The following is a 136,874-nucleotide window of genomic DNA, read 5'->3' as shown; positions in this document are numbered from 1 at the left end:
TGCCTCTTTAACTCTAGGGTTAGTTGTTTTATATTTTGTTTTCAGGGTCCACCCCTTCTTCATCCCTGGAGAAGCAGAATACTTGGTTGAATTGCAAACATACCCGGTCATCACTACTTTTTAACAAATTAAGGATTATCGGTTCATTATTAAAAAAAGCCTTTTTTTCATGTTTTAAATTTCTACTTTCTCAATATACTTTCCCTCCCATGGTACACATTTTCAAATTCGCTTTATTGTAACATAAAGGGTTAACCGCATAATATGCTAAAAAGGTGGATTGTCTTTTCCCCCCCTATCTAGACCGTTTTGTTACATTGACTGCAGATTGGAATTGGGGGAATCATTTCCACTTCTCTCTTATACCTGAAATGGGAATTTTCAGTCTTTCTTTTCATAGGAGTTTTAGACTGCCCGTTCTTAAGCCTTGCCCCTGAGTGGTAACACTGGACCTTCCCCTTTAATTCACAAAGATTATACTGAGTGCTGTTAGACAAACAACGTTCCGGAGGACAGTAGTTAACTATTCGTCTGGTATCTGTGGCAGTCTGACACTGCTCACACTTCCCCAGGAGACGCTCCCCCGGAGGTACTTCGGGAATCATTCTCTCGGCTAAGCACACGGCTAGACTCAGGACAGTCAGGATTCCCCACCGGTGTATCCCACTGCCTTGCCCTTCGCCCGTATAGAAATATACGGCGGGGATTACCATCTTCTCGGCAGCAAGGATATTCTTCAGGGGCCCTTGTAGTCCTAATGGCGTACCTTCTCTTGAAAGCAGCCCACCGAGACGACTTAATTGTGTCTGTCCTGCTCGGTACTTTGACTGTCTTTTGGCACTCAATTTTTAAAGTTTTTGCTTTGGAGTCTAGTTTACCTCTAATCCCCTTTTGAAAAAGCAGGTACCACTCAGGAGAGTCAAGTTCTAAAAACCCCGCCCGGGTGACAAGTATTAAGAAACGGCTAGTCAGCTCCTGTTCTTTAGTCAGACAATTGGTACACAGTCTCTTAGGTTTGTACTCTCCCCAACAGTGGGTTACTCAAATTTGTTTACAACAAGCACATTTAAAATGTATAAATGGAAAACAATCACAGTTTGCGTTGATGTAACTTATCTGGTCTGCAGCTCTACGATCTCAGAACAATCATGTACTAATTTTTCTGAATAGAAACTGAGCAGGATTTTTGTGCAGTGGTTTTCAATTCTAAACCGGGTGAGCTGATTAAGATGGCTTCATATTTTAGAAGCCTGGAATCAGTCAGCCACTTCTCTGCTTTTTGCTGCAATATGTTTTTCACATCGTGGGGAGTGTAAACTACTAGGGGAGGAAAAGTTATTTTCCTTGCTTCTCTTATTAACAGAGCCACTGTTACAATTGCTGGTAAACACGTAGGCTAACCCCGACTGATTGGATCTAAGATCTTTGAAGCTTATAGGCTTCTTTTTGTCTGCCCATTCCTGAGTCAGGACTCCCTGTGCTGTTTGTTTACTCACATTCACGAACAACTGGAATTCTTTATTCGTATCTGGTAGAGTTAGTACTGGGGCAGTCATAAGAACAGTTTTTAATTTCTGGAAATTAGACTCATTCTGTTCAGTCTACTTCAGCTTGTCAGTGTTTAATCTTTCATACAAAAACTTCACTTTTTCACTGAAACCCTCAATTCACTGCCTGCAATATCTTAAGAGCCCTAGAATTTGTCTAATTTGCCTTTTTGTTTTTGGTGCAGGCAATGCAAGGATGCCTGCTACCCTCTTCGGGTCTAATTTTTTCTTTGAGATATCTAATGTTTGAGGTATTTTATTTTTTTATTTCAGGCTCTGTGAATTGCAGCTTGGATTTTGATACTTTCAAACTTTTCTTTCTTAGAAAGTTTAACAAGGCAATCGTGCTTTTCTTCACGCTCTCTTCAGTCGGTCCAGCTATTAGCAAGTCATCTACATACTGTGAAAGCTTTTTCCTGTCTTCAAGAGCAAATTGGGTTAACATTTGTTCTAAAGCTTGTCCGAAAAGGTTCGGAGACTCTACAAACCCCTGGGGGAGGACCGTCCACCTTAGCTGTTGCTTACGGTTTTTATCTGGGTCCTCCCACTGAAATGCAAAATAATCTCTACTCCTTTCATCTAGAGGGCAAGTCTAAAAAGCATCTTTCAAATTAATCACACTATACCACACATCTTCTGGTGTGAGTCTATTTAGTAAAGTATAGGGGTTGGCCACCACCGGGAATCTAGTCCGGGTCCTAGCGTTTACCGCTCGTAGGTCCTGGACTAATCGGACGCTATCATCCGTCTTTTTACAGCCAGGATGGGGGTGTTGTGTTGAGACATGCAAGGCTCTAAAGTATCCCCGTTTAGGAGGTCATCAATTATTTGTTTCAACTCCCTTCTCTCTTTGAATGCTATACTTCAGGGTTTATTTTCTCTTCATTTTTAGGAGTCAACTTAAATATTTTCACCACTAATTCAGGATTTTTAATCAAGATATTAATTCTTAAAGCAACAATCATGTCCCTTCCCAGTAAATTGTAATCTGCTTCTTCTACTAATAGCAAATTCCCTAAGCAAATTTTATTTTCAGATTTTATTTCCACATCTTTTATTATAGGTACTTCAAAGGGGTCTCCCTTTGCACTGATTACAAAAACTTTTTCTCTGCTAGCCACACATCCGTATGGCAATTTCTGCAGGGTACTTTTCTCTGCCCCAGTATCTACAAGAAAACTTACTTCTTGTCGTTAGGGGCCCACTTTTAATTTTATCAAGGGCTTCTTGGATGTTCTGGTCTCTAAATTAAAGAGCCCCTGACACTCTTAATCTTCTTGAAAAATTTTCTCATCTTTTATTCTTTGTTTACAATTCCGCTGAACGTGTCCTACCTTTTTACAGTAGTAGCATTCCGGGGGCTCTCTCCGTGGGGCCGGGGCTGCCCGGTGAGAACTTCGACTTTTTCCGGGTAGTGTTTTAAACTTACCCTGCATCTGTTCTTGTTTCTGGATTTCTTTTACTGCAGTTACTAAAACCTTAGCCTGCAATTTCTGCTTCTCATCTTCTCTCCTCATGTATACTTTTTTTGAGCTTCCCTTAGGAGCTCCTGGAGGCTTTTATCTTGCCACTCCTCGATCTTTTTTAATTTTCTCCTAATGTCCTCCCAAGATTTAGCAACGAATTGTGTTTTTTAACAGAACCTCCCCCACAGGAGAGTTCGGGTCAGTCTCAGAGTAAATCTGTAAACTTCGCCGTAATCTCTCGATCTATTCAGTGGGTGGTTCCTTTTTTTTCTTTGACACTCTCTAAAAACTTTGCTAATATTCTGGCCCCTAGGGACCGCTTCTCTTATACCTTGTACAATCATGCTCCTTAAATCCATCATGTTCTATCTGCTTTCCTCTGTTTGTGCATTCCAGCTCGGGCTTGCGCTAGGCCATTTCTGGTTACCTGGCATCCCCTGTGGATTGCGTCTGTCTCAGTCTCTGATCCCGGCTTGTTTAATCATTTCCCTTTCCTCCGGATTAAACAGTGATCTCAGGATTGCCATAAGATCGTCAAAGGTATAAATGCTACTCCCTAAAAATTCATTTAACCTCTCAGCCACTCCGAGAGGGTCATCTAACAACCGCCCCATCTCTTTTTTAAATGTTCTTACATTTCCAGAGTTAAGGGGGACATTCACAAAACTGATCACTCCAGGGGCCGTCGGTACTTCCCTAAGAGGGAACAACCGGTGCCCCTCTTCACTCTCTCCCCATTCATTATTTATCATTCTCGCTCTTAAACGGGTTCTACTTGCGGGAGGGGAATTGGTGATTGTGTGTTGCCTCCCTGTTATTAATGGTGGGAATTCTGCCGTCACCCGGTTGAAGGGAGGAGTCCCCTCCGTTGTATGGGAGGGTCCCGGTTGTGGCGGCTGGACCGGCAGGGACGGATAGGGTGTTCCCCAGCCTTGCGCAGAAAAAACCTCCGAGGAGGTTGCTGTGGTTACGGTGTTTACAGGCGGGGAAAGGGGAAGGGCTGCCGGCATCGCTGCTGGCCCCGAGTCTCCCGTCTGAGACACATGTATCTCAGTGGGTTGGTCTCGGGGGCCCAAGGGTGCTGTGGGCATTACTTGATCTGCAGAGGAAGGTCCCGCTGGTCCTCGATACGGGGGTGGTAAGTGATCGAGGGGTTCCCAGGACTCAGTTTTTGACTCACGTTTTTCTTTTTGCTTTATTGGGAATAGCTCTACTCTGACATTTACCCAGAGCTTAGCGTATTCCCTCTCCTCAGGATCTGAGGGGACTTTGTTCTCCACATAGGAGAACAACTTGTTACACGTCCATTTTTCAAATGTGCCTAACACTGGCCAAGTGAGGTGACTTCTCAACTCCTGTCCTCCCCAAACCTCCATACAATAATGTATTAATTTCTCCTTTGATTTCCCCTTCTTCTGGGGACAATCTTCCTAGTGTTTTAGCATCTACCCCAAGGGACTTTCCAGTGGGATGTCTGGTGATTCCTCCCCCTGATCGGAGGAATCTTTTCCTGTGCTTCTTCCTTGAAGCTTACTCTTTTTCTGCCCTATACTTCGCAAATATATTCTTACTTTTCTTCGACTTCTCCGTGAGTCGATATCAGTTTCTGCGTTGTGTACTTAGGAATCAAAATTTGCCGATACTCACCTTTCAGCGAGCTGAGCTGAGGTCTCTTGTAATCGGAACTTTTGATTCTTCCCTGGACCTCTCCCTGGGTCCGTTACTAAGAGGGTTTACCAGCCTCGAGCTCGACAAGACGTCCCTTCCCCTCTTAGTACCTTGCGATCAGTTCCCGAGACACCCTTTGGTCTCAGGTTTTACGAGTGTGTGTCGAGGGAAAAAAAAAACTTTCACTCTGTATCGCTTCCTTCGCGGCCGGCCAATTCCCTCGCGGGAGGATGGAAACGCGACCTTGAAGTCCGCACTCGCTTCGTGATCAGATCACGTCTCACACACTCGCCCGATCGCCCGCTCAACCAGCAGTACTTACAGCTATTTTCCTGCGTGGGTGTCCCTTGTGCGCACTAGACGTTTTACGAGCAAAGTAAGCCGCGGCTTCCGAAGGCTCCGTGCCTTCCGAGCTCTCCGATCCGGATTTATCCTTTTTATTGTGGTTTTTACCTCCGCCTAAATTTGGTTCGGATATCGGAATGAACTACGGGGGTTCTCAACTCACCAGGCCGCCAAAATCAGCGGGGGTACCCGTCCTGGGCAGCGAGATTCCCCGCAGTTTCTCCGATCCGAGTCACAGCACCAATCTGTTATAAATGCAAAGGCAGATTTGGGTTAAATAAAAACAATTTATTATAAAACAATTTCTATAAAAAAATAAACAATGAGGGAAAACCACAATAAAACAAACAGCGCAGCGCTGGGTGGACAGGGGTCTATACCCAAAGGTATAGGTGTTCCCAAATCCACCCAGGAAGGTAAACTGTCCGGGGTTTTTATAGGGATTTTTAGCCTTGAGGCCAAATTCCAGGCAGGCACCATTCATCAACAGTCCTTGATTGTCGTATGAATTGATTTCCTGGCATTGGAGAATAGAGTCGAATGGACGTCCGGACCGAGTCTCCTCATATGTAAAGAAATTCTGAGTGGCTCTTGTGGTTCAGGCCATCCGGATGGGATGGCTGGATCCGGGTTGGAGCCGATGGATATTTCGGCTGGATTTTTCCTTTTGTTTACTTGATGGCTTCCCCTAACGGTAGCCCGCAAGGCGAGGTGTTCGGGTCCGGTGATGAATATCTCGTCGGTGCCTCTCCGTTTTGGCTTGATGTTTCGTGTCCTGCCTATTCTTCCCCGTTGATGGTCACCGAGCTTGTCCTTGTCAGTTTGAGGAGTTTTTTTTTTTTTTCCTGTCAGCTTGATGGGCCGCGTCCTGTCTATTCTTTTGTTGATGGGCGCCGGCTAGGATCGTTATCCTTTGAGTGGGAATTCGTGGCTAGATCTGGGAAGGGCTTGTGTGTCATACTGTACTTTATATTTTATATCATTATTGTTATATACATTTATTTAGATTTTTACGAATTTTTACAAGTTCATTTCTCACAGAGGGACTCTGGATAATACAGGGAATATCGAGGAAGACTGGAGGGGATGAGAGATCCTGGGGTCTCTCACCATGAGGAGAGATGCTGGAGTAAAGGGGGACGTGCACTGAGGGACGTGTCTGGGGGAAGTGGAGAGAACACTGGGGAGAAATGGTGACATGGGGGATGCTGGGGTGTACTGGGAGGGACTGGGGACTGGTGAGCACTTGGGAGGGAACTGGAAAGGACTGGTGGAGAACTGGGATGTACTGGGAGGGCCTGGGAACACTGTGGGGAGCACACTAAAGGGGCCCAGGATCAACATGGGGAGCCTAGAAGGAGCTAGGGCTGGAACTGGTCTGTACTGGGAGGCACTGGGGCCACAGCCAGTGCACCTGGAAGTAGCGCCCCTGGTGGAGGCAGCCGGAAGTCCCCAGGAGGGCGCAGTGGGCCCCATCGAACAGCAGCCCCTCGGCGCACTGCTGATACCCCTCAAAGCAGCGCTCACTGCAGGGGGGCGGGGCCCACACACCTGCACAGGTGTGCTCACAGGTTCAGGCACACAGCTGGTAGTGGCTCTTGGGGGGGGCAGGTGAGAGCTGGGAAAGGGAGGGAAGAAACAAAAGGGGTCAATGGGGGGCAGTGGGGCTACTGGGGGGTCATCTGGGGCCAATAGGTGCTTCCTAGAATCAATGCCATCCCAACTTTGGTGTGGGTGGTGCCATGGGGTGCCATCTAGGGACATTGGGGGGCCCCACTGACTGCACAGGGTTCCACTGGGGGACCCAGGCTTCCCATTTTGAGGGGTGTCCCCTTTGGGGGTGTGATTTGGGCATTCGCCAGATGGGGCTTTAGCAATGTGGACGTGTATCCCCTTTTCCATGCAGGAATGCGGTTGCAGTTTGGGGGGGGAGGGGGGCTGCCCAGAGCCTCCCTGTCAGGGTCATCATTGTTGGGGTCCCTGTTGCTGGAGAGGCCACGGGGGCATCAGGATTGGGTTGGGGCAGCATCAGCACCACATACGTGTTGCAATCATAGAGGATCTGAGGGCCCCCTGGACTTGGAGCAGCCGGTGGGACCCCACCTGCACCTCCCCCACCGAGCCCTCACGCAGTCACAGTGGCAGCAAGTGGCGCTCACCATCCACCTGAGTATAATAAATGGAATTGATTCGTGCTAACTAAATTGTAACTGTTGTAGATACATATTATATTGTTGGCTTTTCACAAATATTGGAATGAATGTTGTATGTATAAGATTAGAAAATTTTGTTGTATTAACATAGTTTCCTTTCTGTTATTGATGAAACTTGGAAATAGTGGTATAATACATATATGTTAGGCTATGGCATAGTATTAAAATAAAAACTGCTTTTGTTTTTATAACCCAAAGACTGAGAAAAAAAAATAGCTAGAGAACACCTGCATTTATAAACTGTCTTATCCAGATGAAGACAGAAGTGACCAGAACTCTGGGGGGAGGAATTTATTGCATTTCTGGTATCAGAGAATGTAAATCTCAATGGCGCCAAGAAGATTGATCTATTGGGAAGGGGGCAAGAGAAAACTAAACAGAAGAACACCAAAGATCCTAAGAAGAATGTCTGAATATGTATGAGAATTTATGGATATGTAGTAGGGTTCTGTTTTTAAGGGACAATCCTTTGTTAGTAAGCTGTGCTCTCTTGGCTGAATGCAGAGACACCCGGCCGTATCTGTATACTTTATTTTTTTCTCCTAATTGTTTTTTATTAAACTTTTAAATTCTATAAAAATTATGTGAACCTTGTTTTTCACATAACTATTTGGAAAGTTATTATTAGAAACAATCAAGAAAATTACTGTTACAAGGCAGATGTACCCCTTTACAGATGTTACATGTCAAAATTGAGGTACAGTGTGTAGTTTGGAAGATAAGTGGTGTCTCAAGACTAAAATAGCCTTGAGAAGGACAAAATTAGAACAACTTTAGGCATTGGGCCTAAAAACCAGTAAATATAACACTAATTAGTAGACTTACATAATACAACGCTTAGTACGCATTCTCCCTTAAAAACACCTATCTCTTGCATATTCATAAATTCTTATGCAGTCTCACACTCCCCAGTAACAGAGGTTCAATAAATTCCCCCCTTGGAGCTCAGGTCACTGCTGTCTTCATCTGGGTAAGATAACTTGGGAATGCAGGGGGAGTTTTCTGACTATCTTTTCATTCTCTGGGTTATATGAGCAAAAGCAGTCTTTATTTTAATACTATGCTACAGCCTAAGAAATATATATGTATTACACCACTATTTCTAAGTTTCATCAATAGCAGAAATAAAAGATATTATATTAATACAGCAAAGTTTTCCAACATTATTCATATAGCATTCATTTTAATATTTGCGAAAAGAATATAATGTAATGTAATGCAATGTAATGTAATATAATTAACTAGGACAATAATATAATATTATATATATATATAAAGACAATGAAGAAGAGGAGAAGCCTTTGCCAAAAGATCACCAAAAGAAGACTGAAGACCCCCGAACAACAAGTGAGGCATGTGCCGTGAAGAAAAGTGATGTAAAGTCAGAAAAATTGAAAATAGGAGGAAACTTATGGGAAACATTAATTATGTTTAAGCACACAGTATGTAAGTTTAGCTTGAAGTGCTTTGTTTTGTACGTGAAGTAGGGTAACAAGCCCTCCCTGTACCCTGGTCAATTTTGCTTATGCCTTAACCATACTTAATTACTGGCCAACTATATATTCATATACACAGAGAGATATCTGAATATATTACTAAATTGTACTCTTTTGCTATATTGTATTTTTTATATCAAATGGTTATTCACTAAATTGTACTCTTTTACTAAATTGTATTCCTTTCTATATCACATTGCTGTTTACTATTTTTGTATACAATTTATTAAAGTGTACTATTAATTAACTAGACCTAGTTGTCTGAAATTTGAAAGTCATATATAACATCCTCATTCTCTTTCCATCTGAGGCTTGACTCTTTCTTTTACTGACTTTGATGTTTCGTGTTGTTTCTTTACATGTCGATTGCTCTGTCTTTTCTCTCTCTGAGAGGATTAAAGTCTGCATGTCTCAACTGTGTAGTGAAAGGGTTAAATCTGACCCAAGGCGCGGCAGGCAGTCATAGTGTCGGATTTCAGGCCGGCAGCCGCTGGGAGGGAGGGGACGGTCTTCGGCCTGGAGCCGTCAGTTCCGGCCAGGGAGGGAGGGGGAGAGGTGTCGGCGAGGGCTTGGCCCGGCCCAGCCTGGGGCCGGGAGCCTCCTGGAAGTGAGCTTCGGCCACCCCGCCAGAACGAGACCCGAAGGGCTTCCCGGGAGAAGCCAGCACCGCAGCACAGCCTGGCCCAGCCTGGGCGGGGTTGGCCTGAAGACTCCATCCGCCCCCCAGGAGCTTCTGGGGACCAGCCTGGCCCTGCCCAGCCCAGGCCGCACAGGCTGCGGGGGAGTGTGCCAGCCGCCCCAGAGTTTTGCTACCTTTCAAGGCCGGACGGAAAGAGAAAGAAGTTCCCGGGCTAGGGTTTTTAAGATACGGAATTCACAAAGGTGAACTTACTTTTCAGTAGTGTAAAATGCTGTCAGTTCTCAGAACTGGCTAGCTATTGGCTTGATCTCAGGCACAGAAAAAACTCTCAGCAGTCTTTCTCAGAGAAATCACTTCCGTGTTTCCCACTTCTTTCTCTAAATGCCAAACTACCACACGGGATTAACCCCTTTGGTTGTCTGACTTCCGTTTCGCGATCCTCACCCCTTTCTCCCCCATGTTATAAATGAAAATAGAATTTTGACAACTAGGTCCCTTGGGTTAATGGCAGTTTAATTAAAAATGAATACAATTTACTAAATTGCATAGTAATTTGGTATAAAATAATACAGTTTAGTCAAAGAAAATAATTTAGCAGAAAAATTACAATTTATATATATAATCTGCCAGTAATTAAGTATAGTTAAAGCATAAGCAAAACTGACCGGGGTACAGGGAGGGCTTATCACCCCACCTCACATACAAAACCCACCAGGTATGGAGGTTTCCCACCCAGCCTCATGTACAAAACAAAGCACTTCAAGCTAAACTTACATACTGTATGCTTATACATATTCATTAACGTTTCCCGTAAGTTTCCTCCTATTTCTGATTTTTCTGACTTTACGTCACTTTTCTTCACGGCACATGCCTCACTTGTTGTTCGGGGGTCTTCAGTCTTCTTTTGGTGATCTTTTGGCGAAGGCTTCTCCTCTTCCTCGTTGTCCTTTGGATAACCTTACAGGTTTGTGCATGCGTACTAAGCGTTGTGTTATGTAAGTCTACTAATTAGTGTTATATTTACTGGTTTTTAGGCCCAATGCCTAAAGTTGTTCTATATTTGTCCATCTCAAGGCTGTTTTAGTCTTGAGACACCACTTATCTTCCAAACTACACACTGTACCTCAATTTTGACATGTAACATCTGTAAAGGGGTACATCTGCCTTGTAACAGTAATTTTCTTGATCGTTTCTAATAATAACTTTCCAAATAGTTACAATTTAGTTAGCACAAATCAATTCAATTTATTACAATCCCCCATTTCTCTTTTTGATCACATTGATTCGTGCTTCTGAATTTTAGTATTCCTTTATATTCTTAATCCTGTTTCTTGTGTTCTCCTTATTTCCATTTCAAATTTTTCTAATATTTTTCATGCTGCATCGAGCTTTTTACACTCTCTTTCAAATTTGGTTAACATCTCTTGAGCTATTATAGTTTCTTTTTGTTCAGTTAACATATTTTTATTTTTCTTTAGAGTGCCTGTAGATTTTGCCTTTAATATCATCAAAGAGTTTGGCTTCACTTTTTCTGCTGATTCTGGATCAGTGGTTATGGCAGTAACTTGCATTTCTTGGACTACTGAATGGATTAGTCTAATAAAGGCATGGAATCATACAAGGTAGAAACAATAATCCTAATGCAGAACACAATATCATAAATCCTAGTTATTTCCACCAAGTACCTCCAAAAAGGTTATCCCACCAGTCAGTCTTCGGAATAGAATTCCATTTCTGAACTGGTACATGTGCTACTCTTTTAATTTCTTCAGCAATTTTCATGATGGCTTCTCCATGATCATCTATTTCCACACAACATTCAGACTTGTTAAAACCTTCCACAAACTCCCTCTTCTTCAGCTAACAGGTAGTCTGGGGCAATTCTGTTTTGGTATACAAATACTCACATTTGCGAATGCTGCTTGGCCAGCAACTTTAGGGCAGTAGACGTATGGTTTGAAACGATTTCAACTACTGCATGTAGCCTTATTAACTGATTCAATAGATAGATTTGGATTCTATATCCCCAAGATCCATCCTCGGCCCAAGTGGCTGGGTCATAATATGCTATGATTCTCTCTGCAGGCCTTTTGTCCTCACCCCATTTCCGTTTTCCTCCTGCTCTTGGGAAGTCAAAGTTCAAGTCCCTTTTATTCCTTTCTAATGTTTTGTAAAGTGGTGTTCCTAACATATTGCTCCTGGACCTCGTTATAACAAAGGAGGGTCGTATAACTCCTAAGGTACAGGTTCCTTTCTACTTTGGGGGTAATTCACTGTATGTTCTTTGCCCACAAATCCAATATATTCCATCAGGGGCTTTCCATTTATTACTTGTTGTACCTGGTTGTTCCCAATAGAATTTTAGGTGTCTTACGGATTGGTACGGGTTAATGCCAGGACTTTTATACCAACACAAATCAACATGGTTATCTCACTTGCAATTAGTTTCTTTTATTATTCCCCAATATCCAGCAGGAGTTTTTGGTGGCCATGTTTTTGTATTCTTATCTGAATTTTCTACTAGGGTAGATGTACAAGGGGTATATCCTACCACCTCATTGTATTTCTTTATTTCTCGAGTTATACAAACTGTCCCAATTACTTGATGACTCAAAATCCATCCCCCAGGTCGTTTTAATGTCTTGGAAATTTGAGTATGATTCTGTTTTAAAAATTGTTCTGGAGCTAGATTCACACCTCTCCACGGTTGTCTTTCAGCCATTCTATGTCTCCTACAAATCCAGCATTTGGATAGTCCTAGTTCTGTGGCAATTTCTTGCATCAGATCTACAAAAAGGCTTTTAGTTGCAGTTGGCAAGTCCCAGTCCCTATATTGCTGTTTTAACTGTTCATACAATTTATTCAGTTCTTCTGATTCTTTCCCTGGAATCTTTTTCAAACTTTTCTTTATTTCTCTTTGTTTTTCTTCTTTTTTCTCTTTTGATGCTGTATTTATATTTGGCTCATTTCCATTTTTGTCTTTCTCAAAACAAAAGAATTTTTCATATTGAGGACAGATTTGATCATTATGAAGATGAGGAACTTGTCCATTAAATCCCAGGTTTTTCCCTACCCAATGCATTTTTCTGTTCTTAACACAAATATCAAGAAAATTCTTGTGATTGTAACAGGCCACGTTAACATATGGATGTGCTACAAACACAGACTCCATCTTACCTTTGATCCACATAGATTGATTGCATTTGTCACATGGATCAGAGTTACTGATACTTCGTTTTTGCATAGTTTGCTCTCTCATGGTTGGTCTGTGTGTTGTTTCATGGTTTCTGTCCCACTCAGTCTTACAGCTTTGGCCCATCACCAAACGTGGAAGTAATCTTCAGGAGTTTTAACTTTCTACCTTCCTCAAGGCCCCTTGGGTTGCGGCTAAGGGCCGAGGTGCCAGTCTTCTTGGTAGCAAAGATTAGATACTGGGATCTAGTCATTGGCATGTTCCATTTCACTGGTACCTTTGGTCTCATTATATTTGCATGAGCCATTTTAACCAAATCAAACATTTAAGTTTGATTCAAGAATGGAATTCAAGATTTTGCAGCATAGACTTATCTCTCCTTTTGGGCTAGCCTGCTACTTTTTATGCTTTAATTTGCTTTTAAAACTAAAACTTACCTGTATAAATCAAATTTATTAAACTATTAATGTACCAGAGATGTGCCAACCACAACTTCAATTTACAACCCGATTGGTGGGGTATCTTCTTTTCTGGATGTTGGGGTGATTGTTATGCCTTCATCGCCACCAGTAGGTACATTCACGATGCCAATTTTTATCAGAAATGTGACTATGGCATGGTACATAAATCTCCACAGCAGTTGTTAATTATGATACTCTGGTTTATAATATTATGAATTGTTCTCTCTCTTACCCATTCAAAAGCTAATACAGCAAGGATTCATTGGTCCAAATTCTCTATTAATCGAAGGGCTGCTTATAAAGATCCATCTTCATATCTCAAATGTGTTCCTAAAAAATCGCTAAAAAAGCTTCCTAAAGTTAACTGTTCATGCACATGATATAAACAAGTTTAACATATCAATTGTCTTTCTCTTTCATTTGCTCTGGTTACTCTCCACCATGAATTAAGGCAAATATTACAAATAACATGAATCCATGGGCGATGCTCTAAACCATGCTTAGTACAACCCCAGAGTGTTACTTGTTCCTGTACTTTTTTAGTAATAGGCATTACTAGTTTCTTTCTTTGGAGTTGTAATTTGCCAACAAAATCTATTAATGTTATTCCGTGAGGGTATCTTAGAAGATTTTCAATTTGTCTAGGTTGTTCCCACAGACCCAAAAAGTGTCAAATTCCTTTCCACCAGTCTTGTTCTGCTTCTGGATTTAATGGAGTTGCTGTCAGCAGCCAATCCGGAACGCCTAGTTTCTCTAACAGATTAAAATTAATTTCATCATAAAACACAAACTCTTACTGATTAATTATTAAAAGAGATCTTATTGTATCCACATCTCACTTGTATTACTCGTTGTTGCTCTTGTAGTGTCCTTAAAGCTACTATTCATTCTGTGTGATATGCTAAATAAACAAATGCTCTTTGTCCTTGACCTTCTATTATAAATTGCTGCAAGCGAGTATTGATGCTGACTTGTGCTGAAGCCCAATTTCCCAGTCTAAAGTCTTGCTCCACCATGCTAAAACATTGTATACAATTGATTACAAAAGCTACATCTCTTCGGTCCCAGGGTACAGCTGTCCTATACCAATGTCGTTGTCTTATCCTTTTAATTCTTAATGCTTCACACCGCTCACATTTTACTACACAATAAGGAGCACACTGATGACCATGTTTGCTGCAACCCTGTTGAAATAAATGTTGGGGGTTAGGTGTCCTCCTTTTAGTTCTAGCTCACCTGTGGAATTTTTACCCATTAGTTGCAGGAAAATCTGACTGTGAGTACTTGGTGAGTGCTTGAGAAAACACAAAAAGTTCATCTGGGCCCGAGGGGAAGGGGACAGGAAAAAAGGAGGTTGGGGACAGTTTGGTGGCTTCTTCAGCTTCAGAGAAGGACACTTTGAGTGCGCAGAGCTGTTGCGGTAGAGAGAAGGAAATTTCGCCATCACCCAGATGGAGCTGCTACTTCTTCTCCTTTTCCCCTCTTCATTGGTGGCCTCGCACCCCCTGTCCTGCCGGGACGTGTGGCAGTGCCAGGCACCGCCACGGAGCTGCTGATCCACCTCAGCCACCGGCCCAGGATCTCAGCTCATCCCTGCTGATCCACCTCAGCCACCAGCCCAGGATCTCAGCTCATCCCTGCTGATCCAGCCGACTGTTCCTCAGAGCCCTGCAGGAGCACCAGGACTGCCTGCCCGAGGGGTTTGTGAAACAAAGCCTCTCCTCCATCCCTTCCCGTCTCAGCCGAGAAAGCTGTCACAGGGCCCCTGGTTCTGTTTTGTTGTTAATGCTGTAACTGTTGTTGTTTGCTTACCTGGTTATACATATTAGAAAAGAACTGTTATTCCTATCCCCAGAACTCTGCCTGAGAGCCCTTGATTTCAGAATTATAATAATTCGGAAGGAGGGGGGTCTGCATTTTCATTCCAAGAGAAGCTCCTGCCCTCTCTAGCAGACACCTGTCTTCTAAAACTGAGACAAAGAAACCACTCTCTGTGGGATGACAGTTTCTGATCTTTCTGTACTAAGGATGTCTTGGATATCCTGGAATCATGTTATTCTTCCTACATGTGGATGGCACACTGAACTTATTGCAGGATTACATGAAATCCATAGCTGAAAACGATTTTCCATATAACCTATGGCCTTTGGGCACCAAGCACTCTCCTCAGCCATGTGCTGATCAATTACAAATTCATTTTAGACTGTTTACTTTTCAGACTTTAGTAAAGTGATTCAATCTACTTTAACTATTTTTCAATTTTACTTTTAGGTCTTCTGATGTCAAAATAATTTTCTAATCTTTATTTGGTATAGGTCCTTTTACCCGTGTAGCATGAGTCCAGCCTTTTTCTGCTGTTTGAACTGTGGTTTCTGTAGTTAAAGAACAAGAAATGATCCTTCCCACCGAGGTTCTAGACTTTCACCTTTCCAGCATTTTATCAACACATATTGTCCTGGTTGAATAGAATGTATCAGAAAGTCAAGGGGAGTTGTCTGAGCTAAAATGCCTTTTTCCCTTAACTCTCTCAAATCTCTAGTGATGGTTGTAACATATCCCTGGATGGTAAAACCCATGTTACCCCTTTTCTATCATAGTGCACATAGCTCCTTGTACCTTGTAATGCTGATAAGAAAAGAATAAACAACTGAGACCGAACAAGAGAAAACTGCCTCCCTCTTGTCAATCTTCAGTTCAAAGGGAAAAAGAACCTAATCCAAAAGTCCCTAACGAGACAAGTGGCTCCCAAACTTGGGGCACTTTGAACTGAAGGCTCCTTTTGAGAAAAAAAAAAAAAAGAGAGAAGACAGGGGAAAGCTGGAAAATTCCCTGGAAAGGGGAAACAGAAGACCTCGGTAATCCCGGTGCTGGTGAGAGCAGACAAGCCAAGCCAGACGTCTGTGAGCTGTGGAACGGATCACGGATAGAGGAGCTGAGAGAAAGCTGACCCTGAGGTCAGGTAAGCCATCAAAAGGGAGCAAAAATATGGGAAACATGTCCAGACCTGAGGGGGAGGTTTTAGCTATCTTGGAAGCTATGGTAAAGGAGCACCCGATCTCTGTGTCCATGGATGAGCTTAAAAGCCTTCTATCCTGGGTACGGGTAGAATTCCCTAACGTGGATTCACAGAAAATTTTTACCCCAAGCCTGTGGGAGAAGATAAACGTGAGAATATATGAAAAAACCACTCTTAAAGACCAGGCAGCAACTAAACTTCTAACGGCTTCTGCAGTGACTTATGAAGTCATGGCCAGTAAATGGGACTCTGAAACTCAGGCAAGGGACACGATGGGTCCAGAAAAAGAAGGGTTTGTCTCAGTCAGATGCGGAATCCTTGTTCCCGCACGCTGTGTCAGCCTTCCTGAATTCTACCATAGCAAAGGGAATGTCTAAGCCTGTTGAAAGCCCAGAGAAACAACTATACAGAGGCGAGGAGGCGATTCTAAAATGTGGGCAGAATCTGCAAAAAGGGGGCTTAGAGCTTTTGCAAGAGTGTCTGAGTTCTCTTGGAGCTGTTCCAGCGCTCGGTACGCTGTTGCAGGCAGAAGAAGGAGCGGAAACTTCCTTGGCCGCCTGCGTGCCGGCAGCCGAGTCCCTTTCCGGCCCCAGGGGGGTGGAGGGGACAGCCCTGTCCCCCCTGGGAGGGTACGGGACGGTTCGGCCCGACCCGGAGCGGTCCGGGACCTCCATGGGCACGGCGGCCCCTGCGCCCCGCCTGCCAGGGGTGGGCTTGGAGCCACAGCTGTCAGTCAAAGTGACGTCAGCAGTGACGCAACCACAGCCGCAGCTCCAGACCCCGCCTGTGGCACCGCCCCCAGGCGCTGCAGCGGCGCTTTTAAAATTGAATTCGCTCTGCAATACAGCTGCAGCACAGCAACAACAGCTGGAAAAAACAACAGCTGCACCACAGCACATAGATTCACTGGATCACTGGTCTTTTGAGCACAGCCGTGCTAATGCACAGTTCTTTCAGTCTACAAATCCTCCCACAGACATGGACTCGGGGTTATGGGACATGTCAATACAAAGTCCAGTATCTCTGGAATGGTATTCTTATAAATGCAATGGCAAAATAGGGTTAATATAAAAAGCGATTTATTATAAAACGATTTCAATCACAAACAACGAGAGAAAAAACCACAATAAAATAAATCAGCGCAGCGCTGGGTGGACAGGGGTCTATACCCAGAGGTACAGATTTACCCAAATCCACGAAGGAGGGTAGACTGTCCGGGGTTTTTATAGGGATTTTGTGTCCTGAGGCCAAAACTCCGAGCAGTTACTGTTCAACAAAGGGTTTAGATGGCTGGTTGAATGAATTTCCTGGAACCGTGGAACTGAATCAATAGACGACTGGGCAGAGTCCTTTCGCATGTGAAAGGTTCTGAGTGCTTCTTGATTGTATCTTCGGTTGGACTCTCAGGGTGAAGTATCCAAGTCCGGTGTGGAGTCGATGGATATCTCAGCTGGGCTCCTCTCATTGTTTGGCCTGATTGCATCTTCAGTCGGGGTTTGCAGGGTGGAGTGTCCAGGTGCAGTGTGGAGCCGATGGGCATCTCAGGCTGGCTCCTCTCATTGTTTAGCCTGATTGTCCGTGTCCTGCTCTTTCTTTCAGGCTGATGAACGTCGCCTAGGGTCGTTACCGCCTGAATGGGTAGTTACTGCTGGGTCTGGGGAGAAATCCTTAGGCCACACTATATTTTATATACTTTTTACATTGTTACAAATCTAGTTATATACTTATTTATTCTTTCACGAATTTTTATCCAAGGTTACATTTATCACAGTTTCAAAAAAATAGCCAAAAGGCAAAAATCAAAAGCATCGTAAAATGCATTACTGGCTAATTTGCAAATTATTGCAGTCAGTTAAGCTTCAGAAAGAAGCCCCTATTGAAGTGCCTTCAAAAATGGATCAAAAAGTTTAAAAATGTTGCATAATAGAATATATATGGATGTTGTATTTCTAATGATATCTGTTAGTTTTGTTTTTACAAAATAACATAGAGAATGATGATACTTATGCATCCCAAGAAATTTAAAAGGTTTTTCTTATGTTTCAGTATTCCCAATACATGAAAGTTTTGAAAATGTTATCTTCTCTATACATCTACTGATAATGTAATATTGTATGATATGGAGAGATCAACAAGTATTATTAATGTAGTTACAGTTAATTTCTGCAAGATGCATTTTTTTAAAATTGAGTTGAAAGATCATATGATTAACCCTACAGAAAAAGGATTTAATGACAGGTTCCTTTCATTTTTAACCTTTCCTTTCATTTGAATAAGTGTATTGTGGATTTAGTTCAATACAGTTTTCAGTAATCTCAAAGTTATGTTAACCATATATTACTCATTTGCTTGGTTTTTTTTTTACAATTTTAATAAGGTAATTTCAATGTGAGTCCTTTTGTTATATAAAACACATATAACTGCATATATACCAATTTGGTTTTTAGATTTTAGTTTAAAAATTGGACTTGATGCTTCTGAAAAGTGCAATAAAAGCTGAATGGCAACTTGCCAAACCCTGTGTTGTTGCGGTTTTTCTCTAGAAAAACTGCACTTTAAAATCCTAACCAATTTAAGCATATACTAAGCAAATCCCTGTTATAAATAAGTATTTTTAGTAACATTTGCAGTTATTGTGGGTTATTCTCAAAGCTAGATGACATAGAATTGTGATGTATTTGTTACATTTTTATAATCTTTATAGTGAATCCATGTTATTGTTATATTGTGTTTAAAAGGTATATATCAAACTTTTAGCTGCTTTTTGTAGTAACAGAATAAGATTAAGTTATGTTTTTATTTAGTATAGAGTAAGTGTTAATAGAATCAAGAAAAGTCAGGTTTTATTATGTTTAGCCTTGAATGTTTTTAAATTAAGTTTTATAACTTAGATATTCTTTTTAGGTTAAGTTTTGTTATTTCCTTTTGTCATAAATAATTATTTTTAGGTTTAAATATTGTTTAATTTAAATTGTTTTATGTTTTATTGGAGACACTTGTCTAAACTGCAAAGTATAGTTATTTTTCTAGAGAAATGAAGATAGCCACAACTGAAACAGCTGTGATAGAACGCTGATGAACACCTGCTTGTGGATAGAAGTGAATGCAGTCTGACACCCTTGACTTCATCGGGAGTTCTACTGTTTGTTGCAATCTCTGCAGTTTTTGTTTGTTATAGCTTTCTTATTTCTCAGTGTTTCCACAATTTTAAGAAGATGTACCATTGCTGAGGATCAGCTGCCATGGGGAAGGCTTCAGATTAAACCAACTGCTGCATGGTTTAATTGGTCTGGTACCTAAGGCTTCTGATCATTTGATTTGTACAAATGCATTTTAACAGTTTGCTGTGTTGTAAGCATCTCATATCTGCTGCTATTGAGAACCTTGTTTTAGAAATGAGTTAAGAGGCATCTTTCCAGTTTAAAGCCAGGCCCTGGCCAAGCCTTGACTTTACCTGGACGGAATGTTTGCCAGCGGATCCAGATGTTTTCTGTACCAAATCAGTATTTGAGTCACTTTTTGACTCAGCAATTTGACCCTATTAATATGACAGCTGGATCAATTTTGAAGTGGGCTTGGAGAATCATTTCCGGAGGTGGTTATCCAATCCTTCACTGATGATTTTTTGTTTCTGTTTGTTTGCAAACTATGGGATGCTGGTGCGGTGTTTTAGTAATTAGTAGTAGTTTTATATTACATATGTTATTAATAATGTTTATGATTTAATTGATTTTTAACTGGTATAGGTTATTATTAATTGTGTATATGGTTTTGTGTGGATGTTGATGTTTATAACAGAAGTAGATCTCATTATTTTTTAAGAAAACGGGGGAGATTGATGCCCTAAAAGCATTTAATTAGTGTAATTCATTAACTTCAAGGGGAGAAGTGTCTGTGTTTTGTTGGCAGGTTCAAAAAGGTCACCTGTCCATCTGGCCAGACTGTGTGCCTCTGAACACATGAGATCCAGTGAACAGAGATGTCATCACACAGCCTTGGTACACCAGACATGGATCAGAAGTGGAGCTGCCAGGACACAGTTGTGTCTGAACACTATACAGACAGTTGCCAACAGAACTTTTATGTTGTTATGATGATGTTGTGTCTCTACCAATTTTTCAGTTATCCTTTGTTTTAAGATTTAGAAGGATCTGAAGAGCAACTTGAACATCAAAGCCCTCAGTCACTGATCAGCTGCCAGCTGACATCACAGGAGCAGTGAACGTTCCAGGACTGAATCGTGTTAGAGAAATTCTGTAGAGGATCTAAGATAAGTGTAGAGACTCCATCTAACTGTATATAAAGCAAATTGTAATTGTGTGTTTACCCTTTCAGCAAATTGCTTTCACGCTTAGACTACATATATACCAGAGCACATGTGTTAAAAGACAATAGTTTAAGATAAAGAGTTTAGCCTGTGTAGTAATTGTTATGTTAGTATAAAGTATAAGTATTCCCCCTTCAAGAGGTAGTGTAAGCATCTTTGAAAGTTCATTTAACGTTACAGTTTTAGCTGTGAGTTTGCAAATATGATGTCATTTACATGGAACCAACTGCTTATGGTAATTGTGTTGTGTATAGTCCTGACCAACTGTCTGCTAACTAACAACCAAAACCGACAGAACATATGGGTCACTCTGGCACATTGAACTGGCCAAAGGTCAATGTGTCTAAGCCTAGCCACCCCTGGAGATCCTTTCGCACCTGTCTCATCCCTGAATGGGATCCTCCAGCATTTAAAGGTTTAATTAGTAATGAGACTCGACTGAATCGATTGGCAATGTTGCAAGAGTGCAATCGCACTGTTGGCTTCACATTAAGACAACTTGAAGCCTGTTGGCAAGCAAAAATTACCAAAGTTCTCAATGTTACCATAGAACCCTCAGAAGAATTAGATTTGTTAAGTTCCACCAATACCTCAGGTGGATGGATAATGTTTGAACCCCCGACAAAAAGTCATTCTAACAAAGTAATGCGGCACTGAGCTGCAGTCAACCCTATAGCTGATCTCGTTACTACCATTGAAAGTAAAGCCTTTATTCGTGGTGCAATCTCACAGAACAATTACCAAAGCGAATACTTAGTTCCATATTCCTAATCTGTGGAGATAGAGCATGGAATTAGATTCCTGCTAATCCACAGAAGACCCTGTTATCTTGGGAAACTTACTTTGTTCCACCCAAGCTTACATCAATTGCTGAATGTAGCTAGCAAAATGAAGAACATCAAACAGTCAAAGCGAAGCCTGAATGAATTAAGGCTTAGCAACTCTAGAAAGGCTTGCTTGTTAGACTAAGAAAGAATTGAACTTAATATCCACAATGTTAAGTGAGCTTTCAGCCGATGTGAGTAGTGTACATCATGCAGTATTATGAAATCGAGCTGCAATTGACTTTTTGCTCTTAGCACAAGGACATGGTTGTGAGGAGTTTGAAGGCATGTGCTGTCTGAATCTTACTGATCATTCAGCTTCCATCCATGAGCAACTACAACAGCTACAGGATGGGTTACATGCCCTGAAAGAAGATAGTGACCCCATTGGAAGTTGGTTCACCAGCTGGGGTATCACTGGATGGTTGAGGTCTCTTGTGCTAGAAGGGGGGCAGACTTTACTTATAATGTTAATGGGGATGACAGTCTAAGTTGTGTGTTATCTTGTCTTCATAAGAGTATGGAAAGAGTCACATCCAAAGCCTGGTTTGTGCAAAAAGAGAAAGGGGGAATTGTTGGTATATTTTATATATTAGTAAAGGTCTGTATGCACAAACCAGCCTTTGAAATAAGTTGTGATATTAAAGGCTAAAGTCCTTGAAACCTTCTTGCAGAAGAGAGAGTAAAGCAAAACAATATCCCTGTGTGTAGGAGAAAAAATGTAAATCTGTGTGTGTTAGCCAATAGTAGCTGGCTCTGCCCACGGACCCTGTAGAACCCTATAAAAGGTGTGCTAAAGATAGAAATAAACGGTGTTCACGATTACTTCTGTGAAGACTGGTGAATAGCTGGCAGTCTCTCAAGACCCATTATTTCCTCCTTCTTGTCCTGTTCCGTTTCCACCCAAACTTTTCTTCACACAATTCCACTGTCTCTTCCCAATACTCTTCTCACACACAATTGCAATTAGTGGGCACCCAATGTGACTTTCCACACACAAACTTCAGACTTTTCACTTTGCACGTGAAGCATATGCCCTGATTGTTTTTAAAGCAAGAATACCAGCGTCTACCCACGGTTAAAACAAATATTAATCATTTCACACTCAAGCACAACACTCCTCATTTACACTAGGGCTTGCTCCACACTGACTCCTGTCACTTCGCTTTTCTCCGGCCGCCTCAGTCGTCTGAGGAACCGCGGATAGAGCTCCACACTCGCTCCGCACCTCTGGTGCATCTCACTCGCTCATTCACACAGCAAACACACTCAGTGACTCAACGTGTCCGGACTTCACATTCACACAAAACAAGGATTCTCTCAACTCACCCCCAGAGTCGCTAGCGGGCTGATCTATCAGCTCAGCGAGAACCCCTCCTTGTCGGCTGCACTATCGGCCAGGATCGATCCCTTTCCCTCTGTCTCTGGCCCCTCCTGGCCGGGTGCTTGCAAGCCCACTGGGACTGTGCCGTACGACAGACATCTCTGCTCGCTTTACCGGCAGCCCTTCCCTTGATATTTAATTCATACCTTTATCCGCAGGCCGGCAGGTTGTTGTCTGTCCCCGCGGTGAGCGAACCTAGGCTCGGGGTCCCTCCCGGGAAAGTCCCGGGAATCTGTTCCTCGGCTGCTCCCGCAGCCAAAGAGAGACCCTCCTGCCTGGCTCACCAAAATGATATGCAGATAGAAGGACTCTATAACTCTCAGAGTAGTTATAAGAGTAGGTATGAATTTATTCAGCACTGAGGCATGGGGGAATATCTCCTCCAAAGGCATGCACACCTTGGAGACTTGTTTCTCCCTTTTTATTCTCTACAAAGTAGGATTACACAGTACGCCTAATACATATTCATTTGCTAACCCTGCCTGTCCTCGCTTAGTACTAAAATTAGTTCCACGCCTATTTGCAGCTGCGCACTGCTCCTTGTTGATAACTCTGGTGGTCTTCTGTGGGTCTTTGGGGCTGAAGTCAGCATTTTTCTTCGGTTGAACTTTTCACCTTGTCTCCTTGTGGATGCTCCCTTCAGTTCTTTTGAGCCCACTCTTTCCATCTCCTCTGGCTTAGGGGTCCAAAAGAATTCAAGGAAGCCCCTCATCCTATGGCGCATTTAGGCGTATCCTGTTTACGTATTCCAGCTCTTTACCTCATCCTATAGTCTTTGTTCTCTTCCTGCTATTATGGGAACAGTCAGCATTTCACACAGGTTTTGTAGCCCTTTCTTTTATGCAAAGCAATTTTATAAATGATTCCTAATTCTTAATTTCTCTGTTTCACCTAACTCTCCTTCACCCTTCCCCTCTATTTACAGATACCGCCTCACTTGCTGCTGCTGCTCCTTTTCAGGGATGAACCTCGCTCCCGCCCCTCGCCCTTCCCACGCTCGGCAGCTGCAGAGCCCCCCGCTGCTGCTCCCTCCAGGCCACTCACCGGCGAGGAGGGGGGCGCTGGCTCAGGGGACAGCGGCAGCGCCGCTCTGTGGCCACAAGGCAGCAGCGCTGCCGCCGAGCTCAGCCCGGGGCTGCGGTGCGCTTCAGGGATCAGGCAGAGAAAGGAGGCAAAAAACAACGTGTGCAATCCCCTTCCAAAAAAGCCTCTAAAAGAAATGCCCAAAAAAACCCCGACCAAAACTAAAAAGCCTCCTTATTTTAAACTATATTTATTTATTTTATATATATATAATATCTATATTTATTATGTAATATTTATTATATCTATTTTAATAATATTTATATTAGTAATTTATATTTATAGTCTATATTTATATATATAACATATATAATAACTAGTATACAGTATAATAATGTGTATACATATATTATTCATAACATATATATCTCTTTTAATATATTTCTATTACTTATATTTTCTGTACAGATGCATATATCTTTATATATTTATTATATATAAAGATATTTAAATTTTTTATAAAAAAACCCTGCCTCTAACCAAATACAAGCAATAACTTTATTTTAACCTATATTTCAATAACTTTTTCTATTTATATTTTTCATATTCATATTTATAATCATATTTATATGTTATATTTTATATTTTTACATATATTATACTAATATGTAATATATGTATTAATAATACATAGTATATAATTTATAGATTATTTATATATTTATAGTTATATTTAATATTTACATGATTATAATTACTTTATACACTTATAATTTTCTATTTATTTTTTATTTATATTTACTTATTTATATTTTAAACCATATCAATTCATTAACCCTACACATCAGAGCCACAGAAATCTAAAGCCTAAAGGGGACACTAGTATGCAGTACACACTAATCCCCCCACACCACATAAAATCAAAAGCTATTTCTATTGCTAATGGAACAAAAAAATCACAACATTTAACCATACTAAAAACAAAAAATAAACCTAAGTATAAATAAATGAAAAAATCCAAGTATAACTAGCCCCAAAATCCCATATGTTTTAAACATAAACTTCTCCAAAATAAATATTTCAAAAACCAAAAAAACCCAAATATACATTTAAAATTAAATAGCTACTAACAAAACACCATAAAAAAATAAATGAAACCAACTCACTAAACTCAAAACTATACAACTGACCTTAAAGATTACTAAAAAAAAACCCCAAAGATCTACCTTTATACTAATTCACAACTCATAACCAATACTCATTAAAATAATTTTTAAAATAACAAAAGATATTAAAAACATTAAAAAATCAATCTAAAGTTCTAAAAAATTAATATCACTAACTGAATGAAGAAAAAAAATTGCCTACAAACACCCACCATATAAATGCTCATGCCCCCAAAAGTAAAACTAATAAAAACCACCAAAATGGAAAAAAGTCTAAACTTATCAACACCTAAACCTAAAAGTGCAACACTGAAGAAGTAGACCATATCCTTTATCATACAGCAACTGCAAACTAAATAAAATTATACAATCCATTATTAAAAACCACCTTCAAACCTGTTATAAATGCAAAGGCAAATTTGGGTTAAATAAAAGAACAATTTATTATAAAACAATTTTTATAAAAAAATAAACAATGAGGAAAAACCACAATAAAATAAACAGCGCAGCGCTGGGTGGACAGGGGTCTATACCCAAAGGTATAGGTGTTCCCAAATCCACGAAGGAGGGTAGACTGTCCGGGGTTTTTATAGGGATTTTGTGTCCTGAGGCCAAATTCCAGGCAGGCACCATTCACCAAGGGTCCTTGATTGTTGGATGAATTGATTTCCTGGCGTTGGAGAATAGAGTCAAATAGACGTCCGGGCAGAGTCTCCTCATATGTAAAGAAGTTCTGAGTGTTCCTTGATTTCATTTTCGGTTTGGGCTCTCAGAGTGAAGTATCCAAGTCCGGTGTGGAGTCGACAGATATCTCGGCTGGGCTTCCACTTATTGTCCGGCCTGATTGCATCTTCAGTCGGGGTTTGCAGGAAGGGGTGCCCAGGTGTGGTGTGGAGTCGATAGCCATCTCGGCCTGGCTCCTTTCTTTGTTTAGCTTAACCGTTCGTGTCCTGCTTTTTCTTTCAGGCTGATGAACGTCGCCTAGGGTCGTTAGCGCCTGAATGGGTAGTTACTGCTGGGTTTGGGGAAATTCTTCGGCCACACTATATTTTATATACTTTTTCCATTGTTACAAATCTAGTTATATACTTATTTATTCTTTCACGAATTTTTATCCAAGGTTACATTTATCACAGTTTTGTTACATTGGCTGCAGTTTGGAATTGGAGGAAGCATTCCCACTTCTCTCTTATACCTGAAGTGGGTAGCTTTAGTTTTTTTTTTTTTCTCATAGGAGTTTTAGACTGCCCGTCCTTAAAACTTGCCCCTGAGTGGTAACACTAGACCTCCCCCTTTAATTCACAAAGATTATACTGAGTGCTGTTAGACAAACAACGTTCCGGAGGACAGTTAATTATTCGTCTGGTATCTGTGGCAGTCCGACACTGCTCACACTTCCCCAGGAGACGCTCCCCCGGAGGTACCTCGGGAATCATTCCCTCGGCCAAGCACACGGCTAGACTCAGGACAGTCAGGATTCCCCACCGGTGTATCCCTCTGCCTTGCCCTTCGCCCGTATAGAAATATACGGCGGGGATTACCATCTTCTCGGCAGCAAGGATATTCTTCAGGGGCCCTTGTAGTCCTAATGGCGTACCTTCTCTTGAAAGCAGCCCACCGAGACGACTTAATCTTGTCTGTCCTGCACGGTACCTTGACTGTCTTTTGGCACTCAATTTCTAAAGTTTCTGCCTTGGAGTCTAGTTTACCTCTAATCCCCTTTTGAAAAAGCAGGTACCACTCAGGAGAGTCAAGTTCTAAAAACCCCGCCCGGGTGACAAGTATTAAGAAACGGCTAGTCAGCTCCTGTTCTTTAGTCAGACAATCGGTACACAATCCCTTAGACTTGTACTCTCCTCAACAGTGGGTTACTCAAATTTGTTTACAATAAGCACATTTAAAATGTATAAATGGAAAACAATCACAGTTTGCATTGATGTAACTTATCTGGTCTGCAGCTCTACGATCTCAGAACAATCATGTACTAATTTTTCTGAATAGAAACTGAGCAGGATTTTTGTGCAGTGGTTTTCAATTCTAAACCGGGTGAGCTGATTAAGATGGCTTCATATTTTAGAAGCCTGGAATCAGTCAGCCACTTCTCTGCTTTTTGCTGCAATATGTTTCTCACGTCGTGGGGAGTGTAAACTACCAGGGGAGGAAAAGTTATTTTCTTCGCTTCTCCCACTAACAGAGCCGCTGCTACAATTGCTTGTAAACACGTAGGCCAACCCCGACTGATTGGATCTAAGATCTTTGAAGCCTATAGGCTTCTTTTTGTCTGTCCATTCCTGAGTCAGGACTCCCTGTGCTGTTTGTCCACTCACATCCACAAACAACTGGAATTCTTTATTCGTATCTGGTAGAGTTAGTACCGGGGCAGTCATAAGAACAGTTTTTAATTTCTGGAAATTAGACTCATCCTGTTCAGTCCACTTCAGCCTGTCAGTGTTTAATCTTTCATACAAAAACTTCACTTTTTCACTGAAACCCTCAATCCACTGCCTGCAATATCCCAAGAGCCCTAGAATTTGTCTAATTTGCCTTTTTGTTTTTGGGGCAGGCAATGCAAGGATGCCTGCTACCCTTTCTGGGTCTAATTCTTTTTTTCCCTTGAGATGTCCAATGTCTGAGGTATTTTATTTCAGGCTCTGTGAATTGCAGCTTGGATTTTGATACTTTCAAACCTTTCTTTCCTAGAAAGTTTAACAAGGCAATCGTGCTTTTCCTCACGCTCTCTTCAGTCGGTCCAGCTATTAGCAAGTCATCTACATACTGCAAAAGCTTTGTCCTGTCCTCAAGAGCAAATTGGGTTAACATTTGTTTTAAAGCTTGTCCGAAAAGGTTCGGAGACTCCACGAACCCCTGGGGGAGGACCGTCCACCTTAGCTGTTGCTTACGGTTTGTATCTGGGTCCTCCCACTGAAATGCAAAATAATCTCTACTCCTTTCATTCAGAGGGCAGGTCTAAAAAGCATCTTTCAAATCAATTACACTATACCACACATCTTCTGGTGAGAGTCTATTTAGTAAAGTATAGGGGTTGGCCACCACCGGGAATCTAGTCCGGGTCCTAGCGTTTACCGCTCGTAGGTCCTGGACCAATCGGAAGCTGCCATCCGTCTTTTTTACAGCCAGGATGGGGGTGTTGTGTTGAGACATGCAAGGTTCTAAAGTACCCCCGTTTAGGAGGTCATCAATTATTTGTTTCAACCCCCTTCTCCCCTCCATCGGGATGGGATATTGTTTAACCCTTATAGGGCCCTCAGAGTTCTCGATTTCTATTTTGATAGGTTTGATATCTAGCTTTCCTACCTCTCCCTTTGAATGTCATACTTCAGGGTTTATTTTCTCCTCATCTTTAGGAGTCAAATATTTTCACCACCAATTCAGAATTTTTAATCATGATATTAATTCTTAAAGCGACAATCATGTCCCTTCCCAACAAATTGTAATCTGCTTCTTCCACTAATAGTAAATTCCTTAAGCAAATTTTATTTTCAGATTCTATTTCCACATCTTTTATTACAGGCACTTCAAAGGGGTCTCCCTTTGCACTGATTACAAAAACTTTTTCTCTGCTAGCCACACATCCGTATGGCAATTTCTGCAGGGTACTTCTCTCTGCCCCAGTATCCACAAGAAAACTTACCTCCTGTCGTTGGGGTCCCACTTTTAATTTTATCAAGGGCTCCTTGGATGTTCCGGTCTCCAAATTAAAGAGCCCCTGACACCCCTAATCTTCCTGAAAAATTTTCTCATCTTTTATTTTTTGTTTACAATTCCGCTGAACGTGTCCTACCTGTTTACAGTAGTAGCACTCAGGGGGCTCTCTCCGTGGGGCCGGGGCTGCCCGGTGAGAACCTCGACTTTTTCCGGGTAGTGTTTTAAACTTACCCTGCATCTGCTCTTGTTTCTGGACCTCTTTCACCGCAGTTACTAAAACCTTAGCTTGCAATTTCTGCTTCTCATCTTCTCTCCTCATGTATACTTTTTGAGCTTCCCTTAGGAGCTCCTGGAGGCTTTTATCTTGCCACCCCTCGATCTTTTCTAATTTTCTCCTAATGTCTTCCCAAGATTTAGCAACGAATTGTGTTTTTAACAGAACCTCCCCCACAGGAGAGTTCGGGTCAGTCCCAGAGTAAATCTGTAAACTTCGCCGTAATCTCTCGATCCATTCAGTGGGTGGTTCCTCTTTCCTTTGACACTCTCTAAAAACTTTGCTAATATTCTGGCCTCTAGGGACCGCTTCTCTTATACCTTGTACAATTATGCTCCTTAAATCCATCATGTTCCGTCTGCCTTCCTCCGTCTGTGCATTCCAGCTCGGGCTTACGCTAGGCCATTTCTGGTTACCTGGCGTCCCCTGTGGATTGCGTCTGTCCCAGTCTCTGATACCGGCTTGTTTAATCATCTCTCTTTCCTCCTGATTAAACAATGATCTCAGGATTGCCATAAGATCGTCAAAGGTATAGATACTACTCTCTAAAAATTCATCTAACCTCTCAGCCACACCAAAAGGGTCATCCAACAACCGCCCCATCTCTTTTTTAAATGCCCTTACATCTCCAGAGTTAAGGGGTACATTCACAAAACCGATCACTCCCGGGGCCGTTGGTACTTCCCTAAGAGGGAACAACCGGTGCCCCTCTTCACTCTCTCCCCATTCATTATCCATCATTCTCGCTCTCAAACGGGTTCTACTTGCGGGAGGGGAGTTGGTGATTGTGGGTTGCCTCCCCGTTATCAATTGTGGGAATTCTGCCGCCACCCGGCTGAAGGGAGGGATCCCCTCCGTTGTATGGGAGGGTCCCGGTTGTGGCGGCTGGACCGGCAGGGACGGATACGGTGATCCCCAGCCTTGTGCAGGAGAAACCTCCGAGGAGGCTGCTGTGGCTACGGTGTTTACAGGCGGGGAAAGGGGAAGGGCTGCCGGCATCGCTGCTGGCCCCGAGTCTCCCGCTTGAGACACACGTATCTCAGTGGGTTGGTCTCGGGGGCCCAAGGGTGCTAAAGGCACCACTTGATCTGCAGAGGAAGGTCCCGCTGGTCCTCGATACGGGGGTGGTAAGTGATCGAGGGGTTCCCAGGACTCAGCTCTAGACTCACGTTTTTCTTTTTGTTTTATTGGGAATAGCCCTACTCTGACGTTTACCCAGAGCTTAGCATATTCCCTCTCCTCAGGATCTGAGGGGACTTTGTTCTCCACATAGGAGAATAACTTATTACACGTCTATTTTTCAAATGTGCCTAACACTGGCCAAGTGAGATGACTTCTCAACTCCTGTCCTCTCCAAACCTCCATACAATAATGTATCAATTTTTCCTTTGATTTCCCCTTCCTCTGGGGACAATCTTCCCAGTGTTTTAGCATCCACCCCAAGGGACTTTCTAGCGGGATGTCTGGTGATTCCTCCCCCTAATTGGAGGAATTTTTCCCTGTGCTTCTTCTTTGAAGCTTACTCTTTTTCTGCCCCATACTTTGCAAATATATTTTCTTACCTTTCTTCGACTTCTCCGTGAGTCGATATCTGTTTCTGCGTTGTGTACTTAGGAATCAAAATTTGCCGATACTCACCTTTCAGCGAGCTGAGCTGAGGTCTCTTGTAATCGGTACTTTTGATCCTCTTCTGGACCTCTACCTGGGTCCGTTTACTAAAAGGGTTTACCAGTTCCCGAGCTCGACAGGACGTATCCTTCCCCTTTTAGTTCCTTGCGATCAGTCCCCCGAGACACCCTTTGGCTTCAGGTTTTTACGAGTGTGTGTCGAGAGAAAAAAAGCTTTCACTCTGTATCGCTTCCTTCGCGGCCGGCCAATTCCCTCGCGGGAGGATGGAAACGCGGCCTTGAAGTCCGCACTCGCCTCGTGATCAGATCACGTCTCACACACTCGCCCGATCGCCCACTCAACCAGCAGTACTTACAGCTATTTTCCTGTGTGGGTGTCTTTGTGCACAATAGACGTTTTACGAGCAAAACAAGCCGCGGCTTCCCGAAGGCTCCGTGCCTTCCCGAGCTCTCCGATCCGGATCCTTTTCCTTTTTATTGTGGTTTTTATCTCAGCCTAAATTTGGTTCGGACGTCGGAACGAGCTACGGGGGCTCTCAACTCACCAGGCTGCCAAAATCAGCGGGGGTACCCGTCCTGGGCAGTGAGATTCCCCGCAGTTTCTCCGATCCGAGTCACAGCACCAATCTGTTATAAATGCAAAGGCAAATTTGGGTTAAATAAAAGAACAATTTATTATAAAACAATTTTTATAAAAAAATAAACAATGAGGAAAAACCACAATAAAACAAACAGCGCAGCGCTGGGTGGACAGGGGTCTATACCCAAAGGTATAGGTGTTCCCAAATCCACGAAGGAGGGTAGACTGTCCGGGGTTTTTATAGGGATTTTGTGTCCTGAGGCCAAATTCCAGGCAGGCACCATTCACCAAGGGTCCTTGATTGTTGGATGAATTGATTTCCTGGCGTTGGAGAATAGAGTCAAATAGACGTCCGGGCAGAGTCTCCTCATATGTAAAGAAGTTCTGAGTGTTCCTTGATTTCATTTTCGGTTTTGGGCTCTCAGAGTGAAGTATCCAAGTCCGGTGTGGAGTCGACAGATATCTCGGCTGGGCTTCCACTTATTGTCCGGCCTGTTTGCATCTTCAGTCGGGGTTTGCAGGAAGGGGTGCCCAGGTGCGGTGTGGAGTCGATGGCCATCTCGGCCTGGCTCCTTTCTTTGTTTAGCTTAACTGTTCGTGTCCTGCTTTTTCTTTCAGGCTGATGAACGTCGCCTAGGGTCGTTAGCGCCTGAATGGGTAGTTACTGCTGGGTTTGGGGAAATTCTTCGGCCACACTATATTTTATATACTTTTTACATTGTTACAAATCTAGTTATATACTTATTTATTCTTTCACGAATTTTTATCCAAGGTTACATTTATCACAAACCTAAATAATAAAATAAGCTAAATAATAATTAAAAACCTTCAAAAATTAAAAACTGCATCTAACAAAAGCCATCTAAATAAATTAACATGCCAGACTCCAGCAGCCAAGCTGGCTGGCCCTAGCCAATCTGAAGCTCTGTATACAAGAAACAAAAATAAAATCCCAATAATACAGATTAAAAGTCTATTAAAAAAAGAGATTTCATTTCATTCTACCTCAAATACAAACAAGCCTCTCCATGATGTTATCTTGACTCAAAAAACCAATTACACATAGGAAATCATGCCAAAAAATAAAACAGCATGTTCTATACTGTTAGAGAAGATGAAACAGGGAAACCTTATAAATATGATTGTTTAGCAAAAGATTCTGAAAAATATGAAACCTATAATCAAAACAGAAATGAAAACTAGCTTTGACCTATAGGATACTGAGCGCTAGTCACTATATAACCAAAGAACAGCCTAGCCAGCTGAAGGAGAATCCCTGTTGATTGAACAATACCCTTCTGCTGACAGTGAATCCAAAGGTCGAAGCAGCAAGAGAAGAATTTAAAGAATAGCTTTTAGAGTTTAAAATGTAACACTTTATGTAGTGTACTAGTTCGTATAGGCTGTATGTAAATTCTATAGAATGTGTGTCACGTACTGGTTAGTTACTGGGAATGAGAAGATTCACCATAGAAAAAGATGTAATGTATTGTAACAAGAACTTCGCTCTCTTAATCTTTCTTAATTTCCCCCCTTGCCCTTCTCTCTCTACCCCCATAATTACCTACCGCTCTCATGCTCTTGACCTCCTCTTTCCACTCTCTCTCTCCCCCTTTGAGCACATTTACACTCTGGCTGGCAGCGTAAACGGATCTCTTCCACCACATAATAAACTGCTTATCCCAAGAGCAGCCTGGCTCAGAGAAGTCTCCCCCATGAGCCCATTATACTCCTACACTATACATGCATCTACAGACAGCCAGGAGCGAGGTTCATCCCTGAGAACTAGTACACCAATATCCTCAGACATTCCAACTTCCATGGAGACTTTGCAGGAACCTCCCATTCCGTTCCCCAGTACAGCAGCAAGACAAAGTCCTCTCCCAGCCTGTCTTCATCAAATCGTGCACCAAGTTTAAACGAGCCTCGAGCTCCCAGGGGCACCATCTGCCCAAAAAGCCCAAGCCTCCACCCACAAGATGCGGGAGAAAGGCTCAGGCAGCTCAGCCGACTGTTCTGCCCCGATGCTTCTGTGTTTCCCTCCATTTCTCTCGGGTGGGAGCTGGAGGAGGCGGCAGAGGAGCAAGAAGCCCAGCCCACTTGGCTTCTTGTGTGTGTGTCAGTGAGACAGGGCTGGGACAGATTTGTGCTGGAGCTGCTGCCCTTTGGAGCCATTTCAGAGGTATGATCCTAAAACATTTTGGAGGCTATTTCCCAAATTCTGTTTGGAGCTGGATCTCACTGGAAAGCCCAGTCCAGCAGCCTGATACCTCAGCTGGAGGGACTCTCAATAGTGATGAAGGGGCACTGCAGGACCCACCCAGCAGCAAGGGGACACTTGAAACCCTCGCCTGAAACTTCGCTGCAATTGGGATCACCAGCACCAGGAGCTGCACGTTACTCCCTGATGCGCTGAGGTCTGAGCAGCACGGCTGACTTAGAGATGAATCCTGGACACGGTATGACTGACACCATCAGTACTATTCAGCTAAAAATAGATGACAAAAGACAAATGTAATGAAATTACAGGGGTCTCACAGAAGAAGGGAAGGAGGAAAGAATACACCTGGTGAGCTCGAAAGCAGAAATACTGTATCAGTTTGCACCAACATCTTGATTTTTACACTTAGGCTTTTTCTTCGCATTTGATTTCATCCACAACAGTTCTCTAAGAAATAATGTTATTAAATGTCTGTTTCTATTGGTACACTGTGAGAATCTGGTGTTGTGGTACGTGTGGTTCTGGCCCCACTTGTGGAGATGTAAAATGAGCCCTTGAACTCCTCTGGACCCATAATGGGCAATGAGTGTCAGACGCTCCCTGTGGATAAAATGCTGTTCTGTAGATCTGCAGTGGTGCTGAGTTTTGCAACCACTTTGAAGAGTTTGATGAACTCCTGGGTACAGGGCTGTGGTGGTGGTGCTGCCATCTTGCATGTCTTTCCTTTGTGGACACAAAGCAGTGGAGAAGCAAGGCCCTGAAGCAACCAGGACCCTCTCCTGAGAGGGCCACCAGCTCTGCCCCCATTCCAGCAGCAGTGCTGAACACACCCACCCTCCTCTCCCAGCCCTGGCCAGTGCTGCAGCAGGCAGAGCAGGGAGCTGCCTTGGGAAAATGGAATCTTGGCCCTGCTCCACCAGGTACCAACCTCTTTCTCCGCTAGGCAATGTGCCTTCACATGAAAGGTGAGTCCCCAAAGGATGGGCCTTGCAGGCTCTTGCCTTGGAGTGGGAGCAGCACCACCCCCACCTCCACACCCACACCCCCCTCTTTTATTTTGGTGGCAGCTTGGTTCCTCCCTAGCTAGAGACTGGTGCTCCCAGCACGAGCACTCCTGGTGACATGGCCAGGTCCCCCAACCCTGGAGTTAAAAAATGACCACAGACCCACAGAGAGAACCATGGACAGGTAAGAAAGATATGCTCCAGCAGGTGAGGCTGGTTTCAACAGCCACATCCTGGGCATTGCTTTGCTGCCTCCCATCATCCAGCTCTGCAGCCAAGAGGCCCCTGTGGGCTGTAGCAACCCACTTGGTGCACGTGGGACTGTAGATGTTAAATGCAAAAGATCAGGCAGGTAGCATAGTATCTGTGTGAAACTAAGTCACATAACTTTCCCACATTGGCCCAAGAAAGCGTGGCCTGAGAAACCTTTGCTGGTGCTGTTTGCCTCCTCGTTGCTTACTTGCAAGAAACAGTCGAGGGGCACTGTTCCTAACTGTCCAATGACGGTGATGTGTTGGTTTGATGGCCAATGAAAGTTTACCCCATCGGACCCTTTCGGAACTGTCTATAAAAAAGGATCTTGAAGAATAAAACACGCTCTCTTTTGCAAATAAGCTTTAGAGTCTGTGTTGTCACCATCACCATTGCTAATAAAGTGCGACATGGGACCACTCAATGAAGGCAACCAGAGCAGGACATACTGGGGACCCAGGTGCAGCAGCCACATAGAAATGCTGTGAGGTCCAGAGACACTGGAGTGTACAGCTACCCCATGTCACACCCATGTTGGAAGGGGAGCAGGAGCTGAGAGTACAGGACTGGGTCATACTTTGTTCCAAGGCAAATAATTCCCCATCATTTTTCCTTATTATTTTGAACTCTAACAGTGTTGAAACCTTTGTGTTTCTCTGTGCTTAATATACAATTTTCCAGTGAGTAGGCTGCTCACAGTTTTTCTCTGTTTCACCACAGAATCGGTTGTAAGTTGTTTTTGGATCAAATCCCAAGATCTCCCGTTCCTCATGGATTCGAAAGGAAAATGTTGAAACAGAGGTGCCTATAAAATACCTGTGAAAAAAAAATCAAAAAGGGTTTGGGGGGGCAAGTTTTTAAAATGCAAGCAATTAGATTTCAGTCCAATAAACTTCACTGTTCAGTGAAATGATACGATAATGAAATCATCATATACACACACAATATAACCATTATACATCTACTAGACATATCTCAATTATATAATTGATTATGTAAGAGATAATATATATAATATATAACCAATTATATAATGTCTCACACAATTTGTAAACAACCATGGGCCAAAAATCATACTCAGTTTTGTGACAGTGACATTAAGCTTTGGCTGAAATTAAAGTCAGATTTGCTACCTTGCATGTGCACAAATCCACTGGTCAATCACAGCCAAGCCCCCATCCTTATAGAGTTCCAGCTCCTCCAGAGAGGCTTCAAACCTCACCATCTCGGGCAGCAGTTTCTTGAGCAGTTCAATCTCTTAAAAAAGGAAGCATACAAATTTATCTCTACGTTATGAAGAGCAACTCGCTCCTGCCACTCAATGTGTTTGTTTAAGGGAACCCTGGGTGAACAGTTACAGAGCATGTGACACCAAAATCTACCAACAAATTTTAGAATGCAGCTACTAAAATTTATAGTATTGCAGCCAGGGAGGGGAGCCAGTGGCAATTGCTGCACTCATTGTCAAAAGTTACCAATCCTGAAATGACTGCGATCCGCCTACCTTCCTCAACAGCATCAGTGGCTACAAAAACTTTTTCAAGTTTAAGCCTCTCCAATAGGCTGTGGATTTTCTTTACTGCTCCTTGCAGGGAAGGCACGTCTTCTCTGTGACCCCAAATGAAGTCTCTCCTTCTGAGGTGAACCCCAAGGTATGGGCCACCTAGAGCTGTGCCAGTCTTAACCTATGAGGGAAAGATCAAAAGTCTTAAAGGACTTGGGAGGATCACTGTTCACACTGAAAAGCCAGAATGCATGGATAAGGCACAGAATGACTCCAGTTGCAGACAGAAATTTTTAAGTACGGTCTGGAAGTAACTTGGGACACTTGTTGCAACATTTAGATCTTGGGTGGCCTCCACCATGCAAGATAAACTGGAGTGCCAAATCTTCCTAAGCACAAATTTCTCTCCTTGACCAAATCAATCCTCAACTAGCAGTAGGCAGCTGAACTTTACATCCACACGTGGTGCTGAATACAAGAAGAAATTCAAGTTTCCCTCACTGAAATGAGGACAACAAAGATCTGGCCATCAGAACCAGTCAGGCACACCTCGGCAGACTCTGTTAGCTCATGTCACGCAGGGAGAAGGTCCATGAGGAACACACGTGTCCACCTCAACACGAGCAAAAGAGTCACTCACATGTACCTTCCAACATGCCCTGCAGCACACAGCCAGGAGTACACAAATGAAGTATTTGTTATGGGGAATAAATACACTGTTAAGGACTTTACCTTCATCTGTGTCCAGTCCTCCTTGTACTGAGTCCTGTCTACCTCGTCGGTGGATTGAAGGTATTTCTTCCTAAACTCATCTCCTACTATGCGGAGGTGTTTAGCAAACACCATGCTCCGACGGGTCTGTCGGAATAGGAGCAGAGTCAGAGTCAGAAAAAGGAGCTAAAAATGAGTTGGTGCAGACAGTTTCACACACACAGCAGTTCCAGGATGCAGTTACTTCTGGTACATCTATGCAGTACTCTAAGCAATGATTTCTAAACATTTATCCAAGCTTAAACAGCTTATTCCTAATTATCACCACCTTTATAACCAGCATACTCACCTGTCCCTGCAATACACAGGTATAAGGAGGACACTGCAGTTATTTACACAACAGAACATATAATATACCAAATTAAATACCCTAGCAATATACCTTACTTTTGGAAACAAACACTGGGCAAACACTTCAGCATGCAAAACACCTGTAAGAATAAAACCTGCTTTAAATATATTAGGCATCTAGCCACAGACATGCCTGAAATGAAATTCAGTGGAAAAGTGACAAAAAAGGAATTACTTCCTTAACCTGTCAATAATAAGCTCTAAGATTCCGTGATAAAGCTGCCAGTGCACACAGCCACAAGCGGCCTTTTTACTAACAGGCAAAAAAACAAAGGAAATCCAAATTTCTCCCTCTTTGTCTGCAAAGAAATAGAGAAAGGAGAGATGCTTCTCAGAGGAGCATGGAAAAAAGAGAAGAGGCCCTGGGCCTAAGCTGCAGTGAGTAAATTTCTGATTGGACATCAGACAAAACCACTGCGGCCACGTTTAAAGTGCCACTGCTAGGAAATGTGTGTTATGGGGCCATGTGGATTTCATGTCTGCTTTTACAGGACAAGTCGTACTCAAACATGGTACCTGAGCTGTATTTCTTTCTTTGAGAGGTCACTCTCAATGAACAATTCATAGCTAGTAAACTACTGTTTGGTCCACTTCTGAAAACATCCCATGTCCCAAGTGAAGAGCCAGATGCTTCTAAGACTGAGGTCTGTGTAATTTGTTTTTTAATATCATGGGAATCAGTTTCTCTTAGGAATTTTAACTATATCAACCACTCCATACCATGTTCCATTCTCCTGTGTATGGACCTTAACATTTCCTTAAAACTTTTATGACAGAAATTATTTTACCACAGACCTTTGCCTGAAACCCATGGGAATTTCGCCTTTAAAGCAAATGGGGAGGGATTTGGGACAATAACGAGCACTTCACAGGATTCTTTTGAAAAGACTAATCTTGAGGTTGACTACATAAGAAACTTCTGCCTTCTGTTTGTAGAGGTGTTGTATAGGGGAGGTCCTTTTAATCACCACGCCCTGCAGCACTGGGCCTTTAGGCACAAGACAGCAGGACAAATTCCTGTGTCACACTAATCCACAGCAGCCTGAAAACCATGCTAGTACACATTGCTGAAACAGAAGACAAAAGTTACTTACAAGACAAAAATCCCAAGGCAAAACTGAAGCACACATTGGTTACTAATTTTTTTAGCAGAGCCAAGTAAAGTCTTGAGAAGCTATCTGTAAAATACTCACATTCCAATAATCTTTCCCTCCGTAGTGGTCATGAAGAAGGTTTTCAGCTCTGTCTAACATCACTGACCTATTGAAAATTGTAAAACTGAGTGCAGTTCCCTTAGGAATAGAATTGACATTATGATGTTTCTTTATACATTTGCTAGAATAAAGTGCAGACTATGATCTGTTTGCAAAGGGTGAGTGGGGAATGAGGGACAGGCTCCTGTGAGGCACATTCTAGCTCTCTACAAGGCAAATTGTGACCCACAGTCTGCTAGGGAGAGAAGGGAACCATGCCACTCCCTGTGCCTGCTCTCTTCCTGAATAAATGGTATCCTGACTATGAAAGTTAAACATGAACAAGCATGAATCACCCCTCACGGTCCTTGCAAGAGTTGCTTCAGGAGAAATAAGATTTCTGACAGGGAGAGTGATCCAAAGGGAAGAAGTGACTTGGGTGATGCTCAGCCTCAGAGCACATGACAGCCTCTGGGAGGAAGCAGATCATGGACACAAACCCATAGAAAGTGTTTTCTACATGTAGAATAAAATGTCATACAGTAAAACAACAGAGAAGAACACAGAGACATTACCAAAATGTGTGGTATTAGACAGTAGCTTGTGTTTCTCATAGATAAACATGGTTCAGGATTGCGTACTGGAAACGTAACTGCACTATCCAAGTTCTAAGAAGCAGACGAGATTTTGAGATTTTCAAGTATCCCAGAACATAAGAGATGTAGATTTAGTTTGTGAGCACACTGATGATAAGCCAACACACAGAGAAATGCTTCTGCTCAAAAGGATCAAGGTCATTATCTGCACCTCCTACAAAAAAGAGAGGAAGCAAATAACCAATCAACTTTGGATTATCTCTGCTGATAATCAGCTGGACACCTGCATGGAAGGCTTTAAATTACCTGGAAAAAAGACCAGACTGTGCTGGTGAAGAAGCAGCACTGCATCTAACAGGAAGATTGGAGGGGAATGAGGTTACTAATCCAAATGCAGTGAGAAGTTTCCTTGAAGTGACCACACTTGAAGGGTAAAAACCCAGTCCTAAGACCACACAACTGGCTGTCCAGCCAGAAGGGCAATATGAGAGATCAGAACTCTCAGACCAATCAGAGTAGTTTGAAGACACTGGCTCACACGAAGATAAGGGACACCTCACTGGCATTGCCTAACAACATTTCCTGACAGCCTTCATTAAAGGCTTTTAAGAAAACTTGGCACAGAAAGGTTCTTGCATAGTTAAAAAAAAAACCCCAAAAAACAACAACAAAAAAAAAAGTTTAGAGACAAGGATGAATGTATGGTTCTCATTGCAGAAGTTCACACGTGGAAGGTCTCTTTACCGTATTTCTAAACAACCTACAGAAGGGCATGAAATCAGATGACACAGCTTAATTATTTTCAATTCCTCAGAGCAGCTAAGGCCAACTATGAAGAATTAAGGAAGTCTCATCACCAGCCAATGAAGTGGCAGATGAAATCTAACATAGGAGTGAGTGTAGTAAAAAAAACAAACCCAAACCTGGCTTCATCTAATAACTAAAGGTCTTGATGGTCAGGAATGAGGACAGTTTGATGCAAACATTGAGACAACACTCAGAGGTCAACATAAGGAACCTGTGTCTCAAGAATTAGAAGAGAAAGAAGAGAGCACTTGACAGAGCATGTCACTTGTACTGCAATGTAACAGGTTTACCCACACTTAGCCTGCAGGATCCTGCTGAACTGCAAAGGTTCAGAGATTGGCAGTAGTGAGAGCCAAATGTATGGAATGGCTTTTATATGGAGAACAACTAAAGGAGCCAGGGCTCTTCCCACTGCAGAGGAGACTACTGAGGGGGAATATGCCAGAGATGTAAAATTACATGTGGTGTGGAGTAGAATATGGAATACTGATGGTTAAGTATCTTTTCCACTGCATGATCTAAGGGATATTTGATGCTGCCTTGGAGGTAGGAGTCACAAAAGCTGCCTGAGAGGGAATATAAAGGAGGTCAAGGCTATCTACTCTTAGGTTTTAGCACTGCGTTCTTTACCTTAACTTATAGTTAAGTGTTTCTTACAGTGTAAATCCCTTTTGTAATGATTTTAACGGAGTACAATAATTCACTGATGAAGTATCTCAATAAGCCTTTAAATTCCCCCTACTCCTCCCACCCAGCAATGGGGTTTATCAACAATAATACAACAAAAGTAACAATAACAATAAATAAAAATAAGTAGTTATACAAGGCAACTCACTGTGCTGAAGTGTTCTTCAGAAGGATAGGAGCCACAATAGAGGCAGATCCTTGGACAGACAAGCAAGAGGCGTTTAGGCCTCGTGTTTCCTCATAACCCCAGAACCAGCCCCTAAAGGGGAACACAAAGGATCAGCTCACAGGCTTGTATTTTAAGTCAATGCCATATATAGAACAAAACATCCCAAACAAACTACATATAATACAAACAAACCAGCCACCTCCTTTATGCTGCTTTTCTGTGGAGCAACAACTTTACAGAAGTAGATCTTCTCATACCAATAAAACATTTTATTATTGATGGGCTTTTTAAAAACAGAGTGAACCCCAGATATTCACAGCAAATATCTCTCTGAATACAACTGAAAAGACCAAAAGGACTGCTCCATGTTACCTGTAGTAGCCATGCTTGTCTCTGGAGTACATCAGCTGATCAATGCATGGCCTTTCATCTATTTTTTCTTCCCATGTTCCTTCTTTCCATCCTTCTGCGTAGCCTTGGAGCACATAAATCTGTTCAATAAACGGCCCACCTGACTCTGAGCAGAAGGCAAAGCAAAGGACTTGTAAGCATAAAAACCTACATTGCAAAGGTATGCACAGGCATCAGTGGCAGTTAAAAATCTGCTAGAAACGCTAGTATTACACTACTCTCTGTTCCCTGTTTTCCCTATAAAAAAGGGAAGAAAGTTCTGTGTGAGACAGAAAAGCTAAAAGGGTCACAGGCAATGTGATCACCTGCTATTCCACCCAGCTCTGTATGATTTAATGTGCCAAACACAAGGGAATCACTGAGAGCTGGGTAAAACACACCACAAAGCACACAGGTTTTCAGTGCTGTAAGCAGCTGCCACAGGAGGAGTGCCTCCAAGAAAAATGCCAAGTACAAGCCCATCTTCCCCTAAATTTTAGGGTCTCTACATGCATTTTCCTGGAAGGCAGGGAACAGCTTTCCCTTCAGACCTCTTTATAGAGGTGTGACATTTGGTGGCCTTTTTTTCCTTTGCTGAACAAGCCTGTGACACTGCTGCAGATTTGAACATTTGGCAAGTAGTTCAACATGGCATTAAATCCAAAAGGAACCTATTTCACTTTCTTATGGAAAGCCTTTCTCTTAGACAGAAAAAGCAAGGGGTATTTCAAGTATGTGCAGCATCGACGATAACAAAGTAAGTTCAAAGAAGAATCCACTTTACAACTTTTACTGTCCAGCCCCCACATCCAGAAAAAAGTGGCCTGTCTGTAATTCAACAACCCGCCTCTCTCCCTGTGGTCTTGTCATTATGGTCAAAACCACAGAGAAATACCACGGGGGAATTTAATCACAGGCATTAATTGTCTTCAGAAGTCCCCAAAGTCGAGGGGACAGCAGTGCTACATCAATCAAGCTGCCAAGTAATTGGGTTATTCCATCCTAGTGGTTGGGTAGCTCAGCAAAACTCCTTCCCATCCCTCCTCCTCTTGCCACTAAGATTTTTTTTTTCCACATAAAAGGATAAAAACCCCTATAATGACAAACCTGTTAAGAAACCATATCAAATATTTGTTAATCATAGATTGCATGATCCTATACCACACCTGCAAGGAATTGCTCATATTCAATGACAGGAATGTTCCTGTTGAGGCTTGGGATATCAAAGAATTCAGACCAAGGGATCCGGACCTGGAGGATGTCAGGGCTCTGCCAGTGATAAAGACGGCCCCAGGGAGGCATAACCAACACCCAGTTTTCGCTTTTCCGCAGGGTCTTCAGAAGGGAAGCAATGCGAACATAGACATCTCTGCGAAGGTTGAACCCTTCAGGGGGGTTTACATCATACAAAAGATATCTGGGGAGAACAAAGGAATACTGTTATTTTTTTACCCTACAATCTTGCGATAAAACTGCTGGGAAGGAAGCTGGTTCTCTTTTTGAGTTTGTGGTACCTGGAAGGGGAAGAAGTATGGGAAGTAGGAGCAGCGTGTGCTGCAGGGCTGGAAGGGCCACTAGGGTCTCCTGGCGAGGTGCACATGCCAGGAGCCTTTTTTACAGCGGGTCAAAGAGCAAAGAGTCTTGCTCATCCTGAGGGTAACATGGGGAGTGTGGTGAAAATAGTGAAACCACTGGCATGTCAACCAGGCTAACTCTTGTAAGCTGGACACAAAGGCAGAAGGACAAGCTCTGGAAAAGAATGGAAAAGGGAAAAGAATGCAGCTGGGAGCTGGATGATCCTGTGGGGTCCCTTCCAACTCACGATATTCTACAGACGATATTCTACAGATGATAGCCCTCGGACAGCTGCGATGACACCCTCCAAAAAACGACACAAAAAAGCACGAGCAGGCGAAGGAGGCTCCTTACCAGCTGATGGCCAAGACACGGAGGGTCGCCTGTGCAAGGGGACACCGCACGGCGCTGGGAGACCCCAGCAGGGCAGGACCGCTCCGAGGCCGGGCGCGGCGGGTCCGCTGCTGCTCACCTGGTGCGCGGGGCGGCGGCGGCGGCGGGCAGCGAGGAGGCGGCGTGGCCGGCGAAGAGGGCAGGGGGCGGCGGCTCGGAGGCGGCGGCGGGCGGTGGCGGGAGAGCGAGAGCGGCAAGACCGAGCAGCAGCAGCGGCAGCGCCGGGGAGCAGCGACCGCCGATCCCCTGCGCCGCCATCCCCCCCACGCCACTTCCGGGGCGGCGCCGGCAGAGCCCCAACCCCTCTCGGTCTCTCAGTAGAGGCCGGCGGTAAGGGGCCGCAGCCGGGAGCCTGTGAGGCGGTTCAGCTCCTCCAAGATTTGCGCTTCCTTCCGGTACATCTACGGGAGCAGCGGCGGTCACCACCGGGCGAGGTCCGGGTCCCATCACCGGGGCCTCTGGTCCAACCCATGCCGGACCCCGCACACCCTCCCCGGCCCCAGGGCATCCCGCACCTGCTCCCACTCGGGTTTCGTGTTGTGTCGGTAGCCGAGCAAGTGGCACAATCCGTGGGCTGCCGTCACCTGCGCGGGGGACAAGAGCAAAACACACGTCTTACCGACTGAATCCCGTGCCTGCCCCGCCGCCCGCCACGCCTGAGCGGGGCTCACCGTCAGGACATCGTCAAAATCCTCCCCGGTTTTGCGGCACTGCAGGTAGATGTATTCCACCCCTATGAATATGTCCCCCAGGTCGTACTCCTCGCGGCAGCGCGGCTGCGGCAGCTCCCCCGCCGCCACTTGGTGGAACGGGAAAGAGAGGACGTCGGTGGGCTCCGGGCAGTGTCGGTAGGCGGCGTTCAGACGCTGCATCAACGCGTTGCCAGCGCAGACCAGCCCCACGTCAAAGCGGGAGGCGCCCAGAGCGGCGCGCAGGGCGCAGACGGCGCGGCGGAGTAGAGCTCGGCGCACGGGCACGGCGCGCTGCGCGTTCCGCAGAGCCAAGCTCATGGCAGCGGCGCCCCCACGCACCCGACCCCCCTCCACCCCTCCACAACGAGAGTCCGCCCCCGAGGCCCCACACACCACAGCCCCACCAATCGAGACCCCCTCCCCCGCCCTGCCCGAGGAGACCACGGCTCTACACTTCTGTCCATCCGTTAATGTGCCCACCCACCAACTGAAGCTCCGCCCATTGAGAACGCGCGTATAACCACGCCCACAACGCCGCTCCCACCCGTCTCACTGCCCCCTACTGTCCTGCTGCCGCCGTAGCCCCGCCCACTTTTGCACTGGACGCCGCCCCATGGCGAGGGCCTCCCCCCACCGCGCATGCGGGGCCCGCTTTGCCCGGTGGTCCGAGGCCGCCGCCGCCGCAGCGATGTCGGCGCGGGGCCCGTTCCGCGGCCCGCCCTCCTTCCCGCCGCCGCTGCGCTTCGGGCAGCCCGCCGTGTTCGGCCAGGGCGGCGGCTCCGCCGGGCTCCCCTTTGCCCCCGCCGCCACCTTCGCGCCGCCCTACGCGTTGGGTCAGGCGCCGGCTTCTGCGGGGAACGCGGGATTCAGCTTCAGGCCGCCCACCAGCCTGAGCGGCTTCCCGATCTCCAGCGAAGCATCGGGCGGCGGCGGCGGCGCTTCCGCGGCACCCGAGTTCCGCTTCAAGGCGCCTGAGAGCGCCGCCGCCTTCAAGCCGCCGTCAGGCGGTGAGGCGGAGAAGGGCCCGGTTGCCGCCGCCTCCGCCTTTGCTTTCTCGTCGCCCTTCGGCTTCGCGTCTGATACGGGCCCCGAGGCGGCGGGGGCGCGGGAGCCTTTCTCGTTCTCGCGTCCCGGCGCCGCTTTGGGGCGGCTGGAAGAGAGAGGCTTGAGGGTGCTGCCGGAGGATCCGGGGGAGCCGCCGTCCAAGGGGCTGAAGCGGAAAGAGGAGCTGGAGCGCTCGCCACGGCGGGCGGCGGCGGCGGGCGGGCGAGCGGCGGCACCGCCGGAGAAGCGGGCGGTGATGCTGAGCCGGTCCCGCGGTGGGATTCTGTTCGGTCGCACGCTGGAAGATCTGCTGCGCAGCCAGGCCCGCGAGCAGCGGGAGCGCGGGGACGGCCCCGAGGCCGAGCGAGGAGCCGCCGAGGAGCCGCCGCCGGCCGAGGCCCGGGAGCCCGCTCGAGAAGGTGGGCGGGGGTCTGGTGGGGAAACCGGGCCGCCTGGGAGTCTCCCCGCTTGCTGACTGCTGTCGTGTTCTTTCTCGTCACAGATGCGGCCCCCTCCGCCCCTGCTCGTCGGAGCCGCGGCAGCGAGAGCACGGAGGGGCTGGGGGGCCTGCCAGCCTCCGAGCTGACGGCTGTCCAGTGCAAGAACATCCCTGACTACCTCAACGACAGGACTGTGCTTGAAAAACACTTTGGCCAGTTCGTAAAAGTTCGTCGTATCATGACCAGGCGTAATAAAAAAATGGCGGTTCTCCACTTCTTTGATCATGTAAGTATCAGAAGTGGCGTAACTCTTGGGAGAGTTCATCCTGGAGAAGTCTCCAGCGATACCTTAGAGCCCCTTCCAGTGTCTAAAGGGGGCTTACAATAAAGAGGGAAAACAACTTTTTACAGGGATGGACTGGGAGAGGACAAGGGGAAGCAGTGTAAACTAAAAGAGGGTTGAGATGTTATGAAGAAATTATTTGGAGGTGATGAGGCCCTGGCACAGGTTGCCCAGGAAAGCTATGGCTGCCCCATCCCTGGAAGTGTCCGAGGCCAGGCTGGCTGGGGCTTGGGGCAGCCTAGTCCATTGGAAGGTGTCCCTGCTCAAGGCAGGGGGGTGTAGCTGGTTGGTCTTACAGGTCCCTTCCAACCCATACCGGTCTCTGATTCTATGAAAAAAGACACAAATCTGGGTGCTCAGGGTGGGTCCAGCACTGATGAAACCTGGTCTCTTGTTTGTAGAAAAGCATCATTTTTTTGTGGAGACCAGTTCTGCTGATTGTGTGTAGGTCTTAAGTGAGGTTAAAATACACCAAACAGAATTTTTTGGCAATAGGTAAATGTTTCTGTGGCAAAAACTGCACTGTGTGTTTCAGTGTTGTGATACCAATAGGTTTCCATGCTGTGCTTTTGTTTTATTTCAGGCCTCTGCAGTTCTTGCCAGGAAAAAAGCGAAAGAGTTGCACAAAGATATAGTTACGTTTTGGCAAAAGAAGAAAACAAGTAAGTCTGTGTTTCTAGACTACTGGATGATGTATAAATAGCGTGCCAGCTGCTCTTTTTTTCCCTGATATTCTGAGGATATCTTAATTATCTCCCAGTATAAGATACCATGGTTGAATCCTTAATGCAGTCACACAACAGCAGTATGGTGATGTTTAGCTTTGTGCTTCTGTCCGGAAGTAGGATGTTCTTTGGGGATGTAAGGAAACCCAGTCTGAAATGCCTGGCTGCCTGCCTCAGGCAATAGATTGGCATGTGGACTTCTAGCTTTCAGGAAAAGGTTCTGAGAACCAACCTAAGGAAAGTGTCTTGAGAATCTCTGCAGTGTCTGCTGAGGTTGCTGCTCTGTGCATTGGTAGTTAGACACTGTTTGAATCAAAAAAGAGAACAACCTTCAGAGTTTAGAAGTGGGAAACCTGGATTCCAGACCCTACTTGGGATTAGGGCAGGAGGACATTGTTCAGTCTCCAGGGAAATAATTACAATGTCAAGTGCTTCCCTTTTTTTAACTCCATGAGTTCAGTGTGTGTGCCTGTGAGATCCTAGCCTGGGAGTGCACTTCAGCTGCCAGCAGATAGATGGTTCAGCTCAGCTTTGACCAGCCACAGCCTTGCCTTTCAGAAAACAAACAGCTGCCAAGTTGTCTCCCTGAGAATTAAGATCTTGAAGCAGCAGCTCTAGGGCTACTTCTTTGCCATAACACCATTTTATTGTGGTGTTATGTCTGTGGCAGCATGTGTGGCAGCATTCTGAAATAAGTATTCTGGGAGGGTTTAAGAAATCCAGCTTGTAGAAAAATTGTCTCTGGAAGAAGAAATTCTCCCTTCCTGCAAGGGTTAACTCATGTTGACCTGAGCCTAAACTTGGGTATATGAAATAAATACTTTCAGTAGGAGCACTTGGAATTGTGATTTACGCAGGTGAAATGGGTTCGATATTCCATAGGGAGTTATGACTTGTTGATTATATCGCAAACATCCTGAGAGAGCTGTGATTCAGTTGAGGATCACACTTCATTTACTGATAATTACAGTTACTGCTAAGTGATACTGTCTTGGAAAATACTTACTCTTTATAGAGCAATGACTTTGATAGCAATTGGTGGAAACTTGATGTAGCTCCTAGTGCAAGTTGTTTTGGAAGTTTTGCATACATGTACAAAACTGGGAGTCTTAATTTTCATCACCACCTCCATGGGGTCAAGAAAGAGTTGTTGCTTAAACTGCTTGGCAGGTACCTTCTTTCATATTTATGTGTCATTTCAGGTCCAGCAAAAAGAGAATTTTCATCCAAGGAGAAGAAAGCAGGTGAAGATGAAGGAAGGCAAAGCAGTGAAGAGCAAAGCTATCAGCATTCCCCTCTTAGAAAACCTTTAGTAAGATCTTCTGCTAGCAGTGTCATGCCTGGGAGAAGGTATGTCTTCTCCTCTGGGAATCCACCTGGCAGGAAAAGGGGAGTTTGGAGAAAAATGGTGATCACTGTGTGTGAAATAGTTGCTTTCTCTTCAGGGAGGCTGCTTCCCTTCTTTTCTGGTGTAGAATGCTTCTGAATTAGAAGCACTCAGCTCTCATGCTTTGTCAGAATGATACTCTTAACGGCTTATTAGGGTCTTTTACTTTGGTCTCTGGATTTTGTTCATAAAAGTACCTGCGGTATGAGGCATGAGGGAAGTGAACATAAAGTGCAGAGCCCAACTGGGACCGAGCAGTGATGACACTGTGGTCATGATTCAATGAGCTTCTCACACAGGAGGCAATTAGAGTTCTGTGGAATGAGTCTCCTTTTTGAAATAGTTTGGATCACTTTCTCACTTCAAGTGAACAGTCTTCCTGGTTTGTTGCAGTCACAGAAGTGGCAGGGTTGTAATCTTTGTCACACCTCAATGCTGTATGGTGTCTGACAAAAGTAATTTAATATGTGTAGTCATATAACAATAAAATCAGTAATATGTTCTGAAGGAATCACTATCCCTTGTTTTAAAAAGCATGTTTGTACTTGGCCCTGTAAAATCTTTAAATAATCTCTGTTGCTATAGAAAGCACATCGGGTTTGTCTCCACACCAGCAAGCCAGTTCCTAGCTTAAAATACAAGCTCCTGTGCCATAGTGATGCAAAATGCTACAAGAGCCATCCATTTCTGTCCCCTCTATGATACTTTCAGTAATACCTTTTCTGTTAGGACTTTCTTCACAGTGCCAGAACTCTTGGCAGCATTGTCAGGGCAGTGCTGAGGATTTAACCAGGTTTAACCAGATTAACTCCTGGTGTTGGTGTTAGCTTGCCACATCCATACAGTTTCACACTTCCCTGTGAACAAAATACTCAGCTGAACAGATATTGTCATCCTAAAGAGCAGTGAACTGATTAGTACCAGGGCATGCACTAATGTATAATTATTGATAAAAAATATTCTTTATTTAGTTCTCCAGCAAAGAAGCCTGGCCTTCGAAAGGTGCTGCAGTTTGAAGCAGAGCTGTTTGATTCCAGTACTGAAGGGCAGAGCTCAGAGGGCTTGGGAGCTTCGCCATCATCTCTCAGTAACCTGGTGGGATTGGTGGCTGAGACATCTGAAGAGAGATATAGGCTCTTGGACCAGAGGGACAAAATCATGCGACAAGGTAATTACCATAAGTTAATGAGTATGACATCTGCTTCTCTGCTGGGAAGAAGAAAATGTTTGGGTTTTATGGCAAAGCTATTGGGATATTATGGAAATGGCTTAAAAGAGAGTTTAATGTGAAAAAGCTTATAAAATACTCTCTTAGTGTATTATTTTCTGTATTTTTTTTTCCTTGGGAAACACACAGATCTGTTTTACTTACTTCACATGCAATGTCTTGGGAAGGGCAGAATGTCCATCTTCTGTGAAGGAGGGCACGTAGGGAGATTGGCATCTCTTCAGACTCTTTTAAAGAAAGTTACCCAAAGCCTTAACTGCATTTTGTAGAACCACATAGTTGTTTGAGTTTGAAGGGGCCCTAAAGCCCATCCAGTCCCACCCCCTTGGCATGGGCAGGGACACCTTCCACTGTCCCAGATTGCTTCAAGCCCCATCCAGTCTGGCCTTGAACACTTCCAGGGGTGGGGCTACAGCAGCTTCTCTGAGCAACTCGTGGCAATGTCTCTAGTATTTCTCCAAATTCAAACTATTACACAGCTGAGAATTATTTCAAGAAATGTCCTTTTGTTTCACAGTGGTGGTTGTAACACCTTCCATGCTGTTCTTGCAGTTTCAAAACTGATCCTATTTCTAATTGAAGATCTTACTTCTATTATTGACAAACTTCTTCTCTGTGCAGAATTTTGAAATAGTTGTTCCTGAGGACACAAAACATTGGGTATCTTTTAAAAGCTTCAGTCTTTTCAGCAAAACTTGCAATTGTGCAATACTTGGACAGACCTCAGAGTGGGGAGAACCCCATCCATGTGCATTTCTGACTATATGACTGTATATAATACAGCCTTGCATGCTCAGAGCTGTTTTGGCACATTGGGTAATAGCTTATTGTGAAGAAAAATCCCAAAGCCCAAGAGTTTGTTTGGTGTTTGTTCAATTCTTTCTGTTTGTTTTTGGGTTTTTTTTTTCAGCTCGAATAAAAAGGACTGATCTTGGCAAAGCAAAAGCTGTTGTTGGCACTTGCCCAGATATGTGTCCTGAAAAGGAGCGATACATGAGAGAGACAAGAAACCAGCTCAGCATCTTTGAATTGCTCCTAGGAACAGACAAGGTATGAGATTCACAGGATATCAGTATGCCTGATGCTCATTGGAGCTGTTAGTATTGTTTAGCTGATTACAGGGATAATTCAGGTGCAAAAATTCTGTAGGCTGTTCAATTATTACCTTTCACTTCCCCACTGGAAAATAAGATTTGCTTTTTCACTCTGTCATGTCTTTTATTAAGTTATTTAGAACTATAAATCTAAAGCTATAATTATGTATTATATGTAATTATAGCTGTGCGTTCTCTTAAAGGTTATGAGTTTGAGACTAAGTCAACACTTCAATAGTCTTCTCCTTACTGAAGTTAAAGGATGGAAGGATGAAATCCTCTTTACTGCTGGGAAGTTGTATGTACTTCTTGGGTTTTGATTCTTTTCCTCTCCTCTTGTAGGTGGATCATGCAGCAGCAATCAAGGAATATAGCAGGTCTTCAGCAGATCAGGAGGAACCTTTGCCCCATGAGCTGAGACCCTCTGAGGTGCTGAGCATGACCATGGACTATTTAGTGACAAATATTATGGATCAAGGAGAAGGAAACTACCGAGAATGGTATGACTTTGTCTGGAACAGAACTCGTGGAATAAGAAAGGTGAGCACTGTGGATGGAGATATTTGGTGATAAAAAGCTAAAGATCTCATCATGATTGAAAAAAAGAAATCAAAAAGAAAGTTGTTGAAATATTTTGAGTTGCAGAGTGACTCAAACCACAGTGAAATAGGTTTTCCTGAGGTGGTGCCAGGTGACTGCGTTCTTCAACTAGTTTAAAAATATATCTAATGCATTATTTTTCATTCTGTTAGGATATAACCCAGCAACACCTCTGCAACCCACTGATGGTGTCTCTGATTGAGAAGTGCACTCGCTTTCACATCCACTGTGCTCACCACATGTGTGAAGAGCCCATGTCCTCCTTTGATGCCAAAATCAACAATGAGAACTTGACTAAATGCCTGCAGAGCTTGAAGGAGATGTATCAGGACTTGGCTAACAAGGGGATTTACTGCAAGAGTGAAGCAGAGTTCCGAGGTTATAATGTCTTGCTGAATCTCAACAAGGGCGATATTCTCAGGTGAGAACAAGACATCACTTGCTTTCTCTCTTTACCTCTGGGAAGAATTGAGTTTAGGATTAAATCCAGACAAATTGTAATGCTCCTGATTTTAATTCCATGCTGTTACAGGTTGCTGTTGAGTTGTGATTGTTAATATTGAAGCAGAAGTTTTGTCCCTGTGTTTTGTCTTCACAGAGAAGTTCAGCAGTTTCATCCAGAGGTTAGAAACTCGCCTGAAGTTAGATTTGCAGTTCAAGCTTTTGCTGCATTAAACAGCAACAATTTTGTGAGGTTTTTTAAGCTTGTGCAAGCAGCTTCCTATCTGAATGCCTGCCTCTTACACTGTTATTTCAACCAGGTGAGAAAAAAACAGATGGGTGTTTTTTAAAGTATTAATGAGTAAGACAGTCTGAGATTTTGGGGGGAAATCAGCAGAAAACTTAGTAGCTATTGAGCCCTAAAATAATATTGTTACTGCTTCTTTAGAAGTGTTAAAATTTATCAGGACCTTTCTGCTGTGATATGAAAGGCAAATACTGAAATGTTCTTTTTTTTCTTGTAATTGTGTACAAATAAATATTACCCTGAAACATAATTGGGAAGCAGAGATGCAGGCCTGAGAGTCTTGCAAAGTAAATATGCGTCTGCACTTTCAGAAGACCTTGCAAAGTGTTTTTTCTGCACAAGGATCACAGAGGGATATGCTCAAAACAAATACTATGAGAGAGGAACAGAAACTCGAAAGCAAGCGCATAGAATATGAAAAGAAAGTTGCAACTCTAAATAATGGTTTGTGTGGAAACTTGATGACAAAGTATTGGTGTATTTAAACATGATTCTCATGTTTATTGTATGCTTTATAGTTAATTTTGGGTTCTTTCCTAGTAGCTGCATGCTTTTTCTTTTCCTCCAGATTCGTAAGGATGGTCTGAAATCCCTCAATATTGCCTACACTGTGAGCACCCAGAGAAGTACGGCATTCCCCTTGGACCACCTGGTCCGCATGCTGCTGTTCAAAGACTGTGAGGAGGCAACTGATTTTATAAGTTACTATGGCCTGAGTGTATCAGAGGGGTAAGTGTGAGGAAAATGATGCCTGGCAGGGGCTAGCCAAACAAAGGGCTAATACGGGGGAGCCGCTCCTGAAGGTTGGAAACAGAGAAAGAAGGGGCCGAGAGCAGGGGATGGGTCTCCGCAGGAAATAAGGACACAGTTCTGCTTCATGGGAAACTGGCATCATAGTGATGCCTGTAGGGTGGGATGAAGCTGAACCGTGCAAACCAGCAGTTAGAGGATGTTGGAGGACAGCAGATCACAGATAAGTGTCTGCCATGAAAATCCATGCATTATGAGGTATGTTCATCCAAACTTGGAATTTTGAGAGACTGGGAAAGAAAAAAAAATCCTCGAGGATGCCAGTCAGTCATCTATTCCTCTCGACATTCTGTTTTGAAACAGTAAGTTTCAGAATTGAAAGCCTGTAGGTAACTGGAGCTTTGAGGATGTACGCCTGGTTGTTACTTTTGTTTTCCCCCAGGGGTTATGTAGAGCTGAACCGCTCGGCTTTCCTGGAGCCAGACGGATTACCCAAACCACGGAAATCTCCGTTTGTCAGCCAGAAGCTCGCTGTCTCTGTTGGGGAGGTTGTGAATGGGGGGCCCTTGCCCCCAGTGCCCCACCATGTGCCCGTTTCCAGCTTCAACGGGCAGAACAAGTACATTGGTGGAAGCACCTCCATGGATCAGGCCAGCAGTAGCCAAAAACCCAGTGTGGAAGCAGCAGGTGAGGGCAAACCTACATTTTAGGTACTGCTTAGAATAGACTGTTGAGGCAGCTCTGTGAGCAGGCTTATTGTACACAGCAGAAACTCTGTGGCTCAGAAGTTGAAACTGCATGGAAATTTAGATGTAATGAAAGGATTACAATTTAAATCATAGGAGAATCACAGAATGGTTTGAGGTGGAAGGGAGCCTGAAGCTTCTGAAATTCCAACACCCCTAACATGGCAGAGGCACCTTCCACTAGACCAGGTTGCTGATGTGTATTTATGGATCTATAAAAGCTGAGAACAGCCTGATACCTATAAAAGCCAAGAATAACCAAAAACTAATTTATTATTTTTTATTAATCAATAAATTTTTATCAATACTTATTGATAATAAAATGTATTTCCCAATTCAGGAAATTCTCAGTTGAGCCAAATTTTGCCAGCATAAGTGAAATAACAAATGTTTGACTGCTTCAGAAAACCAACTTCCCTTTGCAGTTTGCATTTTTTTTTATTTGCAGCTGTTTCTTGCCACTGTGTGTATAAACATGTCAGTTTTCAGGTTAGCTGAAAGTGTGCTTTTCTGTCCTTGCTGGAAGTACATATAGTGTATATAGGTGCCAGATGTGCCTGACTTAAAACAGTTGCTGTGTTAGAAATACATGTGCTTGGTACTGGGGGTAATGTGCAATTAAATGTTTAAATATTTTGTATAAAACATTCATAAATGTGAATTAGTTTTGATGATACATTTTTAAGGCAATAAGCTGCTGTTACGGATTTATTTTATGACCTGCTGAGTTTTATCAGACAAGCCAGCTTTTTGAAGATAAAATTAGCTTCTGTTTGTGACTGATCTGGTTTCCTTAATTTTTCTCCTCTTCCCTCGCAAGAAGGAAGAGTGGAAAGCAGAGGTGTGGATTTAGAAGCTACAGCAGTGAGAGTCCAGCCCCCACCTCATCTTCTGCCCTCGCTGTTGCCTCGTCAGCTGGTGCCAATCCTGCCCTCTGCACAGCCCATCTCCCAGCCTGCTGCACAGCCTGAGCCTTCCCCTTCAAAGCCTCAGCCTAGCTACTCGGACATGGTAAGGAATCTAAACCCTTCAGGAAATATTTGTGAAAGACCTGTGAAATAGAACAAAAGGCAACCAAGTTCCTAGGGTATTGCATTTTTCTGGAACATGCATGTATGTCAAATGAGACATGACAAAGCTTCTTCCTGTGGGTACATGACCATTAATGCTAGGTCTCGAATACATACCCTGTCTACCTGTGCTGTTTTTCTCCCTCCCACGCAAGTTTTTGTGTGCTGATGCTGAACTAGTCTCAGTGTCTCATTGCTTTGCACAGTACAGTTGTCATATTCTACCTAGATAATGGCAAATTTCAGTGAAGTGTAGGCCTGATAATTTGGAATTAAGTCAGCTAGAATGGAAGTCTAAAGTAAGAAAATAGGAATCTCTTCTCAGTTATGGTTTCCTGAATTGATTTGCCCATATTTAGTGCAAAAATCTGCTTTTGTTTCTGGGCTGTTACTAACTTTTTACATAGTTTAATTGTTTGAAGTTTGGAGACTGTTGTGTTTGGTTAACTTGGCTTAGTCTGTAAACAGAAACACAGATGCTGCTGTGAATTAGTCAGTTATGCAAGGCTGGAGAGCCTTACTCCCAGTTTACTCCTGAGAAGGACTGCACCTTGGTTCAGCTGCTTCCTCTGCTGTGTTGCAGGACATTGCCGAAGTGGTGGACGGGCTGGTGCATGATGTCCTCAAAGGAGAGTGCAAAGAAGTCGGCAGAGTAGGAGCTGCTTACGTGGCTGCTGCCATCTGGTAAAGAGCATTTCTTGCAAGTTGTCCTGGAGTCTGTCACCACAGCTATGCCCCTTGCCATAGCAGCACCATGTGTAAAGATGGTAAAACTAAGCACTGCCAGGTCTGTGAGGGAGACCATGTTACTGATGCAGTGGAAGGGAAAGCAGACCTTTCTTGAGATGTCTGTCACATCCCAGCTCTAGCCTAAAGGAAGGCTGTGACCCAAACCTCTGGAAGCTTTGCCTGGCAAGAAACCTCTGTCATGAAAGGGAAGGTGCCCAAAGGGGGACAAGAGGAACAAGTCCAGATCTGGCTGCTTCTCTGCTTCAGACAAATTTCTTCTCCAGGGCAGTCAGTAGAGTCATAGATGTGGGATGTGACCCAAACATTTGTTATTCCACCACTGTTTAATAATTGCTGAATTGGGGGACAGCTGACCCAGATTGACTAAAGTCCATTCCATTGATGTCATGGTTAGCAATAAAACTGGTTTAGAGGAAGGCGTTGGAGATTTGTGGCTTTCAGGGTGGACATGTCTGGGTATTGCTCTTCCCATGGGAAATGACAACTGGCTGCATTTACTTTGCTTGATGGCGGACTGGGGGTTTTGTCTTTCTGTATTACAGTGTATTTATTTACATCAATCAGTTTTCCTGTTTATTCCTGGTTTTTTCCCTGTCCCAGTGTGGGGAGGGGAGTGAGCCAGTGTGGGTGCTTGGCTAATTAATGGTTGGAGTCAGCCCACCACAAGAGGGCAAGGTGAAAAGGTGAAAAAAACCTGAGAAAATCATAGACCTGGGGCTTTGAATGAAAACATTCTGGCTTTGAGAAGAGATTTGCTGTTTCTGTACAGTGCCTCAGAGGCCACCATGGAGGAAGTCGTGACTGAGGTGGTGGGGGAGATTCTCAGAGAAATGGCTGGAAACATACTCAGTGTGGAAAGGCAGCGTGTCCAAGAGGAGCGGCGCAGAGTGGAGGAGGAGAGGTGAGGCACGGCTTTGGCTGTGGAGCCGGGTGGGTTGGGCACACCCCAGACTACATAAGGACAGCTGATGCCAGCCTGAGTCTTTGTGCCTCTGCTCAAGCCTCATGTCTTTCTGCCACAGTGGCAGAACAAGTGTCACCTTGAACTCTCCTGGGATTGTGCAGGCAGGGTTCCCCTCTGCATTCTTGGGTGATCTGCTGGTTAGCATTTTGGTTGCATCAGAGCCATGGTAAAAATGGTGGGTGGGAATTTTAGGAACGTTAATTTACTCAGAGCTTCCAGAGAGGGACATGTATCTGCTGTATGCAGGAGCTTTTCCTTGTGTGTGAGCTACTTGTTTGTAGCTTATTGGGGTAAGAATAAATAGAATCCTAGAATGGTTTGGTTTGGAAAGGACCATAAAGATCATCTATGGATGATCGATGGAGGGATGCCACTCACTAGATTAGGTTGCTTAAGGAACTCTGTGTTTTTGAGGGAAACCTGGCTTCACGCTAAGCTGTTTATTTAGAAACCAGATAGTGAGAAATAATTTTAGGCAAATTAAGCTGTTTGGCACTGTGTGTAGTGCTTCTCTAACTAAGCACCAGGTTTGCCAGTGTAAATTTTTTCACTTGTGTAAATATTTTCTCTGTTCTTCCAGGCAAAAGCAGGAAAGAGAAGAGTTAATAAAGCAGTTGAGCCAGTTGTTGGGTATGGAATTAATGGAAGAAGTAATAAAGGAGGGTGTCAAAGAATCTTCAGCCAGTGAGTTAAGGTATGTACAACGTGCTGCATGCTGTAATTTGATTTCCCAAGGGTTTCCTAGATGTCATGGACTTGTCTTGGACTTTGCATCTCAGCCCATTGAATTGGCATTTGCTGGAGGTCTTCACCTGAGCAGTCTTGGTTTGTTTTATTTGGAACCAGATGTGCCTTAGAAAGAGACCGGCAAGCCCGGATTGCCCGATGTTCAGAAGAAGTGTGTGGCCACTTCACGAAGCTCTTTCTGGAGGATGAGATTTTCCAGATTGCCAAGGAAACCCTTCAGGAGCTCCAGTGTTTCTGCAAATACTTACAACGGTGAGTTACCACGCTGGGGCACGGCTGCTTCTCTTGGGAGCATTGGCATGGAGCAGTTAATAGAGATGGAACTACCGCTGTCTGGTTGTGTACTTTTTGAGACAGTTTTTTCTGTTTTATGTCCATGGTAAGGGTAGACCTTACAGTCTTAGTACCAGCCTTTGCTAATTCACTGTACGTGGGGAGGGGAATCACACCTTGTTGTAGTCAGGTAACGAGCTTGGTAAGAGATTCCAGCTTCATTCCATCTAGAAACTTGTAATAGTTTATCTTTGTATTCTTTCTGCGATCACTGGTTTTCTTGCACATATGCTCAGTGTGTCATGGTTGTTGTGGTGTTCATTATACAAATATCTGGTGACAGAGGTCTGCAGAGGAGTTCATGAATGTGACCTATTTATCTGTTCTCTTCCAAAGGTGGAGGGAAGCAGTGGCAGCTCGGGCAAAGTTGAAACGTCAGATGAGGGCATTTCCAGCTGCTCCCTGTGGCTTGGATTCCAAACATCAACTGAAAGCACTGTCCCCCAGTGCAGAGTGGCCTATAGCCATGGAGAACTTGTGCAAGAGATTTGTAAACCTGGGGAATGGAGGAAAGCTGGGCATCTCTTGCACGAGGTAAGGTTATTTCCAGTGACATCAACTGGCAATCTGGTTGATTTTTGGAAGATAAGTTACCAAAATTCTTCCATTGTGAATGTTAGTGGGTTTGCAGAACTGTTTATTCTTAAATAGCTTCCAAAAGACTTTCTCCACAAATGCCATGACCAAGACTGAAAATCTGAATAAATTCTTCTGCTAACTAACTGCAACATTCTGAGGCCTCTGTAATATTTCCCAGGCCTCAGTTCCTAGATTTGTTTAAAGTACCTGTTTTATACCAAAAAAATACAGCCAACAATATTTTGTTTCCAGATTGAACTTGCTGAGGAACAAGACAGTGCATGAAATTAAAGTTCAGCACTTCTACCAACAATTGGTAAGGTAGGCTGTGGTTTGGTTCTTGTTTTCTTTAGAAGCAAGCTGCAGCAGACATGTCAGAGATACCAGAAATGACCAAAAGGTATGGCTAACCATGTCTGAATGTCCACTTGCAGCCCTGCTTCTGGGATTATTTTGGAAAAAGGGGAACAGGAAGGTCATAGAACTATAGGACGGTTTGGGTTGGAAAGTGCCATAAAGATTATTTTTTCTTGTCTGTCCCACTGCCATGGGCAGGGATACCTTCCACTAAACTAATGAAGGTGTTGGGCCACATAATCCTCCTGGGTGTAATTTTAAGGATATTTTTTAATTTTAAGGAAATTAATTTTAATTTATTAAATTTAATCTTTAATATTAAGGAAATTTTAAGGATGAGTGGGGTGTGACCTTGTACCTGTATGGGATGCGGCCTGGGATAGGCTATGGGGGGAAAGAAGTAAATGAGCTATCAGTGACCTGGATTGTAGTTGGAAAATACTTATTGAGATGTTTGAAGTGCAGCTGGAGGTCTAGCTTCCCATGGGTCCTCATGCAGTCCAGTGGCCTGGGTGTGTGTTGGGTCACTGTGGAAATGAAGCAGTACACATGTGCTCCTGAAATCCCCAGGCTCATGTGTCAGGTTTAGCAGCTGCAGTTCCTAAAGGATGAGCAACAGATCTAATGAATTAACTGGTCACTACTTACAGTATTGTAACTTGTTCAGTGCAAGATAGACATTCCTCAGGTGGGAAAGAGCCTGGGGTGGATCTTTTCACCAGTTACTTTCTCTCTTTTTAAGTGATTTAGCTTGGACTCCCCTGGATCTCATCTCATTAATCACAGAACATATTCCAGTTCAACAAGAACAGGTTTTTTGGAAGGCGCTCTTGGTTTTGCCCAATGATAATGAATATTGTAAGGATGATCCCAATAGGTATGTTGAAGAGTTGGTTGTTGGGTCCCTTTCTCAAACAGGGCAGACTTCTTTTAATATAGGTAGAAGATTAGTAATACACAGTCCTTGATGTAATTTTACTTATACCATGTCAAATTTCCAGCTTGTTTTTTTTCTCTCCAGAGCACTCTAAACAATATAGCTATAATTTATCCCAGTGATCTGTATTTTTTTTAACATTGTCTAATTCCCTTTGTTCATACTGAAAACAAAACCTTGATAGATAATAATTTCATTAAAATTTATAGCTATTTATTAGGACTGTTTATCATAACCTGAGTATATAGGATTATGGTAGATGGTGGTCTCTTAGAGGTGCTGATACTAAAACCCTAAAATACCAGTTTTGACAACAAAACCCCCCAAAGCTCTCTTTTTTGTTTGCTAGGATACTGATGGATTGGTTGAAAGCGAAGTTTATGGGACACAAGAGCTGTGAGAAAAATGCTTCACATACAGAAGGCAAAATTCAAACACTGACGTTATTTAGTTCTCCTGGCATGCAGGGGAGCAGAAGCATTAAAGTCAGTGTGTGTGTAAAGGTAGGTGAGAAAAACTTCATGGTATCTAAGAGGCATGGCTCTAAGCAGGGTGGGCTCTTTTCCAGTGGATATTGTGTCCTGTCAGATGGAGGGGAATGATACTGGGCAGGATGGGGTTGTTGAAAAGGTCTGAAAAAAGATGGATTTTTTTTCTTTGATTTCAATCAGCTGAGAAATACCTGCAGTAATAGAACCTGAATCATCAGCTCCTGGTCCCAGAGTGGGTGCTGAAGGCACTTCTGTGCTCAGCTCATCTAACAGACACATCCATGTTGGCCTGACAACAGCTTGTTGTCTTAGGTTGTGCAGAGCTTCTGGAAAAGGATGTCAAAGCTGAATGGCAGTGATGATAAACTGCAGATTTTGGTGTGGAAATAGCTTTGTTTAGCTACATTACTGTTGTCATCTTTGTTGCCTGTCTAGGTGGCACATGGTGCGCTCTCTGACTCGGAGCTTGATATGGCTGAGACACAAAAGGACTTGCTTGGGACCAGTGGCCTTGTTCTTCTCTTACCCCCCCGAGTTAGGAGCGATGATATTGCAGAAGATGATGTTTACTGGCTTTCAGCTTTGCTGCAGTTGAAACAGCTGCTTCAGGCCAAACCTTTCCGCCCCATAGTTCCCTTGGTGGTTCTAGTCCCAGGTCAGGAAGAGGATGCCATGGAGAAAGAAGTAGAAGATGGTATGTAATAGTTTTTGTGTCTTGAAACAAGGCGTGTTTAGGGCTGCCCCTAGTAGAAGTGTTGTGGCTAGTGCAGCCACTCAGTCACAGCATCCAGTAAAGGGACAGGCTGTGAAGTACAGCATGTCCCAGAGCTTTCCTAAAAATCTTGAGGCCTTAAGAAGAGCTCACCAGTTTTGGCTTCCAGTTTTCTTTCACGTACAGTATTTGATCCTGAGAATCTGTGGGTAGAGATGGAGGAGAGCAGCAATGCAGTGAATGTAATGCAGAGCATGTGGTCCAAGGGTATGTGTTCTTTCTCTGTGTACATGATGAGTTTTCTTATTTTTTAAGGTTTGATGCTCCAGGATTTGATTTCAGCCCAGCTGATTTCAGACTACACCATTGTAGAGCTCCCAGGCTCTGTCAACGACTTAGAAGGCACCAGAAGGGTAAGAACAGCAAGATACAGGAATTATTTTCCATTATCTGTGACTGTTCTATTTTCACTGACCAGAGATCAGTGGCATTTGCTACCAGGAAAAAAAATAAAAAAATAAATAAAATTAATGTAATACTGAAAGTTGCACTGAGACCAAAATTCATGGATTACCTAAACCCACTCTTGTCTGCCCTGCCTGTGTTGCTGCCCAACAGAGGAGTGCTGGTGGTGGGTAAACCTTTTTATCCTTAAGCTCTTAGTCCTAAAATGCTGAAGACCCTTTGTAGCAGTTCTGGCTGCTGTGAGATTGTCCAGAGTTATCCCATCTTGGTAGGTGGGACTGAAGTGTCTCTACGTCTCGTGGTCTGTCCACGAATACTATCATGCAGATCTCTCCCTGACAAGCCCAGAGTGATGCTTCCCCACAAACTTTCACAACTTAGGTCTGCACTTCAAGGACTGTCATGATGAGATATGATACAGTCACCCTGGACTAATTTCTGTGAATCAGTCCAATTTTTCCTAGATAAGTTTTCAGCAACTCCAGCATCCTCCAGCAGGGAATTCCACATTCCATAACTGTACGTCATGTGAACAGCCTCTTCTTTGTATGTTCCTGAGCCTGCTGCGTGGAAATTCCGTTTGTGGCCACCTAGCTGGAGAATTTTTGTTGCAAATATTAGTATGATGATACCTGATTTATCTGCCTTTTGCTGCATATTCTCTTAGAGAGTGTTATTCATACTTAGAGTTGAATCCTTTGTGGCCTGATCATGGCAGAGCAGTTTCCAGCCCTCCCTCTTTTGTGTGTCGTAGGTCTCTGCAGCTGTGGGCTGGCTGGTGTCCCAGTGTCCTGCCTCCCTTGAGCTCTGCAGCCAGACTCTTCAGGAGTACATTGAGGATGGGATCGATGGAGAATTTGGCAAGCGTTTCTACCATGACTGGAAGGAGAGGCGTTTAGCTGGGCTGCCATCCCAGGAACCTGGGGTCATCATAGAGCTCTACAACAGTGTGCTGCAGTTCCTGTCAGATGTGGCATCCTCAGAGCACCTTTGTGACTTGTCTTGGCCTATCACAGAGTTTTCAGAAGCAGGGGGTAACAGGGTGTTGCCCCACCTGCAGTGGAACATGCCAGATCACCTGGCCTGGCTGAAGAAGGCTGTGCTGTCCTTCCAGATCCCATATCTAGATCTGCCTCCTTTAGGTGGTAGGTACTTCATACTCTAATCTTCTTGGCAGCATGTTGTTCTCCAAGATGTGCCTTTGTAGTGTTGGTTCCGTCATAAATTCTTGCAGTTTACTTTGGGTTTTTTTTTTGTTCCACAGCTCCTTGGCGTCCTGTTTGCCACATGATTTTTCAGTATGTCTCTGAGATTGCAAGTTCTTCCCACACTCAACCACTGATCCAGTCTCAGGTGGAGAATCTGCTGAGCAAAACTTACCAAAACTGGAAAACCAGAACAACTGGGAACTCTGATGAAGATGGACCTTCTGTTAATGAGATCCCTTGGGATTGTATCTTGGCAGTCTGTGTTGATCATAAACTGAGAGACTGGAAACCACCCAAACTGCCTGTTTCTCCAGGTATTGTCTTCCTGCAGCATGGATGATGCTTCTTTTGTGATGGTACTTAATACATTGCCAGTGGTCCCTTTCCATATGGCAGCAAGTGATGTGTAGCAGGGAGGCACCTGTGGTCTTGCTGTATTCTGCATGTGTCTTCCTTTGGAGCATGTATTTAGTATTGGTTATGGTTTGACTTGATCCTCTGACTACAAATGTGGCTCTGGTCAGAGTCTTTCAGCCCTGCTCTCTGAGTGGGAGAAGGTTTGCATTAAGCAAAGACCAAGAGTTACTCTCAGAAGCTATGACAGCAGGGGAGGGCAGGCTGCCACAGTTAATTATCACTTCCATTGATTAATTAAGCTTGTCCCAGACTCTGTTTGATACCTGTTTGAAAGTGAACAATCATTCTTGCCTCAAATTGCCTTTTTAAAACTGAGGAAATTCTGAATTCAGAATTTCTTCTGAAGGAGAGAACCTGTGCAAATGATAAATGTTGGGCTTGCATTTATTCACAGAAGCTGTAAGTAAAGATGGTCAGATTCGTGTGTACTTCTTCAAGGGGCACTTAAAGAACTACACTGTGCCTTTCTCGTGGGATCAAGCCAGGCTGCGAACACAGGAGGAGATCCGGCAAGGCCATGAAAGGTAAGGTGGCCTGCACAGTGCTGAAAATCAGCATTTGGCGTCCTCCCAGAGCTTGGTTGTGTACATCTCCCTAAAATGATACACAAGGCTGTGCTGAAACAGAGTAGTAAGTAGATTTTATTTGTACAGGTTATTCAGCTCTAAGAGAAATGGATTGGTTGGGAAGTGCTGAAAGTGTTGAAATTCTGCCAAAAAAGCCCTGCTGCTGAGGCTTTGGATTTGTGCAAAGCATAGAGGGAAAACAATGCAAGTCTGAGAAAATGCTAGATAGGTTGAGGGGGAAGGATGCCTTAGAGCTGTGTGACATTAAAGTATTTGAGATGTAAAGTCTAGCTCACTTCGCTAGCCATGTTCAGAGGGAAGCCACTCTTGGAAGCTTAGTTGCAGCTTTGCTGTTTGGTGGGTGATGTTTGGGGTGAATCCTATGCACCTGTCAGATTAGTTTCTCTCTAATCCCATGCACAGGTGGTGCTGTGTTGGACTCTGGCGCAAGGCTATTATTTCTCCAGATGATCACTTCTCACTCCCTGATATTTCCAAGCTTCGAGCTAATAGGGAAAAATTAACACACTCATACCAATTCATGTGCTTTTGTTTGTTATTTGTTTCCTCCCCCTTTCAGATTAAAACTAAAATCTCCCAAGTCTTTTAAGACACCCTACAGTATAGCGCCGGGTCAGTATGGCTCTGACATGAGCATGCTGCCAGCTCAGGAAGTGAGCATTCCCAGCACAGATGAATTTAGAGATACGTCCTTGGCCCAGGAATGTCTGTTGGCACAGTTGCAACTGGAAAAAATAGAAAACAAGAGGTAAGTTCCCAGAGCAGGCATCTTTTCCTTGCAGCTTCCGGCCCCGGGTTGTAAACAATTTGTAACTTGTATGGAATAGGAAGTTAAACTGTGCTAGAAAAGAGCCCAGACTGTCTCAAGTTCAATCTGTTTTCATCAAGCACATCAGGGCAGTTCCCTACTAATTTCTTCTTAAATCATGGGAACAGGACAGGATGGTAGAAATTCTTGAGTTCTCAGGAATGGTTGGAAATTCTGTGGTCAGTGATTCCACCAGCACTGAAGCATATTAATACAGTGTGTACAGTATTCTGTTTATCCCCCGGTGTCACAAATGTCTCTAAAGTCCTCTCTGGGATGTCAGTTCATAACAGTACTGATCACAAAGATGAATAACTAAAGCTTTTGAGGTTGATCCAAGAGGTTTTTGTCTCTTCTGCCTTTGCATAAGTTGAGTCTCTTCAGTCTTTGTGGCTCCTTTCTGTACCACTGTCCTCTGTGATGGATTTTGATAGCTGCTGTGGGGCACTTCAGACTGTTTTGAATATGGCTGTGGAGATTAGATGCTTCTGAACCAAAAAAAAACCTCTTAGAGTAATGCAGTGGTTACAGGGACAAAGCAGGCTGCTATCTGACTGGTGATCTTGCCCTTCCCATCCAGGTTTGAAGAGCAGCTGCACAGATATCTAGCTGAGGACATGGAGCCCCTTGGGGATATTCTGGGTCTTCCTCTCTACCTCCCCCAGTCTCTGCTCTCCACCCCAGCTGCCGCCTGCCCCTTGGTGAAGGGTCCCACGACAGCTGCTCAAGAGGTAAGAGAAGGTGGTTCTCAGCTAAACTAAAGCTCTGAGGAGTGCAGCAGCCGCAAAACTTGTAGTGGGAATTATCTTGTGATAAAGTGTCAGTCTCATCTCATTTTCTTCTGCCCAGGCTGGGATTCAGGAGGGACACAAGGTTCCAGAGCTGGAGCAAAGCCCTGCACTGTCGGACAGACTCAAACACCTGCAGCAGCTCCTCAGAGCCACCAAGGAGGCTGAGGCTGCCTCTGAGCTCCACCTCTCTGCTCTGGTGGACATGGTGGACATTTGAGCTGAGCTGAGACACAGAGACTCAGGAAAGAAATCTAGGTCTAGGTGATGGACCTGGGGCAGGTTCCAGAACAAGCAGGCATTCTTCTGGGATGAGGACACGGAGCAGCCACGGGATCTAGGCCTAGGCCCCTCTCACGTGGCTGCGTTGCACAGGACCAGCGTGTCGTGGATGGTCTGAGACTCCCTCCTCTTCTGCCTCACAGGCGTGGAGATGAATCAAATGCTTTTTCTTGGAAGGCCTTAAATGACAGTGGTGTTTTTTTCTCCCAGCTCTCATTGTGGGTAAACACAGCTTCACCAGGTTCAGCTGTAGGGTAGCATGGGCCCCTGGGAATATTGAAGCAATTGCTCTCGATAGACACAGTCCCTGAAATGTCTCAGTCTGTGCTTCCTTCATGCGGGAACTGCCTTGCAGTAGCACTGTGGTTTGAAGTTCCTGTTCTGTTTCCAGGAATGTCAAAACTGTCATTCTCAAGTTGGAGCAGTACTTGGCCATGATTTTTGTACTTACTGTTCTCAGTACAAATACAGAAGGATTTTTGTTGTTCTGGGCCCAAGTTCTATTTTAGTCAATGCTTTCAGCATTAGAAATGGTTGAGATGCTTATTCCACAGTTTCCATGTCATGCTGGAAAACAGGATGCTTCCTTCAGTCTTCAGTAAACAGGTATGGAGAAACAACAGCCTGCATTCTCCAGCATTTAAAAATCTTTGGAATTTGAAGGCCCTAGGTTTTAGTTTAATTCCCAGTAAAGATGTACTTCATATCTGCAATACTCCTATACAATTCATCTTTTTCTTAACAAAATCAGCAAATTTTTCTCAAACAGAACCTTCTGTCTGGTGGAATATAAATTACTGCATTAAACTGATTATCTTGCCTGCCCAACAGAAGTTGAAATCCTCAGTAGTCTGTCAATTGCCTTCCAAAAAACTAGTTTTACAGTTTTTAAAAAAAGCATTTCATTTGTATTATTTCCCTTAAACCCAAAATAGCAAGAGTAGCTTAATGCTAAGTTGAAATAAATTTAAATTGGAAAGAGTGTGCTTTGAGGCTGTTGCTGCTCCACGTGCTTTTGTTGCACTGAGTTTTACTGAATTTAACTTGTTCCATGTGAAGGGAAGCCTGTGCCCTGCTTTTGATGTTCTCGGTTTACCAGGAATTCAGCTGTCAAAACACAACAGAGCTTTGGGAGTGTGGTTCATGCTAGTTGCTGTAAATTGTGTTTTGTACCTAATAAAAAAATTAATTGCTTCATTAATTGCCTCATTCCTCTGTTAAAGTTCATGGTATGAGATGCTCTTGAGGGGGAAGGGGGGGGGTGTGGCTGCTGTTAGCCGGGGGACTGCTGTTACCCGGGTACCAGTGTGGGGGGCTGGTCTCGCTCCCGGCCTCCCCCATACCATTTATCTATACCTAGGGCAGCAGCAAAATCTCGACGAAGGTGGGATTCGAACCCACGCGTGCAGAGCACAATGGATTAGCAGTCCATCGCCTTAACCACGCGGCCACCTCGTCCACCGTGGGGCACCTGCGTCTCAGCCCAGCCCGCGCCCGTGGCAACCACCCACTCCGCGCCTCCGCTCGCCCCGCGCCCACGAGGGTCCGGATCCGTGGGGACCGCCCACCGCAGGGGCCGGACCAAGGCTTCAGTAGTGTCCGGGCCGGGCGCACTGTAGAGCCACCTCGCGTGGCTGCGGAGAGGCAAAAAAAAGACCCCCAAAAAAACCCCAAAACGTTGCCCTCTCTGAGGCTCGAACTCAGGACCTTCAGATTATGAGACTGACGCGCTGCCTACTGCGCTAAGAGGGCGTCAGAGCGATTTCCTCGCGCCAGGCCTCCAGCGGGCAGGCAGGCGACGGGACTTGGATGGGCCCTGGGACCGGGCGGGAAGGGCTGCGACGGCCGCGTCAGGCCGGCAGGGGGCGACTGGCCCCGCGCCGCGACGAGGTGGCCGAGTGGTTAAGGCGATGGACTGCTAATCCATTGTGCTCTGCACGCGTGGGTTCGAATCCCACCTTCGTCGAGATTTTGCTGCTGCGTGGGGGGAACCGGGGACCCTTGAGGTGGGCTCGGATTCTTGCGGCACACCGGACTCGGCGGGGGCCAGAGGGGACTAGCAAGTGGCTGGTCTACCGTGTCATCTACATCCTCCCCATGAAACAGAGATATTAAGAATTAAGCATAAAGAAATGCCTGACCAAAAGAGAGAAGAAGCTGACAAGAGCAAGAAAGGAGGAGGCTGCAAGATAAGATAAAGAGCTAGAATACACAAACAAGATGCAAAGACAAAGGCACCAAAAATAAGGGGATTCTTTGGACCCCTAAGCCGGAAAGAACGGTATCCAAGTCCAAAAGGTGGTCAAAGGACTAGAAAGAGCATGTGCAAGAAAACAAGGTGAAAGTTCAGCCAAAGAGAAAATTGCTGACCTCATCCCAAATCCCCCAGAGCACCACCGAACTGACCAGAAACGAGCAGTGCGCAGCCGCAAAGGGGCGTGGAGCTAATTTTAATATGAAGCAAGGACAAGGCGGGGTTAGGAAATGAATATGTATTAGGTGTATTGTGCAACCCTAGTTTGTAAAGGATAAAAAGAGAAAGCCAAAACTCAAAAGTGTGCATGCTTTTCGGAAGCGATATCCCCCATACACCCCAGCACTGAATAAATTCATACCTTCTCTTGTAACTACTCTGTGAGTTACAGAGTTCTTTTTCTATCTGCATATCACCCATGGATCAAAAGTCACCCGTGCCCTGGAGATTTTGGGAAGGGGATGACAGCAGGAATTGACGTAGTGTGGAGGAGCTGGAAGTCTCTTATCCAAGACTCATGGAAAAGGAAGCACTCAGAAATCCTTACAGGAGCGGTTACCGCCGAAAGTAGCTGTTGAGCAGTCAGTCAGGCGATAACCTTCGGAAACGGATAGTGCAATAGGGAAGTGCACTGGGACGAAGGAAGGGTGAAACCATGGATGGATACCCTGGGTACTGTGGGGAGAGCGGGCAAGGAAGGTATAGGAGGGTTTTTCCCATAAGAGTTGTTGGTGATTATGCCCGTTCATTGTAACTGGAGAAAAAGCAGCAAAGAAGGTGAAAGGCAACATGCAAATCTCATCCTGCATGTGGTGGGAGCCCAGAGGGGCAGAGAAAGGTGCCCTGGCCCCACACCACCCACATCACCACATCGCCCCCCTGGTACTGCGATGCTGGGTGTGGTTCTGGGTGATTTACCTGGACAGGGATCCAAACAGCTCCCTTCTCCCCACGCAGAGGAGATTAGCCCTCTCCTGAGCCTCATCCAGGCCATTGGACAGATCTGGGCATCCTGGGAAAGGTACCTGAGATGCTGCCAGATCCCTCCAGCATGGTGACTTGCAGGTGCCATGGGGCAGAGAAAGGAGCAGGTCCTGGTGGAAGTGATGCCTTGGTCATTACTACATCCAGTGGGGAACCCTGGGGACCCTGAAATAAGCTTTCAGAAATAAGAAATAAGAGTACCCAAGCTGCCCTGAGTCAGCATCATCATTGAGAGAGGCAAAGAGGGGCAGTGGGGAACCCCCAGCAGTGCCCCCAACTTGGGCCAGGCGGGAAAAACACTGTCCCAGACCCAGGCAGCATCGAAAGTCGAATCTCCTGTTTACTAGACAGGTACTTTGACCAGCTGAGGCAGAGCCCCAACCTGCCCCACTGCCAGGGATGCCCCATGGCCATAGACACAGCCCTTCCGAGCCCATCCCCATCCTGCTGCCGACTCAAAAACAGAGCCACTCTGTAAGACCAGTGGATTGGGACTCCAGGGACAGGGCACAGTCGCGTGTGACGCTCTGTCTGTCACGTTAAGCTCAAAGCCCCAGCACTGCCGTGTCCCTGAGGGCTAAAAGACGGTGGCCGGCTCCCGTTGGGCTCTGCACCGGCCACAGCGGAGGAGGGTGGTGATAGCAAAAAAAGAGGGCTCGTCCGGGATTTGAACCCGGGACCTCTCGCACCCTAAGCGAGAATCATACCCCTAGACCAACGAGCCGGGGTGCACTACCCCTCCCCCGCCCCGCCCTCCCCCGGGCCCGCCAAAACGCCGCGCCGACGCTGCTGCCCGGGGGGCCCGGCCCGGCGCCGCTCCCTGCGCACGGCCTGCGCCCGCAGCCCCGCCGGGACATCCGCGGCATCAGCGCTGCGAACATGGCCCGGACATCCCGGACATCCGCACCCCCGGACATTGCCCCGCACCCCGCTCCACTGCCCGCCGCGGCGCGGCGCTGCCCGCACGGCTCTTCCCCCTTCGCCCTCAGCACCGCGCCTGTGATGGCCGAGGGGTGAAGGTGTTGGACTCCAAATCCAATAGGGGTTTGAATACTGCTCACAGATTTTACCGAATGCCTAAGTACCCCCGCTGGGGTTCCCGGGAGGAGCTGAATACAGGAGCATCATGAACAGCCAGAGCAGCCCACTCCTACACTCTCTTCTCCCTTAGGAGCTCCTCAATGCCCCAAGCAGGGACTATGATAACCCCGGGACTCCCCAGATTTTGCATTCCTGATGCTGAGCGAATTCCTCTTCATAGCCCTGTCCCACATCCCTGGGGAGGCAGTGTATCCCACCTCATTGGTCTGCGTGTGCGATTCTCGTTTTAGAGTGCAAGTGGTCCTGGATTCAACTCTTGGATAAATCTGCCAATTTTGCACCCACTACCATCCTCATTCTGAGTGACTCCCCGCAGCATTCATGTTCACCCCAAAAGACATCCTGAGTCCCTTGAGGAAGTTAAGAAAAGGCCTCCTATGAACTGCCTCTAGGGAGGGTAGGGATAAAGACATGAAATTTTTACACAGCCTTGGGATGCCATGACACAGCACCAAGCCTTTCCTGGGGAGCTCTGGCAGCCCCTCAACCAGCAGAGAGCAGGTTGAGAAGGCAAAAGGACATGAGAATACTGGGGATTGGTCTGCACTACATCTGTTTCCTCCAGCAGCGTCTTGCCACCAGTCCTCTGGAGTCCATCCTTCCTGCAGGGATGTACCCAGCCAGCAAGGGTCACCCCCAGTGCTGGACATGGTGGGTGGCCAAAAGGAAGGGCTCATCTGGGAGCTGAACCTCAGGACCACTTGCACCCAGAGCAAGAATCATACCACTAGACCAATAAGCCAGTGTGCACCACCTCTGCCCTCACTGCACCTCCCAGACCCTTTGGGGGGCTCACGGGTAGCTGGGGCTCTGTGTGGCCTCATCCTCTCTGGGAGTGGGGAGGTGCTTCTTGCTGTGGCCACGAGGTTCCAGATCCAGCATGTCTCACTCCCAGCCCCTCTTCCCTTCATAAAATGCCCTTCACCAGCTATTTGCAGCAGTTGGAATGGCCAGTGGTTTTTGTGCCACCTTTCTCCATGGGGCATCCTGCAAAGGCGATCCCCTGCGAGCTATGTTTGATGTCATTGGCAGCAAATGGCCGTGTCTGTGTGCCAGGGGCTGTCCGTGCATGGGGTGTCTTTGCTGTCTGTGCATGGGGTGCAGCGATGCCGGGGCTGTGGTAAGGGGGGATTGCAGTGAGCAGTGTGGGAAGTGTGAGTTGGTGCCATGTGTGAGGTGTGGAACGGCTGTAAAGGGGTGTATGGGTGCACGTGTGTGGTGCCCATGTGCAGGCAGGGCCCCGTGTGCGTGCATGGAGCAGCATTTTGCTGGGCAGCGGGGAAGTGTCCTGGGTGTCTCGGGCCAGAGGGCAGACACAGGGCAAATGCTGCACCCCGGCTCGTTGGTCTAGGGGTATGATTCTCGCTTAGGGTGCGAGAGGTCCCGGGTTCAACTGCCGGACGAGCCCTCTTTTTGGATACCCAGCACCTCCCTGCCAACCGGCTGGTCCCCCCAACACCAGCGGTCACCCTGTCAGCCTCACAGGGAAGGAACACCGGGTATCTCCACACCCTGCAGCACCTGGGTAGGGAGTGAAATCTCTGCGGGCATTTCCTCGCCGACTGCTTTGGCGTGCCAGGAGGCAATTCCACATCCACAGGCAGTCCCCGAGATTTTCTGGGGGGGATCTGGGGGGTGTTTGGCTGCCCCGCATGCATCAGAGAGGGGTGTGGAGAGGCAAAAGGACATGGAGATGCTGGGGGTTGATCCCAGGGCCTCTTGCATGCAAAGCAAGCGCTCTCCCGCTGAGCTACATCCCCCTGTACTAGAGTAAGGGGCGTTTGCCTAGTCTTCTTGCCCCACTCCGCCCCCACGGCTCCAAACCCGACTGTCACAGGCTGCACTCCACCCTTCCCCACTGCTGCTTCCGAGGCCCTCCTGCTGGGTTTAGGGACGTGCTAGCCCAAAACACCCTACCCTGCCCATCGCTGCTCTGCAGATACTGCTTCCCTCCTCTCCACCCCTGCCCTGACCCCACCAACATCCAAAGGCACGTGGGTGCCCAAAACAAGGGCTCGTCCGGGATTTGAACCCGGGACCTCTCGCACCCGAAGCGAGAATCATACCCCTAGACCAACGAGCCAGGTGCTCTAAGTAAACAGAAAACCCTTTTTTCACTTCGAGTATTCACAGACCTGCCTGGGGTGACATGGGACCTGTGGTAGCTCTGTCTGTCTCTGATGGATGAACACCGTTGAGAGCACTGACTGTAGGGATGTCACCTCGGCATATGTAGCAGGAATGGAGGAAACAACTCAAACAACGCTCCATTTCCCAAACTATTAGTGTTAAACAAAGAAAAAGGGGTCATGCTGCCTTTGGTGTTGAATACAGCTGAAACCAGCCTGACTCATCAATCCCAAATTTAAACATCCTGATGGTGAGATGAAAGATATAGTAGATCTGGTAAAATACCAGATCTAGGTAAAGATAAGGGAACAAACAAGTAATGTTACTGATAACTTTACTAAAGCTGTTGAGCTGCTACAGCTGGTCTGGACTTATCTGACTCATAGTCCATCCTTTTATACCATTAAAAGTCCCAAATTTGAATGGCAGGGTTTTCTGACAGATCCTTTCTTGAAGTGTATGTGTGGAGATTCCCCCCTGGAGTAGGGACATTCCTCAAGGTCTCTTCTTAACGCAGAACCAAAGAGATTTGCCCCCAGTTACTGGTCTGGGTGGGAAGTATCAAACCTCTTCTTAATAATTTGTTTTGGTAGCTTTAATACATTTGCTTTAATATAATTGCTTCAATATTCCTTCACAATGCACTATATTGTAATAGTTGTTATAGCACCTATATTGTGTAGTAAATAATTCTGATTAAAATCTTTGTTGTCTAATCATAATAATAAATGATATATATTTGTATATCTGCTTTATTTTTAATCCTGCAGGATAAAGCTGTATAAAGCCTCTACTACACCTATACAATGGAGACAAACCGCTGACAAACTCTGGGGCTAAGGTTGGATCCAGCCACACACAGGCTCCTTTCTGAAAAGTTCAGAAAGCCAGGGGTTCTTCTCTGCATGTCATGATTCAGTGTGAGTTTCGAAACTTCATCTGAAGCTCCCACTCTGCCCAGCACAGCATGGCTGTGGGCTGCACCTGCCTGGTTTTAAAATGGGGCCCATGAGGAACAGGGGGGTCAGCAGAGCCCCCAGGTGCTGGCGACTCAGGCAGGGGATGTAGCTCAGCGGGAGAGCGCTTGCTTCGCATGTAAGAGGCCCTTGGGTTCAACCCCCAGCATCTCCAGCTTTTTTTCCCTCCTCAAACCTACCTTCTCCACGGGCCAGTGATGATAAACTTGCATCTACATCTGGAAGGGCTCCACAAAGATGAGGGATGCACCATGGCAGAGCCTCCCCCTGAGGCTGCAGTGATAGCATAACCCCCACTCAGCCATTCCCCACTGCCCTGACAGCTCCTTCCCAACCCAGAAGGGGACCAGCTCTGGCCATGGCTGAGCTGTGCCTGTGCTCACAGGCACTGGGCAACACCATGATGGGACCATCCCTGCCCGGGGGCCGCCCAGCTAGGGAGGCTGCCTATGCCTATCAGAGGCCATGCCTGGCCACAGGTACCAAAAAGGAGGGGTAATCCAGGAGTTGAGCCTAGAGTCCACAAGCCCACCAGTGCCCAGTCAGTGCAAGAGTACTGCCCTTTCTCTGTCCACTGGTCTCCAGGGATCAAAATCCTGAGGGAAGGGCACCCCACCCCTTCCAGCCGTGGGTAAAAACCTGTCGCTGTGAGCAGGATTCGAACCTGCGCAGGGAAATCCCTATTGGATTTCAAGTCCAACGCCTTCACCCCTCGGCCATCACAGCCACTGGATGTCCCTCCCCCAAGGTGGCGACAACTGGGGACATACCACTTTGCCTCAGGTTATGCCATCTCCCAGCCTGGTGGGGGGCTCTGCTCAGCCCCAGCACCCACACCTGGAGGGTTCAGGAAAGGGAACTTGGAGGGATATTTACTGATGGCTGGAAAAAAATTCAGGTGCCTTGGTCACAAAGCAGGCAGCACTAGGAAGCATCCTCCAAGGATGCCCAAGGATACAGCAGCTCTTGGAGGGGCAAAAAGGACATGGAGATACTGGGAGCTGATCCCAGGGCCTCGTACATGCAAAGCAAGCGCTCTCCCCGCTGAGCTACATTCCCCTGTGAAAGGAAGGGAGAGGGCCTCTGTGCTGGGTCCCCTCATCCCTGGAGCACACCTTGCCAGCCCTGGGGCTCCAGCCTGCCCACTCAGCCAGGAAGGGGCACCCAGCCCTCTGTGCCAGAGCCTTGGTTATGCCACAGTCCCATGTACCAGCCAAAGAAGGCAGGTGCCAAAAAAAGGTGAGCTCATCCTAGAGCTGAATCCATGACCTCTCACATTTAAATGAGATTCATGTCCCAGATCCATGCCCCACAATTCTGGGAGTTGAGGAGGGTGGCTGATGCTGCCTTTTGCCCCTTAGCACAGGCTGGAACAAGGAAATCCATCTTGTGTTGCCCAGGAGGTGGGCCAGCATTTTGGAGGTGTCCATGGTGCATAACTTCCCTAGATCCAGCAGCCACAAGGGCAGGTGGACCATGAAGACAGGAGGGACCCTTGAGCACCACTCTGCCCTCACACAGGGGCATGTATCTCAGCAGGAGAGTGCTTGCTTTGCATGCAAGAGGCCCTGAGATTAACAACCCCCCAGCATCTCCATGTCCTTTTGCCTCTCTAGACAACCCCCTGTTGCATGTGGGCTGGCAGAGTCCCACAGACACCCCCAAAAAGTGCTGGTGCTGCCTGAGGGTGTGGCAGACCCAGGAGTTGGGGGGGGGGGAAACAGGGGGATGGGACACAGCAGTGGTGCACAGTGGGTGCCCACACCCCGTGCCAGCCTCCCCCAAAGCTGCCCCACTTATCCTGCCCAGCCCCAACCTGAAGAGACTGGAGGAGAACAAACGGGAAGACCCCAGAGCGCTCTGTACCTCCACAGAAAAAACAAGACAGGCTCTGACCAAAGGACGATTCCTCTGGGAGTGAGACCCACGTCTCCTCATACCTGAAGGCAGAAACACACCCCAAACCTGGATTGTTTGGCATCTTGGCCCCACTCCCCCTGGGCAGTGGTGTGTAGGTCCCACCTGCCCCATGGGTAAAAGGAAATAGCCCGGGGTGCCCAACTTCTCCCACTGCTCCCTGCCCTCTGGGATGGGAGGTTTTGCCCTGACCCCACAGTCAGTGGTCCATGCTCCCTACCCTAAGATGCTGCCTATTCCTTGACAGCAGAAGGGTAAGACACCGTGAACACCAAGGGGGGGGATGAACTCCCAGCTAGGCAGGTAAAACCCATGGCTATGAGCAGGATTCGAACCTTCAGGGAGAACCCCTATTGGATTTCCTATTGGATTTGGAGTCCAACACCTTCACCCCCCTCGGCCATCACAGGCGCGGTGCTGAGGGCGAAGGGGGAAGAGCCGTGCGGGCAGCGCCGCGCCCGCGGCGGGCAGTGGAGCGGGGTGCGGGGCAATGTCCGGGGGTGCGGATGTCCGGGATTGTCCGGGCCATGTTCGCAGCGCTGATGCCGCGGATGTCCCGGCGGGGCTGCGGGCGCAGGCCGTGCGCAGGGAGCGGCGCCGGGCCGGGGTCCCCGGGGCAGCAGCGTCGGCGCAGCGTTTTGGCGGGCCCGGGCGAGGGCGGGGCGCGGGAGGGGTAGTGCACCCCGGCTCGTTGGTCTAGGGGTATGATTCTCGCTTAGGGTGCGAGAGGTCCCCGGGTTCAAATCCCGGACGAGCCCTCTTTTTCCACACCCGCTGCTCACCACCGCCGCAACTCAAGCGCACCGCAAACATGCCCTCACATTCCCGCTCACCACCTCCCGCCCCGGCCGGCACTGCAGCCGGCCGACACGGCCGCGGCCCATCTACACTCGGCCCCTTACATGGCCTCTGTGCCTGGAAAATAACCTCCCTGCTCTGCCCCACAAGTATTCCCCCTATTCCATCCCCCTCACCAGCCCAGTGACACCTAAGGGATCCTCAAGTGCTTGAACCCCTTTTCCCGAGTCTGAGCGGCAGGCGAACGCAGCACACACAGAGATTGTCCCGGAGCAAGGAGAACGCCAGCGCAGAGGTTGTGGCGGGGCGGGGGATGTAGCTCAGCGGGAGAGCGCTTGCTTTGCATGCAAGAGGCCCTGGGATCAACCCCCAGCATCTCCATGTCCTTTTGCCTCTCCACACCCCTCTCTGATGCATGCGGGGCAGCCAAACACCCCCCAGATCCCCCCCAGAAAATCTCGGGGACTGCCTGTGGATGTGGGATTGCCTCCTGGCACGCCAAAGCAGTCGGCGAGGAAATGCCCGCAGAGATTTCACTCCCTACCCAGGTGCTGCAGGGTGTGGAGATACCCGGTGTTCCTTCCCTGTGAGGCTGACAGTGTCTCTTGGGGTTATGGATGCTGAAAGCAGGCAGGGAGCACAGAGCCTGTCTGAAACTAAGTTACACAGGCTTCTCACTCTGGCCTGAGAAAGCATAAGAAAGAATCCAAGCGGTCTTTGGTAAAGGACAACAATGTTTGCAGGTGTTGTTTAGGATTTACTTGCAAGAAACATTCAGTGGGTGTTGTTCCACTTAACCAATAATGGTGACGCGTTGCTTTAACAACCAATGAGAGTTTTACCTCTCAGACCTTCTCAAACATATCTATAAAAGAAGATCAAGAATAATAAACTTTGCTCTCTTGGACAATGCAGCTAAGAGAGTCATGTCGTGTTTATCGCTGTTCCTAATATAGTGCGACATGGGGTGAACATTGCCTTTGGATGACCTTTGGTGCTGGGGGATAGCAGCCAGAGAGGGAGATGAGACTGAGGATGTCACCTCAGGGCAGTGTAGGGTGGCAGCTGGCACAGATCTGCCAGAGCAAGGGAAGGGGGCAGCATGTCCCTGTAAGGTCTAGGGACCCCCAAACCCAGCTGGTCCTGCTTACGGGATGTGTTGGGCTCCCTGTGCCAGGGCCTTGGGTCAGCACTGGGAGGGTTCCCAGCAGCAAAAAGAGATGGGAGTAGCTGCAGCTGGGGTACCCCAAACCTGGGGCAACAGTGTGGGATATGTGGGCAGAGGGTCAGGTATTTTAAGGAGCACCCAGTGTAAGAAGGACCAGTGGGCACCATGGCTCATGTGGGCAGAGGGTCAGGTATTTTAAGGAGCACCCAGTGCAAGAAGGACTGGTGGGCACCATGGCTCAGTTGGTCAAAGCGCCTGTCTAGTAAACAGGAGATCCTGGGTTCAACTCCCAGTGGTGCCTCAGTCAAGGGGTCTATTTTTCTTCCCTGTCCCAAACTGGGGGCACTGCTAGGGGTCTTTGTCCTGCTCTGGGCACTGTCAGTCCCAGTGTTCTGTCCCCTGTTACTCTACTCTGGGAGTAAAATGTTTCCTTCTGCTTCCTCTCCCTTCTCTCCTCACATTGGAGAGATAGCCTGAACTGTTTTCAGAAACCAGAGGATCGGGGAAGTGAGAGATACATTAGATGCTGTCTGGATGCCCACCATGTTCCCTATTACTTTGCACAACCAGTGCTGAATCATGTAGGAAAAACTGTCTGGACACAGGCTGGGTGTGGGTGAGTAATGGAGATGCCTGGTGCACATCTTTTCATGCCAACAATAAATGCCACATTACCCTTTGCCACCCTATGAACACAGAAAGAAACGGAGAGGGGCAAATTAATCGCAAATGCTTGCTTGTCTCCCTGCCCCGCTGTGACAGAGGCTGCCAGGGCTCTGCCTTGCCCAGCCTTGCACACCGAAGGACATCCTGAAGAAGTAACTCTAGTATTGATGTCTGTGGGAGAAAAAAGGGCAAAAAAACCGCTGAAAAAAATTCTGCTAAAAAAAGTCAGACTGGCACGGGGGACGAGGTGGCCGAGTGGTTAAGGCGATGGACTGCTAATCCATTGTGCTCTGCACGCGTGGGTTCGAATCCCACCCTCGTCGGGTCCCCTGGGAACCCCCTCTCCTAGAGCAAATCTTTTGGCACAGCCTGCCCAGTATCCTCCTGCTCTTCATGTTTTGCTGTGCTGTGTCGAACACTCATCATATCTACCCCTGTACTGCTGCTTTGGCGGGCTGAACCTGCTCCTGGTGGTTCAGGGACTGGCATGGCCCTTCTGAGCAATGCCTGAGCCCACCTGCTGGCCTCTCCTGCCATCCCATCACCTTTTTTTACAGGGGCACTGAACTGTAGTCAGGGAAGGGCACCAGGACTGGGCACCTCTGGACATTGCCAGGGATGCTGATGAGATCCAAAAGCCACCCTCTGTCATGTCCCAGAGGTGCTTGTTCTGGGGATGGCAGAGCTGCTGTGCACTGGCAGCTGCCCCCTGTGCCTGGAGCAGTGCTCACAGTAGAGATTCCTGAAGACAGGAGACTGTGATCTATGGCAAGATGAAGAGGAAAGAGGTAAAACTGCCTCTGGAATCTCGGTGGTCTTGCAGAGAGGAAAGCCCTGCATTTGGCAGTGTCTGTGCTTTGAGGCACACGGGGAAAAGGCATCATGCCAGTCTTGCCTTCCCTTCTCCCCTCTACTCCTCTCCACTGATGAGGATGTGGCCAAGCAATGCCATGGCTTCAAGGCAAGGTGAGGATGCTCAGGCTTAGCTTACCTTTTTGACCTTCCCTTTGGCTACATTTCCTTCCCATGCCTTGGGGAGATATGCCTGGGGACCAGTGTGGAGCTGCTTCCCTCCATCAGCATCTCCTGAGCCAGAAACCATGACCAGGCTGCAGGGAAATACTGGCCCCATCCCATTCCACTGCCATGACATGCTGTGCTGCTCGTCAAGCTCTGCCACCCCAGGAAAGGGGGATGTCCCTGCCTGGACATCCAGGTGCCCTCCAAGGAATCTGTGGGAGGTTTCCTGGGAAAAATGCATAGGTTTGGGTCCAGCCCTGAAGAGAGACCAACTTGCAGCTGGAGATGGTGAAATGGGCTGGGGTGGTGGGTGCAGGGGTATGGCAGTACATGGCAGGGAGATTGGGTCACAAGATGGGACCTGGGACTTGCAGGACACAGACAGCCAGGAGAGAATCCCCACTGATTCCCTTGGGACACCCTTCAACCCTGCCCTGGCACACACATGTCCCAGTCCTGGTGAGCGGTGATGAGGGGTGGTGCTGTGGGACATCAGCCCACCCAGGGACCTGGTAATTACAGGGATCCTGTGGCAGCGTGGAACTGGATCATCTGCAGCCCCAGGACAGCACCTGGCAGCCAGAGCCTGGCTCTCCCCAGTGGCACCAGCTGGGCTCCACTCCCTGGGCTACACACAGTGGCCCTGGAGCACCCTGAGTCTGACCTGGCAAGGACACAGGCAGCCAGGATGCTCCATGCCTGGATCTGGCTGCATCAAGATTCTGCCTCCTGGCACTGGGGTGTCCCACTCATCCATCCGCCACTTGGGAGTGGTCCCTGGCTCTTCTGCTGCTGGGAGGCAAGCCCTGGGTGAGATGCAGACATTGCATGCAGACATTCCTTGGAGATGGGATGCGGTAGGTCTATTGCTGCTCCAAGGTGTGCTCTTGCCTTTGGCTTTCAGGAGAAATTTTAGGACAGGGGAAAGCTCCCACCCTCCACCAGTCTAGGACACATCAAGCCCTTGGGGTGTTGGAAATCAAAATGAAAAGTGCTGCTGGGGCTGATAATAGGAAGGGAAACACATGGATTATTGATACTGGACCATGTTTTTCAGGTCCTTACCTGCAGGAAGAGGCAGGGCTGAGGTAGCCACACATCCTGGATCTGTGCAAAAGTTAAGAAAATGGATCTGACATGTTTGGTGTGGTGAAATTTTCTCAGGTTTGAGGTTCTTCCAGAGAAAGTCACATCTCACGCAGAAAGTGCTCATTCCTGAAATGAATATGGATTTGAAAATTCAATATTTATTTATCTCCCAAATATCTGCCTTTCCCCTATTGTTTTCCTTTTAAAAAATTCAATCATTACACAAATATGATTATTTTAATTTCTTAACATGTGCCTTTTGTTTCCCCTGCTGTCTCTTCTAGGAAAATTACTTGTTTCAGTCCATAGAACTGCTCATATTTGACAACAGTCCCCCTCTGAGTGGCCCATGGCATTTATCCCAAGTATCACTGCATCCATGGATATTATTCTGGGACATGGTAGTCCAATGTGAACAGAAACTGGCAGCCTGGAAGGGAGTAATCTCAGGAAGTTTTCCTGAAATCATGAGAGTGCACAGAGGCACAAAAAACCCCAACCGACCAACCAAAAAAAACCCCCAAAAACCAACCAACCAACCAAACCAAAAAACCAACAAAAAAAACCCCAACAGCAACAACAAAAAAAACACAAAACAAAACAAAACAAAACAAAACAAAACAAAACAAAACAAACAAAAACCCACCAAAAAAATCCCCCCCAAAAATAAGGGAAATTAATTAATGAAGAGAAAGAAAACCAGACTGGTAGAAGAAGGGTTTAATTCTCAGGCTGTGGGTCCAAGGTGCACTTGTGGCATTAATTATTCAAGAGTAGTGCAAAAAGCAGCACAGTAAAGATTAAACTAAAACTTCATCTTTTCCTGCTTGCTAAGTCACCATTTAGGAGATTATGAATGATGAACCCACAGCATCCTGTCTTACTCCAGTAGTTGCCAGGTTGCTTCTCTCTGAAGCCCATGTCCTCTGCTGAACCTCAGAAAGCCCGATTTCCTTTTTCCCCTTCCAGAATGATGTTTAAAAATAGCTGAGCTCAGCCTCAGATCCTTGGAAAGGCTTCATTGCCCTGACAGGCAGGGTGGAGAGGAGTCACTAGGAACCATTCTGTGCGATCCATTGTGGCCAAATCATCTCAAGAACTCAAGTGACCCCCCAAACCCCACAAGGCACATCTTTAACAGGATGCTGACAGCCTAATACACGCATAGTACATATGTCCCGGTACTGTCAGCATTTATTCCAGGGCAGGAGATGTTTGTGCCATCAACTGGGCTCTGCTGGTGTGAAATGAAAAGACTTTTTCAAACTTTCCTTGCCTCTAGAGCTCATGATGGTTCATCATGGTCCTGCTTGAGACCACATCAGCAACTCCCTCCCCGCCCCCCCCCATGTAGGTGATTCACTTTTAAGTGCAGGTTGAGTGATCTGGTATCACAGCATGTAATTACTGTAATTAACCCTGTCTTGGTGATGTCACTCCATCACGAGGAAGGACACCTGTGACCTTCTGGCTCACTGCTACTACCCTATCTGAAGAGCAGGATGGAAGGGCTCTTGAAATTCAGCTCCCTGCACAAAATCAGCCAGTTTAGGTGTGTGTCACCTGTGGGGGTGGACTTCAGAGCCACTTTTTTTGCTTTAAAAATATTTTTAAAAATCTTATGTGACTTCCAAGCAGGACTCATACCCAGGTGTGAGGAATAATAAAAAAAAAAAAAGGAAAATACTCTAAGTGCGTCCAAACCCATGAGAAATTGCTCATGCTGGGTTAAGTCCCTGTGTCCACATAGCTCATATCCTCACTCCTGCAGCCCCTCAGCTTTCCTGACATCCCTGGCACAGGACTTCACTCCAGATGGATGTTCCTTACATGGAACTTTACATTACTTTACGTTCTTTACATCCCTGTTCTCACCTCAGGTGCACCATGGAGCTGAATTGGTTGTGCTGGGAGGAAGGTAGGGATACGTCTGCCCTAAATTCTGCTGAAACACCCTCCTGCCTGGTGGCATAAAGACCTAAAATGTCCCTTGGCCATAGGAAGGAAGGTAATTAATGTCTGTAGCCCAAATCATTTCAATCTTACTCAGTATTACATGGAAGCAAAACATGAGAGATGAAAGAGGGAACTGTTTAATCAGTCGGGGGAGCTTTCCAGGAGAAAACTGCTGGTTGTTGGGGAGTTTCAGGCAGAAGGCATGCACCCGCTCCCCTGGGGGCTGGGCCACCCTATAAAACTGTGGGGACAGTGCTTGGCCCCACCACCTGCTCCAGCTGCTGCCACTGCCACCTCCATCGGGGTAAGTCAAGACGGGCTCCATCCCCTTCCCTACCCCTCCCTCCTCCCTTCCAGATGCATAGGACATCAGAGAAGGGTGTATTTCTGCCTTAAAATGAAGAGTGCAAGGGGCTGCAGGATGAAGGGCTTATAGGGTCTGCAACCACACAATGAGTTGCAACCTGTGTGATTTTCCTTGCTGAAGGAGAAAAACAAATTAGAGCAGGACACGCCTGGGTTGCAGGGATTGATGTGTCCCTGTTTTTATGGATGGGCATCAAAGGTCCCTTTTATTTTGGGATGGGATGGCTCAGCTCATGTTGTGTTGACTTAAATGGGTTTTGCTTCAAAATGCATCACATGCATCTTGTGAGCACCTTGCTTGCCAAAGGCTCCCAGTCAGCTTGGAGCAAGAGTCTGCTTTCTGGTCCCAGCACCTGGTGCCTCCAACTTTCTCAGACCAACCTGCAGCTCAAACCAAATTCCCCTCGTTCTCCTGAGTGGTTTATGGACCAAGGCAGGGGGAAGCCTTCTTTTGGTATTTCTAAACCATCCAAACTCACTCTCTAGCTCGCTCTCCCATGCCTCTTATTATGGGAGGTATTGCGTGAGGACTCGGCAGGGACAGACTGGCCTCTGCCTTGCCTTTACACCCCGGGTCTGGCTTTCAGGTGCACATCCTTGCCGAGCCATGTCGTGCTATGACCTGTGCCTGCCCTCCTCCTGTGGTCCTCGGCCCCTGGCCACCAGCTGCAACCAGCCCTGCTTCCGCCGCTGCGGGGACTCCACCGCCTTCATCCAGCCGCCCACAGTCGTGGTCACGCTGCCTGGACCCATCCTCAGCTCCTTCCCGCAGAACACCACGGTGGGCTCCACGGCGTCCGCGGCGGTTGGGAGCTACCTGCACTGCTGCGGCATCCCCGTGGGCTCCCGGGGGCTGGGCAAGGCGGGACTGCTGTGCCTGGGTACCGGGCTGTAGGGTGTCCCTGGAGGGCTCCTCTTCCTGCCCGTGCCAGCTGTGCGGTCAGGAAGGGCAAGCGAAGCACATGACCAAGACTAGGGAAGAGGACTAAGGAGATGCCCCTGGGTTTCCCAGCAGTTGCCCCAGGAGGATGGGAGCCATGCGCATTTGTCACTCCAAACCATGCCTCTGTATGCCTTTATCTCACTAAGTCTTTATATTTCCATGTTCTACACGACATTTTCTGCTGACTGGGAAATAAATGCTTCTAGCAGGCTGTAGATGGCAAATGATAGTCATGGGGTGGTGGGAAGAGGGGACACCTTGTAGAGATCAGCTTGTCCCAAAGTGGGGTTTATCCATTTAGTTGTTAAGCGCTGGAAATGCACTTGTACTCTGAACTGGTTCAGTCTCCTTCTCATTAAAGTCTTGCTACATGATAGACTAAGTCTTCTGTTGTCTCTTGTTCAGAAGTCTGGAGGGATGACCTCCTCTAGAGGGAGCTTGTTGCTGCTGGGGAGGTTTGGTTTTTACATGTAATTGGGGTTTCTGCTGCCCAGCTCCCCCTGTGCTGACAAAAGTGTGTGGTTTGCTGGGACCAGTCCCAAGCCAACCTTCTCATCCTGGAAACCTCTCCTCCTGCCCCACGGCAAGCACCTGCTCAGAGAGGAATTCCCGCAGGACCAGACTTTATTGCCTATTCCCATAAGGAGCTGGGAATGCGAAGGTTTGACATTTCAAAATGGCATTTACCCTGCATTTTTGCAGCGATATTTTGGGGAACTGAGCTAAGGAGAGTGGATGTAGAGTCAGGGAAAAAGGGTAGAAGTGGGATTCTTGGGAGATGGGCTCCTTTGAATGGGCATCCTATGCCAAGCTTACCCAGTATTTAATGACTGACAGTGAAGAATGAAAAAGAAGAGACAATAGCTGCTTTGTGGATAGGGGACACTGGAATCTCTGGCAGATGTCATGAATTGAGTAGACCCTCTTTTTAAGACGCCATGGATCAACAGGCAGAACCTTTTCAGCTGATGGAAGGAAGAATAGAAGTATTTGCATAAAGCTTGTGAATGTGTATAATGAGGGATTATGCTGAGCTTGAAAGCCTATTGATCATCAAAAGCATTTGACCAAGCTCAACTGGTTTTATTGCCCAGGAGACTTTTGCAGAGGTGCTCCTAATTTGGAGAAGCTTTGCATGGCAATTGTTCAGCAGCCAGTCCATCAGGAGAAGGGAGGTGTCCTTCCTCCAAGGACTGCTCAGATATTTTTATCCCAGCTCTGGAAATTATCTGCAGAGATAGGATGCAAAATTTTGAATAAAAAATTACAAAAAGCTTTGGAATTCCAGCAAAAGTTTTGTTGGGAAGCTGTAGGTCTCCGGGTCTTGTGCAGCTGCCTTCCCCAAGCCTGCTGCACAGAACCATCCAGAAGGGAGCAGGTGGACAGAATTTTTATGTAGCTTTGCACTGAATGACTCCACTGATGAGGTTATACAGGTTTTAATTTGTTATTTCTGAAAATCCAGTGTCTCCAAAAATGTACACAGCTCCTTGATTTGACTTGAAAATTGTGATGTCTTAGTCAAGGAAATGAGGACCTCAGTGCCCCTTAGGGCTCCCTGTCCTGAAGATCAGGGGACTCTGTCTCCCATGGGAGCCTTGACTCCAGCTGGGAGCTGTGCTTCCTTGGCTTCCAGCTCAAGAGCAGTCCTGAATTCACCACATTTCCCCCTCAAGCCAGCCCTTGCCCCAGGCAGGACCTCCCCCCTGCCCCCCCAGACCTGCTGTTCAGGCCCTAAATACAGGTTTCTGTAGAGGCAGCTTAGCCAAAGGTTCCAGTGAGAAACACAGAGCTACATAACAAGATGGGGAGGAAAAATAACACTCAGCAGGTAGAAGCACATGGAGGGAAATAGCTGGGTCCTGGCATTTGGTCCCAGCATTGCCTACCTATAGAATTCAAAAGCAACAGAAGCACTTTTGAAAAGATCCTGGAGTTTAGCCCAGGTGTCACCCTCTGGCCATACCTGTTGAGATTCATGTCTCCTGCCCACTTCCCATCTTCCCTCAGCTGCTTCATGGCCTTGGAGGAAATCTTCTCCCTGTGGTCATTCAGTATCCTCAGGCTCCAGGAGGATGGGTACCTTCCTACCCTGGGGGTAGATGAGGTGTGAAGGAGAGAGGAATTCATGGTTTGAGGAGGAAAGAGAGCTGTGGTGGAAAAGGGGAGATTGCCATGAACAGCAAGTGAGTGGGACCATTTGTAATGGAGACTTTGTCTGGGGAGGGTTAAGCTGGACTAGGAAAAGGTTCTTCCCCCAGAGTGTGGTGGGGCACTGAAAAGGCTCCCCAGAAAATGGGCACAATCTCAAGGCTGCCAGAGCATTTGGACAACGCTGTCAGGCATTGTGGGATTGTTGGGGTGTCTTGTGCAGAGCCAGGAGCTGGACTTTGATGATCCTTATGGGCCCCTTCCAATTCAGGATATTCTGTCATACTATGGAAACTCCAGGCAGCATGGTGTTGGTGATAGAGCTGGAAGGATTGGTGGTGTCTGGATCCTTGGTGGGTCAACACGTCAATCTGCAGCTTCTCTGCATATCAAGCTGATGGAGCATGGACCAACCTTCCTGATCGAGGAAGGGGAGAGAAAGTGGCTGTATGGTCAGGATAAGAGGGAGGAGAGGGCATCACTGAGGATATCCCACCCCAGACACCCAGGGATCAAGCACAGGGCAGGGGCTCAGGTGCCCTCCCTGCCACACCTGTGGAGACAGACAGACAGTGGCTCTACCAAAGGCTCCGATTCTTCCCTGGGGCTGGAGATCCCATAAAACAGGAAAATAACAGGCTGCCCACATGTGTGAGTCACGGGGGGAAAAAGCAGGCAAATTAAAAGGCACAGGCATGCTGGTCTGTCCCTCCTGGTGCTCCTTGTGGGAATGGGGCTCACAAGACTTGCATCCCGCAGCCCTGTTGGCTCCACCAGCATTGTGTCATCCTGAGTCCACATCACCAGCAGACATCGCTCCTGGCTCTCCCACACCCTCCTCTGCTCCAAGCTTTTCCTGTGGAGGGCAGCCCTCAGGGAGAGATTGGGATGAGCGCAATGAAAGCAGAGCCCAGATCCCAACAGTTTGCAAGATCCTGGGAGTGAATCTAAGTTTTAAACTCAAGAATTGTTTGATTAAACATTCCAGGGCTGTTAATTCATGTTTGTTGAGAGGTGTCTGCATACCAGCCAAAGAGGAGACGGGTGATATAGTAATTGCTTGTGTGGGGTCGCTCCTGTCAGCACCATGGTTATATGGGGTTGAAGGAGCTGGGTGTCTGTGGGGGGCTATGAGACCTGGAAATCGTGGGCTGCAATGTTTCCTTTGCCTGCTCCCCTCTACGCCTCTATGATATGAAATGCTGTGGCTGAACCATCCTCCCAGTTCTCCTTGGTCAGCTCAGGGATTTGGAGGGGGGGAATCTCTGCTCTGGCACAGCCATGTGTTACAATCAGCATTGGAGGCCCACTGCTGTCTGCAAATCCTCTCTTTGCACTGTTCTGCCTGTGTGAAGGGGGTCTCCAGCAGCTGAGGCTCCTGCAGCAGCTCATCTTCACACCCCAGCACATCTAAAGACAACCCAACCCTCAGGAACTGTGTCCTGAAAAATTCCCCATATCCTCCCCTAGAGCTGTGTCCCCATGGCACCCATAGGAGCACCAGCACCCTGCTGACCCCCATGGGAGCTTGGAAAATAGAGCAGATGGTAGAATTTGCTGGTTACTCAGCACTCACAGCTCCTGTCCCTTGTCCCAAATTCACACAGGGATCTGTGGAGTTGTGACATGGATTGGAACAAGGCTGGTCCCACATCCTGGCTTGGCAAATTCCTGCAGGCAGTATGGAGCTTCAAGGGTTGGCAGCAACTGGCTGCTGCTGGAGCAGGGGTGTATCTCAGCAAAAGAGCGCTTGCTTTGCATGCAAGAGGCCCTGGGATCAACCCCCAGCATCTCCATGTTCTTTTGCCTCCCTGGACTCCTCCCTGCTGGATGCAGGGCTGCCAGAGTCCCTTCAAAAGGCCCTAGGTTTGCCTCCTGGCATGGCTGGCCTGGAAATTCCTCCTCAAGGCTGTGGGTCTGGTGGGGAAAAGCACATCCTCAGCTGTACCCTGAAATCCAAACTGTAGGGCTGGGGAGGCAAAAGGAGTGCAACACTCCAGATTGTTGGTGTAGGGATAGGTGTCTTGCACTTTTGGGTGCAAAAGATCCTGAGTGCTGCTCTCTGCTGACCTGATGTTGGATGATCAGTCCTTGCATTCCCCAGCTCCCTGCAAACGGCATCCCGTGGGGTGGCTGTAGCGCCTGTCATTCAGCTAACATCACTTTTGACACTTAAACACGACTCCTGCAGTGGTAGGAAAATGTGCCCTCCACAGAAACCCCCTCGGACAGGGGATGTAGCTCAGTGGGAGAGCGCTTGCTTCGCATGTAAGAGGCCCTGGGTTCAATCCCCAGCATCTCCAGTTGCGTGGTGACTTGTTTTTTCCACTTGCTCCACAAGGCGGCGATGATAAATTCCGTTTACACCAGGTTTTCCCAAAGTGAAAGTGGGAAAGTGGGGGTGTGCCGCCCACCCACGGCTGAAATGGCAGCATGGACCCCGTGCTCTGCCGTCCCCCACTGCCCCGACAGGCCCTTCCCCACTCAGGAGGGGACCCATCCCGACCCTGGTTGGGCCATGTTTGGCCCGCCGTGTCCCCCGTGCAAGGCAGCGTAGCCCCACGTGTGCCCAGAATCCAGAGAGGAGCGCCCAAAAAGAGGGCTCGTCCGGGATTTGAACCCGGGACCTCTCGCACCCTAAGCGAGAATCATACCCCTAGACCAACGAGCCGGGGTGCTCGACTTTTCCCGCAACCCGCCCCTCCCCCGCCCCCCGGGCACATCCCGGACCCTTCCCCGTCTACCAGTAAAATGCGGTGCGGTCCTGACTGGCAGCAGGGTGCCCCCCCCCCCCCCCCCCCCGCCCGGATTGGGCCCAGGGCTGTGATGGCCGAGGGGTGAAGGCGTTGGACTCGAAACCCAATACGGATTTCCTGCACAGGTTCGAATCCTGCTCACAGCGACGGATTTTACCCAACGCCCGGATACCCACAGCTGCAGCCCTTCGCTGGTGGGGTTCCCGGGAGAAGCTGACATGAGGTCATTGGCAGCCAGATGCTCCTCCCTCGCCCCAGGCAGGGACTGTGACGCCCTCGGGGCAGTGGCACTGATTTGCGGAATGAAAGGAACCCTATAACTCGCAGAGTAGTTATAAGAGTAGGTATGAATTTATTCAGCACTGAGGTGCATGGGGGATATCTCCTCCGAAAAGCATGCCCACTTTTCTGATTGGGTTTTCCCTTTTTATCCTGTACAGACTATGTTTACACGATACGCTTAATACATATTAATTTCCTAACCCCGCTTATCTTCACTTCATATTACAATTAGCTCCATGGCCCTTTCAGTTCTTTGGCCACTTTTTGGGACTTCAAAATTGTTTCTTCTGGCTTAGGGTTCGAGGAATTTCCTTTATCCTGTGGTGCCTTTGTCTTTGTGTCTTGTTTGTGTATTCTAGCTCCTTATCTCATCTTGCAGTCTGACTTTTTTTCTTGTTCTTGTGGATTAGGGTGTCAGGGTCTGGTTTTTGTCAGACACCCCTTTTAGTTAAGCATTTTTTCTAATTCTTAATTTCTTTGTTTCAGCACACCGGCATTCTCCAGGTTTTGCAGACCCGGGAGAGGTGAGGAAAAGATACTGAGGGGAGTGGTATGGGGAGGTGGAACAAGGTTCCTGTCTTGCTGAGTGGACACCCCCTCATGGCCCTGTCCCACATCCTGGAGAGAGCAGTGCATCCCACCTCGTCGGTCCAACTCCCAGAAGAGGTGTTGGGCACCACCAGCCCTCCTTCCCAGCTGCTCCTCCCAGCACCGATGTTCACTTCTAGAGGCACCCCGAGACTCGTGGGGAAGGAAAACAAAATGCTCCAGTGCCCTGCAGCCTCCAGGCAGAGGAGGGAAAGAGCCTTGGGCATTTCTATGCAGGCTTGAGGTGCCGGGAGGCAGTGCTAGGCCTTTCCTAAGGAGCTCTGACAGCCCTGCATCCAGCAGGGAGGGGTCTGGGGACGCAGAAGGACATAGAGATGCTGGGAGTGGATCCCAGGGCTTCATGCATGCAAAGCAAGTGCTCTCCCACTGAGCTAGGTGCCCTGTGCAAGGGCAGGGAGAGGGCCCTGGGACGCCCATTCTGGGCTGGGGGTACCTTGGTTCAGGTTCCCTTCCCGGAAGCACCATCTTGAGCAGCTCCTGTGTTCCTGTGCTGTGATTAAATTGCTTTAAGGATCTGGACGTCAGAGACTTTTCCTCACTGGCGCAACCTCAGGTTTCCCCTGGCAACTATGTGGTGACTGGATGGGAGCAGAGTGTGCAAGGAGCCATGTGAGGCCCTCGTTGAATCATCTGGATCTGCCCAATTAGGCAGCTGGGACTCTGTGCAGCTTCTCACACTCTGGGAGTGGGGAGGTGCTTCTTGCTGTGGCCACGAGGTTCCAGATCCAGCATGTCTCACTCCCAGCCCCTCTTCCCTTCATAAAATGCCCTTCACCAGCTATTTGCAGCAGTTGGAATGGCCAGTGGTTTTTGTGCCACCTTTCTCCATGGGGCATCCTGCAAAGGCGATCCCCTGCGAGCTATGTTTGATGTCATTGGCAGCAAATGGCCGTGTCTGTGTGCCAGGGGCTGTCCGTGCATGGGGTGTCTTTGCTGTCCGTGCATGGGGTGCAGCGATGCCGGGGCTGTGGTAAGGGGGGATTGCAGTGAGCAGTGTGGGAAGTGTGAGTTGGTGCCATGTGTGAGGTGTGGAAGGGCTGTGTTATAAATGAGTAGCCAATTTGATTAATAAAAGAAGAAATTTATTCTATGATCAAAATACAATCGTAAAAAGAAACCATAAGCAAAAATCAGTTGGGCGCTGTGCTGGGTGAACAGCACCAGGTGAGACAGGGAGGAGGATTTCTGCAGCACTTCTCCACCATGCCTCACAAACTGCGATTGTCCCAGGGTGCTTTTTATATGTTTTCAGGCTTTCTGGGGGTCCTTTGGAATACACTTCTTGCAGACAAATATTCATGCTGTTTTGGGTGTATATGCTGTAATTTTGTTTGGTTTCATGGAAATACACTCTTGCAGATGAATATTTATGAGTGCATATTGTTACAATCTTATTGGATGGAGGTTTCATGGAAATATGCCCCTTGCAGACGAATATTCATGTTGGCCTTGCTGCATATCACTATAATATTGTCAGGGAAGGTTTCCTGGAAATATCCTAAGATACTTGTCAGACAAGATTATAACTTTAGCACGAATTTACTCATGCTATTTATCACAGGCTGTGAAGGGGTGTATGGGTGCATGGCAGGGCCCCGTGTGGCAGTGCGTGCATGGAGCAGCATTTTGCTGGGCAGCGGGGAAGTGTCCTGGGTGTCTCGGGCCAGAGGGCAGACACAGGGCAAATGATGCACCCCGGCTCGTTGGTCTAGGGGTATGATTCTCGCTTAGGGTGCGAGAGGTCCCGGGTTCAACTGCCGGACGAGCCCTCTTTTTGGATACCCAGTACCTCCCTGCCAACCGGCTGGTCCCCCCAACACCAGCGGTCACCCTGTCAGCCTCACAGGGAAGGAACACCGGGTATCTCCACACCCTGCAGCACCTGGGTAGGGAGTGAAATCTCTGCGGGCATTTCCTCGCCGACTGCTTTGGCGTGCCAGGAGGCAATCCCACATCCACAGGCAGTCCCCGAGATTTTCTGGGGGGGATCTGGGGGGTGTTTGGCTGCGCCGCATGCATCAGAGAGGGGTGTGGAGAGGCAAAAGGACATGGAGATGCTGGGGGTTGATCCCAGGGCCTCTTGCATGCAAAGCAAGCGCTCTCCCGCTGAGCTACATCCCCCGCCCCGCCACAACCTCTGCGCTGGCGTTCTCCTTGCTCCGGGACAATCTCTGTGTGTGCTGCGTTCGCCTGCCGCTCAGACTCGGGAAAAGGGGTTCAAGCACTTGAGGATCCCTTAGGTGTCACTGGGCTGGTGAGGGGGATGGAATAGGGGGAATACTTGTGGGGCAGAGCAGGGAGGTTATTTTCCAGGCACAGAGGCCATGTAAGGGGCCGAGTGTAGATGGGCCGCGGCCGTGTCGGCCGGCTGCAGTGCCGGCCGGGGCGGAGGTGGTGAGCGGGAATGTGAGGGCATGTTTGCGGTGCGCTTGAGTTGCGGCGGTGGTGAGCAGCGGGTGTGGAAAAAGAGGGCTCGTCCGGGATTTGAACCCGGGACCTCTCGCACCCTAAGCGAGAATCATACCCCTAGACCAACGAGCCGGGGTGCACTACCCCTCCCGCGCCCCGCCCTCGCCCGGGCCCGCCAAAACGCTGCGCCGACGCTGCTGCCCGGGGACCCCGGCCCGGCGCCGCTCCCTGCGCACGGCCTGCGCCCGCAGCCCCGCCGGGACATCCGCGGCATCAGCGCTGCGAACATGGCCCGGACATCCCGGACATCCGCACCCCCGGACATTGCCCCGCACCCCGCTCCACTGCCCGCCGCGGCGCGGCGCTGCCCGCACGGCTCTTCCCCCTTCGCCCTCAGCACCGCGCCTGTGATGGCCGAGGGGTGAAGGTGTTGGACTCCAAATCCGATAGGAAATCCAATAGGGGTTCTCCCTGAAGGTTCGAATCCTGCTCATAGCCATGGGTTTTACCTGCCTAGCTGGGAGTTCATCCCCCCCCTTGGTGTTCACGGTGTCTTACCCTTCTGCTGTCAAGGAATAGGCAGCATCTTAGGGTAGGGAGCATGGACCACTGACTGTGGGGTCAGGGCAAAACCTCCCATCCCAGAGGGCAGGGAGCAGTGGGAGAAGTTGGGCACCCCGGGCTATTTCCTTTTACCCATGGGGCAGGTGGGACCTACACACCACTGCCCAGGGGAGTGGGGCCAAGATGCCAAACAATCCAGGTTTGGGGTGTGTTTCTGCCTTCAGGTATGAGGAGACGTGGGTCTCACTCCCAGAGGAATCGTCCCTTTGGTCAGAGCCTGTCTTGTTTTTCTGTGGAGGTACAGAGCGCTCTGGGGTCTTCCCGTTGTTCTCCTCCAGTCTCTTCAGGTTGGGGCTGGGCAGGATAAGTGGGGCAGCTTTGGGGGGGGCTGGCACGGGGTGTGGGCACCCACTGTGCACCACTGCTGTGTCCCATCCCCCTGTTTCCCCCCCCCCCAACTCCTGGGTCTGCCACACCCTCAGGCAGCACCAGCACTTTTTGGGGGTGTCTGTGGGACTCTGCCAGCCCCACATGCAACAGGGGGTTGTCTAGAGAGGCAAAAGGACATGGAGATGCTGGGGGTTGTTAATCTCAGGGCCTCTTGCATGCAAAGCAAGCACTCTCCTGCTGAGATACATGCCCCTGTGTGAGGGCAGAGTGGTGCTCAAGGGTCCCTCCTGTCTTCATGGTCCACCTGCCCTTGTGGCTGCTGGATCTAGGGAAGTTATGCACCATGGACACCTCCAAATGCTGGCCCCACCTCCTGGGCAACACAAGATGGATTTCCTTGTTCCAGCCTGTGCTAAGGGGCAAAAGGCAGCATCAGCCACCCTCCTCAACTCCCAGAATTGTGGGGCATGGATCTGGGACATGAATCTCATTTAAAATGTGAGAGGTCATGGATTCAGCTCTAGGATGAGCTCACCTTTTTTGGCACCTGCCTTCTTTGGCTGGTACATGGGACTGTGGCATAACCAAGGCTCTGGCACAGAGGGCTGGGTGCCCCTTCCTGGCTGAGTGGGCAGGATGGAGCCCCAGGGCTGGCAAGGTGTGCTCCAGGGATGAGGGGACCCAGCACAGAGGCCCTCTCCCTGCCTTTCACAGGGGAATGTAGCTCAGCGGGAGAGCGCTTGCTTTGCATGTACGAGGCCCTGGGATCAGCTCCCAGTATCTCCATGTCCTTTTTGCCCCTCCAAGAGCTGCTGTATCCTTGGGCATCCTTGGAGGATGCTTCCTAGTGCTGCCTGCTTTGTGACCAAGGCACCTGAATTTTTTCCAGCCATCAGTAAATATCCCTTCAAGTTCCCTTTTCTGAACCCTCCAGGTGTGGGTGCTGGGGCTGAGCAGAGCCCCACACCAGGCTGGGAGATGGCATAACCTGAGGCAAAGTGGTATGTCCCCAGTTGTCGCCACCTTGGGGAGGGACACCAGTGGCTGTGATGGCCGAGGGGTGAAGGCGTTGGACTTGAAATCCAATAGGGATTTCCCTGCGCAGGTTCGAATCCTGCTCACAGCGACAGGTTTTACCCACGGCTGGAAGGGGTGGGGTGCCCTTCCCTCAGGATTTTGATCCCTGGAGACCAGTGGACAGAGAAAGGGCAGTACTCTTGCACTGACTGGGCACTGGTGGGCTTGTGGACTCTAGGCTCAACTCCTGGATTACCCCTCCTTTTTGGTACCTGTGGCCAGGCATGGCCTCTGATAGGCATAGGCAGCCTCCCTAGCTGGGCGGCCCCTGGGCAGGGATGGTCCCATCATGGTGTTGCCCAGTGCCTGTGAGCACAGGCACAGCTCAGCCATGGCCAGAGCTGGTCCCCTTCTGGGTTGGGAAGGAGCTGTCAGGGCAGTGGGGAATGGCTGAGTGGGGGTTATGCTATCACTGCAGCCTCAGGGGGAGGCTCTGCCATGGTGCATCCCTCATCTTTGTGGAGCCCTTCCAGATGTAGATGCAAGTTTATCATCACTGGCCCGTGGAGAAGGTAGGTTTGAGGAGGGAAAAAAAGCTGGAGATGCTGGGGGTTGAACCCAGGGCCTCTTACATGCGAAGCAAGCGCTCTCCCGCTGAGCTACATCCCCTGCCTGAGTCTCCAGCACCTGGGGGCTCTGCTGACCCCCCTGTTCCTCATGGCCCCATTTTAAAACCAGGCAGGTGCAGCCCACAGCCATGCTGTGCTGGGCAGAGTGGGAGCTTCAGATGAAGTTTCGAAACTCACACTGAATCATGACATGCAGAGAAGAACCCCTGGCTTTCTGAACTTTTCAGAAAGGAGCCTGTGTGTGGCTGGATCCAACCTTAGCCCCAGAGTTTGTCAGCGGTTTGTCTCCATTGTATAGGTGTAGTAGAGGCTTTATACAGCTTTATCCTGCAGGATTAAAAATAAAGCAGATATACAAATATATATCATTTATTATTATGATTAGACAACAAAGATTTTAATCAGAATTATTTACTACACAATATAGGTGCTATAACAACTATTACAATATAGTGCATTGTGAAGGAATATTGAAGCAATTATATTAAAGCAAATGTATTAAAGCTACCAAAACAAATTATTAAGAAGAGGTTGATACTTCCCACCCAGACCAGTAACTGGGGGCAAATCTCTTTGGTTCTGCGTTAAGAAGAGACCTTGAGGAATGTCCCTACTCCAGGGGGGAATCTCCACACATACACTTCAAGAAAGGATCTGTCAGAAAACCCTGCCATTCAAATTTGGGACTTTTATGGTATAAAAGGATGGACTATGAGTCAGATAAGTCCAGACCAGCTGTAGCAGCTCAACAGCTTTAGTAAAGTTATCAGTAACATTACTTGTTTGTTCCCTTATCTTTACCTAGATCTGGTATTTTACCAGATCTACTATATCTTCATCTCACCATCAGGATGTTTAAATTTGGGATTGATGAGTCAGGCTGGTTTCAGCTGTATTCAACACCAAAGGCAGCATGACCCCTTTTTCTTTGTTTAACACTAATAGTTTGGGAAATGGAGCGTTGTTTGAGTTGTTTCCTCCATTCCTGCTACATATGCCGAGGTGACATCCCTACAGTCAGTGCTCTCAACGGTGTTCATCCATCAGAGACAGACAGAGCTACCACAGGTCCCATGTCACCCCAGGCAGGTCTGTGAATACTCGAAGTGAAAAAAGGGTTTTCTGTTTACTTAGAGCACCTGGCTCGTTGGTCTAGGGGTATGATTCTCGCTTCGGGTGCGAGAGGTCCCGGGTTCAAATCCCGGACGAGCCCTTGTTTTGGGCACCCACGTGCCTTTGGATGTTGGTGGGGTCAGGGCAGGGGTGGAGAGGAGGGAAGCAGTATCTGCAGAGCAGCGATGGGCAGGGTAGGGTTAGGGTTAGGGTTAGGGTTTTTTGGTTTTTGGGACATCCTGTAAGAGATGGTCCGACAGATGCTGTCATCTGTCTCACAACTGTCTCAAGGACAGAGACTGCGACCCTGAATACAAACCAAGGGACTTGGTTTGGGGATTTGGGCCTAGCTGAGGTGGATGTTTGCTAAGTGATTGTTTGCACATGTCCTCATTCTTGCTGGTGAGCAAAGGTTTGTGCGTTGTACCCTGCACAATTGGTTTACATGACACATTGCCGTCATTCCTGCTGGTGAGCAAAGGCTTGCAAGACGTGGTTTGTTTTTTACCCTACACCTGCCCCCTGCGCAATGGAATTCATCACAATGATCATCAATCTCCTTTGTTTTTGGCCCCGTGCCACTCGCTTTGTAAAAGACTATGAAATAATACCCCAAACTTCCCTTCCTTTGAGATCTCTCCAATGGACAGAACACTCTGCATCATTGGATGGCTGAGTGGACTTAGACATTGGTAGCTATAATTCCCTTACTCTCTTTCTCTTATGCTTTGCTTTCTCCTCTTTTCCCTCTATCCCGTATTAGTGCTGATGAGCACTCAATAAAGTGTGTTTTGCTGTTTAAGTCTTTGGTTTGCTGATAATCTTTTGTACTCTAAGACTGAATAAAAGAACGACATCACAAATCTCACCTTGCAGATCATGACACATCCCAGACACTTCCCCACCTCCCAGCAAAATGCGGTTCTGTCTTGTCCCCCCTGCCATGGGGCCCAGGGCTGTGATGGCCGAGGGGTGAAGGCGTTGGACTCGAAATCCAATAGGGATTCCCTGCGCAGGTTCGAATCCTGCTCACAGCGATGAGTTTTACCTGATAGCCATGGTGAAGGTCCTGCAAGGAGCTGTTTCCCCCACGAAGAATACTGGTCATGTTGCAGTGACTTAGCTGTCCCATGTGGTAATCACAGCATTTTGCTGATTGCAGCAGATTTTTTTTCTTCATTAATTGGTGCTGGTGAGCCCTGCCATCTGGCCCCCCAGAGCCCTTGTGCTTGGAGCTCTTCCAAGCACAGCAGGGCCAGTACCGTGGTGTTTATCCAAGCCTCTTTCTGTCCCCTGGCCACAGATCGATTCAGTTAATTAGAAACTCGAGCTTGGGAAAGAGGCAACAGGTTGGCTGCTGAGAGGCTTTTGCTCCACAGTGGGGCTGGAAAGTGCAGGAAACCCCCAAGGTGTGAAGAGCTGAGCCAGGAGCTGAGGGGTGCAAGCAGACCCTGGGACCATGGCCAAGCTGGTGGAATGCGTCCCCAACTTCTCAGAGGGGAATAACAAAGAGGTGAGGGAGTATGTAGAAGGGCTGATGGGTGGGTGACACCAGGGTGCTGACAGCTAGGTTTCCCCCTGCAGGGCAGTACCCACTCTTAGACTCTGCCATGCCTCCTTGCAGTGCTGTGCACTTTTCACTAACTGGCTAGTGCCAAAAATGCCTAAAGGTAGCCTTGGCTCCCTTACAGCACCTTGGTGAGAAGCAGGGGCTCAGACCTCCTCCACCTTTGACTGCAGGTTGCTCTAGCACCAGGTCTGGAGTTAGTGTGGGATACCCCTGCAGAGAAATATTGCTTGCAGCTGTGCCGAAAGATGCTGTCCAGGTTAATGGAGTCTGTCCTGGGCATCAGCTTTCAACTGAACTTTGGCTCTGCCAGTGGCAGGAGAGTTCAGCAAACCCATCACAGCTGTAAAAACACAGCCTCCTCCAGGGAAGAGGCTTTGCAGAGCCAAATGTGTTGGGAAGCTGGCATGTGGAGGATGTATCCTCAGGAACAGCAATTTGTGGTGGAGCTCTGTGACATGCAGCAGTAGCCGGGTCTCTCTCCCCAACCATGGCAAGTTTAGGGAGCCAGGAGTGCTCCAAACCCCCTGGGTGGGAGTGGGATGCTTGTGCAGGGCTGCATCCCCACTGATCACAGGGCCATCCTCAACCCCATCACCAGTGGGAAGGGGTAGAGCTGAGATGTCCCCTCTCTTGAAAAGCCATGGCTGTTGTGCAGCCGCAGCCATCTCAGCCCCCTTGCTCCCGTCTGCTGTCCGGCAGGTAATCGATGCAGTGGCACAGGCCATCTCCCGGACACCAGGATGTGTGCTGCTGGATGTGGATGCTGGCGCCTCCACCAACCGCACTGTCTACACCTTTGTGGGGTCCCCTGAGGCCGTGGTGGAAGGGGCACTGAGTGCGGCCCATGTGGCTGGGCAGCTGATTGACATGAGCCGACACTCAGGTGAGCTTGGGAGAGGCCCAGGGGCTGGGCTGGCACAGAGGGGGCTGCTGTGCTGCTGGGACCAAGCATGGCACTGGAACAGGGACTGTGGTCCCAGCCCCAGGCCTGACAAAGTTTATGAAGTGTTGGCAGTGCTCTCAGGCACATGGTGGGATTGTTGGGGCTGCCCTGTGCAGGGCCAGGGGTTGGACTCAATGTTCCTGATGTGTCCCTTCAAACCTGCATTATTCTGTGATTCTATGGTTTCTCACAGCAATGGTGTCCAATCTGTAAGAGTGTGGGAAAGGGTTGTTCTCCCTCCTTATCTGCTTGTTCTTCCCACTTCCCATTCCTGTATCTGCCCCACCACCAGGTGAGCACCCTCGGATGGGGGCCTTGGACGTCTGCCCCTTTGTGCCAGTGAGGAACGTCAGCATGGAGGAGTGTGTCACCTGTGCCCACATCTTCGGGCAGCGCTTGGCAGCAGAGCTGGGTGTGCCTGGTGAGTGGGGTCAGGAACCTCTCCACATTCCATCCCTCCCTGCATGATTCCAACTGTTGGAGAAAGTCCCCTGCCTGCTGGTGTTCACCCCCGGCTGTGTCTTGCAGTTTACCTGTATGGAGCAGCGGCACGGGACGAGAGAAGGAAAGCCCTGCCCTCCATCCGTGCTGGAGAGTACGAGGCGCTCCCTGAGAAAGTGAGTCTGGTGGAGGCACAGGCTGGACAGACCTGATCTGTACTTCCCTGGCTTCAGGGAGTATGCTGGGCCCTGGTGTAGTCCTTTTGCACCAAGAGGAGCTGGTGACACAAGTGGTCATGGCAGATTCCAGCTGGGGAGGGAGATGGGAAGGTGGCATGTCCTCCTGGGTGGTGCCAGCCCACACGGTGTCCTCCCTCCTCCCCAGCTTGCAAAACCAGAGTGGGCTCCTGATTTTGGGCCCCCAGCTTTTGTCCCCCGGTGGGGGGCCACAGTGACAGGTGCCCGGACCTTCCTTATTGCATACAACATCAACCTGCTGTGCACCAAGGAACTGGCTCACCGCATTGCCCTCAACATCCGCGAGCAGGGCCGCGGGCCCAACCAGGTACCCCAGGAGCGTGGGCACACCAGGAGCACACCTGCCTGTCCCCACACCTCCTGGGCTGTGCCCTGAATGTGGCAGTTGTTGGCAGCCCGGGCGCTTGAAGAAGGTGCAGGGCATTGGCTGGTATTTGGAAGAGGAGAACATGGCCCAGGTTTCGACAAACCTGCTGGACTTTGAGACCACACCACTCCACACCGTCTATGAGGAGATCTGCCGAGATGCACAGGTGGGGGGCCTGGGGTGCTTGTTCCCAAGGGGGCTTCCCAGAGGATGTCTCCCAGCAAGCTCTATGACCTACCCTCAGGTCAGGCTCTGTTTTCTCTCATGCTTAGCTCAGCCAAAGTGAGAAATGGCACAAAACCCCCAGAAACTCAGCAACTTGCAACCCAGCTCCTCTGTTGAAAGCTTTTCTGTGAGCTTCCCATGTCTTGGGAAGGGAATAGGACCACCAGTAGTAGTGGCAGCAGGGCTCTGAGGAAAATCACATTTCTGATGTCCTTTGCAGGAACTGAATCTCCCAGTGGTGGGGTCTCAGCTGGTGGGGCTCATTCCCAAGAAGGCCATGATGGATGCAGCTGAGTTTTACATCAAGAAGGAAAAACTCTTCATCCTGGAGGAGGAACAGAAGATCAGGCTGGTAATGTGGCTTCTCCTGTTACCAGCACAAGGGTGGGATCATGAGAGAGTCACATCCCACCCCTCACCAGCCTCCCAAAGTAGCACTGAGCAGAGATTTGGGACTACTCAGGCCCCAGGCACGACACTTGTCTCCAGGGTGGATTTTGTGGGGGGTGGGGGGACAGTGAGTGGGACAAATTGCTTTATTGTTCTGACCACGCTGAGATGCACAGGGAGCAGGAACCACAACCCATGAGGACTGAGTGTGTAGCAGCCACTTGTCTTGCCTGCATGGAAGCCAGGAGGGAAGAGGTGTCCCCAGATCTCAGGGACAATGTGTGGCATTATGTGAGGCTGTCCTAGGATGGGGAGTAAGCTGGAAAGGAGGAGACAGGCCCTGCTGTTCCACTGCAGGAGGGAGGGACTTTTCCAGCCTGTGGGGAACGTGCTAGATAAGAGCAAGCTAATGATTTATCTGTACAGTTCCCAGTCATTTGGAGGTGACTGCACATTGCCCCCGAGTCTGGGAGGGGATGGGCTGGTGGTGCCAGCTGTCCTCTCCCTGGGTGGTGGCCCAGTCAAAGCTCTGACTCACCCATGGTTAATTAGCAGTGGGGAATGAGGATGCAGCAGGACTTATGTGACAGGGCTGACACAGCAGCGCTGCTCCTTGCAGGTTGTCAATCGGCTGGGCCTGGACTCCCTGTCTCCATTCCGCCCCCGGGAGCGCATCATCGAGTAGGGACCCACATCCTACTTCTTGTCATGGTGCCTGTTCCTGCCTGGATGGGGGGGGGGATCCTGCTGCCTGCATCCTGCACTCAGCTTGTTTTGGGAGTGGAGGCTGCTCCCAGCTCCTCTTCACAGCCTGGGGACATCTCTGTTGGGTGTTGTGCAGGAGCAGGGTGGTTCCCTGCTCCCAAATGCTGATGTATGTGAACATGGAGTGGGGGAACTTCAGGTTGCTTCAGCAGTCAGTGGGAGCAGGTTTCGTGGCCAGATTTGAAGGTTAAATTCCTTACCCTATCCCCATGCAAAATTTCACTCCCTCTGCTTCATGCTGCAGCACCCGGTGTGAAACATGAGTCTGTGGGGGGAAAGGAAGGGAAATCCACCCATGAGGTGAAGTCCTTGTCACCCTCCTGGGCCATGGCTACAGGGGTGTTTCTGTCCCACAAAATGCTGTTTGCATCAGCTCAACCCACCTTATTCAGGGCAACCCCCACACCACCTGTGCTCCTCAGCAGTCACCGTGGGGTTCCCAGTCCTTACCCTGACCCTCAGGCTGCATTTTTTGGGTTAGTCCCCTACTCATTCATGGGGTCAGTGCTGGAGAGAACAGTGCTGGGTGAGAAGGGTCTGGGTGGTGGTGATGTCTCTGCACCTGGAGGGGATTAAACCACTTGTGCTGCAGGTACTTGGTGGAGGCAGGAGAGGTGGACAGGGGGCTGGTTGCCAAGCCACTGGGTGCCTTTGTGCAAGCAGTTGGAGCGAGGTCAGCAGCGCCAGGAGGAGGCTCTGTGTCTGCAGCTGCGGGAGCCCTGGTATGTGCCGCACACCGAGACAGATGCCTAGGGGCCCTGGGTGTGCCAAGAGGAGCTGGCATGGTGGTAGCAGTGGGCACTGTGTCTTACTGGAGGATTTACCCTGGCAGGGAGCAGCACTGGGCAGCATGGTGGGACTGATGAGCTATGGGAAGCGGCAGTTTGAGGACCTGGACCCCATCATGAGGAAGCTGATCCCTCCTTTCCACCAGGCCATGGAAGAGCTGGTGGCTATGGTGGATGCTGACTCCCGTGCCTTCAGCAGCTACATGGTGAGGTCCCACCAGAGGCATCCTGCAGGGAAACAGGGGGGCTTTCCAGCTGGGAGGAGGGCTAGGATTGATGTGCTCTGGATTCCTTAGGAGCAGGGGTCTGACCTTAGAATCATAGAATCATTAAGGTTGGAAAAGACCTCCAAGATTATCAAGTCCAACTTTCTACTGAGTACACCCATACCCACTAAAGCATATGACAAAGTGCCACATCTGCTTCCTTTTTGAACACTTCCAGGGACGCTAAAGCCAGGGCCAGGGGAAGGGACTGTCGTCACATAAGGGAGATTTGCAAGGGCACAGGAGCTATGGGGTCTGCCCTGACCCCTGATGCGAGGCACGATCTGGATGACAGCAGCAAACCTGCTTTTTTTGCCTACAGGAAGCCATGAAGCTGCCCAAGAACACCCCTGAGGAGCGGGAGAGGTTAGCTGGGCTGGTGGGGACTGGCTCGCTGCGGAGGCACAGCCACTCAGCACTCACCCCAGGGCTGTCCCCCCTCTCAGGCGCAGAAGTGCCATGCAGCAGGGGCTGAAGTCGGCCGTGGGAGTGCCCTATGGCCTGGCAGAGAAAGTGAGCGGGCTCTGGCCTGCTCTGAAGGAGCTGGCACGACACTGCAACCTGGCCTGCAAATCTGACATCCAGGTATGGCCCCAGCTGACACACTTGCCCTGCAAGGTGTTCCCTCATGTCTTGACCTCCAAGATGCATTCCTCCGGCTGTGCTTCCAAAACTGGCCAGTGGTTTCCACCCAGTAATTCTTTGGCAGCCATTTCCTGAGAATACCAAGAGATTGGAAAACACTGCATGCTGCTGGGTGGTGCAGGGTGGGAGTCCTGCAGCGTAAGGGTCTGACCTGCTTCAGCGCTGTATGGTGGAGCTGGGTCACCAGGAGAGCTTCTCACAAGCCCGACTTTCTCCAGGTGGGAGCCAAAATGCTGGAAGCGGCAGTGTTCGGAGCTTACTGCAATGTCATGATCAACCTCAGGGACATTGAGGATGAGGAGTTCAAGCGTGTGGTGAGCCGGGCCGCACAGGCGGTGTGGCTGAGGGGGGCGGAGATGGCAGTGACGCCACAGGGCTGCTGGTGCCCCTTTGCCGCTGGCAGGACACATGGGGTGCTCGGTGGATGGCTCTCCTGGCCTGCCGAGTGCCAAATGATGCATCTTGTCCCCACACAGATGTTACAGAAGGTCTCTGAGCTGCTGGAAGAGGCAAAGCAAGGCTTGGCGGTCGTGCTGGCACTGCTGGACAAGCGGGTGGTCTGAGAAGGGCTCGGGAATGTTCTGGGGCAAATACAGCTCGGAAATACTATTGTTGCTGCCTAGGTTCTGTTGGTATCCACCTCTGGAGAGCTGCTCTGCTCAGGCACATGCAGCATCATATCCCCTGGCCTTTCCCTGGACATGGGGGATTTTTTTGCTGTCAGGGGCTTGGACTCTGGGCTCCATCCTCCCATCCCTGGGGCAGAAGTAGACGACTGGGTTGGCAGTGCCTGGGACCACAGTGATCCCAGGAAGGGATGGCAGGATCCTTGTAGCATTGCCTGCTACAAGATCCCTGTGCATGAGCACCTCCTGACCCTGCACAGTCCCTGTGTCCAGAAACCCCCACGAAATACCCTCCCACCCGAGATCTGGGGCAAGACCTGGCACAGTCCCTTTCTGCCAGGTGTCTTTCAGGCTGCATGTGACAATTCCAGCCTGTTGAATTGCCTGGGAAGGGAGCATTGCCAAACATGAGGCACCATCAGGGGCGTTAGCAGGGAGATGGGGCGGGTTGAGATGGGAGAAACCCTGCACCCTTCTCATAGATCTTCCAAGAAGAAAACCTGAAAATCCGGGCATCCAGCCCTGCCTCCTGTCCCTGTTGACCGTGTGTGACAGCCAGATACTGTGTCCTCCACCCGCACACCGCGGCAGCACGCTGAGCAGTGTCTGGCCCCGCACCTCGCTGTCCCATAGCCCCGTGCTATGGGAAAGTCACCCCTGTTCCTGGGCATTGTGCCTGAGCTCGGAGCACCGAGCCGGGGTTCATGGTGGGGTCAGCTGACTCACTCCATCCATCCCATGACTCCGGGAGCTGGAATCTCCGCCCTCCATCGCCTGTGTTTATTATCCCTGTGGGACCTTTGTGCCGGCTGGGAGCGGCGTGTTGACGTTTCCCGCGTGTCCATGGTGACGGTGCGGTGCCACCACTCCGGTGTCACCCCTCCCCACCGCACCCCGGCTCACCGGGGCAGGGCCCCGCTATTTAATAGGTGCTCGACAGCCGGGAGTGCCGTGCCAAGGACGGGGATCCCGAGTGCTGCCGGCATTGCCTCTTCTGGGAACTTTTCTGCAGGTTTGGTGAATGCAGGGCAGCGGAGGATCACGGGGGCAGCGGGAGCATGGGTCAGGGTGCACTGTCCCCATGTCTGGCACTGCACCCAGGCACGTGTCCCCAGTCCCTTGTGGCCCATGAGGATACGAGCCTGGCACCCAGGCTGGGCCAGTGTGGGTATATTTCTATTAACGATGGAAACCGCATGCCTGGGCTTTAGGTGTGCATGGAGCAGGGGACAGTCATTCTGGGGGTTGGCGCTGTCACCAAAGGGACAGGACAGCAGTCGGAGTCTGTGGGGGGACGGCACTGCTGGGAAAGCAAGTGTAGTCCCTGAGCTGGAGGCAGACATGTGGGACAGAGGAGACAGGTCCCAGCTGCTGGCTGGCCAATGTCCCATGGCAGGAGGTGACTGATGGTGCCTGTCCTTCCCTTTCAGCTTGGAGACCGCTGAGGATGTGTGACCACAACCAAGGTGAGGGGCCGTGCGGCCAGGCAGGGCTGCAGGTACCATACAGCCATCAAGGCTTAGAGGGGAGCTCTGTGCCATAGCCACAGACACCTGGGGGATTTACCTGCATCCCAAAGGGGTGTGGGGTGTCCATTGTGAGGAAGAGGTAGACCGGGATGGGTACACCAGTTCCCTGCACTGTCTGTCTCTGCCCACTAACAGTCCCCCTTCTTTCTAGGCCCACCAAAAGCATACCTTGCAGTGTGCCCACCCGCCCCTCCAGGATACCGTGGTCCTGACAGAAGTCCCTACCCTCCTGGTGTTGCAGTTTGCCCTGCTGCCCCTCCAGGATACCGTGGTCCTGACAGAAGTCCCTACCCTCCTGGTGTTGCAGTTTGCCCTGCTGCCCCTCCAGGATACCGTGGTCCTGGCGAGAACCTGGCAGTCTGCCCCCCGGGCCCTGCTCCTCCTGGCCAGCACCCCCATGGGCACCCCCCATCGGGGCATCATCTCCATGGGCACCAGGAGCACCATAAAAAACACTGAAAGCACCATGAAGGCAAGGTAAGAGTGGGACAGCAGTGAACCCTTCCCTAATTCTGCTGTGGTCCTTTGGACCCCTTGTCCATAACCATAACATTTGCCCTGAGCAGCTGGGATTCTCCTCTCCTGTAGTGGCTGGAGCAAAGTGCCCAAACTTCAGTGGCTTTTTTTAGACGTGGAAACTTGTAAGATTAATAAATAGGCAAGAATGAGTCACATTAAGTGAGTAATTTGAAAAGCAATCCACTAAATTCCTTGAAGCCATTTTAAGTGGTGACATGGCTCTAGGTGCATCATGTAGTGTATTAAATCCCAGGACTTTGTCCTGCTCACCTGAGAGCAAGTTCATGCCTTGTCTTAGTTTAGGGCAAATTAGGAAGGAAAACTCCAAATGGGGATTTCCCCAGGGAAATGCCCCTCCCCACTAACTGGTCCGGGAAAAGAAAAAATTCCTTAGAGAGAAGTGGAAAAAGCTGTTTATTTAACAGAAATTGAGTAATATTAAATAATAAAACCTCTTGCTGTTCGATGGGATGGCAAGTCTAGGAGGAAAAAAAAGTCCTTTTCATGTGGTGTAGCTCGGCTCGCTCAGGTTCTTATCAGTCCCTCCGGCGCTGGAAAGTGCCGAGGCCCAGGCCCCGGTGGGCCACAGGCGTGAGCTCCCGGGGTTTGGCTGGGTGTTCAGTCCAGAGCAGGCTTGCACAGATCCAAGAAAATTGGGAAAAAAACAAACAAAGGTCCAGGGAACTCCTCTGCCTCAGCTAGCTAAAACTAACTAAAAGCCAGAGAGAAGCTCTGTCCCGCTGTCTGTCCGTGCTGCAGACACCACAGTCCAGGAGCGGGATGTGTGGGAGTGATGTTTTTCCTTAACACAAACTGCGCGCTTCTTCTTCCCCCTCTCTTGCTCTCAAAGCCAGTCTTAAAGGTGCAGAACTTAATATATAACATAAACCAGACGATTGGGGATACCAGTATCATAAAGTCACCCCAGGACATTCCACCCCTTATCCCCATATCGTCAACTTATTATCAAAATTAATATATATATTTTAACCCTACAACACATACATTATATACAGACAAGGGCATTTATTCATGATTTTCACTCAACCATCAGATCTCTCTGAGGTACACATTGTGTTGTTCTATCTTTCCGCATTATCTACCATGTGCAACCCAGTCCTTGAGCAAAAACAACTACGAATGGGTTTGTCTGTACTTGAAGTAGAATTGATCCAAACTGTCTTTCCTAACAAACCTCTGAGATGTACTGCTGGGACTTTGTCTCCGTCTACTATATGCAGGGGCTCGGATTGGGCTGGGCCTGCTCGATTGGTGGAACCTCAGGTGTTAACTATCCAGGTGGCCTTTGCTAGATGCTGCTCCCAATTTTTGAAAGATCCCTCACCTAACGCTTTCAAGGTAGTCTTTAACAGTTCATTGTACCTCTCTACTTTTCTCGCAGCAGGTGCATGGTAGGGGATATGGTACACCCACTCAATGCCATGTTCACTAGCCCAGCTGTTTATAAGGTTATTCTTGAAATGAGTCCCATTGTCTGACTCAATCCTCTCAGGGGTGCCATGCCTCCAAAGGACCTGCTTTTCAAGTCTTAGGATGGTGTTACGAGCTGTAGCATGAGGCACAGGGTAGGTTTCCAACCATCCTGTGATGGCTTCTACCATTGTGAGCACGTAGCGCTTGCCTTGGCGGGTTTGGGGCAGTGTGATGTAGTCAATCTGCCAGGCTTCCCTATACCTATATTTGGACCACCGCTCACCGTACCATAGCGGCTTCAACTGCTTGGCCTGCTTGATCGTGGCACATGTCTCACAATCATGGATAACCTGGGAAATACTGTCCATGGTTAGATCCACCCCTCGATCTCATGCCCACTTATAGGTGGCATCTCTACCCTGATGACCTGAGGCATTATGGGCCCATCGAGCTAGGAACAACTCTCCCTTGTGTTGCCAATCTAAGTCTATTTTTGACATCTCTATCTTTGCAGCCTGATCCACCTGCTCATTGTTTCGGTGCTCTTCATTAGCCCTACTCTTGGGGACATGGACATCTATATGACGGACCCTCACAGACAGTTTCTCTACCCTGGTGGCGATGTCTTTCCACTCATCAGCAGCCCAGATTGGCTTTCCTCTGCGTTGCCAGTCGGCTCTTTTCCACCTTTCCAACCATCCCCACAGAGCATTGGCTACCATCCATGAATCAGTGTAGAGGTAGAGTTTTGGCCACTTCTCTTTTTCAGCAATGTCCAGGGCCAGTTGAACAGCTTTGAGTTCAGCAAGTTGGCTTGATCCACCTTCTCCTTCAGTGGCCTCTGCGACCTGTCGTGTGGGGCTCCATACAGCTGCTTTCCACTTCCGGATCATCTCTACAACACGACAGGAACCATCAGTAAACAGAGCATAGCGTGTTTCTTCTGCCGGCAGTTGGTTGTACGGTGGAGCTTCTTCAGCTCGTGTCACTTGTTCTTGCTCCTCTTCATCAATGAGACCAAAGTTTTCACTTTCCGGCCAGTTTGTAATTATCTCCAAAATCCTAGGGTGATTTGGGTTTCCAATACGGGCGCGCTGCGTGATGAGGGCAATCCACTTGCTCCATGTAGCGTTGGTGGCGTGGTGGGTAGAGGGAACCTTTGCTTTGAACATCCACCCCAGCACTGGCAGTCGGGGTGCCAGGAGGAGTTGTGCTTCTGTGCCAATCACTTCTGAGGCGGCTTGAACTCCTTCATAGGCAGCTAAGATTTCCTTCTCTGTGGGAGTGTAGTTGGCTTCGGACCCTCTGTAGCTTCGGCTCCAGAATCCCAGTGGTCGGCCTCGAGTCTCTCCAGGCACTTTCTGCCAAAGGCTCCAGGACAGACCGTGGCTCCCGGCTGCAGAGTAGAGCATGTTCTTCACGTCTGGTCCTGTTTTGACTGGGCCAAGGGCTACTGCATGGGCGATCTCCTGTTTGATCTGAGCAAAGGCTTGTTGTTGTTCAGGGCCCCACTGGAAAGTGTTCTTTTTGCGGGTGATCAGGTAAAGAGGGCTCACAATCTGGCTGTACTCAGGAATGTGCATCCTCCAAAAACCTATGGCACCAAGGAAAGCTTGCGTTTCCTTCTTGTTGGCTGGTGGAGACATTGCTGTGATCTTGTTGATGACATCAGTAGGAATCTGACGCCGTCCATCTTGCCACTTTACCCCCAGGAACTGAATATCACGAGCTGGTCCCTTAACTTTGCTCTTCTTGATGGCAAAACCGGCTTTCAGGAGAACCTGGATGATTTTCTCTCTTTTTTCAAAGACCTCTTTAGCCGTCTTTCCCCAAACAATGATGTCATCAATGTACTGCAGATGTTCTGGAGCCTCACCCTTTTCCAGGGCAGCCTGGATCAGTCCATGGCAGATGGTGGAGCTGTGCTTCTACCCCTGGGGCAGTCGGTTCCAGGTGTACTGCACTCCCCTCCATGTGAAGGCAAACTGAGGCCTGCGTTCTGCTGCCAGGGGAATGGAGAAAAATGCATTGGCAATGTCAATAGTGGCATACCACTTTGCTGCTTTGGACTCCAGCTCGTACTGGAGCTCCAGCATGTCCGGCACGGCAGCGCCCAGCGGTGGAGTCACTTCATTCAATGCACGATAGTCCACAGTCAATCTCCATTCTCCTTCAGATTTATGCACAGGCCAGATGGGGCCGTTGAAGGGTGAGTGGGTTTTGCTGACCAACCCTTGGCTCTCCAGCTCTCGGATCATCTTGTGGACGGGAATCACAGCATCTCGATTTGTTCTATATTGTCGGCGGTGCACTGTTGAGGTGGCAATTGGTACTCGCTGTTCTTCCACTTTTAGGAGTCCTACTGCAGATGGGTTCTCTGACAGTCCAGGCAAAGTGTTCAATTGCTTGATGCCCTCTGTCTCTACAGCTGCTATCCCAAATGCTCACCTAAGCTCCTTTGGGTCCTTAAAATACCCACTTCAGACGTAGTCTATGCCCAAAATGCATGGGGCCTCTGGGCCTGTCACAATAGGGTGTTTCTTCCACTCATTTCCAGTCAGGCTCACATCAGCTTCCACTAAAGTAAAGTCCTGTGATCCCCCTGTCACGCCAGCAATAGAAACAGATTCTGCCCCTACATATCTTGATGGGATTAGGGTGCACTGTGCACCAGTGTCAACCAAGGCCTCATATTTTCGTGGTTCTGATGTGCCAGGCCAACGAATCCACACAGTCCAAAAGACACGGTTTTCCCTAGCCTCTACCTGGCTAGAGGCAGGGCCCCTCTAAGCTTGGTTATCCTTCTTTCCTTGGGTATATGTCTTGGAGGTTCCTTCAAGGGAGTCAGACATGTCATCATCATACTTGTCAGTTTGACTACAGGCTACTGGAGCGGCTTTTTTTTTGGTAGAGTATCCCCCCTGAGTCTTGCTGTCTTCCAATTCATGCACCCGTTTTGCCAGAGCAGCAGTAGATTTTCCATCCCATCTTTTCATGTTTTCTCCACAGTCACGTAGGAAAAACCACAGCTCAGCTCGTAGCTTTTTCTCTCTATCTGGGGAACTTCTGCGTTGAGTACCAGGGCTCCTGGTCTGTACTGCCGAGACTGGAAGAAGGTCCTCCCTGAGTTTCTTGAGATTCTCCTCTATTTTGTTTTGGAAGTTTTGCATATCTGTTCTCACAGTTGCAATTGTTGCCTGCATGGGGCTATGCACGGTATCTGCATATGCTCGAAGCTTCTTCGCCATATCCAGCACGGTCTCTTCCCGGTCATCTCGCTTCATTGTTGCTAAAGCAGAAGCGTATTCTTGTGGCTCAAGTCGAACAAGTTTTCGCCACATCACAGATGTACATGGCACCAAGTCTGGATTTCTAGTACCTAAGTCACCTACAAAGACAATCTCTACTATTGCCATTTCTCTCAAGCACTGAATCCCTTGTTCTATGGTTTTCCAACGAGTTTGCTGTATATAGCGATCATCTGCACACAGATATCTTTGTGCCACACTTCTTAGGACCCGTTCCCAGAGACTATAAGGGTCAGCCCCCCTCATCATCTCCTGGTCAATAACCGGATCGTGTGACAGGGACCCCAGATGCCTCGCTTCAGTGCCATCCAGAACTGTAGCCTCACCTGCAGCATCTCACAGACGGACTAACCAACTAATTATAGATTCATCAGGTTGTCGAGTGTAATCTTTTCTCAGGCCACGAAGGTCTTTCAGGGAGAAAGGTTCACCAGTGCCTTCTGATTTTTGATCAGTTGCTGGTCTTGAGGGTCCTTCCCCCGCATCACCATTATCATCATCTACTGGCCGATCGGTTTTGGTTTTGAATTTCATGCCTCTCGTGGCAGGAGCAACAGACACTGGCTTAGGCTCACTGTCTGGTTTGGCTGCTGGCTTGGCTGCAGCCTGAGTGACTGGGGTAGCTGCTGATTTATCTGCCTGCCCTACAGTATCTAGCAGCGTGCGATAAGCATACGCTAGGGCCCAGCTTATTGCAATGATATTTTTCTTCTTAGAATCATCACAGCAATTCTCTTCCAGATATTTCCCTACTTCATCTGGGTTCTGAATTTGTTCACGTGAAAATTCCCAGGCTGGGGGATCAGAAAATTCTTTCAGAGTTCGGCCAATTCTCTCCCATTCTCTACACCACTCAGGATTTCCCACACCTGAGTCTACTTCTGGGGCAGGGGTCTCGTTGGCTCCTCTGGATATCTCAGCCCTCATTCTAGAGAAGTTGCAGACCATATAGAGGAAGCTCAACAGCTGAACTACCAGGAAAGTGACCAGAAATGTGGTATCCTTAACACTCAGGGGAAACTGGATATTCTCAAAGAGGGACATAACAGATTCAAAGGAGAAGAAGGAAAGAAAAGGCTGAAAAGCCTCATCCCCTGGTCTTCCTCTAACAAACTGGGTGCAATTACCAATAAACTCCCAAAATGTGCTACTGGGACTGGGAGGCAGGGTTGGGCGAAGAAACCATAAACCAAACATACCTGACAGAAACTTCAGTAGTTCTATAAACTTCCTATAAATCATTATCACCGAGCCCAGCACAATAACCATTCTAATCCGTGCCCCTCTACTGTGAAAGAGGGCAAAGACAGGTATTAAAACCTCAAAAACTTTTAGGGACCAGGTCCACATGAAGGCCACCACCCCGAGAGACATTATGTATCCAAACAACATGGCTACTGACTGCTTTATCCCAATACAGAATAAATACAACCAACACTCAGTACAGGTTTTTCCACTTTCTCTTGCCCCTGTTCAGGCGCCAAAAAAACTGTATTTGTCTTAGTTTAGGGCAAATTAGGAAGGAAAACTCCAAATGGGGATTTCCCCAGGGAAATGCCCCTCCCCACTAACTGGTCCGGGAAAAGAAAAAATTCCTTAGAGAGAAGTGGAAAACGCTGTTTATTTAACAGAAATTGAGTAATATTAAATAATAAAACCTCTTGCTGTTCGATGGGATGGCAAATCTAGGAGGAAAAAAAAGTCCTTTTCATGTGGTGTAGCTCGGCTCGCTCAGGTTCTTATCAGTCCCTCCGTCGCTGGAAAGTGCCGAGGCCCAGGCGCTGGTGGGCCACAGGCGTGAGCTCCCGGGGTTTAGCTGGGTGTTCAGTCCAGAGCAGGCTTGCACAGATCCAAGAAAATTGGGAAAAAAACAAACAAAGGTCCAGGGAACTCCTCTGCCTCAGCTAGCTAGAACTAACTAAAAGCCAGAGAGAAGCTCTGTCCCGCTGTCTGTCCGTGCTGCAGACACCACAGTCCAGGAGCGGGATGTGTGGGAGTGATGTTTTTCCTTAACACAAACTGCGCGCTTCTTCTTCCCCCTCTCTTGCTCTCAAAGCCAGTCTTAAAGGTGCAGAACTTAATATATAACATAAACCAGATGATTGGGGATACCAGTATCATAAAGTCACCCCAGGACATGCCTCCATAATGGACATTCACTCAGTGTCTTGCAGCAGAGGAGCTGTTTGGTTCCCCCTTAAAAAAAAAAAAAAACCTCACGAAAAAACAAAAAAGGAGAAAAATTTCCCTGTGCTTGGAGTAGGTTCTGCAGAAAATACCATTCCAGGTTTGGGCAACATCTTGTGCAGGTCAGAATGAGGAACTGCTAAACAAGGCCCCATTTTCAACATTGGAGGTGGGAGCATTTCCCAAACAAATCACATCAGCAGCTCCTCTCACTGGGAAACAGCTCTGGAAGTGGTCTGCTGTGACTTTGATCCTTGCTGGCAGAGAACAAGTCCTTCCTGGAATTTCCTTTATTGACCGTAAGAGCCTTGTAAAAAAATCATAAAAAACCTCCAGCCCTCCCACAATATGGGGCAGCCACCACAGAGTCACTAACCCCTCTCAGGAATGCTGTGACAGAGGCTCATTTCCCTGCTGTTCTAAAGTTGTTTTCTCTTCCCCAGCCCTGTGGTGGCTTACGCAGCTCAAGCAGCAGCTCTGACTCTGACTGAATGTCTGGTATGTCCCACCTACTCCGCAGTGATCAGCAAAACATGAGGCCAAACTCTTTGTGGGAACCCCCTGCATGTCGCTCCACTCCCTCCCCCTTTCCCTTGGAACAATGTTTTGCCTGCTGAGTGATTTTTCTTGTGTGTAGCTTGTAAATCCTTGGACCTGGAATCTCTGAGTCAATGGACATTTCTACCCTCTATCCTTTGGGAGAGCCTGTTGAAAGTCATCACATGCTGTTTTCCAGTCTACTGGTGTCCGTGTGTTTTTTCTTTGGCAATGATGCTGCCTGCTAACATGGATCCCATAATACTTCTTATATTTTGTGTGAGCTTTCCCAGGTTAGCAGAGGGAGTGGCTGGGGGATGCTGTAATTATGTGGGCTGCTGTCCTCCACACCATGGTAATAATTTATAGGAAAAAGCTCACCATGGGCAGAGGAATTCTCCCATGAACAGATGAGGGGCATGAACAGCTGTAAGTGTTCAAGACAAGTGCTTGGAGCAATCTCTGTCCCTGCCCATGGTAGGAATAAATGAGATGGTCTTTCAGTTCCCTCCTGTGATTCTGTGATTCCGTGATTCCATGATTATCAACATTTACCAGCTTGAAACCAGGAGAATCAGCTGCTCACTGAAAATAATTTTAAAAGCCCCACAACTACAGAAAAAAATAGTTTTTCAGGATAGAGTGAAAAAGGTTTGTTTATTTTTGCAGACAGCACAGTTCAAGTTCAAAGCTGGGCATTGCTCAGCTGATGCCAGTTGGAGGAAGGTACCATGGATGATGCTTTGAGCACACTGGGATGACTGGGAGGCAGCTCTGGTGGCTGTCCACTATTTTGTCAATGCTGGGAGTCATGCTGCCCCTCTCAGCTGAAATTTTGAGTGCAGTAATAGATGAGCAGGTTCTGATGAAGGGCAGAATGACAGAAGGAATCAAGGCAGGTATGGCCCACAGGAAAATAAAGATCTTAGAGATGACTTGCAAAGTTTAAGATAGATAAATCCCCCAAAGGAGCATGTGTGGAAGACAGCAAAACCTCTCACACCATCCTGCTTTTCCCAGAAAGGAGGAGCGAGATGCACTGAGAGATACTGAGAGTTCTTGAAAACTAGAGTTATTCATTGGTCCTGCTACACTGGAATGGTTTCTTGCATCTCTGATAATCCCTCTGAGGATTACAGTATGTACACAAATCATGGTTTAGTGTGTGCAAAGCTTTACAGAAGTACTTCTTATGGCTCTGTATCCTGCTTTGATCTGGGTTTTAATTAGCACCATAAATGTAAGATACATGACTCTTCATCATGAAAATCAGTAAAGAGCTCTGGATTTTGGTTAGAAAGGAGGACACAGAGGGCAGCTCTTCTGGGCTAGCAACCATACAGGGGGAAGAAAATACAACAGGTAATATCAGGGGTGTGTATATCAGTGAGAGAAGGATTGTGTGTGTGCCCTTCTTCTAACAAATCCATCGAATGAACCTGTCAAAGAAGGTGGGCTGGGAGAGGCTGTCATAGTCTTTCTCCCGGAAGATAGCTGCCCGGTCCCCCAGGCCAAGCTTCAGCAGAACATCCATGTCCACGTCGCTCCCCAGAGCCACAACCGTGGGCATGACATCTTGCTTCTTCATGGAGTTGATGGCCTCCTCCAGGTTTTTGCTTCCTGTGATGCCATCGGTGATGAAGACAAAGGAGAGCTCTGCATTGCGCCGGGCAAGTCGCTGCCCGTTGCCTGGGCTGAGCACGATGTTGTTGATGGCGTGGATGATGGCTGACCCGATGTTGGAGGATGAGTCCAGGTACTTGATCTGTGCCAGGGCATCGGAGATCTCAGTAAGGTTGTGGGTCAGTGGGAAGACCACGTTCTGGTCCCGCTCACTGCCATACTGCAGCAGTGCAATCCGAGCATTCATGTGGTCACTGTTGCTCCGGGCCAGTGTCAGCTGCTGGGCCACGTCCTCCACGAAGCGGTGAGCGCTCTGGAAGTTCTGCTCCCCAATCCTTTCCGAACCGTCCAGCAAGAAGACGACGTCAACAGGGCGCTGGGTGCACTGGGCTACGGCAAGCTCTGAAGGGGGAAGAAGAAGAAGACAGGAGCTGGGAGAATGAGAAGACTATGGGATAGTTTGGGTTGGAGTTGCCTCTGTGCATCCTTGTCCAAAGAAGGAACAGCCCAACCCCACTGCCAAAGCCTGTTTTTACCACTTGAAATGTAGGAGATTTGCTTTTGACTTTTGCTTTTGCTTTTGATGGCTCAGCTACTGGGCATTTAATGAATGTTAATTCTGGGACTGATGACAGACCCTCATGAAATTAGACAGGTCTGTGCATTTCAGTCCCAGAATTACATCCAGTGCCTTACCTCAATTTCCAGCTCTTATTTGTGAAGGGAATATCCAGAGATTAATGGCAAGCAGCACCTGCAAACCTCTCAGTTACTTTGGGTGAGTGGTTTACTGTCAGAGTTGCTCTTATCATAAAATCATAGAATCGGATAATCTCAGAATGGTTTGGGTTGGTGGGAACCTTAATACTCATCTTGTTCCACCCCCCTGCCATGGGCAGGGACACCTTCCACTACTAGGTTGCTGCAAGCCCAGTCCAAACATATAGAATATATGAATATATGCAGTGAATAAACTCAATAAGAAACAAAAAGAAGAAGAAACTAGCTATCTTTGGAGTCAGCTGATAGGGACCATTATTTCCTCCCTTTTCTGTAGTTCTATGCATTGCATTCAGTGTTCCTCTGAGTTCCCCCTGAGCTGCAGCAGGGCAATGCCCATAGCACTCTCAAGCGGTTCTGTGGCTCTGAGACTGAATCTCAAAAGGGTGAAGTCCCAAAGATGCTGCCATGTTTGTTGCATGACTGGAAAGGAATAGAAGCTTCTGGAGCAGCCCCACCTTGAGCATCCATTTCTGGCTACAGGAGATAACTTTGAGGGTAGGAGTGTAATGTTAGATTGAATTTCCAGAGAAAATCCAGCCTGAGAACGAGCTTCCCTAGTGCTGAACAGTGCTATGTCTGTGTTCAGCACAGAATCAGGGAATCACAGATTCTGTATGGTTAGAAAAACCCTCTGAGATCCTCAAGTGTGACTGTTAACTCAGCACTATTGTATTAACCTCTAAACCATATCCCTAAGCACCACATCACGTTTTTTGAACACTTTCATGGACGATGACTCTACTGTTTCCCTGGGCAGCCTGTTTCAGTGCCTGACCACCCTTTCAGTGAAGAAATTTCCCCCAATATCCAATCTAAATCTCCCCTGGTGAAACCCGAAGCCATTTCCTTTTGTCCTCTCACTTGTTACCTCCTCTCTTTTAAAGCAATAAAGGCACATACTCACCTCTGCCCAATCTTCCATGAGAAATGTTGTGTAAAGGCACGTTGATGCTGCAGTTCCTGGTATGCAGGCACTGCTGCCACAAGGTTACCTCGCCTTGTGAGCACCTGCTCTGAGCAGCCGTGGAGGGGGAAAAGCAGAAGGGAATCCCCCTTGCAGCCACACAACCCAACACCTATGTGAGGGTCTGTGAAAGCAGCTGGGAGCAGGGGCTGCGTGTCATATCGGGGCAGTGTTAACAGCCTCCCCCTAGGCCCGCCCACATGTTTCTTGAGATGACAAGCAAGCCTGAAGAGCTCCTGGCTAAGCAGAGGGCAGCATCACTCCATGGAGCATCAGCGAGAGCACACTGCACATCTGACAGAAGCATTCCTCAGAGACACATTCTGCTTGCTGCTCAGCCCTCACAGCTGGAGAGGGCTGCCTTCCAGCTGTTTGATAAGGTGCCTTTACATATGAGTTATCCCATGGGAATATGAGGCAGCAAAGCCTTGGGTTTGTCCTGTTCAGTGTTAGGCTCTGGTTGCAACTTGTTCCCATTTCTGAGAGACTGAGGACCTGAGCACCCTTTCCTGCAGCAAGATTCTCATCCTAACTGGGAGGGAAGCTCTCAAAAGCACCACCACAAATTAGGCAAACTAAAATCTTCCTGTCATGCTTTTAACTCGTGCATTGGTCCTTCCTATGGGGATCATGAATACCTGTAGCTCACAGCTGAGGATGTCTAATGAAAGCAGCACAAATAAGGAGAAATATCATTGATTTTTCTGCCATTAGTGTGTGCAGAGCAGCCCCACCCATTCACTTCACTTTCTTGCTTCTTCTAATACCTGAGGAACTTGTATTTCCTCTATTCTTTTGCAGTGTTGACAGTGGAGATGAAAGTGAGGTGGGGACTGCCCTCCCAGACTTTTTTGGTGTTTCCCCCTTTCCCAGCCCATCCTGTGTCTTTGGGGAGGGGTGGACCATCCTTCACCCAGCTCCTTATCTGTGCTTCCTTTGCCCAATAGTTTCACTGAAGGAACTGCTACTGTGATGAAATACATCTGGTTTTATCAGAGGGATTAACTGGGATTATGTTAAAGAAACACTCCTTCACTCATTTGCCTTTAACAAGGACAAGCACAAATACTCCTCTTGCAAAGAGACATTTTCTCCCTCTCCCCACCTCTAAAGAGCTGAAGGTTTTTGTGAGGTAAAAAACTTTGTTTCCAATATTTTGCTAGGAATAAATGGCCACTGTGTGATGAAATTAAGTAAAATCAACACCCCTTTGCTGAAATCCTCCCCAGCTCTCTTTGTTTGGCAAAATGTCCCAGCCCTGAGATCTTTTCAAATCAGTGGGGTTTGGGAGATTTTCCTCTGGTATCATGGCCGGAGCAGCCTAGCTACTCTGAGTTCAGTCCTGCATCCCAGCAGGCTAAGTCATACTAATTTTGCAGTAAAAAAATCAAAACAGAACAGGGAGTTTGGCTTTGCACAGACTATCTGGAATATGTGAATTATGACAAGAGTCAGACATAGGCTGATCATTTTGCTTTCACATAATACACAGAGCACATCATATAAAGCACTCAGAACTCTTTTCCCTCTATTGTACACTGAAAGTAGCAGAGTACTCTGAGCAACTTGTCCTGGGAGGAAAGAGTGCTTCAGCATTTCTAAACAATTACTTACTTTACCTTGGGGGAACATCTGGAAATATTACAGCCACATTCCTGAAGATGGCACATCTCCCTTCTGCCCATTAAATATGACACTTGCTCAGTATACTTTATTGCAATAATACCATGTCAGTCAGAGTAAGTGCTTCTACCCCTGTGTGTCCATACAAATCCCACTACTTCTAAATAGAGCTTGAGAGCAGTTAAACTGGAGGTGGGAATGGCACTCGCCTGCCTGACTTTGTGAGACCAGGGGAAGCTGAGCAGATGGAGATACCAGGCCTTGTCCAAACACCACAGAGGTGGTGGCTCTGTGGTCTCTGAGACAAAGCAACAATGGGTGTGGATTGAGTAAGCTCTACTACATCAAGCTTGCTTTTAAACAGCTCAATCAAAGAGTTTTTCTTTAGACCACTTAGTGTTATGTGACAGAATATCTGCCTTTTGTATGTGGACAGATACACGTTTTGGATTATAACAGAGGAAACACATATGGACAAGCAGAGAAAAAGGCCAGGGGAGCCCACACAGCTTCTGAGAGAAGCACTGCCCAGGTGTCAGTGCTCCCACTGGAAGGGGAGGGTTGCTCCCCCTCCCATCCTGCTTGCTTCTTCCCTCCACACCCCCAGCTGCCCATGAGGAATTCCACAGAGACATTGTGGTGAGCAGGGATGCACCTTGCTTAGTCGGCTTTAAGGGACCCAGAGGGAACCTGTGTTAACCAAGAGAGAGGATGCAGAAGATGCTTTGGAGGGGGTTAACAAGGACATATGCAGGAAGGTGTGGGGGAAATGCATCATTAGGCTCTTGGCAAAAAAGCAGCAGGCAGAGCAAGAGCATTCCTTGGCATTGCTGGGGAAAGCCACCATGCTGGGCAAGCTGGAGGGAACTGCTCCTTGTATCCTGTCCCCAGATGAGTGCAACCAAGCCATTCCACTGCCTCTGTCTCTCCTGAACTAAAAGCGTCTCCTCCTGTGCTGTCCCTTCTGCCACACAGGAGTGACGAGTTCTACCTCTACTCAGCCTCTGCCTCCCAAGAGAGGTCTCAGCACAGCCCTAGCACAGTCTCTGGGTCCCCCACAATCTCACTGTGCACCATTTTGAAGGTGTCAATGAACAAGTCCATCCACTCTTGCCGCTCATTTCCAGTGGCAAACTTGGCTTTTTCGGCGGTAAAAGCCAAAGTGGCCACCAGCTGGGTGTACATGCTGGGGTCCTGGGATTCCCGCGTGGAGTTTAGGAACTGGGCGATCGAATGTATGGTGCTGGGGAAATCTATGTTGACTCCCTCTTCCATGGGGCGGAAAATAACTGGGTTTACGCTCCCAGGGTTCCTGTCATCTGCAAGTGAGCGTCAAAAGAATATTTTCAGAGCTTGCTAGCAATGGCTGTGTCTCTGAAAGCTACCTGGCTTTCCTACCTGCGCTGCACCAGAAAAGAACAGAGCCAACGAGGACAGAGAAGTAAAGATCAAAGCCAGATTTTAAATCTTTCTGCCATTTGTGTTGGAGGAATCATGAGACTTGCCCTGAAATCTTTCAGGTGTTAACTGAGTGACTCCAGAAAATTACACAGAATCTGAACTCCCCAGGTGATCTCTGATCCTGGCTGATTCCTACTGATCTGGCATAGGCACGATGGAGAAGGAGCAGAGCTCAGAAAAAAGGCCACTCCCTTCTGCAAAGAGATTGACCCATCATGTAGCTTAGGACTGTGCTATGTGCAAATTGCACACAGGATGCTTTAAGGCAGGAAGACATCTAAGGGGACAACATTATGTGACCTCCTTGCCTGGTACTCAGCTTCAGGGCAGTGACTTCACGTCAAAGCCGTGTGGTGTCTGGGCTTGTCAGAACCCTGAGAGCCTTTATCTGTGCCTGGCTGTGTTGAATTTAACTTTGAATAAAAGCCCAAAGCTCAAAGCAAAGCCTTTTGGATCAGTTAGCAAGAGTCTCTCAGGATGTCGTGCGGTTTCTACAAAGCAAGTGGTTAGTTCAGATTCAACCCTCCAGCATCCTGTTAGCACAGCAGTAACTGATGAGAGACAAGGGGCTGTTCTGAAAATGGGAATATCTCAGGTAAAGCCCTGAGGCAGCATGGAGTAAAGACAGGGTTTACGTAGTACCTGTCCCTGCCTGTGCTCTGTTGACAATACCTAGGCTGAAGCTGGGGCAGCTCATTTGCCCCTCAAAGTACCAGAACCACCATGCTGAGCCATGGGGCCAAGAACGGGACTGGTTTAGCTGCCTCCCTGACCTGTCTGTCTGGCCAGTCCACTACACAGACATTGGATGTGCACTGGCTCACTCACATTCCCTCTGAAGGGAACCGTCTCCACCCAGAGGATCTGCATGGGAATTGGAACGAGCTTATGGGATGTTCTGTGAGAACCAGAGAAGTCTCAGGCTCTGACATGTGTCGGATGTCCCATCCCATTCAACACATTCCCTTTCTACTAGGGAAGTGTGACCACTACAAATCCTTCTAAACAATGACAGCAGTGCAGCACGGACTATCAAGCGTGGTGGGTGGGAGGCTCCTTGCCCAAAGACTCCTGAACCTATTACTTGAAATTTACCAGACCTAGAAGAACTTTTGCCCATGCTGAAAGGGCATTTTCACAGGAGGTGAAACCAACCTTACCAGCCACGTCACTCTATCTCCCAAGTTCTCTGGGGCACTTAGCCTGGTTTGTATATGGCATGGCTTATGGGATTCACTGAAGAGGGAACCCCCTCAGATGCCCCCTCAAGCCATTCCTGTTCTGGTCCCCCAGGGCTGCCAGGCACTGGCGAACTGTTCTCACTTTGCATCAGGAACAGAACACTCAACTGCACTACAAGGAAAGGACCGACAACTTTGCCTTGTGTCGGAGGGCTTTGATGGCCCAAACCCAGGAGAAATGAATGCACCACTGCTTTTGTTCCTTGGAAATGGAAGGCTGCAAAGACCAAAACCTTTGAAGACACCTGAGCAATCACCAGTGTGGCCTGGGGATGTCACTTCCTTGTGCATAGATTTGCAGGCAAAGCTCCCCAGAAGACACAGCAGAGAAGCTCAGCATCACGGTTGGATACTGTGTGTCCCCAGCATGGCCAGGTGTAAATACTGTAAACATCAGCATGAGATTTTAGACAGGAATAATTATAGATTTTCTCCGGATTTCTGTGCATCCTGGAATCAGTTTTCCTTTCCTTTGCATGGAAACAAAGGGACTTATGTGAAAATGAAATTTGATAATCTGTATAAGGCTCAGTTGAAGCTGGGGACTGCCACAAAAACATTCATGGCAAGAGGAAAGATAAAAATTGCAGAACGGGCGAAACTGTGGTCCTCTATAAACTTTGTGTATCAGCACAGAGTGCACCTATAGTATTTAAACAGACGCAGGGACTCAGACAGAATCTCTAGGAATTTGGGATGCACATCTGCCCCATAACAAGCAAAATGTGACCCAGTAAAGCTACTTTCAGCACACAGAGCACCAGAGAGAGGATCCTTACAGCCTCTTCCTTTAATACAACACCCTGAGTTGTTAATTAAATACAGCCAGCGTTAGAGAAGCCAAAGCTTTGGGTCCACTATGTTGCCATTTTCCAGCTGGTTCCTAACATCTGCTCTGCCAGTCACTCCCAAGGAGCATCCTGCTTCAAAGGTCATGTGAATGGGAGTTTAGCAAAGGGATTTTGACTTGGGTTTGGAGGTCAAAACCTGGTGGCTCCCAGGAATTTGGTTGGGGAGAAATATTGTGGATGTGCCATTCTCACACAGTGTACTTGTACCTACCTGTGCAGGGAACTCAGAGAGAGAGGAAAAGAGCAGGAGATGAAACCCTGGAGCCTCTTCTCATATAAAGTAACACTATTTCCCAAACTCCTGCCTTGCAAAGGGATTGAACAGGGTTGCACCCCCCTCTCCTACTCCTGAGCCTCACACAGTCTCCCCCCAGAGTCTGTGCAGATCCATGAAGTTACTTGTAATGTTTACCTGTCTGACAGGGCAGCTCAGGGCAGACGACCTGTGGATCTGGAAGGAAAAGAAACAAGGAAAACTGAGCCATGTGTTGCCATCCTCCTTCACAGCTTGCACAGTCAGAGTGGCAGGACAAGGTCTCTTACAAGGAACCCCAAAAGACTTCCCCAAAAGGTTGGTCTGTATCTGAGGAAGGACTCTTAGTTCTGGGCTAAGGTCAGACTCCACCATGGATGACCCAGCTGCTGGCCAACCTGCTGGGACACATCTCTGCCCCTTACCCCTAACCCTGGGTCTCAAAACTCCAGTTCCACACATGGACAGGGACAGACCTGGGCAGAGCACGTCCTCCATCTTGTCAATGAACTCCTCTGCCACCAGGTCTGAGAAGAGCCTCATCTTCTGGACTCGCTGGGGTTCGTTGCAGGCAATGGAGACCAGGGTCTCGCTCTGCTCTGGCTGGTCGAACATGTCTCCAATGCCGATGGTGTTGACCACTACATCTCTACCACAAAGAGCCCCAAGGTTCTTATCATCATCCCGGGGGTCGTAGCGCCCGTCTGTGATCACCACAGCGAACACTTGGGCTTTCTTTCTCCTGCTTTCCTTGATGAGCTTGTTGTAGGCAAACTGAAGGGCAGATGGCGTCCAGGTGCCTCCAGCGATCCACTCCAGGCGCTTCACTGCTTCCTTGAAGCTTGACAGGGAATTGATGCGCTCATCATCAAGCTTGATGGCTTCAAAAGTCCCCTCATGACTGTACTGCACCACCCCAACACGGGCACCTGCCAAGAAAGTGTCATATTACTTGGCTTTCCATCCTTGGGGAAAAGTGGAGAGAGTCAAAGAGTTGCCCAACTGGTCTGAAAAGCCATGGAAAATAACCATTGAGGTTGAAAGGATCCAAGACTCTTTTCTTTTCCCTGTGCCCCACTGTGTCCCCTCAGAGTCCAGACCTGTCTGTGATTTGGGGTCCTTGGCAATAGAGCCCAGCCTGCTGACCACGTTGACAACAAAATTCTTCTCCAGGGTGAAGTTGGTGTATCCGATACTCTCGGAGCTATCTATGACAAACATGATGTCCAGGGCACCGCAGCGTTTCTCACAGTCTGTGGAGAGGGGTAGAGGCAGGGAAACAAAGGGGTGAGTGATGCTGGGAAGCTTCTGGTGACCCCCTTTCCCTATCCCTCAAGCGGTTGTTCTCCTTCCCCAGGGAGAGGTGATGTCAGCTCACCACAGCATCCGCACGTCTCTCGCACGTAGGTCATCACGTCACAGTCCTGCCAGGACAGGGTTGCAGGGTCAGCGTTTCTCTCTAAGCTAAAGACTCCCCTTTCCCTTCCTGCCCAGCCTGCCCTCTCCCCTATTTCCCTGGCTCCTGTAGGAAGCCACAGGCCACCTCTGCCAGGCAGCAGCAGGACCTGATGTCCTGCTTCGTTCTTGGGCTGTGCACAGAAAAGCCATGATTGCCCCAGGAGGATGAATAGCAGGGGTTACTTACAGTCAGACCGGGGTCTCCTGGTGGGCCAGGGGTTCCCTGTAAAAAGAATACAGGGATTTCAGGCACAGTTTTCCCAAGAATTCTTTTTCTGGGAACTAGATGTCAGAGACATCAAAAATGTGGCTTTCTGAAGGGGAAGGCCCACTGTGAGCCAGTGGACACAGCTGGCAGCTGTGTCCCCTCCAACAGCATCTCCTCAGACACTGTGGGACTGTACCTCTGGGCCTGCTTCACCAGGTGGACCACGCTGTCCAGGCTCTCCTCCTGGCCCAGGATCACCCTGGGGAAGATGTAAAGAAAGGTTAAATACTTCCTGGGCAATGTTGGTAATGCAACCCCAGGAGTTCAGGGCCCCTTCTGACCCCCTGATCAGCCCCAGCCCTGCTAAGCACAGTCACCAGGCTGCCACAGATGAGCTTGGGGACAGGGACCAGGCAAAGAGTGGCAGTGTCATGCCCAGTGCATGTGGCAGGGATGTGGGAGGGAGACACTGACCCTGGGGCAGTACAGGGAGTCTGCTTACCGGCTCCCCCTTCTCTCCTTTGGTCCCTTGTACTCCTTTTGGTCCAAGTTCACCCCGTCCTCCCTGTTCAGTGGAAGGAGATACAGATCCAGCGTGGAGCACATCTGGATGTGCTCAGGCAGAAGCTCTGCTGCATCACACACACATGCCTGCCCGACCTGGGAGAGCATCCTCTAAGCCAGCAGCTCAGAGCACAGAAAACAGTGTTTATACAGGCATTACCCAAAAAAAACCCCGGAAGTTCTGCAACATATTTTTCATATGATTTCAAAAGGAGATGGGCTTGAGAAATATAACCAGGCTCCAGCTGCAGGGAGTATCCAGGGCAGCTGCTGGCACGGCTGGCTCTTCAGCCATTAACCTAGGGGGCTGGGACACAACTCCTTGGCATTCAGTCAGTACAAAAAAACAGGTGATGGAGATAAGCACACTCACCTTGGGTCCTGGCTGCCCCTTCTCACCCTTGTCACCCTGCAAAAGGAGAGGAGGGAGAGGTCAGCAGCTGTCCAGGACTGGCCTCACACTGTGCACCCATACACCCAAAGACTGCAGTGAGGAGCATGAAGCTGAAGAGCAGCTGTAGCTGATGCTTGAGGGACCATCACCATGATTAGAGCTGGGATCCCCAGCACCTGATGGACTGTGGCCAGGTTCACTTCTGGTGTTCAACCCCCATTATCCTTCACAGGCTCCACACATCTGCATTTTTCTTCCTCCTTCCCTGTTTTCTCAGTCTGCTCAGATTTGAGAAACATCCACTCAAACAGATTTCCTCACATGCTGGATGAGGAATACATACCTGAGGTCCTCTGGGTCCAGGGTAGCTAAAACCAGGCCTGCCTCTGTCACCCTTTGGTAGGAAAAAAAGACCCGTGAGATACCGAACCTGGCCCTTCTGACCTGTTCCTGTCTGTGACAGTTACAGCCATTTTCATCTTCTCTGGGGGTGACACCACCAGGAGCCAAGGCTTCTGCAGCTGGCCCTGAAGCACTGGGAACTGCTTTGCAGAGCAAGGATTTGCAGGGTCTTGGGGATGTCATGTGCCAGGGATGCCCCTGAGTTTGCTCAGGGTGAAGAGTGAAATCAGAGCTGCCTTGGCTGGAGTAAGACCTACATCTCTGCCCTATAGGGACAGGTCTGATTCTGTTTTTGAGGCACACAAGTTTCTGCTGTGAAAGCTGCTTTTTTTCATTGTTTTTTGGGTATTTTTTTGTTTGTTTGGGGTTTTTTTTAATAAATAAGTGAATAGGAACACAAATCCACCTTTTCAAATGCAGAGGTTTATTCATGAACTTTACCTTTGGTCCTGGTGGTCCAGCATCACCTCTTGGGCCCAAGTCACCAGGGTCCCCACGTGATCCCTGCAGGACAGATGTGGAGAGAAGGCAGGGAGTGAGTGAGGATGTTCCCTGCTGCCCACACGGGACTGTGCTGGAGAAACCAGCTCTTGAGATGGTGCTGCAGGATCATCTCCTTTCCTGGTGAGTTCACTGTGGCAGTGACTGTCTAAGCAGTGGGGTTCCCATGTCCCATAGAGCCACCTGGATGTCACAGCACTACTGCCACAGTGGCGTTGATGGACTAACCACAGATTCAGGACAAATAGGTGCTTGTGGAGTCCCATCTTCCCTCTCCCCAGTGACCCACCTTCTCCAGAGATCCCTTCCACATCATCATGAGAATACACAATTTTTGAGCCTCACTGAGAGAAGGTCGTGCAGGTTCTCCTTGGGAGGGACAGTGCAGGCAGCTTGCCTGTGTCAGCAGGGCAAGCTCTCACCACAGAAGGAGGGCATGGTCACACACATGCCCAAGTGTGACTTACTATCCTGCCTGGCTCTCCCACAGCACCAGAAGGGCCTCGAGGTCCTGGCAGTCCTTGTTCTCCCTGCACAGCAAAGAAAGACACAAGAACACAGTACATGAGGAAAGCTGGGCAAGCTGCCCTGGATTACACCAGGGCGCTCCCTTCCCCTTCCTCCTGGCTGTCACCAAACCTTGCTCCATGCTTACCCTAGCTCCTTTGTTTCCAACCTCACCGGGCAGACCACGAATACCCTCTGGACCAGGATCTCCCTGTAAGAAAGGAAAGATATTCCTGGTCAGGGATGCCTGCAATGTTATCTGCGTGCATGGCAATGCTCCATGATGCCCTTCTCAAACCTGGTGTTTCTTGGTTTGAAACAGTGTCAGGGCAGTGTGCCCTCTGAATGTGTCTCTCAGCCTTGAGCTTTACTGCCCTTCATCCCCTCTCTGGACCAAACCCTGGAGAAGGAGGCTGTACCTGGTGCCAGTGGGACAGTGGGAGCACAGCACAGTAGGATCTGCGTTCTCAGCTCTGGTGCTGCATGGACACTGCATGGCTGGGCCTTAGCACATAACACACCCCAGTCCTGTCTATTTTGGGCTCATTTGCAATAATCTGTGTAGTTGCTTTACTCACCCTTTCTCCTATGCCTCCAGGAGAGCCTCTGCTGCCTTTTGTCCCTGGATCTCCACGTCGCCCCTTAGCAGACACGGAAGTCACATAAATGGGGTGAGAGGATGGATGTCACCTGGGCAGTGGCTCCTGGCTGTCCTCCCTCCTCCCTCTGGGCCCAAGAGATGTACACCTGCCCCCTAAGCAAGTGTGTTCCCAGCAGCAGGAGAGCAGGGATACCCATACTTCCTTTTGGGAAGCCACAGCCAGACTGTTGTTCCACCACAGTGACCATAAGCACGCCTGGTTCATTCCCTCAGGGTTAAAGACTATGATTTACTTCCAGCTCATCCAGTGTTGCTTTCTGCACTGGATCTTGCACAAGGATACAGGCTGGCTGGATTCTGGCCCCATGGTGCTGGTGGAGCTGTGCCAGGGATCATCCTCTCCAACCCATCCCTGTTGTAGTATTTTTATTCAGTTCTGTTAAAATTGTTAGTATTTCATCTGTTTGGTATGTTCCTGGTTCTCCCCCATTTACTGCTTTGGTTGGTTCCATTTGTCTGTTATGTAAACCCCTCCCAGTTTTCCTGAATGTTCCCTGTCAATCACCTTTACCCTGCCCCATCTCCCCGTCCATCATTGTAAACCCCACCTCTCCTTCCAGCTCCTTCCATGTATATCATCCCTTCCTCAACACGTTATTGGTTGTTACGTTATGTTCCCGCCTTCTTTGTATCCCCATTGGTCCCTGACATTGTAACCTCCTCCCCTTACCCCTCCCTCCATGAGCTCCCATTGGATCCTGGACTGTGCCTCCCCTGAGATAAACCCCAGTGCACAGAGGGGCTCTGGGCTCTCTTCGGTCCTGATTTCTGCCAGCCCAGACCCTTGTGCTCATCCCCTCTCCCGAATAAACCTGTTCCTGGGAAGTTCAGCCGAGTGAGTCTCCTCCTTCCTTTTACCATCACCTACGACGCCTGATTTGGCAGAGCCCGGCAGGATTCGGTGCTCTGAAGGTTCTGCAGTGGGATCACCTTTCCCCTGAAGTTCCCCACTCCTAGTGACTGCCCGTGCCGGAGTGGCACCGTAGAGCTAGCCTGGAGCTCTGGTGCGGCCAAGAGCAGCGTCACATCCCCAAAATTTGCAGTGCCCCATCATATTAACTAGAGTGTCTGTGGCACCACTGATATGTGACACTGCCCGTTTTACAGAGCTCTGCCATGATGGCCACCAGATCCTGACTGAGCTCCTGCAAGGAGCCAGAGGTTTGGGGAACCTGCCAGAGTACAACCAAAGTGTCCCCGGGCATCCAGAGAGGCCAGGCCTGTGTGGTTATGTGGGAACACAGGATGCTTCTCTAAGGTGAATGGTTTACATCAGGCTTAGGATTATGGGAGTTCTGCTCTGTGAGGATGGGAGAGACAAGGAGATCAGCCATCTGCACATCTTTTGGGATGCACAAAGCAGAACGGGAGTTTCTCAACACTCATCCATGAAACTGCCTCAGGTTCCTGTGGTGTGTCCAGTGTCCAGGGATCTATTCAGCCACTTACAGCCTCTCCTTTGGGTCCAGGAGGTCCCACTTCACCTTTCCTCCCCTTGGTTCCAGCAGGCCCTTGAGCTCCAGGGTTGCCTGGAAGTCCCTTGGAGACAAAAAAGAAATACAGTTTGTGGGAAGAGAGGGAAGAGGGTGTGCACATCCCCCCCATTTTTATCCTGTGTCAAGCAGTCCCCCTCGAGCAGAAGTGTGTATGAGCATCCAGGTTCCACTTCCACGCATCCGGCATGCCCACATGGCACTGGCATGAGCAGGGGCTCCAGCCTTGGAGCAGAGTGATCCTGTGTCACCTTCCCTCCATCAGCTGACAACAGGTTTTTCAACTGTTCCTTACAGCATCTGGCCAGTCCTGTCCAAAGCCAGAGGGGCTGTGGCTGCCTCTGGAATTGTCCCAGACTAGGGTGGACAGGGCTTGGAGCAACCTGAGATAGTGGAAGGTGTGCTTGTCCATGGGAGAGGGTGGGACTGGATGAACTTTAAGGTCTCTTGCAGCCCAAACAATTTTGTGATTTTATGAGCAGACCACAGTAAAACACCGGAGACATTAGGATGCCGCATGAACCTACCGGGCTTCCTTTTTCCCCTGGGGGCCCCAGGGGTCCACTGCGACCAGGCCGTCCAGGATCCCCCTGAAACAGCCAGAGAGCCAATGGTCATTGCCTGCCTCACCAGCACATTGCACCATGATTAGCCCAAGCAGCAAGGCCAGCAAGGTCCTGCCCTCAGCTCCTGTGCCTGGTGATGGGATCCAGACCCCAATGCCTATGGGCTCCTGTGATAGATTGGCATTTAAAAAAAAAAAAAGGGAAACAGCTAAGGAAGTTAAGGCTGCTGGAGGCTGCTGGAAGTTTGTTCTTCTTGCCAATAACTGGCCATTTCTGAGAATTGACAGTAGTTTTGACCATTGAAAAGTGAGATCAACCTGTGAACACCACCCTTTAAAACCATGACAGCTCCATAAGCAGCTAACAATTTAGAATATATGTATATAAAAATATGGGGAATGGTGTTGAGCACCCTCTGCCCACATCCCGCTGCCTGTGCAGAGTACTTGTACCTTTATGCCTGTATCTCCCCTTTCTCCTTGGTCTCCTGCATCTCCTGGGTAGCCATCAGGGCCCTGGGGAGGGAAACAACAAAGAACCACACACTTCACATTGCAAATACTTTCCATGCCGAATAAATAAAATTAAACTTTCTTATCAAATAACATTTCTAAGCTAGTGCTCTAGAGGCTAAAGTAGTTTTTGCTTGTTGCTAATGTTGATGAAAGGGGCAATTCCTTCTCTCTATGTGGAGGGGAGGAACACTGGGGGCTCCCAGCTTCCTTGTCCATGAAAAGGAGGCACAGAAAAATCAAACTGTGGTCCCCATTCCATGGATCCCAGGTCTGGGATCAGATTATACCCCTAGTAGGAAAATGGGTAAGTAACCTCTTGTTGGTCATCTTTCTACATACGTACCTCACTCAACAGCTACGCAACTGATGTGCTGGTGAAAGAGCAAAGTGTTCCTACCTTGTCACCAGGGTCACCCTTGCATCCTGGTGGTCCAATTCTCCCCAGCCGGCCCTGGAGAGATTACATTCAAAGGAAAAAAATGAGAAAGTATAGGTGTCTGAAGGGAAAACACAGCTTTTCTTGCTGGCAGCTAATAGTATCATCATCCACTGACCTGATCTGCCACCAGCTAGAGAATAAATAGCAAGTGTACTCCTTAAAACAGGGACAAAAGTGGAGAGGAAAGCAGACTAAAGGAAATCAGGCAGGCTCATCCCTGAGAGATGGGAACCCTTGAGGCTGCATTTGGCAGCCACTCACGTTCAGGGTTGTGCTAGTCCTCTCTCATGGCTCTCCTGTCAGAGCAGGTCAGGTGTGCAGCAACCACTCTGCCTAACAGATGCTGTGAGAGAAGGGACTGTCTTGCTCTGTGTCCTGAAACAGCTCTGTCACCAGTGCTGAGACAGCTGAGAGACAGCCCTGAGAAGGGCTTTAGTGTTTTAGAGACTGGAGGGGACTGAAGGATGTTTTAGAGCTTCAGCAGCACTTGAGGAGTGGGAAGAACTGTAATTATTCAGATACACTGGGCTGGGTATAGGAAACTCTGCAAATCCAGGGTATGCTGGCCAAAGGACAAAGCCAAGGACTTTGCTGTGAGGCCTTTGAATTTGGCTTTAGGGCTTTAATACTAAGTACAAGCTGTGGCTTACAGATGAAGTGACAAACTGCCCTGAAACCCAAATTTCTGTGAAGCTTTCTGTGTCCATGTCCGGTAGGGCTCACTAACACTCAGGATAAGGTACCAGATTATCTGGCCTTATCACCTTCTCAGCAAGAGCACAGACCGGATCACTGGAGAGAGCTTGCTGACAGAGGGACAGCACTAAATGGCATGGAGCTGTGTGTGGGATTTAGTCTGGATATTAAGAAAAGGTTCTTCCCCCAGGGGGTGGTGGGGCACTGGACAGGCTGCCAGGGAGTGGTCACAGCCCCAGTCCCACTACAGCTCAAGGAGAGTTTGGATAACGCTCTCAGGCACAGGGTGGAATTGTTGGGGTATCCTGTTTGAGTTGGACTTGATTTTTTTATCATATTCTGAGATTCATTCCTGCGACCTGAATTACTTCATGCATTTCTATGGGACATGCAGAATAATGTACAGATAAGTTCACAGAAACCTCAGTTGGAACAGAAAGCCAGCATGTGGGATAGTAGAAACTAAACAACCTGTGGGGATGAGAGGGTAAAGAAACGGAACACCAGCACTGACATTATGGGGTGCTCCCAGTGCTCCCAGTTACCTTCTGTCCGTCTGTGCCGTTCCTTCCTGCCAAGCCAGGGGCACCCTTGGATCATGGGGGGGAGGGGAGGGGGGTGGAAAAAGAAGAAGGATATATTAACACACAGTCAGTCCAAGGGTTTGGGAGCTGAAACAACGTGCAAGTTAGAGAATGTTCTTTCTTACCCTCCGTCCATCAGATCCAATTTCTCCCTGGGAGAAGAAAAGGACAGTAAGTCAGACACTGCCTGCATCTCAATCCCACCTCACTCCTGCCTCCCTCTCGCCCTTCATTTACATCCTGAACCCATTCTCTCTTCACCAGACAGTGATCAAAGCCTGAAGGAGGAGACAGGCTTTGCAATGCTCTTGGAAATTCCTCCCCAGGTCCACAATTACATGTTAATAGGGTTGTTATCCTTCCCCATCACATCTAATCTCTCTTCTTCACATCAGAAAGGAGTGTGGCCCCTGCCAAGTGCTCAGCCAGCCATTCCATCTCTTCTTTCTCACCTTCTCTCCTTTTAGCCCCGGGACACCCTGGACAAAGGAATAAAAATACAAACAAACAAAAAACAAAATCGCTGTGTTAGTGCCTGGGCAATCAGCAGGAGTTGAGGGTAGACGTCTGGGGTGGGAAATGGGCAGGTGAGAGGGAGAAGCAAAGCTCCCCTTGCTTTACCAAAAATCAGGGAATGCAAAAAGAGCTCAGCCATCGGCTATGGGATTCTTACCTTGGGACCAGGGTATCCGATTGGACCTTCAATACCTGGGTCACCCTTCGGGGAGGAAGGCAGGGAGAGTTAGCTTGAGGTCATCAGAGATGCAGCAGACAGAGGGAAGGATTTTCCACAACTCACCTGTCGTCCCTTCAGCCCAGGGGAACCTGGCTCACCCATGTTCCCCTTTGCACCCTAAAGAAAGGAAAAACCCAGCATAAGTCCAGGCTTGGTGCTGACTGAGAAAGTGGCAGTTTCTGGGAGATCAGAGCACACAGCTGGAGCAGGAGAGGGGGGACACCCTGTGCATGTGTGAGCTCTGCTCTGAGAGTGCAGAACTCAGCAACAACTGCTGCCTCAGTCCTGGTGTCCTCAGGTGCTCAGGTGTCTCTCTGCACTGCAGGCAGTGCATCAGCCTTGGCACAGACATGGGCAAACCAGTGCTGGCTGTGTCTCCCAGGGTCAAGACAGATGTTGGGGGGTATGTCCCACCCAGGTGCTACCTGAGAAGGCAGCTGAGGTGAGCTGAGGTCTAGGGCATCCTGCAGTGGTAGTGGCAGGCAGAAGCATTATTGTTTTTCTCACAGCTTAGAGTAACTTACCTTCTGCCCTCGGTATCCCTTGGGACCAGGTGGACCTGCAATCTCCAGGCAGCTCATCTTGTAGCACTGAAATACAAGAAATTAAACTGAGGTACTGACAGTGTGCATCCTCAACTCAGCTCAGCTCTGCACCCATGGCTCTGCACGTGCCTCTCCCCATGAACTCAGGGCTAAAATCTATTGGGTCAGGGCTGAGGCAGCAACAAGCACACAGAGGAGTGCTGCCCATAAATTAAGAGTGGAAAGTTGCCATGAGCATGTTCATTATAGCTTGGCTCTGGGCCCAGAATGAAAGAACAAAACTGCCAAGTGTCAGAAATGGTGGGGGCTTGTGGGCATCTGTGGTCATCATGCGACTGGCATGTTCTTTGGTGCATCCCCTGCATAATCCTCCCTCTGTGTGCCAAGCCCTGCCCCTGCAGGGCAGAAGCTTCAGCCAGGGCAACACTTAGGGAATGTCCCTCCAAAGTGATGAAATGAGTCTATTCCATAGACCAGAACCCATGCAGGCGAGGGGGAGGTAGGGAGTGAGTCCAGGGTGCCATTATAACCCTTGGATAAGGGAATGTGTCCCCAGACTCTGCCCTGATCCATAGGTGGGAAGGGACCCATCCCACACAGGTCCATGCTGTTCTGGGGTGTGAGCTGGTCTTCTCTAACTGGGGCAGCTTAAACCTGTGTTGTGTGTCAAAGACATGAAGATGCTGCTCACTCACCTCCCCGTAGGCTTCGTGTTTCTGCAAATGAGAGAACAGGAGGAAGAAGATCAGTTAAGGTGCTCAGTCCCACGGGGGAGACAGGAGCCCACCCTTGGAGGGGGTGTGTGATGGTGAGGGAGAGGAAGTGGTAAAGGTCCCCTGGCTGTAAAGATGCCCTCGGGAGAGCCCCTGATTAACAGCATCTCACAGCTGGGGTCTGAAAGACCACACTGATGGTGAACACTATCTCAGTGTGGCACACTCTTCCACATTACCCAGGGAGCAGGTTGGGGTATGGCATGGTCTTCAGCAAGAGCCAGGACTAGGGTGGCAGCCTGTCCAGACATGCTGGGAAATGGAGGCACAAATCAAAGGGCCCTAGCTAAATACCAGAAAAAGGCTCCACCTTCCCTACTAGAGGTTATATCCCAAACCCAACAGACGGGAAAGCACTGTTCCTCTTACGCCCCCCACTCCCCTCCCTGCACCTACCATAGCCTGAATGATCCTGTCAATGGTGTTGATGTCGATCTCCAGGGTGTCTCTCTGGGTGATCGCGTAGTTGTTGCGGTAGAGCTCATGTGGCAGGTTGGCGATCTCCCGCAGGCCCTGCTCATACACCTTCTCGCTGGGGGCCACCGCAAACAGCTTGATGCCCATGTCTCGTGCCCTCTCAGCCTGCATCTTCATCCCCCCGCAGGGGCTGCCTGTCACGTGGCCATCAGTGATGACCACTGCGAAGTTCACGCCGTTAGCCATCTGGGTCTGGATCTGCTGGGTCATGTTGGAAATCGCACAGTCCGTGAAGGTGCCCCGGCCCAGGTACTTGATGGCAGACAGCCTGGGCAGGTAAATGTCTTTGCTGCTTGTCAAAGGGCTGTAAATTTCTACCACGTCTGAGTAATGGAGCCCACCAAACTGCCAGGTGATGTAGACTCGGTTCTGGTAGAGCTCGCTCTCCAATTTATCAATGAACATGGGGATGAATCGCTTTATTTGGTCCACAAGGCTCTGGATGGGCACAGTCTGCAGAGCCACGCTCTCCGAGGTGTCAATGATGAAGTAGACATTAATGGGGCAGTTCCTCTTTTCTGCATGGGGACATTTATTCAGACAATATCAGAGCACTTCATGCACCACCTTCGCTGTCCCCCGGACACCCAGACCAGTGTGTTGCCAGAAGAAGCACAAGTCCCACCTAGCTCTAGAAGTGACACTTTTGTTTGGGTCAGATGGTTCCCCAATGACCAGGACTTCTAACTCCTAAGATCTGCTATAGAATTACTGAATAATTAAGGCTGGAAAAGATCTCTAAGATCATTGTGTCCAGCCATTAATCCAGCACTGCTTTGTACTGAATCTGTCTTGAAAACCTTGCTTTTTTTGGTAAGAGTCAAGCTGGAACCATGAATCACCTCTGCATTGTAACTGAAAAGTGAGGAAATCACCAGATTTAAAGTGAACAATTTTCTGGCAACAGTTAGAGAGCTGAGTGCTAGAGACTGACTGGTGTTTGTTACTGCACCTGCTGGGAGAGACCACCACTGGCAGACCCCAGCTCTTCCATCTCTATCTCTCTGCACACCAAAGCAAACCTGGAAATGTGAGTTTGGGTGGAGGATGGTGCTCCCCACAGATGGGGTGTTACCACAGGAGTGCAAAGGGCCTGGGGAGGTGGAATGTCCCACTGTCAGTCCCTGACAAGCAGGTTCTACAACTGAGCAATGTTTTTGTTAAAATTGCTGCCCGCAAAGGTGACCCAAATTATTTGGTTAATACCTGCACAAGAGGTAGGACTGACATCTCCAACATCCACATCAAGCTGAGCAGCATGGAGAGGAACTAGAGCCACACAAAGAAGAGTGGGAAACAAGGCTTGTTGGAACATCTCAGCAGTCCCTCAGGATAATCAGATGTCTGTGGAAAAACACAAGTTACATGTTAAACATGATACACAATCACCTGACTCTGTTGGTATGACATAATGCCAGCCAGTGCTCCTTGTATACCCATGGAGTGAAAGGACAAATAGAAAACCTCTTGAAGAAATGCACACCTTCAGTGCAACCCATCACCAGGCCTCCAGGGAGTTTATTTCATGTAGTGTTACGACAACTTAAAGCAGCAGAAGAGTTAGAAATCTAGTCTGCAAAGTTCTTAGCAATGTATGCAAGTGTTCAAAGGAACACAGGATTTGAAAAGATATTCTCAGGCAACACTCAAGCAACACTTGTCAGCAGCATGGAATGTGGAGGAAGGGGAGATGAGCCTTTGTGTCTAGAGGACCCCAGAACCAACCAACATAGCCCTGTGGTAGCCCAGAGATGCTTCTCTGCATGGTGCCCAACCCACCACTAACAAAAAAGGAGCATATGAGATGTCTGTTAAGAAAACAAGACCTAAATCCAGTCCAAAAGGAGAGCTTCTTTCTTCAATGTTTTTTTGGGGGTAACTTTTGGAAGAGTCCAAGGCTTGAAGGGACACTGAGCATGCCTTTGGTGTCACTGGCAATGCAGGGGGAGGGCAAGTGAGCAGTGCAGCTGGGTTGCTGCCGCAGGAACAGCACTACTGAAGAATACACTCAACTCAGCCCTCCTTGGCATCCCTTGAGACCTCTCTCCATGTGGTGCCCCAGCTCATGCCTGGTAGGAAATACCCTGTCCCAGTTTACAGTGCCAGCTGCAGTGTACCACAGGCTTCTGCAAACTGCTCTATGCTGGAAAGGTTGGTGTCAGTGCTGCTGAGACCCTACAACAGTGACAGCCTTCCTCCTCACTAGAGCCTGTGCTTATGAAAGAATTGAGATTGCTCAGCCTAGAAAAGAAAAGGGTCTGGGGTGGCTTTACAGCACCTGCCGGTACCAAAAGGGGCAACAGAAGAGCTGAAGAGGGACTTTGGACAAGAGCCTGGAGTGATAGGACAAGGATGGACAGTGATAGGACAAATGGCTTCCAATTGCCAGAGGGCAGGGTTATGTAGTGAATTGGGAGGAAACTGTTTCCTGTGAGGGTGGGGTGGCCCTGGCACAGGTTGCCTACAGAAGCTGTGACTGCCCCTGGATCCCTGGAAGTGTCCAAGACCCAGTTGGACACTGGGGCTTGGGGAAATCTGGTCTAGTGTAAGGTGCCCCTGCCCATGGCAGGGAGTGGGATGGAATGGTCTTTCAGGTCCCTCCTGACCCAAACCATTCTATGATTCTATGAAGTCCCTGCACAAGTCAGTGTGGCTCAACTTCCATTGTGCTGCAGAGAATAAAAGTGGTATGGTCAGGATAAAACACTTTCATGCTAAAGGGGTGCTTTAGTTAAGATCAAGATTTCACCCCTCTAAGTCTACTGCAGGCTTTCATTGTTTTGTTTGCCCTTCATAAAACAGGGCTGCAGGAGATCCTGATCTTTTCTAGGACACAACAGCTTTGAGCCTTCAGCACCATTTTAGAGCATGCCTTTAGCTGAGGAAGATGGAGACATTAACTTTTGGAGACGCTGGGAGCACTCAGGGCTTTGGCCAAGTGTCTGACTCATCATTGCATCCTGAGTTTAACCACCTCCCTCTCTCCTTCCTTCTTTCCCTCTGTGTGTGTGGGTGGGAAGGCACTGTAAAGCAGAGCAGTTGGCCTGCATGGGCAGCCCAGACCAGCTCTGGCACAGGATGGCTCCTGCCCACAGCTCTTGGGACCTGGGACTGGGTCAGTGAAGCACCACGGCCTTGGATACTCCATTGGCAGAACAGAAAGGCAGGAAAGTGATTTCTGAAAACACAAGACTCAACTCACTTCCCTTGGGTCCTCTTGCACTGTCTCCTCTATCCCACTCTGTACCCCGAGCAATGTCAGTCTCCCGCTCTCCCAGCATCCCACCTGGTATTGACCCCCGGACACATGGTGGGGGCGCTTCTGGGAGCTCCAGTCCCCACCTCAGGGGCCTCCAAGGCTGGGGTGGGCAATGCTGCCCATTTTGTCATCCTCAGAGCACCACCAGCTGATGTGATGATGTTGCAAACCCCGTAACATTTGACTTAAAGTCCCACCTGCCGCTGCAAGATACTGCCCTGGAAACCTCAAATTTCACCAGTACTTCAGATTTAACTGTTTTCTGCATGTTGTAGGCAATTTTTGAGCACAAACAGTTCAAAAAACTAATGCAAAGAGCAAATTGGGAGCTGACTCATAATGCCTGAACACTTGGGTCTGCCCATCCTGTTCTTCCGTGACACTTATGTCTCTGCCAGAGAAAGACCTTTGTTCCTGTGAGGCCTTCTCTCAGTATTTGTATTTAAGAGTGTATCACCTCTTTCCCCATGAGATTCACACAAGGGAAAAACAACAGGCAATTTTTGGGGGGCACTATTTTGCACTATTCTCCCTGAATGAGGGTCTGTGCTCCTACCTCAGGTGCAGAAAAATGCATGGTCTTTGCTGCTCCCACATGGAGATCTCAGGTAATCTGGCTGTTACACACATAACCGAAAAATATATGGACTTACCTAAACAGAGCCCTGCAAAAAGAGTGGCCTTGCAGGAGGACCTAAGTTCTCTCCTTGCTTCTCTTCCCAGCACAAGCAACTGAACCAAAAGTGATATTACGGCAAACAATTTAATTGCAGTTGTTCAAATGTGCAAATTCTATCTGGTTATTTGTGCTCTCACGTCTGATTATCACTTAGAGCAGATCTCAATGCCGTAGAAATGTCAGCTCATGCACCTGGACAGATAGAGTCATGGTCTGCCTTATCCATCCCACACACTGATATTCCTGAAGTTCCCTCTGGTGCACTGTGTATGTCTCCTCCAACACCAGAACACCCATTGTAACTGAGCAAACTGTTTCCCAAATTTGCAAAGATCGAGATGCCCTACTCTCTAAGCTAACACTGCTTTCAAGGAACTTATCTAAAGCCACATAAAATTAAAGGCACACAGATTGCATTACTCTCAAGAAAGGAGAGTTATGCTGGCTGTGCTAAAATATGCAGAATAAAGTTTGAAGCTTTCCTGCTGCTCAGCCCCAGCATTTTCCATGGCCATGCCCAGTAGGCAGTGCCTGTGGTGTCAGTCACTTGTGCATGCAGCATTTTGTCTATTCAAATGTTTGATAAATGAAACTAGAAAAGAAAAATATGTCCCATTTGGAACAAAACTCTTATAAATGCACCTCCTCTTCCTTCTCATTTGTGTGCCTATGGATTGCACGCTGCATGAGGAGGGAATTTCAGTGGTGGCTGCAGCCACTACCCAAACGTGCCTTGTAATATTAATCCCTGGGCAGAGCACCCAGGGGAGAGGTTTCAGCTACAGTGATTCCAGATCTTCTCCAGGTCTCCTAATGTAATTATCCTGGGATTTCAGCTAGGGAAAGCCCAGGCTGCAGGAAGGCTAGGGGGAACAAACCCCTGCCACCAAGTGCAACAAATTCACAGGCATTCCTAAATGACCTGCCACCTCCCAAAATAGAGGAGCTTGTGCTGATGTAATTTAGCATAAATAGGAGACAAGGACCACAGGTTGAGTCTAAATTGTATCTTCTGAAATCGCAGAAATCAAGGGGGAATCATGTGGCAGAGCAGTTCTTTGCCCTGCTGCTACCATTTCACTGTAGCTGCTGAATTCAGCTCAGTTACCTCAGGGAAGACTGGTTCAACAAATCCATCCTCTCCACTGAGGGATTTTCTAGACCTGTGGCCCTGGAAGTTTGTGGCCCACACTACTTACACCTGGAAAAAAACAAAACTTTGGGAAAACACCCAAACTAGCCAAGAGCTGAAAGTAAAGGAAAAATTAATATTCTCTTATAGCAGGTACTGTCTAAATGTGAAAAAGACACTTTGCTGTAAAGCCGGTAAGCAGGAGCATACACAGGCTGAAATTTCAGAGGGATTTCTGTTCTTCCTAGCTGGAGCCGCGTCAGTAAGTAGCCACAGAGCCCCTTGTACTCGGAGTGAAAAAGTCTGCCTACCTGGAAAATAAGGTCATCAAAACTTTTCCCCCAGATCCGTCTGCAGCGTGAGGAGACAGGACTTGATGGAGTGGCCGGTGTCAGGAAGGCTCCCGCATCCCCGGCTGGAGGGTGGCTCCGGGCTCTGGGTGCTGGGATGTGCGAGATGAGAGAGCGGGAGGAGCAGCGGAGGCGTCTCCAGCCCAGTCCCGCTATTCCCCAGCCGTCTGGAACTGCCCTCTGAGTTCCTCCTCCTCCTCCAAAATCGGGCAGAGTCGCGTTTGCAGTAGCTCCGGACATCCACGCAGAGTCACTGTGGGTCTACCGAGTCCTGGCAGGGTCCCCTCCCCTCCGCTCCGACGCGGCTCGGGCTGGGCTGGGGCGAAGTTGTCCCCTCTGGAGCTGAAGGCATCTTTGTTTGACGCGAGCTGGAAGAAGTCTCATTTTTCCATGATGAGAGGCCCCTTTTCAGGGTTGGCATTGCTGCCCCACATCTTTATTTATACCATCAAATAATCTTTCTCCTTCTTCCCCCCTGCCGTCCTACTCCTCTTTCCATCCTAGTAACGTGTCCTGAGTGGAACAAATGAAAACAAGAACATTTCAATAAAGAGCAGCTTGCACAGAATCGTGGAATCATTGCCCTTACAAATATCCAAGTCTTGCTCAGAATCAGCCAAGTCGTTTCTATTAATTAATTTCTGGGTATGTAGAATCATGGAATCATGGAGTATCCTGAGTTGGAAGGGCGTCACAAGGATCATGGAGTCCAGCTCCTGGCCCTGCACAGAACAGCATCAAAAATCACACCACGTGCCTGAAAGCATTATCCAAACCCTCCTTGAGCTCAAGTGCTTTGTTACTGTAGTATTTTTAAAATTATTTTTAAATTCATGAGCTATTTTTAGTTCTTCTAAATGAAAAATAGGGACAAATGTCCCAACAAAAAATATGGAGAACAGCAGTGACTTTCAGGAATACTGCCTGT

General features: G+C 48.2%; 6 protein-coding genes and 23 non-coding genes across 31 annotated transcripts; 16 read left to right on the top strand and 13 right to left on the bottom strand.

The window, feature by feature from the left end:
• Nucleotides 1–31,645: 31,645 nt before the first annotated feature.
• Nucleotides 31,646–43,088, bottom strand: POFUT2 (protein O-fucosyltransferase 2). Of its 2 annotated transcripts, none has more exons than XM_005534104.3 (9): nt 42,910–43,088; nt 42,029–42,279; nt 40,845–40,989; nt 40,452–40,562; nt 38,214–38,280; nt 36,631–36,756; nt 35,899–36,079; nt 35,528–35,651; nt 31,646–35,210 (listed from the first exon to the last, which is right to left on the bottom strand). In XM_005534104.3, exons 1-9 carry the CDS (start codon nt 43,086–43,088, stop codon nt 35,057–35,059), a joined length of 1,338 nt encoding a protein of 445 aa, XP_005534161.2. In that variant the 3' UTR covers nt 31,646–35,056. The 2 variants fall into 2 exon arrangements, with proteins under 2 accessions (XP_005534161.2, XP_014118053.2); XM_014262578.2 differs by lacking the exon at nt 42,910–43,088 and adding an exon at nt 42,377–42,646.
• A 5-nt stretch (nt 43,089–43,093) lies between these two features.
• Nucleotides 43,094–44,111, bottom strand: YBEY (ybeY metalloendoribonuclease). The gene is made up of 3 exons (XM_005534102.3): nt 43,502–44,111; nt 43,346–43,414; nt 43,094–43,231 (listed from the first exon to the last, which is right to left on the bottom strand). The coding sequence occupies exons 1-3, from the start codon at nt 43,838–43,840 to the stop codon at nt 43,145–43,147; spliced, it is 495 nt and encodes a 164-aa protein (XP_005534159.2). The 5' UTR covers nt 43,841–44,111; the 3' UTR covers nt 43,094–43,144.
• Nucleotides 44,112–44,210: 99 nt separating this feature from the next.
• MCM3AP (minichromosome maintenance complex component 3 associated protein) lies at nt 44,211–65,319 on the top strand. The gene is made up of 28 exons (XM_014262575.2): nt 44,211–44,985; nt 45,069–45,292; nt 45,933–46,011; nt 47,277–47,424; nt 48,433–48,629; nt 49,600–49,739; nt 50,126–50,323; nt 50,536–50,804; nt 50,982–51,144; nt 51,700–51,860; nt 52,324–52,568; nt 53,448–53,638; nt 54,281–54,381; nt 55,217–55,348; nt 55,992–56,105; nt 56,258–56,410; nt 56,828–57,025; nt 57,323–57,391; nt 58,170–58,304; nt 58,714–58,867; nt 59,291–59,549; nt 59,883–59,980; nt 60,787–61,177; nt 61,297–61,554; nt 62,052–62,181; nt 62,804–62,992; nt 63,633–63,783; nt 63,902–65,319. The coding sequence occupies exons 1-28, from the start codon at nt 44,211–44,213 to the stop codon at nt 64,058–64,060; spliced, it is 5,481 nt and encodes a 1,826-aa protein (XP_014118050.2). The 3' UTR covers nt 64,061–65,319.
• Nucleotides 65,320–65,498: 179 nt separating this feature from the next.
• TRNAS-GCU (transfer RNA serine (anticodon GCU)) lies at nt 65,499–65,580 on the bottom strand. The gene has a single exon. It is a non-coding gene; the product is annotated as a tRNA-Ser (tRNA).
• A 221-nt stretch (nt 65,581–65,801) lies between these two features.
• TRNAM-CAU (transfer RNA methionine (anticodon CAU)) lies at nt 65,802–65,874 on the bottom strand. The gene has a single exon. It is a non-coding gene; the product is annotated as a tRNA-Met (tRNA).
• Nucleotides 65,875–66,006: 132 nt separating this feature from the next.
• Nucleotides 66,007–66,088, top strand: TRNAS-GCU (transfer RNA serine (anticodon GCU)). The gene has a single exon. It is a non-coding gene; the product is annotated as a tRNA-Ser (tRNA).
• A 1,924-nt stretch (nt 66,089–68,012) lies between these two features.
• TRNAP-AGG (transfer RNA proline (anticodon AGG)) lies at nt 68,013–68,084 on the bottom strand. The gene has a single exon. It is a non-coding gene; the product is annotated as a tRNA-Pro (tRNA).
• Nucleotides 68,085–69,797: 1,713 nt separating this feature from the next.
• Nucleotides 69,798–69,869, top strand: TRNAP-AGG (transfer RNA proline (anticodon AGG)). Its single transcript has one exon. It is a non-coding gene; the product is annotated as a tRNA-Pro (tRNA).
• A 280-nt stretch (nt 69,870–70,149) lies between these two features.
• Nucleotides 70,150–70,221, bottom strand: TRNAA-UGC (transfer RNA alanine (anticodon UGC)). The gene has a single exon. It is a non-coding gene; the product is annotated as a tRNA-Ala (tRNA).
• Nucleotides 70,222–70,472: 251 nt separating this feature from the next.
• TRNAP-CGG (transfer RNA proline (anticodon CGG)) lies at nt 70,473–70,544 on the bottom strand. The gene has a single exon. It is a non-coding gene; the product is annotated as a tRNA-Pro (tRNA).
• Nucleotides 70,545–71,649: 1,105 nt separating this feature from the next.
• On the top strand, nt 71,650–71,722 carry TRNAA-CGC (transfer RNA alanine (anticodon CGC)). The gene has a single exon. It is a non-coding gene; the product is annotated as a tRNA-Ala (tRNA).
• A 489-nt stretch (nt 71,723–72,211) lies between these two features.
• Nucleotides 72,212–72,294, bottom strand: TRNAS-UGA (transfer RNA serine (anticodon UGA)). Its single transcript has one exon. It is a non-coding gene; the product is annotated as a tRNA-Ser (tRNA).
• Nucleotides 72,295–74,170: 1,876 nt separating this feature from the next.
• On the top strand, nt 74,171–74,243 carry TRNAP-AGG (transfer RNA proline (anticodon AGG)). The gene has a single exon. It is a non-coding gene; the product is annotated as a tRNA-Pro (tRNA).
• Nucleotides 74,244–74,592: 349 nt separating this feature from the next.
• TRNAA-UGC (transfer RNA alanine (anticodon UGC)) lies at nt 74,593–74,664 on the top strand. Its single transcript has one exon. It is a non-coding gene; the product is annotated as a tRNA-Ala (tRNA).
• Nucleotides 74,665–75,678: 1,014 nt separating this feature from the next.
• Nucleotides 75,679–75,752, top strand: TRNAT-AGU (transfer RNA threonine (anticodon AGU)). Its single transcript has one exon. It is a non-coding gene; the product is annotated as a tRNA-Thr (tRNA).
• Nucleotides 75,753–76,358: 606 nt separating this feature from the next.
• On the top strand, nt 76,359–76,440 carry TRNAS-GCU (transfer RNA serine (anticodon GCU)). The gene has a single exon. It is a non-coding gene; the product is annotated as a tRNA-Ser (tRNA).
• A 4,715-nt stretch (nt 76,441–81,155) lies between these two features.
• LOC106628899 (feather beta keratin-like) lies at nt 81,156–81,443 on the top strand. The gene has a single exon (XM_014262574.2). It carries the CDS (start codon nt 81,156–81,158, stop codon nt 81,441–81,443), a length of 288 nt encoding a protein of 95 aa, XP_014118049.1.
• A 4,430-nt stretch (nt 81,444–85,873) lies between these two features.
• On the top strand, nt 85,874–85,945 carry TRNAA-CGC (transfer RNA alanine (anticodon CGC)). The gene has a single exon. It is a non-coding gene; the product is annotated as a tRNA-Ala (tRNA).
• Nucleotides 85,946–86,241: 296 nt separating this feature from the next.
• On the bottom strand, nt 86,242–86,313 carry TRNAP-AGG (transfer RNA proline (anticodon AGG)). Its single transcript has one exon. It is a non-coding gene; the product is annotated as a tRNA-Pro (tRNA).
• A 149-nt stretch (nt 86,314–86,462) lies between these two features.
• Nucleotides 86,463–86,544, top strand: TRNAS-CGA (transfer RNA serine (anticodon CGA)). The gene has a single exon. It is a non-coding gene; the product is annotated as a tRNA-Ser (tRNA).
• Nucleotides 86,545–88,986: 2,442 nt separating this feature from the next.
• On the top strand, nt 88,987–89,058 carry TRNAP-AGG (transfer RNA proline (anticodon AGG)). Its single transcript has one exon. It is a non-coding gene; the product is annotated as a tRNA-Pro (tRNA).
• A 280-nt stretch (nt 89,059–89,338) lies between these two features.
• TRNAA-UGC (transfer RNA alanine (anticodon UGC)) lies at nt 89,339–89,410 on the bottom strand. The gene has a single exon. It is a non-coding gene; the product is annotated as a tRNA-Ala (tRNA).
• Nucleotides 89,411–89,758: 348 nt separating this feature from the next.
• TRNAP-AGG (transfer RNA proline (anticodon AGG)) lies at nt 89,759–89,830 on the bottom strand. The gene has a single exon. It is a non-coding gene; the product is annotated as a tRNA-Pro (tRNA).
• A 1,865-nt stretch (nt 89,831–91,695) lies between these two features.
• TRNAS-UGA (transfer RNA serine (anticodon UGA)) lies at nt 91,696–91,778 on the top strand. Its single transcript has one exon. It is a non-coding gene; the product is annotated as a tRNA-Ser (tRNA).
• A 488-nt stretch (nt 91,779–92,266) lies between these two features.
• Nucleotides 92,267–92,338, bottom strand: TRNAA-CGC (transfer RNA alanine (anticodon CGC)). Its single transcript has one exon. It is a non-coding gene; the product is annotated as a tRNA-Ala (tRNA).
• Nucleotides 92,339–93,439: 1,101 nt separating this feature from the next.
• Nucleotides 93,440–93,511, top strand: TRNAP-CGG (transfer RNA proline (anticodon CGG)). The gene has a single exon. It is a non-coding gene; the product is annotated as a tRNA-Pro (tRNA).
• Nucleotides 93,512–94,366: 855 nt separating this feature from the next.
• Nucleotides 94,367–94,448, top strand: TRNAS-CGA (transfer RNA serine (anticodon CGA)). The gene has a single exon. It is a non-coding gene; the product is annotated as a tRNA-Ser (tRNA).
• A 302-nt stretch (nt 94,449–94,750) lies between these two features.
• Nucleotides 94,751–110,409, top strand: FTCD (formimidoyltransferase cyclodeaminase). The gene is made up of 17 exons (XM_088058863.1): nt 94,751–94,924; nt 95,681–95,864; nt 96,217–96,345; nt 96,453–96,541; nt 96,750–96,929; nt 97,018–97,155; nt 97,435–97,566; nt 98,224–98,285; nt 98,962–99,091; nt 99,202–99,363; nt 99,746–99,789; nt 99,870–100,008; nt 100,287–100,382; nt 100,545–101,706; nt 102,125–102,160; nt 102,375–102,700; nt 110,115–110,409. The coding sequence occupies exons 1-14, from the start codon at nt 94,871–94,873 to the stop codon at nt 100,629–100,631; spliced, it is 1,626 nt and encodes a 541-aa protein (XP_087914989.1). The 5' UTR covers nt 94,751–94,870; the 3' UTR covers nt 100,632–101,706; nt 102,125–102,160; nt 102,375–102,700; nt 110,115–110,409.
• Nucleotides 110,410–111,414: 1,005 nt separating this feature from the next.
• Nucleotides 111,415–136,124, bottom strand: COL6A2 (collagen type VI alpha 2 chain). 2 transcript variants are annotated; one of them, XM_005532689.3, is made up of 28 exons: nt 135,908–136,121; nt 131,733–131,870; nt 130,446–131,044; nt 129,972–129,992; nt 129,256–129,321; nt 128,795–128,848; nt 128,669–128,713; nt 128,448–128,474; nt 128,121–128,147; nt 127,957–128,001; nt 126,674–126,727; nt 126,214–126,276; nt 125,723–125,785; nt 125,152–125,241; nt 123,620–123,682; nt 123,190–123,252; nt 123,002–123,064; nt 122,475–122,537; nt 121,975–122,025; nt 121,611–121,646; nt 121,176–121,238; nt 120,870–120,932; nt 120,653–120,688; nt 120,386–120,431; nt 120,108–120,260; nt 119,484–119,936; nt 119,167–119,205; nt 111,415–112,233 (listed from the first exon to the last, which is right to left on the bottom strand). In XM_005532689.3, the coding sequence occupies exons 2-28, from the start codon at nt 131,839–131,841 to the stop codon at nt 111,626–111,628; spliced, it is 3,063 nt and encodes a 1,020-aa protein (XP_005532746.1). In that variant the 5' UTR covers nt 131,842–131,870; nt 135,908–136,121; the 3' UTR covers nt 111,415–111,625. The 2 variants fall into 2 exon arrangements, with proteins under 2 accessions (XP_005532746.1, XP_014116713.1); XM_014261238.2 differs by lacking the exon at nt 111,415–112,233 and adding an exon at nt 114,990–116,520 and having other exon boundaries at nt 135,908–136,124.
• Between the last annotated feature and the right edge of the window lie 750 nt (nt 136,125–136,874).

This window comes from Pseudopodoces humilis, chromosome 8 (genome assembly GCF_049639895.1).
Source record: "Pseudopodoces humilis isolate 2021_Gansu_Grassland_sample_001 chromosome 8, ASM4963989v1, whole genome shotgun sequence".
Classification (NCBI taxonomy): domain Eukaryota; kingdom Metazoa; phylum Chordata; class Aves; order Passeriformes; family Paridae; genus Pseudopodoces; species Pseudopodoces humilis.
Note: the sequence above shows the minus strand (reverse complement) of the source record. Positions and strands in the feature narration are given on the sequence as shown.

What these genes read in the sequence shown, in the direction of transcription:
- FTCD (XM_088058863.1), top strand. Translation starts at nt 94,871, where the DNA reads ATGGCCAAGCTGGTGGAATGCGTCCCCAACTTCTCAGAGGGGAATAAC. An exon ending in AGATCTGCCGAGATGCACAG is followed by an intron (nt 97,156 to 97,434) that starts GTGGGGGGCCTG and finishes TGTCCTTTGCAG; the next exon opens with GAACTGAATCTCCCAGTGGT. An exon ending in GTGCCTTCAGCAGCTACATG is followed by an intron (nt 99,364 to 99,745) that starts GTGAGGTCCCAC and finishes TTTTGCCTACAG; the next exon opens with GAAGCCATGAAGCTGCCCAA.
- MCM3AP (XM_014262575.2), top strand. Translation starts at nt 44,211, where the DNA reads ATGTCGGCGCGGGGCCCGTTCCGCGGCCCGCCCTCCTTCCCGCCGCCG. An exon ending in TTCTGCAAATACTTACAACG is followed by an intron (nt 56,411 to 56,827) that starts GTGAGTTACCAC and finishes TCTCTTCCAAAG; the next exon opens with GTGGAGGGAAGCAGTGGCAG. An exon ending in CAAACTGCCTGTTTCTCCAG is followed by an intron (nt 61,555 to 62,051) that starts GTATTGTCTTCC and finishes ATTTATTCACAG; the next exon opens with AAGCTGTAAGTAAAGATGGT.
- POFUT2 (XM_005534104.3), bottom strand. Translation starts at nt 43,088, where the DNA reads ATGGCGGCGCAGGGGATCGGCGGTCGCTGCTCCCCGGCGCTGCCGCTG. An exon ending in CTGAAGAACACTTCAGCACA is followed by an intron (nt 38,281 to 40,451) that starts GTGAGTTGCCTT and finishes AATTTTCAATAG; the next exon opens with GTCAGTGATGTTAGACAGAG. An exon ending in GAGGGAAAGATTATTGGAAT is followed by an intron (nt 36,757 to 38,213) that starts GTGAGTATTTTA and finishes CTATTCCGACAG; the next exon opens with ACCCGTCGGAGCATGGTGTT.
- COL6A2 (XM_005532689.3), bottom strand. Translation starts at nt 131,841, where the DNA reads ATGTTCCAACAAGCCTTGTTTCCCACTCTTCTTTGTGTGGCTCTAGTT. An exon ending in TCGGATACCCTGGTCCCAAG is followed by an intron (nt 128,475 to 128,668) that starts GTAAGAATCCCA and finishes TCCTTTGTCCAG; the next exon opens with GGTGTCCCGGGGCTAAAAGG. An exon ending in CTGGACCACCAGGACCAAAG is followed by an intron (nt 122,026 to 122,474) that starts GTAAAGTTCATG and finishes TTCCTACCAAAG; the next exon opens with GGTGACAGAGGCAGGCCTGG.
- LOC106628899 (XM_014262574.2), top strand. Translation starts at nt 81,156, where the DNA reads ATGTCGTGCTATGACCTGTGCCTGCCCTCCTCCTGTGGTCCTCGGCCC.
- YBEY (XM_005534102.3), bottom strand. Translation starts at nt 43,840, where the DNA reads ATGAGCTTGGCTCTGCGGAACGCGCAGCGCGCCGTGCCCGTGCGCCGA. An exon ending in ATTTTGACGATGTCCTGACG is followed by an intron (nt 43,415 to 43,501) that starts GTGAGCCCCGCT and finishes TCCCCCGCGCAG; the next exon opens with GTGACGGCAGCCCACGGATT. An exon ending in CGAAACCCGAGTGGGAGCAG is followed by an intron (nt 43,232 to 43,345) that starts GTGCGGGATGCC and finishes CTGCTCCCGTAG; the next exon opens with ATGTACCGGAAGGAAGCGCA.